Raw genomic sequence first — 130,418 nt, forward strand, 5'->3', positions numbered from 1 at the left:
GACCAGGAGAAAAAGGAAACAAGGCATGGTGAACACATAGCGTCTGCCATAACAACTCATCATTACCCCCATTTTACAGATGAAACTTGAGTTTTAGACAAGTGAAGTAACTTGCCTAGTAGCACATAGCAAATGAGTGGTAGAACCTGGATAAGTTCTTGGTATGATACATTCTTGGTAGAGCCCAAGAACATGACTACAGATTATTAGACTTTGCAACTAGAAAAGAAACTGTCTCTTCTCCTGAGCACTTTCCCTAAGCTTCAGCATCTCCTGAAATTTGCAAGGTAACGTGGACATTATGGTTTTCAGGACTGTAATGGAGAGACAATAGTGGGTGAGGACAAGCTAATCCAAAGGTGGTACCTTCGTAACGTACTTGATTCCCTCCAAAGGTGCAGGTCTGGCTCCCTGGCTTGGTCCCAGGTGTTAGATGATAAAATTGAGCTCATCTTGTGCTGCTGCAGACCATGAACCCTTAACCATTGTACATTTTCTCAAAGATTTCTTTAAGATTCTCTTGTTTAATAGCATCTGCTGTGATATAGGTGCAGGCACATCTACCACATTTTAGACTTGAGGACAGGGAATTAGAAGCTACACCACCACTTCCATGTCCCACTGAGCAGTGGTGTCCCAAGTGTGTCACCTGAGGCTTTTACTTCCCTATTCTGTGTTCCAGGCATGTAGAACTATGAATATCTCCATAAACTCACGCTGTTCTCCAGGCCTTCTCATTCATTGTTTCTTCAGCCCAGATGGGTCTAGAATCACTGGGGTGGGCCTAGACACTGGAAATTTTTTTCACTCCCTTGGTGGTCCTATTTTATGGCCAGGGAAGAGGACAAACGAAAGGATTGGTCTAAGCTGATCGTGGCCAGTCACATTCTCCTTGGCCAGATGGACAAATGAATGTACTCCTTATCATTCAAGATAGATAAGATTTTGAGGAGTTCACTCTCATGACCACAGTTATTTTTCTGATTGTCCTAGACTGGCTTGAGTATCTTTCCAAGGGCTCCTATAATACCTTTAACCTATTCCTATCATAGAACTAATTAGTCCATATTACACGATAGACCAGTCTAGGAGATGCTACCTTACCAGTTTGGAAGACTGTCTATTCCCAGTGTGCTTTTGTAGCTCTCTAAGGCCTCCCTGAGGCTACCACTGTTCTACAGAACACAGAAGTGTTGGTGGTGGGTTCTGGTTCCTTGCCCCAAGTCTAAAAGGTGGTACAAATGGCACCTTTCCAGGGTATCTTTATATCCCATGGAAAGAATGACAGCTTTTAAAAATGTTGACCCCTCTGTATTCCCCTATGTCTCCCAATTTTAGACCCCTCCAAATGGCCCTGCCTTTCTATGACATCCCCAGCTCCCTACTCCTGCATGAATTCCATGTCCAAATGAATGAAGGTTGCTTGAGGCCAAGATTACCCAGTACCTCACGGAGGAGAAGGCCCAGGCTGGTGCCATCCCCAAGGTCAGCGTTGTGAGGTGTAGATGCCTGGGCAGCCCCCTCACTGGGGAACCATCATATATGTAGGACTCACAGATTTCAAGCCTGGCTACTAGATTGTTTTGTCCACTATGATGAGCCACCAGGGGAAAATGATGATAGTGTGAATGGGAAATAATTCTTTGAATGCCAGGCCAAGTATGACACCCTTGTCAAGCCATGAGTTGTGACAGAAGGGGACTTCCCCGTGAGGACTATGGATTGGATAAGATGTGATGCCCAAGAAAGGACACCCCCCTGCTCCAGGTCCTGACCCATCCACTCATTGCCCCTCCCTATGTGTGCCCAAAACCCATTTTTATTTTATTCCCCTTTCCCTTACCATTGACTTTTTTTTTTTTTCAATTTATTTATTTAGTTTTTACGTGGGCCTCTCACTGTTGTGACCTCTCCCATTGCGGAGCACAGGCTCCGGATGTGCAGGCTCAGCGACCATGGCTCACGGGCCCAGCCGCTCCGCGGCATGTGGGATCTTCCCGGACCGGGGCACGAACCCTGTCCCCTGCATCGGCAGGTGGACTCTCAACCACTGCGCCACCAGGGAAGCCCTACCATTGACTTTTGAGACCTATGCATTCAATTTGCCAGAAACCTGGGGGAAAAAAACCTACTGTCTTTGGTGATACTGTTTGTTTTTCTAGCATGCCCACCTCCTCTTCTCCTTCCCAGCCTTGAGGTTCTGTTCAAATGTTATCTCCTCGAACTTGAGCTCAGAGTTTTTAAGCTGTCCAGGGAGAAGAGAATCAAGGAAAGGGTTCTGGGAACATTATAAGGCTGTTGCTGGGCCTGCTGATCCAGCCACCAGGTACCGTTGGACATGCCTTTGAGACAAGGTGGCTCTGTGTGTGTGTGTGTGTGTAAACTGAAAATTCTGGGCGCTGTAACACCAGAAGCACAGGCCTGTTTGGTGCAGAGGTTGCAAGGTGGGCGCAGAGAAAGAGACATTATCTCCTGATGCTCCCTAAGCATCTCTTAGGACTGTCAATGGTTGGCTGTCTTGGTACTGTTGCAATATCCAAAATATACAGAGGCTCACTCTAGACAACTGAACTTTACTTCTTTCACGCTAATGTAAAGCAGAGCAGACAGCAGAGCCCCTTGGTAGACTGACCAGACTTTCTGTTTTCTTCTTCTGTCAGGCAGTATTAACTAATTAACAATTAATAGGTTAACCACTCTGGACTGTGTTCTCCCAGAGTTCTTGCTCTTATTAACGGGACAAGTACACTAGCAAGAGTAGAATAGACTCTCCTGATCAACAAGACGAAACTTTAGAATCGTTATGGTTTGAGCACTGAAACAAATGTGGCTTCATTTTGCACCAAAGGCAGATGAAGCAACACATGCCAATTAAATTGATGAAACAAAACCCCTTTAATGTGATGTCTTATTTTCTTCTTCATATCGTCCATGTGCTGAACTCATTCGATGAACGTAGACTGAGTGCTTGTTATGTGCCGAGCACGCTTGTCGGCACTGGAATGTGGCAGGGAACAGATAGAGACGTTTCTGCCCCCAAGGAGCTTCTTGACTGTGAGTGGAAGTTCTTACTCCATTCTCAGAATCTCTCCTTTGTGGGCATATCTATCTGTGTTAGAGGGAATTCAAAAGCAGCTTTAATATTTCCCCTGAACAGGTAATCAGTATGGGAGGAAAGGAATTGTGACTTTGACCCCTACGAATGGAAGGATGGATGTCTTTGTTTCATGTCTGTTTTCTACGTGTAAGAAGCAATCAGCTTCACTGATTATGTACTGTTGAGGGTGACCTTTCCATTTTTCTGTCTTGGAAACGCATTATTTAATGTGAAGCATGTACTGGTGGGCTGCAAGTACAAAGAATTCTCAGGATAATGTGCTTGATTTTCCCCCTTGAAATCAATTCACATTTATTAAGCATCTTTTATAAAAGCGGTATGGAACAAGGTGCTTCACATACATTATCTCATTTAGTCTCATTTAAGCCTCCCAATCACCTCTGATATAGGCATCATTAGCCAGCGTTTTCAGACAAGATAAAAGGGGAACGAGGAAATGTGCACTCAAGGTTCTGAAAAGTGCTAATTCACTTCCAGGGGATGAATACGCTTCCTATCCAGTTTCTATTAGATGGATTTCAATAAACATTTTTAATATTAATACCTGCTTCACATTTGCATAATCCCTTCAACTTTTCAAAGCACTGTCACCTCGTTCACATCTCATCTGATGCTCATACTAGCCCTGTACTAACAGTCGAGAACTATTTGATGGCATCGTTTTTTCGAGCCTACATCTCTGCAAGGGAACTTGCTTTGGTTGCCATAGCTAATGTTCATGATGAAGCCAATAGGAATCTTGCTTCCAGAAATCGAATCCACATCTTCATTTGCAGGGTCTCCCTGGGAGGGTGTGATCTGCTGTTCAGTAGAGCAGTGCACATCGGTACTCTCCTACCAGAGCTAATCACTATGGTTACGTCTGCCCCCAACATTCCCTAAAGCTCTAGATTTTAGAAATTTACGTGTCTTTACTACCCTGTCCTTGTCTGGATCTTCCTGCCATTCAGTTTGCCCCAGTTAATGACAGCAAAAAAAAAAAAAAAAAGAGAGAAGGGAAAAAAGAGGTTTGTGTGCTTGTGCAATTAGGTGCATTTATTCTCCAAAAAACCAGAAACCAGCCTAAATGAAGCAGGGAGGGGGCGACAGCAGATGAAGCATAAAGCAGGTGCTTACTTATTGCTGCAGCTGTTGCCAAGTATTTGGCATAATTTTTCTCCTCATTTCCAATTATTGGCACTGGTGCTTATTTAAATTTTTAGCTGAAGCATCTGAGAAGAGTCTAGGAACTGCTCTGCCCCTCTTTTACAGGAAAGCAAGCAGGCAGTTTCCTTACAAATAGTGTAAGTAAATACAATCCTGAGGATTTTTCTTTTTTCTCTTTTTTGCCTCAAAAGGACTCATTGATTATGGAAAGGGAAATTGGTTACATGTCAATGTCAGATTGGCAAGTGGACATTTTATTTGACTCTGCCCAAATTGCCATGGGTTGAATTTTTAATTTGTTTCCCAAGGCTTGATTCCACTGTTCAGACTCATCTGTGAGATTCAGATTTCAGAACTGTGGGTCTGAGCCCACAGCTCCCTCAGGTGTTTTCTTTAGAAGTCACGTTGTTAAATTCACCAGTTGATGTGGCACATTCATTTCACTATTGGACTTTCCTCCTTTAAGTGGTGAAGGGAAATGTTGCAACAATATTGAATGCAAGTCATTTGTTGCCCTGTCATTCCACAAATATTTACGAAGAGTGAGCACTGTGCCAAAACCTTATGAAGAACAAACAATTGTGCTCCAACAATACCAAGAACCAGGAGGCACGCAAAGATAAATACAATAAGGTCTTTTCCTTTCAGCGGGTTTGGTCCTGAAAGAAAATGAGACAAGAACAAGGAACAACACAATGCAGTTCTAAAGGGAGGAAGGGTAATATGATAAAGAAAAGCACAGGGATCAATCACTTCTGATGGCAGACATAGCATAAAGGGAAAAGGTCTTTGTTCCCCCCCATTAAGGTAATTTGACTTAGAGGATGCTATTCAATTACTGTATTTAAGGTGATATTTGATTTCTGTGTGTTTACCGAACCTTTATCTCCTTCTATTGGCTCTAATCTGTGTTTGAATATGTATATAGTACAGTTATATACACACACACACATACACACACACACACACACACACACACAAATGTATGTATGTATACAGAAAAAATATATATAGTACAATTTTGAACTGACTTTTAAAAAAATTTTGGAACTATATTTCAGGTTGCACTTGAGGGAGGGGGAATGAGAGAGGAGAGGAAGTTTGTAGTTCAGAGAAGGCATCAGGAGACGTGGGTTCCGGTCTTCTTTTTACCTGGGTCACCTGTGTTCCTGGGTCCCTGGGGGCTTAGCCTGGGTGACCCCCAAGATGCCTTTCAGTCTAAATGATCTGAATGTGATACCTCTCGTCTCGTGCTGATGGGAGCAAAGGACACTGGAGGCTTGAGGGCATATCAGAGGTGCTGGAAGTGGGACAGAAAGAGTGGTATTTGGGTGAGACACTCTCAGCCTCTCTGCTTCCTCAGCTTCCTATTTAAATGCCACATCATTTGTAGAAAGCCGTAAGTTCAGAACCACTCATAGTTTATAGTGGGCCTAATTCCTTTCAGTTCCCAGTGGGTATAGCACTAGCTCTGAAGAATGTAGAGCACAGCCTAGGAAAACATGTCTAAAAGATCTACAAGCGGGCTAAAGTTTGTGCTGAGCTGTGTCCACAAATCAGCCTTGAAGGCAAAGAAGTGAATTCTGAGGAACAGACAGAAGGAAATTGGGGAAAGTGTGGCGTGAGGGATGCCATATCTCTCCATAGTTCTTTCCTGTCTCATTTCACAGCCATTAATTGGGCCCAGGCCCTAACTGGCCACATGCCCAGAGGTTGCTGCTGGTTCCCCAACAATCCCCTCCCTTCAGACTCCTCCTGTCCAGTTCACACATTAGTGTCCTTCCTCAGACATGCCACTCACCCTGTTGCTTCCCTGCATGGCGATTTATCATGAGTCCCTGTTACCTAGTGCATCTCATCTCAGCCCAAGTTTCGGGGTCCTTCATCCAAGAAGCATGGTATTAAAACAGGAGCCCTGGGCTTCCCTGGTGGCGCAGTGGTTGAGTGGCCTGCCAATGCAGGGGACACGGGTTCGTGCCCCAGTCCGGGAAGATCCCACATGCCGCGGATAGGCTAGGCCCGTGAGCCATGGCCGCTGAGCCTGTGCGTCCGGAGCCTGTGCTCCGCAACGGAAGAGGCCACAACAGTGAGAGGCTCTCGGACCACCAAAAAAAAAAAAAAAAAAAAAAACAGGAGCCCTCACTTTAGCCTTGGCTTTTGCAGCATTAAAGCTGTGTGACTTTGGGCAAGTGGTTAAAGTTCCCTTGCCTTCATTTTCCTTCTCTGTAAGATGGCTGGGGACTGAGGTCTCCAACTGTAAATGATATCTTGGAATTATTGATCCAACGTGATGGCCCTGGTCTCACACAACCCAGGAGTGCCCAGATTCAAATATGCTGACCCACAATCCCAATGACATCTATAAACTTGGCAGGCCTGGGGTCCCAGGTTTTGGTTTTGGAAAGGTCACCATGCTGGCTTTCCAAGGCCGTCTCCTATTATTCTCCATAGCGTTCCTCTGTTCCAGACAAGTCTGTGGTCTCAAGAGCTCTGAATAAACCTGAATGTTTCCATCCTATCTGCTCTGGCTCTGAGCCACTGCGACTGCCAGGAAGCTGCCCCTGGTCCCCTACACCACCCCGTGGCAGTCAACTTCCAGTTTAAAGCCCAGCTAATCCAGAAGCCCTCACCAGTACCTACACCTAACAATGGCCACTCCTTTCCATGGTGGCAAACTCAATAGCCGTATCCTTGGTCTCAGGGGCCTTTGGCAATCTATGTATTTAAAACTTCCAATCATTCCCCCAAGAGTGCTTTTTTAAAAAAAACATAATTGTCATTGTGCAATAATTCAACAATGTATCATAGACGTTTTCTCTCACTGTCTCAGTCTTCAGAGGGTGTTACTGATGCCTTGGGACTCTGCTAATTCTTCCCCTGTTATTTTTTATTTTTATTTCTTTTGGCTGTGTTGGGTCTTTGCTGCTGTGCATAGGCTTTCTCTAGTTGCAGCGAGCGGGGACTACTCTGTTGCAGTGCACGTGCTTCTCAATGCGGTGGCTTCTCTTGTTGCAGAGCATGGGCTCCAGGCACATGGGCTTCAGTAGTTGTGGCGCGCGTGCTCAGTAGTTGTGGCTTGCGGGCTCTAGAGCACAGGCTCAGTAGTTGTGGCACATGGGCTTAGTTGCTCTGCAGCATGTGGGATCTTCCCTGACCAGGGCTCAAACCCATGTCCCCTGCATTGGCAGGTGGATTCTTAACCACTGTGCACCAGGGAAGTCCCTTCCCCTGTTATTGTTGGGCAATTGTTTAGTCTTTCAATATCATAACTATCTCAGTACATATGACTTTTTGAATATTTTACATTATTTTCCTAGTGAACTCAGATGCATTGTTATTGTAAGACATAAACTTTTTGTGGCGTCTTGTAGTTCGGCAACACTTGCACGTATCTCTAGCTGACTCGCGTGCGTCCACCTCTAACGGGTGTCCCAGACCTCCTTCTCTGTGCCTTCAGCCTCCACGTACTCCCCCTGCCACCCTTACACTCAGAAGATGGCCTTGTCTAAGGCACTGCATGACTTTGCCTCCAAGGTCCCGGCCTCTCCAACTATTGCCTGATTCAGTTGTTCTCAAACTCCAGGTGCATTGAATTGCCTGGAGGGCTTATTAAAACACAGATTGCTGCCCCCTTCCTTGAGTTTCTGACACAGTAGGTCTGGGGTAGAGCTGGAGAGCTGCATTTCTAACAAACTGCTGTGGTACTGAGGCTGCTGGACTGGGGCCCACACTTGGTGAACTCGTGCTCTAATTCTTTCCTCAGATATCAGGGGAAATAGGTTAGCTTCTCTAGCTTGTATCCACCCCACTACCTGTCCTCTGAACCTCCTTCCCATCTTCTCCAGGACTGAACTCCTACTCCTAATCTGTTTTTTTCTAGTGTCTTCAATCTGCACCATTGAAACTTCCCTTACTCCATCCTTCAAGCCCCCTCCCATCACTGCTATTTTATTTTATTTTATTATTTTTTTAACATCTTTATTGGAGTATAATTGCTTTACAATGGTGTGCTGGTTTCTGCTTTATAACAAAGTGAATCAGCTATACATATACATATACATATATCCCCATATCCCCTCCCTCTTGCGTCTCCCTCCCTCAGGGACACGGGTTCGTGCCCCAGTCCGGGAAGATCCCACATGCCGCGGAGCAGCTGGACCCGTGAGCCATGGCTGCTGAGCCTGTGCATCCGGAGCCTGTGCTCCACAACGGGAGAGGCCACAACAGTGAGAGGCCCGCGTACCGCAAAAAAAAAAAAAAGGTGACCATATGCATCACTGCTATTTTAGTAATAACCTTTCTCCTACCAACATTACCCAGTTCTAACTAACAAGCCAAATGTCTTTCCTCCTGCTGCAAATTTTTCTGAGCTTGAACTTGATCTTCACTTGCTGCTTCTACTTCTTACCCACGTATTTCCTTTTTAATTCCCGGAAATTTCCCAAGCTCCACTACTGAAACTCTCTGGAAAATTTAAAATTACCCTCTTCCCAAATCCAGTGGCCTTTCTTCATTATGTAATAATAGCAGTTAACGTTGATTGACTTTTAACTGTACTCCAGGCATTGTGCTAAGCACTGCCTATATATAATATATATATAGAATCTCATATGAAGATTGTCCTTATATCAATTCTATGTAGAAGGTATTATTTCAGATTTTAAGAAGCTAGGGCTCATAGAGGTTAAATAATTTGCCTAAAAGCTGAAGCGAAGGAACCAGAATCAGACCCAGCTCTAATTCTACATCCCATGCCTTTAAACACGACTTGGAACATATATACCTAAGCACCTATTAAAATGCCAATTCCTGGCTCCAGAGACAGAGGTTCCAAACCAGGTGTGGCTGAGGCCTAGGAGTCTGAATTCTTAATAACCCCCCACGTGGTTCTGAGGTGGGTATTCCCAGAGGCACATACATTCTGAGAAACGGTCCCTCTGTATTGACATAATGGGCCACTTCCTTTCTTTAAACACTTCCCTCGGTTGCTATGATACAACATTTTTCTCTGGCTCTGTGGGCTCTCCTAGTCTGCTGTTCTCAATCTCCTGCTTCCTCTCCTACCCAGATCAATGCCTCAAACTCTGCCCTCTGCCTTCTCCTTCCTCTCCTGCCTGTCCCTAGGAGCCCGTTCACTTGCAGTGCTCCAACTTGGGCAGATGGTTCCCAACCTTGCCCTTCGTGTGCCAGCATCCTGGTGAGAGTCATGGAGCAGCACGACATGATTTTGGAACAGTGATGACCTATTGCCCAGACCCTGGACAAAAAGGTGAGGCAGGTGCCATTGATCCTGGTGCCGCATTGCCCCACACCACCCTTGGACTTTCCTCTTGCCTGGAAGATCCCTGTGTTTTGCAACTTTCTGATCAAATCAGTTCAGCAAAAGAGCTGATTATTTTACACAGTCACAGTAATGTGTTAATTCTCCCACTCATTTGCATTGTTAAAGCCGTTTCTCTCTTTTTCTGGGTTCAACTGTTGTTTGCATGTTGACATTTCAGGCTTCACTTAGCAGGTAGGGGGTATTTAGAGGAAAACTGGGACCAAAGAGGAAGGAGGGTGAGTTGGTTTGGGAGGGCTCCTTCTCTTCCCCTTGAAAATTTTTGAACCTGAGACTCAAAGGCAGCTGGGAGGGCAGGCTTTGGCCTTTCTGGCCTCCTGCACACCAGGGCAGCGGTAGACAGTAATAGCGGCTGCTGCAGACCTGTCCTAAAAGTGTGGAGGGTGAGGACAGACTGCAGAGCAGCTACTTGGCTGGCTTCCTGCCACACTCCACACTCGGAATGGCTGGCTTCTCTTCATCTTTCAAGTATCAGCTTCAATGTTCTCCTCCGAGAGATCAGTCCTGACCACCCCGCTTACGTAGGCCCCTCTGGGTGATTCTCTGTGATGGCAGCTGTTTTCCTTCATTGTATTTTTCACAGTTTGTAATTATCCTACTTGTTTATTCATTTGTTCTTCCTGTCCCTGTTTGGACAGTAAAGCTCAAGAGGACGGAGACTATTCAGCCTTGTTCCCCGCTGTGCTTGTAGCATAATGCTGGCTCACAGTAAATATTCAGTGTTTGTAGCAGGAGTGGCTGGATAGCTACACCTCCGCCACCTGGCCCTTAATGACTAGTCCTTGAACTGAACTAACTGCCCCCCGCAGCTATCCCAGTGCTGAAAGACTGGAGGCAGTTGGAGAGCAGCTTGTTCACCTCACTGCTGGGATAATGCTGGGAGTGGCCTGGGGTGGCATCGGGAAAATTTATGGAAGACTTTGAAAAAGGAAAATGGATTACTAGGTATCCTGTCTAGCACCCAATCAAGTTATGAGACTTTCATTGTCTTTGAGCTATTTTATACAACTTTTTAAGTTGTATAAAACTGATAGCAATACAAATGAGTCATGTCAATAGGGACGCAAATGAATTTTGTCTAGTGGAGGTGCAATTGATTATTGCCCTGTGGGTACTGATCAGTTTTGCATCCATTTGTAAATTCATATTAACTTTCCTGATTGCCTATATATGTGTGTTCTCTAAATTCTCCTTTGAACTGGGGGGTAACATCTTGCTGCTTGCCTCATGAATTAGGTAAGTAAAAATCTCTGATGTGCAGTAATTTTATATGTGTACAAGAGTCATGATTTTAGCCTTTTAAAAAAATTATCTTTTTAAATTGGATTTTATCAAAATCAAGAACTTTTGTGCATCAAAAAATACTATCAAGAAAGTGAAAAGACAACTTATAGGATGGAGAAAATATTTGCAAATTGTTTATCTGAAAAGAGATGAATATCTGGAATCTATAAAGAATTAAAACTCAACAACAAAAAAACAAAAAACCCAATTCAAAAGTAGGCAAAGGACTTAAATAGACAGTTCTCCAAAGAAGGTATTAAATGGTGAATAAGCACATGAAAAGATGCTCAATATCATGAGTCATTAGGAAAATCAAATCAAAACTACAATGAGATACCACTTCACACCAATTAGGATGGCTATAAAAAGAGAAAAGAAAAACGGGGGGAAAATAATGTGTTGGTGAGGATGTGGAGAAGGTAGGAATATTAAATGGTAGCTGTGTGGAAAACAGATTGGTGGTTTCTCAAAGGTTAAGCAGAGAACTCCCATATGACCCAATAATTCTACTCCTAGGAATATATCAAAAGAATTGAAAGCAGGAGACTCGAACAGATATTTGTATACCAGTGTTCATAGCATTATTACTCACAGTAGCCAAAAGGTAAAAATGACCCATGTCTGTCAACAGATGAATGGATAAACAAAATGTGATATAGATAGATAGATAGATAGCTATGATGAATATTATTAAGCCATTAAAAAGATATAAACTGGGGGCACATAAGCATGTAGATGGTCCTCTGAGCCATGGGAATGGCTGATAGAGTAGGGAGAGAAGAACACCCAGCCCCAACCCTGCAGAACATCAGAGCCTATGAAGGCATAGGCTGAAGATGAGGAAAAACTTGAGTGTGGTATCATGGAAGACAAGACAGACTAGAGACCTTACTCCTGACGTCTAGCGTCTCATTGCCAAGTGACTTGGGGTCACTTCAGTGGCTGCTTAATTCTTGTCCTGTGAGAGGGCATCATTCACCAGATAATAATTCTGTTCATAAACAATATTTTATTTTTATTATTTTTTTTTTTTTTGCGGTACGCGGGCCTCTCACTGTTGTGGCCTCTCCCATTGCGGAGCACAGGCTCCGGACGCACAGGCTCAGCGGCCATGGCTCACGGGCCCAGCCGCTCCGCGCCATGTGGGATCTTCCCGGACTGGGGCACGAACCCGCGTCCCCTGCATCGGCAGGCGGACTCTCAACCACTGCGCCACCAGGGAAGCCCCATAAACAATATTTTAAACAGCACAATTTATTGTCAGAAATTGTGCAAAATATTTAATATAGGATGCATAAGGACATGATCAAACAAAAAACAAATCTTGACTTAGCTGGGAGAGACGTTTTTCAAAAAAATTTTGCAAGGGTGGGTAGAGGGACTATTGTGATAAGGAAGGAGGGAGGACAATTGCAACAGGGAGAACCTGCAGGGGTCTCCAGGGTCATGCAAATACAGGGTTTTTTGGCTTGCTTTTTGGTCTTATTTTAATAGAGAGGCACGAACAGGGCTGGAAAGAACCAAATGTGGGAAATTTGAATGAAAGGGTGGCACGATCAGACTGTAGATCAGAGAATATTTTATGCTGAGCCCAGTCTGTTCTCTGTATGCTGGCTCAGGCTGATGGTGGGCCAAAGTTCAGGGGCTTGGAGGGAGGAAAGCAGCTCAACCGAAGTTTGGTTTACAAGCATTTCGATCCAGTTGATCAGTGGGGATGAGCGGTTTAGTTCATCATTTATGAGGCAAAGAATGGGAATTTGCGGGGGTCTATGTGTAGCTTTGTCATAGGTTAAACAGGGGGCACCTGAGGCTTATTTAAGTCATATGGGAAAGAGTGGTTCTTTGCAATAAGCTCTCTTCCAGATCACAAAATCTGGGAAATTCCTTTAATTGGCCCTGTTTTCCAGGAGCAAAGGGCTCAGGCAAAATTCAGCATTGTCACTGTGTGCTGGGATGTGAGTTCCATGTCGGGGTGACACCCTGGGTCTCTCAGTTGGCATAGATATTCCTCTCCAGGGACTTACAGATTACCCCTTGCTGTGAGCCCCCTTTCCCGAGTGTTTATTTAAGTCTTTTGATTCCTTCCTTGAATGAGTGTCCATGCCTGACTTACCAGGAACCTGTCTTATTCTCAAGAATGCATCCAAAACAGGCTCAGAACCTCTGCTTGCAAACCACCACCGCGGAAGTGCAGTCCTGAGGTCGAAGGATTACCCCTTGGAAATCTGCATCCCATGGGCTGAATTCAGCTCACAGAAGCGCTTTGGCCCAAAGGGTGTTTTGCTTTGATTTTCAAACTTGAATTGGATGCCAATATTAAAAATCAGAATATTGAATCTAAAAATCCAGATTGCCACCTTCTCTAGAAAAATGGATTGCTCTAGCAATCCTGGCCTACATTTCTATTGTATGCCTCCTATACTATTGAACAAAATTCCTGACAATAAAGTATGCTATTGAGAAAGTTCCATCTATGGATCCCAGTATTACTTTGGGTGCTGTTGCTTTTATATGGCCCTCCATCTCCTGTTTACCACTGTTCCTCAGAGCCTATTCAGTCATTTAGCTTATCCCTCTGTGTTTAAGTGTTTCCATTTCCAACTATCAGTTATCACCTTCAGTATCAGAACAGCTAGTCAAAGAGGCTTTAGTTTCAGAGAATATGTTAATTAAGGGATCATTGAGGAAAATTGCTTACTATTTACATCTGGTTGCCTGACCCCATAATAATATGTATCCTTAAATACACAACAGACCTACTTCACTGGACGTTTCACTTGACTATACAACACACTCTCTACACAGTTAATTCGTGTTCACAAACTGTGAAGTCGTGTGATATGTATTCTTATGAAACCTTGTACATATGTAATTAAATTTGACTTTCTCCTGGTAATCTGTCTCACGTCAATTTAATTCTTAGACCAGCCAGAAGAACTTAGAAAGATAGAGGTTTTCTTTCCTCCTCTATAGCCTCAATGGGGGGAATTATGTCTTTTCCATGATTATAGGCCCAGCCAGCCCTGGAAGAAGGATCCAGAGTTACAGCAGCCAACATCTTTCATTATTATAATGTCTCCCTACTTTGCAGTTTCCTGAATGAGGCCTGAAATCTTGATACCCACAGATATTATATGACAAAAAATAAGTGCATCAGTTTTCCGGTGACATTTAGAAGTAGATGGTCTCTGCTTCTCATCTCATTGACCTGGTAAGTGTCTCCCTATCTCTTAATCACAAGGCTCCTTCTCCACCACTGCCTCAGAGAGGCGTTTTATAGACATCCTGTCTCTGATCTCGCCTCCTGGGAGCAGGCCTAGAAATGACAGTCAATTCATTTGGCTAACTGGTATATTGCTCTCTACTTTGCTTCTCAACGTCCATCCAACCACAGTGTTCGTGCTCTGGCTGCCTCTTCCAGGCACTTACACAAGCGAGTGACCAACCGCTGACCAGATCACAAAAGAAAACAATTAGATTGTGTCTCTGTTCACGGGCTGAGCTGTACTACAGAGGTTGTGGAGCTGCCTTCTGCCAGATCCTGGCTTATAAATGTGCAGGAAGTAGAGCTGACCGTGCCAAGTGTTCGAGGCCTGGGCAATGTCAGTCCTTTGGGTGCTGACTAGGGTCTTTCTCAGCACTTACAGAGCCCCCGTCTGCCTCCATCCTGGTGCCTACAGGAAATTTGTCTTTGGCTATGCAAGCATTTATGTGGCATGAATTCTGAGACCCCAGGAAATCCCACCTATCTACTCCCTAACTTATTCTGCCATGCCTGAAATCGCTTTAATCACCAACACTTCCATTGATCAATTAGAGTCAAAGTTATAAAAACTCTAGGAACCGTTAAATTTTGTGAAATGTAAATTCTTTATTGAAGCACAGCATACATACATAAAAGTACACAAATCATAGGTAGAAATGAACCACTCATGTAGTGAATGCCAGGGTCAAGAAGCATTTCCCCAGAAGCCCCGTCCCGCCACGGCCTCGTGCCCCCTTCCAGTCACCTCCTCTATACCCACCAGGGAAATCATTATCCTGACTTGTCACAGATAGATTACTTTTCCTGTTGTCTTTTATATGAATAGGACTGTGTCATATGTATTCTTTTGCATATACAATGCTTCTTTTGTTCAGCCTTACATTGATGAGATTCATCTGTGCTAATGCATGTAGTTGTGGTGTGTCTGTTTTTATTGCTGTATAGTATTCCATTGTGTGAATAAGTCGTAATTTATTTAACTATTCTAATGCTGCTGAACATTTGGGTTGCTTCCAGTTTTTGAACTATAAATAGTGCTAGTGCTTTCTAATTCAGGTCTTTTGATGAATATATGTTCACTTTTCTGTTGAAGGTATTCTGAGGAGTGGAATATATGAGACATAGAATATACCCACATTCAGCATTAGCAGATACTACTGAACACCTTTTTCAAGGTGATTGTACCAACTTACACTCCCATCAACAGTATATAATAGTCATAGTCATACGACATCTCCATTAGCACTAAGTCTGTCTTTTCCAGTTAGCCATTCTCGTAGGTGTGTAATGGTGGGCATTGTGTTCTTAATTTTCATTTCTGGTAACTAGTGAAGACAAGCCCTTTGTTTTATGTGCATTGGCTATTTGGACATCTTTTTTGTGAACTGCCTATTCAAGTCTTTAGCGAATTTTTCTATTGGGTTTCTGCCTTTTACTTATTTTTAAAGTTCTTCATATAATCTGACAATTTGATAAATGTGTCTACTGTAATATTTTCTCCCACTCTGTGACTTAAATTTTTTTCTTTTTTTTTGGCCACGATGCATGGCATGTGGGATCTTAGTTCCCTGACCGGGCATCGAACCCCTGTCCCCTGCAGTGGAAGCATGGAGTCCTAACCACTGGACCACCAGGGAATTCCCCTTAACTTTTCATTTTTTAATAAAGTCTTTTAAATGAACCGAAGTCGGTAATTTATTTTTGTCCTTTATGGTTAGCCTTTTGTGTGTCCTATCTAAGAGAATTTCTCCTGCCCTAATGAAGAGATCATGGAATATCATGAAGAGGTTTTCCTGTGTTTTCTTTGAAGGTGACTAATATGTATGGTGTGAATCAAGTTAGGAATTGAGGTTTTTTGTTTTTTTTTAACCGTAATATTAAATTGGCTCAGAACTATTTATTGAAAAGTCCATACTTAAACCTATGCCATTAATCATAGGATTATATAAGTGTGGATCTGTTTCTAGGCCATACTCAAGAAGAAGTTAATTTTTAAACTAAATCACAAGAATTTCCTCAAGAAATGCTACTTTCCTCAAGTAGCATTTATTATATTCTTATTATGAACTATGCATCATTCTAGGCATTTTAGCTGCATTGTTTCATTTTAAACCTCATAACCCACTATGAGATAGTTATTACTATTATCTCCATTTTATAGTTGAGGAAATAAAGACTTACTCAATTAAAATCGTGCCCATGATCTCCTAGCTAGTAAGTGACAGAGACCTAACTTGATTGTGGGTCAGGCTGATTTTGAAGTGGAGTTCTTTATTATGCTGTTTCCCAGAGCAGCATTTTTTTTCTGGGGGTGGGGGGAAGGGTGGCAGGGAATAAGGGTGTGTGTGTGAGAGGAGGGTGATGGCGTGGAGTGGGGACCAACTTCCCTCACCCCCACCACATATCTATCGTAGTGTTTTGTTGCTTTATTTGAGTTATATAACATTGGTGTCCATGTAAATTTTCATATTCATTAAAATAGAACATTTTATAGATTGGGAACCATAGGTTCATGCCATTTACCAGGCACTTCATATATGATAGAATATTTTATTGTTTTTTTTCTACACATTCGTTCTTTCTTACTAGTCAGCCTTTGAGAGTAAGGAGTGACTTTTAGATATTTGTAACCCTGATGATTATGACAGTTCTCTGTCCAGAGCAGGCCCCTAATAAGTATTTGCAGTTTTTATAGTTGTTGAGCTGTAATTGCTAACTTGATATTTCCTGATCAGGTAGGTTGTCTATCCTGTATTAATTGTTCTTAGTTCAGATCATGTGATCTATCCCTAACATATATTTTCTATTTTCTCTCTTTCAATAACTGCTGCCTCAAAGGGAGAAATGCAGATCTTTGGCTGAATGATCTGGTAGCAACAGATCTGAAATTCTTAAAGTGTTAGAACCAGAAGCTATTTCTTACACAGTTGATGAGTTAAAAAGAGAGAGAGAAAGAAAGAATTTGGGGCTTCCCGGTGGCACAGTGGTTAAGAATCTGCCTGCCAATGCCAGGGGACACGGGTTCAAGCCCTTGCCCGGGAAGATCCCACATGCCGCGGAGCAACGAAGCCCGTGCGCCACAACTACTGAGCCTGCGCTCTTGAGCCCGCGAACCACAACTACTGAGCCCGTGTGCCACAACTACTGAAGCCCACGTGCCTAGAGCCCGTGCTCCGCAACAAGAGAAGCCACTGCAATGAGAAGTCCGTGCACCGCAAGGAAGAGTAGCCCCTGCTAGCCTCAACTGGAGAAAGCCCGCACGCAGCAAACGAAGACTCAATGCAGCCAAAAATAAAAACAAATATGTAAATTTAAAAAGAAAGAATTTGACAGAGAGAGAGCCACAGAGAGAAAACAGGGTCTTGTAGAGAATCAAGTATTCCCAGTTTCTAGACCCTCACCAGGCCTGTGGCTCTGAGTTCTGTGCTTCTATTTTTTACGTGCAAAATGGGGCTAATAACACTGCATGCAGCACAGGCTTGTTGTAAGAGGAAAATGAAACAACAGACAAAATATATTAAGAATGGTAGAAAATGCTGTTAAAGGTCACATATTGGTAGAAAGGAAATGAATACCAGGTACAAGTGTGTTTGGTTTTATCAATAATAAATAAAAGAACAGAATAGATATTTTAGATATTTACTAAAAAAGGAACCGCTTGACAAAATAATTCAATATAGTATAATGTTAAATCGTGAGGCTTCCTACTGCTTTAAATATTTTAATAAACGTTTTTACTGAAGTTTAATCTGATTGCATTTTGAAATAATTGAATTTACAATAATTTAACTTACAGATTTTTAAAGATCATATTTACTGCATTGGGTAAAGCAGGTTGTATCTGTAATTTACTGTCAGGGATAGAAGGAGGGCTTGAACTGGTATATATTGTTATCTACTGTTTGGTGCAAAAGATGTAAAATGAATGTTACATGCTAAGGTTTTCACTAAAATGAGCACGCTGTGAAAGTCAGTGGCGTGCCAGTTCAATTCAACAAATATTTAATTAGCGCTTTTGATTTCCAGGGAACCGTGTTGGGTACCGAGGAGGAAGCAAAGATGAATAGCATCAGCCGGAGGGAGACACGACACGAACCCAGTAACTAGGCTGTAAAGCAGAATGGGGCACCCTAATTTAGAAAAGGTAAAACACAGGGAGAACCCGGCAGAGCTTAAAATAATTTAACTTTTCCTGCCTGCATTTTTTTCTTTCCTTCTTTCTTTTTCTTTTCTTTCTTTCTTCCTTTTTTTTTTTTTTTAGTAACTATTGTGGATCTCTTTTCACCTGTGCCAAGTCACTTGTCTGCAGAGGATTCGCGACCCTGTGAAATCGCTCCTATTGCCTCTCCTCGCATCTTCGATGAGCTCCTCTGCCACCAGCACTGCATTTGGAATGGCATCTACTGTGTGGGTGGTGAAGCGATGGAAAGCTATTTCTGTTCTAATTATGAGAACTGTTTTATTGGGAGGAGTGGGGCAGAGGGAGGAGAGGCAGATCGGAGACTGAGACGCTCACCAAAGGTTGCTCCGAGGAGGCGTTTCTAAGGTTACTAGAAAGAGGACGGCAAGTGATATCCAGGCAGGGTTTTTTCTAAAACGAAATAAAATTTCAAACGAGGGGCGTGGGCTTAGTATGAGCTGTGCCACACGAGATTAAATGTTGGGCTTCCCAGAGGGTAATGGAAGAAGGCCCAGGAAAAAACCGAGCGAGGCGACTTCGGTAAAGCTGGGAGCCTCCACCTTCCCTTCCGGCCCTGTTCTCCCGCGGCCTTTGTTTCCCGGGGCTGTTTTGGCTGTAACTCAAAGTCGGCGCGCCCGGGAACGGTGTCATTTAAGTGAGACGCGCGGCCGAGCCGGACCGGAAGCAGCGCCCAGCTGGGACCCGTAGGGAGAGGCGGGGAGCGGGCGGCGGCGGCGGCCGTTGTGGCTCTGGCAGTGGCGGTGACTGTGGTGAGGCTACGCAGCCGGAGCGACGGGTTTGGTGCCGCAGCAGCTCGCTCAGGCCGTGGGTCGTCGCTGCAGACGCGGGCAGAGGAGGGAACAACGACTCAGCGGGAGCACTTGGCAGAGGAGGGGAAGGGGTGTGTGAGAAAGGCCATGAGTGCTTGGGGTCGGGGAGAAAGATCTCGAAACTTGTTTCTCATGTGCTACTAGTTGATTTTTTTTTTTTTTTTTTTTTATGGCAGATTCAGAAGACACCCCGCGTCTCCCTTCTCGAATTTCTCTTGGTTCTTGTCAGTTGATTCGTAGCCTGAAGTGAGTGAGAACTTTTTAATGCAACTACTGAATTCAGATGGGTATGGGATGGACGAGAAAAAAACGAGACGGGGGGAACAAGGGTAGGAGGTGGTGCCCCAGGGTGTAGGAACATCATGAGGGTAATAGTAGTTAAAATTGAGAGGGTTGTACTGTACCAGACGTTGTTCTAAAACCCTTTATATGCGGTAACTCATTTAATGCCCAGTTCTGTGAGACCGGTACTTTCTTTCATTAGCCTCCCTTTATGGAGGGGGAAACAGGCTCCTAGAGGTTAAGGAGCATGCCCAAAGAAAGACATGAAACGTGCAGAGCCAGGGTTTGCATTCTGTCAGACTGACTCCAGAACTTATCTCTAAGCTCCCCACAGTGGTTGTCCCCCATCAGAATGTGAAGAAAGTGAGGACATAAGACGATGTGAGAGGCTGGTATGGTTTGAACAGATGTGATAAAACAGCGGAAGCAAGGAGTTGACATGATAAAAAGGTGTGCGATCCAGGTGTGACTTAGTGAGAGTAGAGTTGAAAGTGGCCTAAACCTTCTCCTCAACCTTGGCTAGGGCCCGCCTCTCTCGAATTCTGTGGGGCAGGGAAGAGAGATACGCACCCATACACGTAAGTTTGAAAATGGAATTATGAAGATCACAGACTCATAGGATTTAAAGATTGTTTGATGTAGCCACCTTATTTAGCAGATAGAGTCAAATAATCCACCCATCCGCCATCAATGTATATCCCAAATTCTGTGTAATGCTGAAACCAGGAGCTGCTTTCTAACACAACTGAGTGACAATTGAGATCTTTCAGTATTTCTAAGAATTTTGATTTAAAAATGAATAGAAACAAGATAAAGTTATCTAGAACAAAGGACAAAGTGATTTACCTTGAAGAAACTGTTTCAAAGAAAAAGGAAATCTTGAAAGAAGATAGGAAAATTTTTATCAGTTGATTGTACTGTTCACAAATCTATTAAGTCTAATGGAATAGAGTAATCAAAATGTTAGCATATTCCAGAGAGTCAGTTTGTAGTAGTTGAGATCATGGGCTTAAGAATCAAGTAGATCTGCTTAGCCACGTATTTGCTCTGTATAATTGATTTACTTAACTTTGTCCTTGATTTCTTTATCTCTAAAATGAAGGTAATAGTTCCTAACTTGCAGAATTAGAAGCAGTGTTTGTAAAGAACCTAGCATAATGTCTGGAACAAAGTTGATAAATACCAGCAACCATTATTACTCTGAATCAAATAAAAGTAAAGCATTGCTGAACCTTGTATGCAGTGACATGGCAGCTTCTAGACCTGGTTTTACATGGAAAGGTCAAAGAGTAATCTCCCTTGTTGGTAATTAAAGTGAAAAACATTGATTCATTTTCTGAAGGGTAAGTTTGTTACTTCAAAGTGATTGAAAGTTTTAGATGGCTAGATAACCCCTGATATGCCCACCACAATCCTTTAAAACTATTGTGGCTTTTAAAGATAACTTATTTTTGAACTATTCTGTTTCCTGAACTGTGGGCAATTGAGGTTCTAAGTAACTGACTGTACTCCTTTACAGATGCATGGTCATGGAGGCTATGACTCTGATTTTAGTGATGATGAACACTGTGGAGAATCTAGCAAAAGGAAAAAAAAGTAAGTAATTTTTTATTGATCTCTGCTTCCGATCCTTTCTAAATTGAGATGAGGTATAAATAATATTTAAAGTTTTGGCATTGTGTTTACATGTGAAGACAGCGATGCTCTACTGAATGAATTTTTGTTTATTAAACTGTAATGAATTGACTCAAAAATTTGAGAACAGTTATGTAAAAGATAAGAAAGTAATGTTTGTGCTGTGAAGGGATTTATGGAAAGGGAAGCATAAGGAAAAAACGGAAATCAGTTAAAGTTCTTAGATTTCTCTGTTGCATCTATTTTTCATTCAACTGTCAAGGACTCTGCTTGCAACTGTCATAGCTAAGAAGGGGCTTGGTTGGTTGTCCCTTTGCTAGTACTTGACTGCAAAGTGAGGTTACTGTGATGCAGCACAATTCTTAGGATTTTGTGAATGAGCAGACTAAGTGGCCAGAGGAAGGAGTTCATGGAAGTCTTTATTTAATGGAAGAGGTAAGAACTCTTAGCAGATAAAGCCTGAACCTTACAAAGGAGGCCAGATCTTGGTGGAGTAGCTGTGTTTAGGGAGGGGCATTGTTTTCAGCCTTCGGTGCTTAGAAACTTGATTTTATCCATTAACTTAGGAGTGGTTGACTGATTCATATTAACCAAACTTATAAAAATTGGTTTATTATTTGACACTGAAAACAATATATAAGCATACTAATTGGGGCTGAACATTTTTGTTGGGTACTCAGTCTTCATGGATAACCAAAAGAATAGAAATAATTATATAATAAATTACATTTTTATGTAATGAAATTAAAATGCTTTACATTTTCAAGGTTTTTCATTCAAAAATATTACTTTGTAAGAATAGAATTTGAGCCAATCTAGTTGGATAGTCTTGTGTGCTCTAGGATTATATCTATTTAAGTAACTAGGGCTGATCACCTAAAGTCTATATCATCTATAATCAGCCCTTCTTTTTCCGTTATCAGTTACTGAAAGCTTTGTTATCTCTACTTTGCAAACAAGGAAATTGTGGCACAAAAAGATTAAGTAATTTAAGATTAAGATAATGAATGACAGAGCCAAAATTTGAACCAAGGACCCCAGGTGGTGTGACACCAGAACCCATGCATTTGTTAGTCTCGTCTTCTCCATTTTATAGGTATTAAATAAAGTCAAGATATTAATTAAGCTGTTAAAGGAGATGTAAAATATCTCATTGAAGATCAGTGAGTCTTTAAGAGTTGAATTCTTTAAAACATGTTCCAATTATGAAAATAATAAAGAAATAGGAAACACTCTGAGAAAAATGAACTCTTCTAATAATTTTTCTTCTTAACAAACCAGGACAGTTGAAGATGATTTACTGCTCAAAAAGCCATTTCAGAAAGAAAAACATGGAAAGGTGGTCCATAAGCAAGTTGCAGCAGAATTGCTGGATAGGTATGGTACTTCAATGTACATTACTTTTTTTTGGTTTGAGATGTTGGTGATTTGATTATATTAATTAAATATAGACATTTGAATTTGCTTGAAATAAAATTTTTCTTAACAGGGAAGAAGCAAGAAATAGAAGGTTTCATCTCATAGCTATGGATGCTGTATCCTTTTATATTTCTAGATTTTGTGACTAATACAACTTTTTTTTTCTAATACAACTTTTTAAATCTATTTTATTTCATAAAATCTTGTGAAGTCAGATAGACATAAATTTTATATTTAAAGATAAGTGTTTATTGATATGGAATTTTGCCATATATACTTCTGAGTACAGTTCTCTTTTACTAATATATAAGAAAGATTTAGAGGCAAAAAATAATAAAAAACATATTACTAATCTTCTATAAATAGGTTTACAAAGTCCATGTACTTGCAGATATTTTTTCCAATCTATTTTTGTCAAGCTGTCAATATTTCTCATTTTTATACTATTATCTTCAGTCTCATTTTAACTCTTACTCTTTTTTCCTACCTGGTTCTTGGCTATTTAATGTCTTTGTAAAACTGTGTTTAATAATAGGTCTGTTTGATCATTGGAGAAATGCAAATCAAAACCACAGTGAGGTATCACCTCACACTGGTCAGAATGGCCATCATCAAAAAATCTACAAACAATCAATGCCAGAGAGGATGTGGAGAAAAGGGAACCCCCTTGCGCTGTTGGTGGGAATGTAAATTAATACAGCCACCATGGAGGTTCCGTAAAAAACTAAAAATAGAATTACCATATGACCCAGCAATCCCACTACTGGGCATATGCCCTGAGAAAACCATAATTCAAAAAGTCATGTACCACAATGTTCATTGCAGCACTATTTACAATAGCCAGGACATGGAAGCAACCTAAGTGTCCATTGACAGATGAATGGATAAAGAAGATGTGGCCTATATATACAATGGAATATTACTCAGCCATAAAAAGAAATGAAATTGAGTTATTTATAGTGAGGTGGATGGACCTAGAGTCTGTCATACAGAGTGAAGTAAGAAAGAGAAAAATACTGTATGCTAACACATATATATGGAATCTAAAAAAAAAGGTTCTGATGAATGTAGGGGCAGGACAGGAATAAAGACACAGACTAGAGAATGGACTTGAGGACACAAGGAGGGGGAAGGGTAAGCTGGAACGATGTGAGAGAGTGTCATGGACATATATACACTACCAAGTGTAAAATAGGTAGCTAGTGGGAAGCAGCCTCAGCCCAGGGAGATCAGCTCGGGGCTTTGTGACCACCTAGAGGAGTGGGATAGGGAGGGCGGGAGGGAGACGCAAGAGGGAAGAGATATGGGGATATATGTATACATATAGCTTATTCACTTTGTTATACGGGAGAAACTAACACAGCATTGTAAAGCAATTATATTCCAATAAAGATGTTAGAAAAAATAAAAATGAAAAAAAAAATAGGTCTGTTTGTGGACTGTCTCAGGCCTACTGTGGCTTCAGCTTTCAGGCATGAATTGGGGCTGTCTTTAAGTTATACCTTGTTTCCCTGTGATAGCCATCTCTCAGCTCAACTTTTTGGTAAGACTGTGGCTTATTACACAAGCTGCTACCACTGGCCATCCATATTACTGTTGGGAATATTGGAGAGTGAAAGTATTTCTGGGTATTTATTACTGCGGTCAGGATAAGGAGAAGGAGACGACGTCAATTAGATTATACCCACTATCCTGTAGTCACCACTTTCACTTTATTGTTCCTGATCCTTTTCTTTAAGTTATAGAAGTTCTCTTGTCACCAATTTATTTATTCCTCTTATCTCCTAACCCAATAGCTTAGCTTTCCCATGGATCTCATCTGCCACTGCTCCTTTAGCATTTCAACATCTGCTCCTCCTTCTATCACACCACTCAGTTGGGGATGTTGGGGCATCTAGTTACAGCCTGGTGAGGGTGAAAGTCTAGATCCCCTTTTCTTGCATGGCTGGAGGTGGGGCCATAGATTTTCTGGAGTGTTTGGCTGGAATAGAGTAGTTACTGCCTAAAAGTTATCTTTCCTGTTAGGCTGCCTCTCTCCTGATTATTTTGTTACAGGGAACAGACTTTTGTTGGCACTTCTTTTGTCTGTGCTTGTTGGTATTTCCAGCTATCCAGCTTCTTCACCTCCAAGTCTGGCATTCATTAAGCAAAAAGAAAACCTGGGGAACTCAGCACCATGTCATACCATGGGTCCTGAGGTCCGTAGCTGGTCTGCCTTCTTCTCTCTACCTTTCAGAGTCTTCTTATGTTTGTTTTATATATAATTTCCAAGGTTTTTAGTTCTCAGTGGGAGGAATAGGGAGAAGTGCAGTTGACCCTTGAACAAAACAGGGTTTGAACTGTGAGGGTCCACTTATACAAGGATTTTTATTTTACTATATTACTTGTGTAAATATGGGTATTTATTTTACTGTAGTACTAACGATCTGCAGTTGGTTGAATCTACAGATGCAGAGGGCTGATTATACATGATGTGCAGGTTTTGGACAATGAGGAGGGTGGGTGTTCTATCCACCCTGTTCAGGGATCAGCTGTACATCTTTGCTCCATCTTCCAGGAAGCAAAGTCCCACCTACCATCTGCTTTTGTAAATAAAAGTTTTATTGGAACACACCTGTGCTCATTCATTTAGGTGTTATCTGTGCCTACTTCCATGCTAAAGTGGCAGAGTCGAGTAGTTTTAACAGAGACCATATGGCCTGCATATTTACTATTTACAGGAAAAGTCTGCTGACTTGAGCTCTTGAAAGATTTAAGTGACTTGCCAGTGTCACATGACCAGTTTGTGGTAGACCAAGAGCTAGAATCCAGATCTCTGGGTATCTGGCTTTTCTCTTTTTTCTTTTCTGAAATGTTAATTGCTTTCTTGCTCGTTTCAGAATTATGTTTTGATTCGCTATTCTGCTGGAACACATTGTGATCAATTAAATAACTGTTTGTCTTTAATATAATAGGCTGTAGTCACAGACAATATTATGTCAGTTCCGTTATGTGTGTTCAGCTCTAGAGAGAGTACCATGGAGCTTTTTAAAACAAGTACAATGCTCATGTGTCTTGTTGTATTGCACTGAAAACATGACTGTAGCTTCATTGAATATTAAAAGAGTATAAAAAATAACATGTGATCTCGTATATTTACTTCTTTTTGAAAGCCTCATGTTAGGATTTAATATAATAAAAGTTACATCTTCTATTTTGGAGGCTTTATTGTTACTGAAGTAGCTAAATTATATTTTATAATGAAGAAAAATTCTACTCACCTTTAACTTTGGAAACTATAATTTGTTATAGTTACAGGAAGCTATAATTTATAGTTATAGGAATAACTATAATATATAGTTATAGGAAACTATAATTTGAAACTATAAAATGAGTGGTGGTGTGAGGCTGTATATAGGAAGCTGTCCTTCTCTCCAGAGTTATTGCTTGAAAATGTTCAAAAATATAGAGTATTCAGTAGGAAGTGAAAGCCCCTCTACTGTACCGTGTTCACTCTTAACAGTTTAATATTTACCCTTTTTTTAATTTATAAGCATGTATAGTATATATTTGTATATTTTTAAAAAACTAAATAGACTCATACTATGTTTTTTTCCCTACTCACTAATATGTCATTGATACCCAACTACTGAACAAATAAAATCCTTAATTTTTTGCATTTCAGTATCAAAGGCATACAAAGTTTGTAAATGACTATATTTTATACTATGGTGGCAAAAAAGAAGACTTCAGGCGATTGGGGTAAGTGTCATAAAGTTTATTTTACATAATGGGAGGTAGGTATGGGTATCTTTGAAGACTCACAGCTACTATATCTTCTGATTCTGTCATGTTCTCCTGCTTTCCATTCCAGTTTTTTTGTTATAAGGTGGAGAGGCCATTCGAAGCTTCTAGCTAAGCAACTCATCATGACCCCCATTTCTCTGGCAACAGGCCTCAGGCAGCCTGCTGATTCTGGCAATAACAGGATTGTGTGAGGAATACTCACATGCCTGATTATGCAGTGATTTTTTTTTTTTTTCCCCCCACAAGGATCTTTGAAATAATGAACTCTTTAGACCTCAGGTTTGGGATTGCTTTTTAAAAGATAGGACAAACAAGAGACCTCACTCTAATAATTCCCACACATGAAATTCCTTCTTATATCTGAGGCTCTTCTGTCAGAGCCTCTTGGTTTTGTGTGGGTTTTTTTCTCTTTACTTAATGATTTTCCGAGTTGATAGTGCCCTAAAAAACTTTATACCAGCTCATCAGCCCCAAACTTAACTCTCCTCTGAATTTAGCCTGTATTTCTCAACAATCCCTTGTTCTGTCCCCAATCTGTTATCATCTTGAAAGATCATCTCCTTCAGTTCTCTTCCTTACTCAGTCTTCCTAGGAAGATGTAGTAAAATGAGGTGTGAAAAAATTTTTTATATATTTTTAAAATTAGATCACAATAGGATGGTGTTACTTATTTTAGATTCTGAAACTTATTTTCATTCATCTTCCTTATCCATTTAGTGTTCATTCAGATTTCTCATCCTAGTTTTGGTAATTTAGCACCCTTTATATAATTGAACCAGCTCTAGAGATGGGTGGATTCCTTATCCATTTGTTTCTGTAGCAGCACTCTTTATAACTGCCTTTTGAAAATACTGAAATACTTTTTATAAATATACATACATACGTACATATAAAACTATCTTTGTGTATCTTATTTTTACTCAGGTGCTCAAAAATCTCACACACTGTTTAACTTAAGTTTGACTAATTTTGTTTTCATATTGAATTTAAAATTGTTTTATTTCAGGGAAAATGACAAGATAGACATGGATATTATACGAGAAAATCACAGATTCCTATGGAATGAGGAGGATGAAATGGACATGAATTGGTAATTGTACCCGTGTGAGACATAATGCATCAAATGCTATAGTCCTATCTCTCCTGCTCCCTGAGTGTTTTCTTGTTTTGTCACCTGTCCAAAGCATTTGGCCCCTGCATGGAACAGTTCTGAATCGAGAACATAAAACCGTGCCTCAGATTATTGAATCTGGTTTTGATTCTTTTGGTAATTTTTAACAATTTTAACTGACTTCTTATTGCTTGACTTTGTCTTTAAAAAATAATTTGTAAAATTTTTACAGTATTATTTGTTGTCTAGTAGTACGCTTCTTTTTAAATTTTAAAAATATTTTGGGAAAACGTAAAACCTGAAAATGGTTTTAAAAATTCAAACATTACAGAGGGTAAAAAGTGAAGGGTCAGTCTCCTTCTCATCTTTGACTATTAGTCTTCCAGCTTCCCTCCCTAGAGACCCACTATTAATAGTTAATATTCAGATATTCTATGCACATGTAAGTAATGACCTCTTTTAAAACATTAATGTTTATATCATGTGTTATTTATTTGACATTGCCTCCAAGTAGCAAACAATGGTTGAATTTCTAAATATGTAAGATTTATATTTTTTTAATGAATCTAGGGAGAAGAGACTTGCAAAGAAATACTATGATAAATTATTCAAGGAATACTGCGTAGCAGATCTCACCAGATACAAAGAAAATAAGGTATGCCTTCCAGATATTTATAGAAGAAGGTTCTTATTCACGTATAGTATTACTTGTTAATATACTATTGTGCCCTGTATTCTTTTAAGATGCTAATTCAATTCTAAGTTGTCCTCCATCTATGAAGTATCAATTGGACCATTTAACCTCGATAGCTGTGGAATTTACAAAGGGCCCTGAAGTCAAGGGTGACTCTTTGTGAGCTGAGACATGAAAAGTCTAAAATGAAACACAGGTGCCTACTGAATCTTGTTTTATCCTGACTCTAATCCAGAGCCTCAAGTGATTATGATTTGACACTTTGAATGATGTCTTCTTTCACAAATGATGTTTGAAATTGATAGGCTTTTTTTTTCAAATGGATTACCATATAAAGAGGCAGATGCACATCTTCTGTTATGTAAATATCTATTCTAGTAAAAATAGCTCTTATCAGTGCCAATTAGTAATGGCAAATTTCCCTTCCCGCTTTACATCTTACTTTAATTTTTTTTTTAATTAATTTTATTTATTTTTGGCTGCATTGGGTCTTCGTTGCTGCATGCAGGCTTTCTCTAGTTGTGGCGAGCGGGGGCTACTCTTCGTTGCAGTGCACAGGCCTCTCATTGTGGTGGCTTCTCTTGTCGCAGAGCATGGGCTCTAGGCGCACGGGCTTCAGTAGTTGCAGCACGCATGCTCAGTAGTTGCGGCACATGGGCCCTAGAGCACATGGGCTTCAGTAGTTACAGTGTGTGGGCTCAGTAGTTGTGGTGCGCAAGCTCTAGGGCGCGCGGGCTTCAGTAGTTGTGGCATGTGGGCTCAGTAGTTGTGGCACACGGGCTGTAGAGCGCAGGCTTGGTAGTTGTGGTGCACGGGCTTAGTTGCTCTGCAGCATGTGGCATCTTCCTGGACTAGGGATCGAACCCATGTCTCCTGCATTGGCAGGCGGATTCTTAACCACTGCGCCACCAGGGAAGTCCTATTTTAGTTAATGTTAAAGTGATTTTTTAAAAATAGAAGTAGAGTTGATTTACAATATTGTGTTTCAGGTGTATAGCAAAGTGATTTGGTTATATATATTTTTTCCTTTTTCTCGATGCTTTTCCATCATAGGTTATTACAAGATATTAAATATAGTTCCCTGTGCTATCCAGTAAATCCTTGTTGTTTATATTATATATGGTAGTGTGTATTTGTAATCTCATACTCATAATTTATCCCTCCCCCCATATTCCCCTTTGGTAACCATACATTTGTTTTCTGTGTCTGTGAGTCTGTTTCTGTTTTATAAATAAGTTCATTTGTACTATTTTTAGATATCCACCTATAAGTGATATCATATACTTGTCTTTCTCTGTCTGTTTTACTTAGTATGATCATTTCTGGGTCCATCCATGTTGCTGCAAATGGCATTATTTCATTCTTTTTTATGGCTAAATAATAGTCCATTGTATATATATACCACATCTTTTTTATCCATTCATCTGTCGATGGACACTTAGGTTGCTTCCATGTCTTGGCTATTGTAAATAGTGCTGCTATGAACGTTGGGGGTGTGTGTATCTTTTTGAATTAGAGTTTTCGTCTTTTCCAGATACATGCCCAGGAGTGGGATTGCTGGATCATACAGTAACTTTATTTTTAGTTTTTTAAGGAACCTCCATACTCCATACTGTTTTTCCACAGTGACTGCACCAATTTACATTCCCAACAACAGTGTAGGAGGGTTCCCTTTTCTCCACAACCTCTCCAGCATTTATTATTTGTATACTTTTTGATAATAGCCATTCTGACTGGTGTGAGGTGATACCTCACTGTAGTTTTGATTTGCATTTCTCTAATAACTAGCAGTGTTGAGCATCTTTTCATATGCTTGTTGGCCATCCGGATGTCTACTTTAGAGAAACGTCTCTTTAGGTCTTCTGCCCATTTTTTGATTGAGTTTTTTGGGTTTTATTATATTGAGCTGTGTGAGCTGTTTGTATATTTTGGAAATTAAGCCTTTGTTGGTCTCATCATTTGCAAATATTTTCTCCCATTCCATAGGTTGTCTTTTCATTTTGTTTATGGTTTCCTTTGCTATGCAAAAGCTTTTAAGTTTAATTAGGTCCCATTTGTTTATTTTTGCTTTTATTTCTTTTGCCTTGTGAGACTGACGTAAGAAAATATTGCTATGATTTATGTCAGAGAACGTTTTGCCTATGTTCTCTTCAAGGAGTTTTATGGTGTCATGTCTTATATTAAAGTCTTTAAGCCATTTTTAGTTTATTTTTGTGTATGGTGTTAGAGTGTGTGTTCTAACTTCATTGATTTACATGTGGCTGTCCAGTTTTCCCAATACCACTTGTTAAAGAGACTGTCTTTTCTCCATTGTATATTTTTGCCTCCTTTGTCGAAGATTAATTGACCGTGGTGTGTGGGTTTATCTCTGGGCGCTCTATTCTATTCCATTGATCTGTATGTCTGTTTTGTGCCAGAACCATGCAGTTTTGATTGCTGTGGCTTTATAGTATTGTCTGAAGTCTGGAAGGGTTATGCCTCCAGCTTTGTCCTTTTCCCTCAGGATTACTTTAGCAATTCTGGGTCTTTTGTGATTACATATAAATTTAAGGATTATTTATTCTAGTTCTGTGAAAAATGTCATGGGTTATTTGATATGGATCACATTAATCTGTAGATTGCTTTCGGTGGTATGGCCATTTTAACTATATTAAGTCTTCCAGTGCAAGAGCATGGTCTATCCTCCAATTTCATTGAATCATCTTCTGTTTCCTTTATCAGTGTTTTATAGTTCTCAGCATATAAGTCTTTCACCTCCTTGATTAGGTTTATTCCTAGATATTTTTCTTTTTTTTTGGATGCGATTTTAAATGGGAATTTATTTTACTTTCTCTTTCTGGTATTTCATTGTTAGTATGAAGAAATACAGCAGATTTCTGTATATTAATGTTGTATTCTGCTACCTTGCTGAATTCATATATCAGTTTTAGTAGTTTTTGTGCAGAATCTTTAGGGTTTTCTATATAGGGTATCATGTCATCTGCACATAATGACAATTTTACCTTTTCCCTTCCATTTTGGATACCTTTTATTTTTCTCATCTGACCGCTGTGGCTAGGACTTCCAGTACTATGTTGAGTAGAAATGGTGAGAGTGGACATCCTTGACTTGGTCCAGATTTTAGCAGGAAGGCTTTCAGCTTTTCACCATTTAGTATTATGTTGGCTATGTGTTTGTCACAAATGGCTTTTATTATGTTGAGATATGTTCCCTCTATACCAACTTTGGTGAGAGATTTTAATCATGAATGGATATTGAATTGTACCAAAGGCTTTTTATCTATTGAGATGATCATGTGGTTTTTGTCTTTTGTTGATGTGATATATCAGATTGATTGATTTGCATATGTTGAACTATTCGTGTGACCCTGGAATGAACCCAACTTAATTATGGTGTATGATCCTTCTTATGGGTTGTTGGATTCGGTTTGCTAATATTTGTTGAGGATTTTTGCATCTATATTCATCAAAGATATTGTCCTGTAATTTTCTTTTTTGTTAGTGTCTCTGTCTGGTTTTGGTGTCAGGGTGATGGTGGCTTCATAGGATGGCTTTGGGAGTGTTCCCTCCTCTTCAGTCGTTTGGGAGAGTTTGAGAAGGATCAGTATGAGTTCTTCTCACTATGTTTGGTGCAATTCCCCAATGAAGCCATCCAGTCCTGGACTTCTGTTTGCAGGGAATTTTTTTAAATTACAGATTTTATTTCACTTCTAGTGATAGATCTGTTCAAATCATCTGTTTCTTTTTGATTCTGTTTTTACAGGCTATTTCTAGAAACTTGTCCGTTTCTCCTAGGTAGTCCATTTTGTTGGCATATAACTGTTCATAATATCTTATGATTTTTTGTATTTCTGTAGTGTCAGTTATTATTTCTCCCTTTCATTTCTTATTTTATTTATCTGGGTCCTCTCTCTTTTCTTCTTGGTGAGCCTGGCCAGAAGTTTGTTCATTTTGTTTATCTGTTCAAAAAACCAGCTCTTGCTATTATTGATTTTTCTGTTGTTTTTTAATCTTTATTTTATTTATTTCTTCTCTGATCTTTATTATTTCCTTCATTCTGATGACTTCAGGTTTTATTTGCTCTTCTTTTTCTAGTTCTTTTAGGTGGTAGGTTAGGTTGTTTATTTGTGAATTTTCTTGTTTCTTGAGGAAGGCCTGTATCGCCATGAACTTCCCTCTAAGGACTGCTTTTGCTGCATCCCATAGATTTTGTATGGTTGTGTTTTCATTGTTGTTGTCCCGAGATATTTTTTATTTCCTCTTTGATTTCATTGTTGACCCCATTGGTTTTTAGTAGCATGTTGTTTAGTCTTCATGTAATAGTTTTTTCCCTCGTTTCTCTTTGATTTCTAGTTTCATGTGGTTGTGGTCAGAAAAGATGCTTGAAATAATTTCTATCCTCTTAAATTTGTTGAGCCTTGTTTTGTGTCCTAGTATGTGGTCTATCTTAAAGAATGTTCCATGTGTGCTTGAAAAGTATGTGTTTTCTGCTTTATTTGGATGTAGTATCCTGTAGATTTCAATTCAGTCTAACTGTTCTATTGTGTCATTTGGGATCTCTGTTGCCTTATTGCTGTTCTGTCTGGAAGATCTGTCCATTGATGTGAGTGAGGTGTTAAAAGTCTCCTACTATTATTGTATTCCCATCAGTTTCTCCCTTTATGTCTGTTAGTATTTGTTTCATGTATCTAGGTGCTCCTGTATTGTGTGTGTATATGTTAACCAGTGTGATATCCTCTTCTTGTATTGATCCTTTTACCATTATATAGTGTCCTTCTTCGTCTTTCTTTATGGCCTTTGTTTTAAAGTCTGGTATGAGTATTGCTACCCTCGCTTTCTAGTCATTTCCATTTGCATGAAATATCTTTTTCCATCTCCTCACTTTCAATCTATATGTGTCTTTAGCCCTAAAGTGCGTCTCCTGTAGGCAGCATATTATAGGTTCTTGTTTTATTATCCAATCTGCCACTCTGTGTCCTTTGATTGATGTTTTTAGTCCATTGACACTTAAAGTAATTATTGGTAAGTGTATTTATTGCCATTTTAAACCTTGTTTTCCTGTTGATTTTGTATTCTTTGTTCCTTCTTTTTGTTTTTCCTTTTGTGCTTTGATGGTTTTCTTTTGTATTACGCTTGAGTTCCTTTCATTTTGGTTTTTGTGAATCTGTTGTATGTTTTTGATTTGTGTTTACCCTGATTTTCAAGTATGTTAACCCATAACTCTATCTACTTGCTTTAGACTGGTGGTCATAACAGCTCAAACACTTTCTAAAAGATCTACATTTTCTTACTCCCCATCTCCACATTTTGTAGTTTCGATGTCCTGTTTCTCATCTTCATGTTTATTTTTTTGCTGTTCATTGTGATTATAATCGCTTTCACGGAATTTTTTGATTATTTCTTTAATCTATGTACTGCCTAATTTAAGTAGTCTTCAATCTTTTTATATATTTACTTTTCCTATTGTGATTTTCCATTTCTTATAGATTCCTGCTTCTTTTCTATTTAGAGAACACCTTTCAGTATTTCTTTTAGAGTAGGTTTAGTGTTGCTGTATTCTTATTTTTTTCTTGGAGAAATTCTTTCTCTCTCCTTCCATGCTTAATGATAATCTTGCTGAGTAGGGTATCATAGGTTACAGGTTTTTCCCTTTCAGGACTTTAAATGTATCTTGCCACTCCCTTCTGGCATGCACAGTTTCTGTAGAGAAATCAGCTGATACCCTTATGGCGGTTCCCTTTTAACTGACTCTTTGTTTTTATCTTGCTGCCTTTAGAATCCTCTCTAACTTTTGCCATTTTCATTATGATATCTTGGAGTAGGTCCGTTTGGGACTCTCTGTTCTTCCTGTGTCTGGATATCTGTTTCCTTCTTTAGGTTTGGGAAGTTTTCAGCCATAATTCCTTTGAATAAATTTTTGATTCTCTTTCCTCTTTCTTCTTCTGGGATTCCTTTTATGCATAGATTGGCATGCTTTATATTATCCCATAATCTCATATGTTGCTTTCATTTTTTTCTTTCATTTGTCTTTCTGTCTGCTGTTCTTTTTTTTTTTTTTTTTGCGGTACGAGGGCCTCTCACTGTTGTGGCCTCTCCCGCTGTGGAGCACAGGCTCCGGACGCACAGGCTCAGCGGCCATGGCTCACGGGCCCAGCCGCTCCGCGGCATGTGGGATCCTCCCGGACCGGGGCACGAACCCGTGTCCCCTCCATCGGCAGGCGGACTCTCAACCACTGCGCCACCAGGGAAGCCCCCTGTCTGCTGTTCTGATTGGGTGATTTCCATTATTCTGTCTTCCAGATCACTTATTCATTCTTCTACCTTATTTAGTTTGCTATTTATTTCCTTTAGCTTGGTTTTCATCTTGGCAGTTGGGTTGTCTAATTTTGATTGACTCCTCTTTATAGTTTCTAGTTCCTTGTTATGGTGATCTGCATTTCTATCAATAGTCTTTCTTAATTCCTTCAGCATTTTTATTACCTCCTTTTTGAGCTTGGGGTCGGGTAGACTGGAGAAGTCTGTTTCATTGTTCTTTCAGGGGATTTCTCTTGTTCTTTTAATTGGAAATAGTTCCTTTGTTTTTTCATTTTACTTATATTTCTTTGACTATGAATTTAGGAGAAACAGTTATCTACTGTGGCTGTTTTTATGTCAGAGCGACCCTGTGTAGACTGTGGGAATCCAGTATTCTTGGTGCAAGGGTTGTTTTTGGTAGGATTCTTGCCATATCTTTTCTCAGGGTGTGTTGGCCTTTGTCCCCTTGATGGCAGTGTGTTTGGTGGTGTTGTGATCAGAGCCTGCACTGGATGTTGAGTAGGGCCTCCTCTTTGCTCTGTGGTTGTCACAGCCCTGTCAGGGGCAGGGTCTGCTTCCCAGTTGTAGGAGTAGAAGCCCCCACCCAGGTCAGGTTCTAAGCTGCAGTGTGAGGTAGGTGGGACTGGAGCACTCTCTCTGGGAAAGGAGCTACTGTGTATTCTTCCCCAGGAGCTGTCCACTGGGACGTGCAACTGTGATGCTGCCTGCCACCTGGTGCATGCACCCACAAAGATCAGTGTTGTTGGCCCTGCCTTCAGTGGCTGGTTCCTCTGTGGGAGCACTGGTAATGGGCTTGGAGGTCCCTTAGGCACGTATGCATGCTTACAAAGCCACTGATGGAAAACCTCCTGAAGGTGTGTGCACTGTGGGAGCTCCGGTCACTGGCTCAGACTTCAGCCCTGCCTCCGCCTGCGCGCACCCACAGAGTTTGCAAAACCCGCAGTGGCCGGAGCTATGCCCCATTGCAAGCATGCTGATAATGAGCCTGCTGTGGCAGAACCACTCTCTGTCCTGTGCACACCCCCAGTTTTGGCCCAAGCCACACTCCTGGCCCTTCAGGCTGTCTTCACGCAGCCAAGCCAAGTCCTCTTCCCAAGTCTGTCCACTGAAGCCCAAGTTTCACTACCCAGTTGCTGTGCACTTCAGGCACGTGTCTCTGGCTAGGAAGTGCAGCGACATGGCGGGGACCATCTATACTGGTCTTTCTTTACCCTGCAGGGCTGCAGACCAGCTCCCATGCTCTTCTCTCGAGCCTCTGAAGCTCCCTATCTGTCCCAGCAGACCTCCCAGCTGGTGAAGGAGGTTCCCAGGGTGAGGGGACCTTTCCTTTTTCACAGCTCCCTACCAGGGGCGTAGGTCTCATCCCAATTCCTCTTCTTCTCCCTGTTCCCTTTGTCTTCCCCAGTTATGTGGGGATCTTTCTTTCAGCTCTGGTTGTATAGGATCTTCAAGCTTTCAGTAGGTATTCTCTGAGAATTGTTCTACGAGTAGATGTATTTTTGTTGTATTTGTGGGAGGAGGTGAGCTCCATGTCTCTCTGCCATTTTGATCGCCTCCTCTAGGATGATTTTTATTCCTATCTCATTTTTCACATTTTTACCTACTGATAGATAAATTGACCCAGAAACAAATGAGCTCAGTTTGAAATGGGAGGGGAAGGAATGTTGCATAAATCTGTATGTTTTGGATAGTGTACATCTGTATTGTATTAAGAAAGACAACCTATTTTAAAAGTTTTTTAAAAAAAAAATTAATTTATTTTTGGCTGTGTTGGGTCTTCGTTACTGCTCACAGGCTTTCTCTAGTTGGGGTGAGTGGGAGCTACTCTTCGTTGCGGTGTGTGGGCTTCTCCTTGCAGTGGCTTCTCTTGTTGCGGAGCACAGGCTCTAGGTGCGTGGGCTTCAGTAGTTGTGGCTCTCGGGCTCTAGAGCTCAGGCTCAGTAGTTGTGCACATGGGCTTAGTTGCTCTGTGGGATCTTCCTGGACCAGGCCTCCAACCTGTGTCCCTTGCATCAGCAGGCGGATTCTTAACCACTGCGCCACCAGGGAAGTCCCTAAAAAGCTATCTTAGATTTGTTTATCCGAAGGATTTCTTTTCATTTTAATAGTTAAATCTCAGAACCATAATTGGTTTAATAATTTTTCACTAGTGCCTTTAACATGTGGGTTGCTTCACAATATTCTTATAGATAGTAGTAGTGTGCATTTTTATAACCCCGTTTACAAACCCCAGCACTTGGTGTATCCCCAGAACTTCCTCAGTTTCTTGTAAACTAGCTCTCATCTCTAATAGTTATTGACCATATTGAATCCAAAAAGCATCACAGCAGTTGGAGTTACTTGAAGGTATTATACTGCAAGTTGAGGGTGAAGTATAAGTCTTTCAAGGAGCACATAACAAAACTTTTTCAACCCTGGTTCATTTGTTGATTGTCTTCCAGTATTTATAGAGGACTGGGCTGGGTGCTGTGGGTTAAAGCATGGTGTCTGCCCTCAAAAAATAACTATAGTTGAGGGAAGAAAGTGGATATAAATAAATAAATATTTGTATTCCCCATTTATTTTGTTTTCATTTTTGTTTTTGTGGTACACAGGCCTCTAACTGTTGTGGCCTCTCCCGTTGCGGAGCACAGGCTCATTCCCCATTTATAAAAACACAGTATATTACTGGAAATCATACTTTATAGTGCATAGGGACTTCCCTGGTGGCGCAGTGGTTAGAGTCCGCCTGCCAGTGCAGGGGACATGGGTTCAATCCCTGGTCCGGGAAGATCCCACATGCCACGGAGCTACTGAACCCATGAGCCACAACTACTGAATCCCGCGCACCTAGAGCCCGTGTTCCGCAGCAAGAGAAGCCACCGCAGTGAGAAGCCTGTGCACCGCAATGAAGAGTAGCCCCCACTCGACACAACTAGAGAAGCCCGCGTGCAGCAGCAAAGACCCCATGCAGCCAAAAAAATAATAATAAATAATTTAAATAAATAAAGTGCATAATCTTGAAACAAGTTGTGTTTTTCTATTAGAACATGATGAGTTAGTTAGATACCAGGGTAAGTGCAAGTAAGAAATCACATATGACTTGCAGGTTTTGAGTATAGATCCTAGAGAAATAGGAAATATGGAGAGAGGGACATCTTTTTTCTTAAGGCTGTTTTTTAGAGCAGTTTTAAGTTCACGGCAAAATTGAGGGAAAGGTAGAGAGATTGCCCATATCTTGCTCCACACATACCAGGGGGATCTTCTTGGCAAAGATAATGATTGTTTTTTTTGGCATAGTATTTTGGAGAAAGAGTAATGCTGTTGACTTTCTTGCTACTATGCATTTTCTCATAGTTTTACTTACACAAAGGCAGTGTTTTATTCATTTTTAATTAACAAGCTCCTAGCTAAGTGCCTAATATATATAGTAGATACTTAGGGCATTTTTAGTGAATTCCAGCCTTTGTTTCACACCCCTGTTTCCTTCTTTGTTGTTTTTTCCCTTTCATCATTGAGAATTTGGTTGGATCATTGTATCAGTTAGGGTAAGATTCAGCTACAGGGACCAGCAAGCAGTTCCAAGTAACAGTGGCTTAAATGAACTACAAGTTTGTTTTCCTTTCCCATAAAAGTCCAGGTGGATGGTCATGGAACTTTGTGTTGTCAGGAAGTCAGGATACTTCTCTCTTATTGCTTGCATGTGTGACCTCCTTGTTCTAGAGGGTAGAGTGAGAAGAAAAGGAGGCTAAGCACCACAGATGTATGGGCTTAAAAATAGAATTAAATACAGAGTTATTTTCAATTTTTTATTTCTTTTTTTCCTAGACTGGGGGATTTTATTTTATTTTCAGTTAGAATATTTTGAAATATTTCAAGCCCTCATTTGTGTTTAAAATACAGAATTGCCTAATTCAAATAATAGATGATTAAAAAATAAAATAAAAATAAGCAAAGTTAACCAGGCATTGAACGCTTCATCTGAATTATCTTCCTTAATTACAACAACCTATGAGATTAGGATTTTACTCATAGAAAGGAAATAGACTGAGAAATTAAGTAACATTCCCAACCTCACAGCTAGTTAATAAATGATAGAGCTTGCATTGGGTCAGCATGATTCTAGAGCTGAGCTTTTAACTATATGGTAAATTGAATAGAAAACTAAACTGTTTACTAAAATAGTAATTTAGCATATGAATGTGAGTCTTAAAGATAGTGGAGAAAACATTTTAACACTGTATCATTTTTAGCCAAAAAGCAAATAACAGTTGACCCTTGAACAACATGGGTTTGAACTGTGTGGATTCTTTCACTAAATACGTACTATAGTACTACACAGTCTGTGTTGGTTCAGTTTGCAGATGTGGAACCCTGGATTTGGAGGGCTAAGTGTAAATTTATGCTCAGATTTTCAACTGCGTAGTGGTCAGTGCCCCTAAACCCCATGTTCAAGGGTCAACTATAAAGTTATGTTTAGGAATCTGGAGGGAAATTTAACAACTTTCCACTTTAGGGCTCCAGACTGGTATCATCGCTCTTTCCTGTTCATTACTATTCTGTTGTAGTGGGAAAAGAGCTATATACCAATGAATGGTTGTGGTTGTGTTCCATTAAAACTTTATTTATAAAAATAGGCAGCAGGCCTGTAGACCATTATCTGCTAACCCCTGGTGTACTATACACCAGATACTATTATAAGTATTGTATATGTATTATTCCATTTAAACGTCTTAACCCAAAGCAGTAGTACTTGTGTTATCTCTGTATGAGGCAACTGAGCCACAAATAGATTAAATAACTTGTCCAGTATTACATAGCTGTGAAGCGATGGAGCTAAGACATAAACCCAAACAATCTGACTCCAAAGACTGTACTCTCATAGTATACTGCTTCTTTATTGTACTAGAACTTCTTTTTTTTCTGTCAGTGTCATAGAACAGTATATATTTTTTGTTAATTTACATACCTTGTGCCTGGCACCTATAACTTTTAATAAGAAGTCTAAAAGTAAAGAGGATCGGACTTCCCTGGTGGCGCAGTGGTTAAGAATCCACCTGCCAATGCAGGGGACACAGGTTCAAGCCCGGGGCCAGGAAGATCCCACATGCCACGGAGCAGCTAAGCCTGTGTGCCACAACTACTGAGCCCACACGCCACAACTACTGAAGCCCATGCACCTATAGCCTATGCTCTGCAACAAGAGAAGCCACTGCAATGAGAAGCCTGTGCACCGCAATGAAGAGTAGGCCCCGCTCGCAGCAACTAGAGAAAGCCCGTACACAGCAATGAAGACCCAACACAGCCAAAAATGAATAAATAAACTGTTTTAAAAAGTAAAGAGGATTGTTCCTTAACAGAGAAGTTGGTAATTGTTCAGATGTACTTTTAAATACCTAGAATCCTATAAGGAGAGAAAAAACTATCATGAGGGGAGTTAGGTTTACTTTTTAGATTAGTAAGTGTCATTATGTTAATTGTTGGCTCCATGATAAGGTTTATCTACAATTTAAATATTGTTTAAATTTACTCTGGCATAAATGTATTTTTTTTTTCTTGTCAGTTTGGATTTAGGTGGCGAGTAGAAAAAGAAGTAATTTCAGGGAAAGGTAATTCTTTTTTTATTTTAGTTTTTAATAGGATAAGGTTATTTTGTTATATTATTGAAGTCACTGGGTAAGATTATTCCTAATGTATACAATAAGTGATTATCTACAAAATACAAAGTAAAATTAGAGAAGGTGTATTAATGATATATTGCTAACAAAGTTCAGAATATAATGCTTTAATGGTTTTTACGTTTAGAATTTTTGCTTCTAGGATATTCAATTGCGGATAAGTAGAAAATGTTCAAAGAGTTAAAAGTTTCCGAGGAAGGAAACTATCAACAGATGAATACTTGAATTTTTCTCTTTATTAATTTTTGGAATAATGTGTTGGTATTACTGTATTCCAGTCGAATCCACATTTTGCAGATAGAAATTAAATATTACTTTGAGCCTAATAATTTTCAGACAGGCTAGTTCTTAGGGAGTCACTGAGCTTGAGCCCAAATATTTAGTCTTACAGAAAAAGAACAAGCATTTGGTAGACAATCAGTAAATGCTTTTTCTTTTTTTATTTTTTTTTTTTTATTTTTTATTTTTTTTATTTTTTTTATTTTTATTTTTTTATTTTTTTTTAAGTAAATGCTTTTTCTATGCATTGTAATCGATTCATAAAATTTTTCTGAAAATTTAATATTTCTGTACTGTCTCATGCTATAAAATTAGCTTTGTATTATTGGTGCTTGCATTTAAGTGTTAATCTTTATACTGTCTCACGCTATAAAATTAGCTCTTTATTGGTGATTGCATTTTAAGTGTTAATGCTTCTGAAAACTACATAGGAACATTAAGGAAATAATTTTAAACTAAAAACTTTTAAAAATCTTTGAAAATAAAAGTTTCATTTTTAAATGATTAAATAAACATTTATGCTGTCAGTATGGCTCATATACATCTTCCATAAATTAAGATCAGCCCTAAAGGTACTATAGAGGAGAAGGAAAAAGAATAATTTTAAAGCTATTTTAAACTTTTCTTAGCATTACATTTTAGTTTGTGCCTTTACCTAAGACAATGAGAACTGTTGAAATGTCTATCACAATTTAAAAATTTTATACTTTTATTGAATGGAATTTTCAGGTGACGGTAAGTAATGCTGCTTTTAAAAAAAATTGATGGACATTCTCTAAATTCATGTAATTGAAAAAAGTTTTAGTTGAGAAGGGGAAAGAAAGCTATTTGCTGTGACTGAATCTTGGTGCTTTTTTAACAATAGAGCCATTGCTAAACACATACAGATTTAATGAAGTATTTATTTGGAATGAGTAAAACAATGCCAATTTAGAAAAGTTATCAGCCTTTGAACTGGTAATTTTCAAAATTCATTTTGACAGTTTCTTTTTTATGAAAAAAAAGCCGTTCCTATTGGTGCAAATTATTGAGATATAAATGCTTTTTTTTAGTTTGTGCAAATAGGTTTGATCTTGTCTTTTTCTGTTGAAGTTAATAATTGTTGAGTAGTTTTATTTTTTTTTTTCCCTCTTGGATCATCAGTATTAGTCCTTTTTTGCATATGTTTTAATATACAATGGATATGATAATAAGACATTGATTTTAGTGTCAAGTGATTCTAAAATTTAGAGCATCAGGTTTGATTACCCATTCTACTTAATCTCAAAATGCTAGTTAAAATATGTTTTAAATGTCATTTTATGCTGGTACTTAAATGCCATATTAAAAATTTCAATTTTTATCAATTTTAATATTATTAAATATTGAAAAAGATTGTCCCAGTTATAAGTGCATGTACTTTGGAAAATATACTTATTCTTTTAGGGTATTAGTGAGTACACTTTTCTAGTACTTCCATCTTCCAAAGTGTAAGATTCCCTTACACGGAGTCACTAAAACTCTGTATCTTAATATAAATAGTCAACTTGATAGTCAACTATCTATCAGGTAAAGAATTCTGGAACTGTTTTTTTTTTTAAACAGTTCATTCAGCAATTTGATTTGATTGTTGAACATACCACAATTATTGTGGTCAGTTTTTTAATGATTATTTTATAAAGCTAGGAATTTATATATGTATGTCATGTATGTTATGTATGTATGTTGAGTAAATTTCAGAGGTAATACCAGATTGTATAGATAAATATTGTCACCAACCATCATAGCTAATATTCCTTCCTTTATTTGCAGGCCAGTTTTGCTGTGGAAATAAATGTTGTGATAAAAAAGAAGGCTTAAAGAGTTGGGAAGTTAATTTTGGTTATATTGAGCATGGTGAAAAGAGAAATGCACTTGTTAAATTAAGTAAGTTGACTTTAGGTGGGGTAAGATTGATTTCTTCAAAGTTTATCTAGTAATTTAGATTTTAAAATATATAGGCTAATTTAAGATCCAATTAAAAATTTTTAATGTATCTTCTTGGGAACTCTTTTTTTCTCAGAGCTTCTAAAAGTTACAAGAGTGACATTAGGGGAAATAGTTCTAATGCCAAAGGTAAACCAGTAATTCGTGAAGTGAAGACCTCTTTCCATTAATTTGAGAATGTCACCAGTGCAGAGTGAGATGCAAAGTATCAGAAAAGGCAATATAAAATCTCGCATTAGCTGATAGCCATATTGTTATGGTGTAGACTTTATTGACTGTCAATAAAGAAAAAATTTTAGAAGGGCAGATTTTTCTTGATATTAGTCTTAAAAGCTTAGGATTATAACCCAGAATACAGAAGTTTCTCTTAATATACATGTTTTAGGATCTGTTGCTTATTCTTTTTTTTTCTCCTAAGCTAGTCTTTTATGTGTCAGCTTCTTCTCTGCCTCATGTTAACAACCTTCTCTGGTTCCTAAATACGTGTGCCCTTAGAGTGTCTGCCCACTCTGGGTAGAAATCAAGGATTTCCCCATATGCTACTTGGTACACACCAATGAAGGTTGGTGTCTGAGTTCTTCCTGGAAGTGCTTATGAGGAAGAGTCAACTAGTGTGAACTGAGATTAAAGCAAAAATGAGACCACAATAGAGGAACTTTTTTGAAAGTTCTTTTACATTTCAAAACTCTTAGAGTACTTCAGAGGAAATGACTATACCCACACTATTGTTATTAGATGTCTTTGATGTGAGATACAATTCTGCCTGTGAAACAGTTTGCTTTTAGAATAACTTGACAGCACCATTTTCTAAAGCAATGGCAGAATATTTTCAATTTCTCAAGCATTCTAATTCAATTTTTATTATATATATACATTTTTTGAGGTGGGAGAGAATCAGATTGTTTTCTTCAGATTATTTGTTTCCCCTCTTACAGTAAAGGAATGTAAAGAAAAATGACAATTTATGATATTAAAAGTAAAGTAGCAGTGCAGTTGTTAAAATTTAGCAATTCTGTGCTGTTACTCTTTTTTTTTTTTTTTTTTTTAGGATTATGCCAAGAATGTTCCTTTAAATTAAATTTTCATCACAGGTAATATGATCTTTTAAAATGTGGTTGTTAATTTTAGTACTCTTGGACGTAGTCACCTGCACTGGATGTCTAAAGTAGACTTGAGTGGTTGATGGTTTAATTAGTTGGTTGTATATAAAATCCGCCATTACCATATGACCACATAAACCAGGGAACTGGAAGTTCGTCATGCCTAACTCTAGTCAAGCAGTTTTAAATGTGAAGGCCTGTGCAGGGTGGTAGATAGATGTTAGAATTTTTGGTTTGGAATCAGTGTTCAGATACTGTAATATTCTTAGAAACTATATTGTAAAGCAGGTCTTCATAAAGTGATTCCTATGTCTCATTCAAGCATTGTTTTAATTAGAGTTTGTCATTCTTACAAAGGATTATACCTCTATACTCATTTTAGATGTTAAAGTCAGGCTCCTATTGAATGAGCTAGACTGTGTCTGCCATACTGAATGGGGAAGGAGTATCATTGTTCTGCATTGTGCAGTATATATAGATAGTAGGCTTTCCTGTGTATTCCTCTCAGCTAATCCACTTGCTAGTCTTCTTGGGCAAGCTGTGTAACCTCTGTAAGACTCAATTTTATTATCTCTAAAAATGAGTATACTAAGGTTATTGTGGGGATTAAATGAAAATGCATATAAAACGCTTGACACAGTGTCTGACGTATGGTAAGTCAAGCATAATGAAGTCCCTGGCGTTGCAGATGTTCAGACAAAATTTGTGTAACCTGGCATGATTGTAGTGGTCAAGTTTCATGTCCTGAGTAACACTTGAAAGTCTTAACAGTAAGATTCTGCAACTTTATAAAATGTATATATTAGTATATTAATTTAAAATCAGCTGTGTTCTAAATGAGCCTTATCTAGTATTTTAGCTATTAAAAATAAATAAAAAATTTTAAATTCTTAAAATTAGCAAAGTTTTTAGATTACTTGATTTCCCCTCTCTATCAATGATACTGGAAGATAACAAAGTTTTATTTGACCTTGAGTTTCGAGCTTCATTTCAAGATTGAAATTATTCTTACAAGAGGCAAGAAGTTATTACTGTCTTAAACAGTATTGTAGTATTTGGTGTATCTTAATTTGAAAGGTCTGATAAGCAAGTTTCTTGAAAGAAATCCACTCTGTTGTCTCTTCATCCTCTTTCCCAGTCCCAGTTTCAGCATTATCACCTTTTCCTGTTTCGTGTTTATTTTCTTAACCAATTAAAATCAGTTGTTTGCCAGCTACGGCACTGACAACCTTGTAAACTTGGCCTAGAAGAGATAAAGCTACAGCAGTAAAAGGATAAGTGGTCTAAAGTAGATATATGAGTTAACAGTAAGCTTTTCCATCCTCATTCTATTATACCTTTGCTGTATTCCTTTATTCTTAAGAGTAGAATTTTCTATTTACTGGTGGTTGAGAACTGTTAGAGTGGTTTCTTCTTGTATGTGTTTTTTCAAAGTGTAGGTAGATATGAATTATGTGGAGGAAAATGAGATTTGATTTTGTAATTTTTTTAGAATGGCTAAATGATAAAATATAGAAAAGAAATGAGTAAAAGCTGTGATTTACATTTACTAAGGTTTGTGCACAGAACTTATAAAAAATAATCCTTTGTGTCAGAGTGCTCAGGCTTCATAATCTTACAGAATTGTTTTAATTAATACACTAACCTAAAATATTTACAGACTCATTTAAGGGTTCCTTATTATGTAAGCTACATTTTAAAAATGAGTACTTTAACTGATTTGACTTTTTTACCCATTGATTTTTATTTTTTGGAAAAATTCAGTTGAAAAAGTTAACTTTATATTATTCAACATAAAGGAGAAAAGAAGTCAAGTCAAAAAAAAGAAAGGATAAAGCCAGAAAAGATTGTGAAGAGTCATCACATAAAAAATCCAGATTATCTTCTGTAGAAGAGTCCTCTAAGAAAAAGGATAAAGGTAAAAGGGAATTAAAATAAAATATTTACTCATATTTCTGAACATGAAGTATAATCTGCCATATGTCACAAATGTTGAATTTAATTAGTAAATGCATTTAGAATTCTGTTTTATAGTAGTTGAAAGGAAACTGGTTGGAGAATTTAGATATGAATTTACAGTAACTTACAGGAGTTTCAATAACAAGGTTGGTTTTGATTCATTTTTGGCAGATGGTATAATATTGCAACAGCATTCTAATTTCTGGATTTGTTACTTACAGACTTGTTACCTTGAGTAAGTCACTGAATTTCTTGAGTTTCACTTTCCTCGTGTACATAGTGGTGATAGGAATACCTGCTCTCTATACTGCTGGCGCTTATTGTGGAGAATCAAATAAGGATGTGAAAGGCACTTTGAACACTGTAAATCAGTACCTAACCTATAAGTCAGTTTAACATTGTAACACTGTGATTTCAGTTATCATGGTCTGTGTGATTTTTCTCACTAGCTTATGAGTTTCTTGAAATGATAGAGGTTGATATGTATGTGTCCTCAGAACCTAACATGGTGCTGTGCACATACAATTAGTAAATAACTGTTAAATTCAAATCCAAGTCAACTGCTACTTCTTCCTCAGCAGTCCTTAAGCTAAGCCTTAGTTTTCTCATGTGTAAAATGGTCATGATAATCTTACCTAGTAAGTCATAGGATTTTTCAGAAGTTGAAATGAGATAATGCATGTAAGCAGTTTGCATAGTACTTGGTACATAGTTAGCTATTACGAAGGTTACTGCTAGTTGCTTTTTTAGTCCATAATAAAGTAGAGTCAAATTGACTATAACTTAGAGTGAATTGGACTTAAATTAGGTAGGTAATGGTAGATTGAATTAGATTCCAGCCTATGTTAACATAATACTTGAACAGGAGAGGACTGCCTTGCTCCAGCTATGAAGATCATAAGATATGTTATGTTCTTACGTACACTTTTTTCTTCTAACATGTCATGATACATTCAAGTATATGTATTGCCAAGTTTTTGACTTGGTAAAATCGATAGATGTTGAGAGGAAAAATACTGATATTCTATTGTTTATTGAGAAATGGTATTTGAAACAGAATACCTTTTTTGTCTCTAAATCACGTTTCAAATTTCAAAATAAATTTTAATTAAGTGTGCGAATCTCATTTGAGTTTTTAAAAATTTTTATTTATCCTCATGTGCCAGTAAAATATTTAGTGTATTATATCTGAGGATTTTGTAGCATTTACTATTATATAATATATTTATATCATAGTATGATACTATGTTAATCATTGCATATTCCAAATTAAAGAAGAACTAATCCCTGCCTTATAAAAGTTTATTCAGTACCTCCAAAACAGATAATTAGGTAGCTGGATACTCAGGACTAGGGATGGGGTTGCACCCCTCAAATCATAATATATATATGCATGTGATCTTCCTTATAGATGTTTTTCCTTTAGTGTTCTATATTTCGGTAGGCGATACCTCTGTCAACCTAAAAACTAATATTGGAAATCGGGAAATTATCCTTGATGCCTTCTTTTTTTCTCGTTACTTATGTAAATACTATCAGTTTTACCCCCAGGGTATGTATTTCTCATGTTCTCTCTAGTCTAGTTCAAACTACCATGTTTTCTCATCTAGGCTACTACTATATTGTCCATACTGATTCTAACACTGTCTTGTCATCCCACCTCCCTCTCCTTAATCCATTCTCCATCTAGTAGTGATTTCCTATGTTCTTAGGATATAACCAATATCTGGACAAAGCCCAAAGGCTCTATATGATCCAGCATACAAGGCTTGTTTATCACTACTCTTCACCTTACGTTCACACTCCACCCACATAGCCTTTCAGTTTCTAGAAAATGTCAAACTTCTTTCTGTTTAAGGACTGTATAGGTGCTGCTTCCTCTCTAAAACCTCCAGTCCCATCCTAACTCATCCTTCAGATTTAAGCTTAAATGTCACTTCCTCGGATCCTTTCCTGACCATGAATCTAAATTAGGACTCCCATTTATAATGCTTTCACAACCTTGGAACTTTTCCTTCATTACACATATGACAGTTACATAAAACACAAGGAGAACAGGGGTTCTGTCTGCTGTGTTCATTGCTTTATCCCTAGCACCCCACTAGCACAGGTAAGGCATAAATAATAAAGAATAAGAAAATGAAAGACTTGAAGATTGTTTCAGGGCAACTTCAGAGATAGAAAACCAAAGCAGAGTGGAATTGAGACATCTGTGCCTTATATACTCTTTATTCAGAGCACCTTTCATAGCAGAGAGCACAGGGTATAGTTCTTTTTTTCAGCTTCTTTGGTATAAAGCAGAAAATGACAACATCTTAGCAAACTTTTAGGAAAACCGTGTAGACCTCTTTAATATCTTCTCATCTGGGATCAATCATCTGGAATTAGGTTGATCTTGATATGATACTTTCTTGCCAGGCCACCTTAATTTGGCCCAGACTTGAATAGTAATTAGTAAATGCTTAATATCGCAGCTGCATTTGGACTGTTGGCATTCCTCAGAACAATTACTTTCTTGATCTTTTTCCTATCTTTTCAGCCTCTCCTCAGCCTCTTGACTATAATTCCTCCTCCATCTTACCCTTGTTGGAATTGCTCAAGGCTCTTACAGAGCTTCTCTTTATTCTCTCTGTTCTCCCTGTGTGATCTCATCAACCCCGATAGCCTTAGGTTACCATCATACAAAATGTTAAATAAGTAGATGTATGGATGGATAATTGGATGGCTAGATAGCTGAATGGATAGAGAGGAAATGTAAGAAAGATCAAAGCTTGACTTTGAGGACCAGTCTACTTTGGCAGGTGTGAACAGAACAGGATATTTAGGTAAATTGTCTTGGCAGGAAGTTCAAGATCTTACCCCTCCCACCTCCACCCTGCCCCCAAGCTCAGTTCCTTGGGTAGGCATTTTCTGACACCCTTCACCCGACTCCTCCAGGCAAGATTAGGTCCCTCTTAGCACATTCTGATAGCATCCTGCACTCTCCTTTAGAAATACATATCACTCTTGGAATAATTTTTCTGTGAAGGAAGGGACTGTGTGACTTGTTTAATTCTCTATCCCCAGTTCCTAAGCACAGTGCTTGCCCCACATAGTAGGCATTCAGTAAATGTTAGGTGAGTGAGTCAGTGAAATCAACCAATTTCTCAATGTTGAAAGGAACATCAGAGATCAGCCCTGGAATCATGATCAAAAAGATTTTCTGTGGTTTCACCTTTCAAAATATGGTCCTTTGCATTGTCATCACTTGGGAGCTTGTTAGAAATGCATAATTTCAGACCCTTCCAGATCTCCTAAATCAGAGTTGCACTTTAAGTTCCCAGAATGATTCATATGTACAATAAAGGTTAAGATGCACTGCTCTTTATCATGTATTTGTTCTGCTTTAGCTTCAACACCTCCAGGGAAAAGGTACCCATTATCCAAAATACTCCTTTACATTTCAGACAGCTGTAATTGCTAGCAGGTTTCTCTTAACATTTAGCCCAAACGTACAACTTCTTCCTTCTGGTTTCAGTTGTGTCCTTTTTTTAACCTATAGACACTTGGAAGCAGGTATCATTGTTCCTTACATGACAGAGAAGATGACAGAGAAGAATATATTTCTTTTGCCATTGGAAGTTTAGCTATGTTTTTATTTGCTCTCTGATGACTAGGAAATAAGTAGGAGTGAAGAAACAACATAAAGCAGTTGTTGCAGTCCAGGCCTTGGCTTCCTTTGGAATATTGACCCTGTAGTTCTCATACCCTCTTGTCTGGCCTTAAGGGGCCATTCATGCTACAACTTGGGCTAATTATGAGACCTGTCCAGGGAGGTTGGAGGAATTGTTACTCTCCATCTGTTTTCTGTTCTTTTTTGAGTTAGCAGCCTTCAGAAATATTTCCCCTGAGGTCTTACTGCAGGAGATTGTATAATGATGATTTTTTTAGATTACTTTAATAGATCTTCAGTACTTTTTCTGTTTCCCTCACTGGGTAAACCATTGTAGAATTGAAAATGTTTGTTTTATGACATACTTTTTTGTGTGATTTTCAATTACAGAGAATTCTCACCTGTATATGATCTTCAAAAAAGATTAAGAAAGATTTTTTTAAATCTTTTTTTCTTAAAAGATTAAGAAAAGGCATTTATTTGTAAACTGCTTTCAGATGTTGAACATCTGTAGATAAAATATTGTTTGTATTGCAGCTAATCTATGAGGGTTTTTTTGGGTTTTTTTGTCCTAGCAACATGAGATTTTTTTTTTATAGGTGTTCATTATTTTTTATGTTTTGTGCTAGGTATTCCAGGCTGTACAAGAGCATAAAACACCCCTCCCTAAAAGAATCTAACATTTTAAATAGGGAGATAAGTCTAAGGAATGGGAAAGATTAGAAGACAGTGAAGTGCTTTCCTGCAAGTCTATACACTAGACTATTGGGAAGAATTCCAGTTATAGCTATAGCTGTTACACCACTGCAAGATGATTCTTGACAAAACAGTGCTGGGTTTTTTGTTTTTGTTTTTCATCACATTCACTGTCAGTGAAATCATGAAATTCTATCAACAGTATCAAGTTTTTATTTAATAAAAGTATACAGATTCAAGTTATTTACAGTTTAGGTTTCCCACAAACTGTAACTTGTTCTGATGTAAATTTTTGTTGTTTTTGTACTGTGTGAGAAAAATCATAGAAAAAAGAGCAAAAGTGTATTTCTTACCCATATTAGAACATTTAAAAGTTTCTTATGTCAAGTATAGAAGAGCATAAATTTTTTTTTTTTCAGTAAATACAGTGGATAAACATTTTAACTTCACATCATGAAGTGTGAAGGAAGAGAACAAGAGGGATGAAGTTGGGATAGAAAAAGAATTGGGGAGGTGGATTAAAATTTAAGAAATGTTGCTTATATTGCACAAGACTGAGTGATCGCTTATCATTTGGTGATTTTGATCGATCAAATTAAATATATGGTTTGTACATAGAAAGCAAATGTTAGCAACAGTTGTTACTGGTCAGTTTTTAATAAGTCCTATAGTTTTCATCAGATTGGATTTCATTGAATATTTGCTACTAATTTTATTGTTTCTTCCCTGCAACATTCCAAAAAGTATTCACAATGACTTACAAAAATATATACTATAAGATTTTTTTAAAGGTGAAATCAAAATAATGGAAAAATAAGAATAGGAAAGTAAAGCTAGAGGTAAAATTAATACAGACAAATATTTACCAAAAAGTCTTGCATAATTGCAAAAGTAGATCATAGATTTGTCACTGTCCTTCCTAACAACCAAACCAAAGAAAGAAAACCACCAGTAGAATGATTAATTGTACCCATACAATATTAAAGAGAACTCGCAGGGTGTTCAGTTTTTCCAGGCAGTTTTGAGAGCAGAATCTACTGTGGATTCATAAAAGGGGGTATCCATTTGTGATATAACAAACAGTAACCTTGTATCTCAACAGTAATATGATGTAGAATTTCTTAAAGAACTTGCAATAAATAGGATCTAACAAAGTGTAGTTCAATAACATACCTAATTTATGTTATAATATCTGGACTTATAGAAATTTAGAGATTTGAGACTTCTAGCCTTACTTGTAAATTTATAAACTTAAGAGTTAATTTTTTCTGATTTTAAAGTAATATATATTTATGTGGCAAACTCAGGAAAATATTTAGTAATTGCTCCAAATCACCATTCAATTTAAACTTTATTAGCATTTTAGTATATAATTCTTAAGGAGAATTTTTAAGTGTTTAGTAATCAGAAATTTTAGAGAAATAGAATTTTAAAGATATTTACTGTTTAAAAATTTAATGAAGAGGGAGATATCAGTGGAGGTATTCCTCTACTTTAGGAATACAACGTATTCTTTATGAATTACTTTACTCATACCATTTTGTTTTCAACATATTTGAAGTGTCCTTAAAGCACTGACACTTCCTTTCTCCCCATGTGAATCCTAATCTATCAGTAGCTCCTTCTTCTACATTAGGTTAAGTTTCCTGACAGTTTATAGAACATAGCCAGGCATGAGACGATAGACTTAAGCTATCTGAGGATGGGGTAGTAAGTATATATAGTTTTAGAAAGCATACACAGGTTAAAATGGGAAATTTTATAGTTTTTGCCAATTTCCAACTATATGTTGCAGTGAGAGGTGTGAAGGCCTATTTAATGCAAAAAAAAAACATTGCCCTTCTCCAATTCCAATTTTTATTAAAAAAATCTTTTGGGGAAAGGGCTTGACTGACTTGTTTATATTAATTCTTTCATTTGCTCTTCCTTCCTTCTCCCTCCCACTGTTCTTCCCCCAGCCCTCTCAAACCTCCCTCATTTCCCGGAAATAATCTTAAGTCTCTTCACCCTCTTCAGCTAGATCAAACTTCTGGTGGTAGGGAGAGGAGAATACTGTAGCCAACCTGAAGAATCTCTAGCTTAGATTGGTTCTTGAAGTAGAACCATTTCAAGCAGGGGACATGTACCTTGTTATAGTTTGCCAAACCCAGATATCTTCTCAGGTGGTCAGTGACCTGTCTTAGGTGGTCTTGGCAATTTTACAACTCAAATTCTGCTGTTTCTATTATATATTTCATTTCCATTTGGATAATATTCAGTTACCCTTTTACCCTCATTTAACATATGGATTATTTACACCAGATCCATAAAGAAAAACCCAATTTCTATAGGGAAAAAGAATTTTAACTTGCTTTTGTTGGTTGTCAGCCATAATCGCAAGTGGTTTAGTTGTATACCTCATTTAATCGTAGTAATGGGCATATAATATCCCATTTTGCAGATAAGAGAACCAAGACCAGAGAATTTACATAAATTGCCTAAGGTCAAATAGTTGGTTAATGGCAGAGCTACGATTAAACACAGGTGTATAACTCCAGAGTCTGCTCTTTTACTTATATCATCAATAACTGTTCATCAGTGAATCAAAAGTTAGTCTACTCTTTTTTTTTTTTTTTTTTTTTTTTTTTTTTGAAACGCGCAGGCTCAGCGGCCATGGTTCACAGACCCAGCCGCTCCGCGGCATGTGGGATCCTCCCGGTCCGGGGCACGAACCCATGTCCCCTGCATCGGCAGGCGGACTCTCAACCACTGCGCCACCAGGGAAGCCCCTAGTCTACTCTTTATACCTCAGTTTGGGCAGATATATTACACAAATCCACATTAAATGATTTGATCTGTGTCTCAGTTCTATCTGTAAAATGGGTATAAAGAGACTTGACTTCATTGGATTATTATCAGAGTCAAGTGAAATAATAAACATGTAAAGCATGTGTCTTATATGAAGTAATCTTTGATAACCTGTAGCTATTATTGTTATATCAGAGAAAACGAAAATACTGGACATTAGATTTTGTGTTTGTTCTTCACAATGGGTCAGATCAAAAGTTAAGTCTGTAAAAGTCTGACCTGTCCATTGTTTTCATAATTGGAGACTTGCCACTTCTTCAGTAGGCCAAGTTATTTAGATATGTAATATCCAGAAAAACCAAGATGGTGGACCTACTTGCATTATTCAAAGCATATAGGGAAAATTATATGCAGTTTGCATTACATTCTAAAAGGAACATTGAAAACTTAAAGCAGGTCAAGAATAGAAGAACCAAAGTGTTGTCAGAACTTGAAATGTTGTTATAGGAGGAAGGTTGAAGGAACCGTAGATGTTTAGCTTAGGAAAAAGTGAAGAGGGAAGGGGTAAGGAGGTAGACATGGAAACTGTAGATATTTTCAAGACTGCTACTATGTAGGAGACTTATTTTTGGTGGCTGGTTGGCATAACCAGAGTCTATGGATAAAAATAGCCCAAGGACAGATTTTTGCCTTAATTTAAGGAAAAATTTGTCAATTAGAACTATCTGAAGAAAGGAATGGGCTGCTTCAGGAAGTAGTGAGGTGTTTAGATTGGACAGCCAATTGTTATTGGAAGTATTACAGTAAGATGTTCATTTATTGGATAAGGGCTGGACCTCCAAGCTCCCCTTCCAGTACAGTGTCAGTGACTTAAATTCTGATCGCCGCTTGTCAATAATTACTGTGTAGATTTGACACTGATACAAATGCAAGCATCATTTTGTGTTGCCCATTGTTCTAAATGCAGTACCCTTTCCACCTCTGGCAGGTTGTAGCAGTTATCAAAAAAATGATTTGTAGTTACTGTCAACCTCATGGAATTAGGTATTATAGATTCGTAGTTAAATATTAATAGATTCATAGGGTTGTAAGGGAACTTAAAGGTCATATAATCCATGGAGTCTTGTAGATTGATTCTCTAAGGATATTTGATCACTTTTTCAGCATGTCCTCTTTCAAAGAGAGTTATTTTATAATGTTATTCTAAACTAATTGTACTTTTTAGTAAAACTGGATCGTCTGTTATCAGAAAACTGGTGTAGGAAAGCTGGCATGTGGGCAATACTCTTGAGAGGGAACAAGAAAACAGGTGGTTGTAAGGCCTTTTGAAATTAGCTGCCCACTTTCAAAGGCCTTGTAGGTTTGTTCTCTGACATCATTGACAGGATAACACCACGGTGATAACTTTACTAGGCCTAATTAGTTTTTCTGTGCTTTCTTTATCTCAGTTAGTGAATTTTCATAAAAATAAGAGCAGAAGACTTTTTTGTTTGTTTTGTTTTTGTTTTTTGTTTTTTGGCTGCATTGGGTCTTTGGTCTTCATTGCTGCGCACAGGCTTTCTCTAGTTGTGGCAAGCAGGGGTCTACTCTTTGTTGTGTGCAGGCTTCTCATTGCGATGGCTTCTCTTGTTGCAGAGCATGGGCTCTAGGTGCACAGGCTTCAGTAGTTGCAGCATGCGGGCTCAGTAGTTGTGGCTCACGGGCTCTGGAGCACAGGCTCAGTAGTTGTGGCACACAGGCTTAGTTACTCTGCGGCATTTGGGATCTTCCCGGACCAGGGCTTGAACCCGTGTCCCCAGCATTGCAGGTGGATTCTTAACCACTGTGCCATCAAGGAAGTCCCAAGCAGAGTACTTTTTTCTTTTTGCATATTCAGTTTGGGACACTGGCAGTTCCAGTGCTGGCTGTCGTTGAGTGGGAATCTTATTCCCAGAGCTTTATAATTTTATCATCTTTGTGTGTAGATCGTTAGAAGCACAACCCCCATTCCCTTTTTTATCTTTTTGCTGTTTTTGTTAGAATTTGTGCTAGAATAGATTCAGTTAGGACCAAAGTTCAGACATACATGTTGATTCAAGGATCAAAGTCCAACAGGAAAAAAGGCTAGAACCATCATGGCAAATCAGTACTGTTTTATTTTTGTGTTGTGTTTAACTAAGGTGCATTCTGTATTGACAGGCCAAATTTGTGTCACTTCTTTTCCAGATTAATGGTCATTACTGGAGAGGAATTATTTGCTAACATAATTACTTTGTGGCATATAATTTTATTGTCTCATAATACATGTTTCAGTATTTGATAATTTTTAGTTGACTAATATAGGGTGATTCATTTGAAACATGTCTATTTTATGTTTTAAAAATAAAATTTATTGTTTTTACTGATGTTTAAAGGTAATACATGATTATTGTTTAAAATACAAAAAAAAATTTGGAAATGCTTAAAGAGTAAAACTATCCCAGGCCCACAGGTAATATAATCACTGTTAAGTTTGGTTGGTCCTTACAAACTTATTTATATATATATGTGTGTGTGTGTGTATTTATATACACACACACACGCATATATAAATAATAATATATATATCTATATGTAGATATGTTTTAATACAAATTGTATTATACTATGCCTGCTTTCTGTAACTTTTAAAAATTTTGATATAGCATACACATTTTTCTATGGTAATTCAGGTGTGCTATGGAGTTTTTTTTAATAGCTGTATAGTATTTATTTAACCAAGCCTTAATCCCTAATTGGTGGGGATTTAACTTGTGTTCTTTTGCTGTTGTTGTTATACAATGGACATCTTTGTACATATATCTGAGTGCTCGTTTATTCTAAGTAATTAAATTCCTAAAAGCATTGCTGGTCAAAGGGTATCTATATTTTAAAGTGATCTATATTGCCAGATTTTCCTCAAGAAAATGGTATTTACTCCTAACAATGTATGAGAACATCTGTTTCTTCATTGAAATGGACTTCTTCTAGTTAATGTAATCAGCATTAATTTTTTTTTAAGTCTGACAAATTTTTTTTCATAATTTAACTAGCTAGTCCTATATACTAGTTCAGTTCTTAAGGTCTTGATCCTAATGTAAATACTCTACAGAAATCTTACCCTGCATGTCTTTTGTATGATCAATAAAAATAAGAAACTAAATTAAAGACAACTGTATTGCAAGAGATAATTCCTTTATAATATAGAGTTAATATTGGAATTGTTACTTTAACTCAGTATAATTTATAGAAGTTTCCCATGAGACTTTAAATCCTTGGTCTATTTGCTGAGGCTCTTTGGTATATATCAGCTTATTATTTTTCAAAAGAATTTATTGGTCTGGAAAAGTGCATTAAATTTTCAGAGAGCCATAAAAGTTGAAGCTAAACCACAGGTAAATCTGGAATTTATTTAATTGCATTGGTGGGTAGTTCAAAATGTGTTTTAAATGTAATGTGCACATTTAAAAAAATCTCTTTTAAATGAACAGGAAGCTCTGATGAGGAAGGAAGTACTTCAGAATCTGAACTTTGGAAGGGCCCACTACCAGAGACAGATGAAAAATCACAGTAAGTCCTGATAATAGTATTAATAGACAATGATAATGCATACCTTCTCCGTCAGTCTAGGAAGCTCTGGCTACAGCCATTTTTGATAACAGTTAATGAAAAACTTAGCATCATGAATGTCTTTTTAAAGCCAAGGAACACCTAGCCTGCTAAGGTCAGAGTTTATTCCCAGCCATTGTTTATGGCCATAAACAGCCAACTTGTCCAGCTGCCTCTTGGTGAGTAAATCTTTCCTCAGCTCACATTGACAGATGACCCCCTAGTCTTTGCTTTTATTGTTTCAGAGAGATACTGTTTACTAGCTTCCAGAGCAGCCTATCCATGATATTCTGATTATCATAAACCTATACAGGGGAACCCCTTGAAGATATATACAGGTGTAAACGTTTTCTTGCCAACAGCCACCTTACACCCCAGAGATACACAAGTCAACACATGCATTGTTCTCTGCTATTGGTTGGAAGAGCTGTCTGCATATAGGCTGGAATATTATCAGTTCTTCTCATATACTGGGATGTTCACCACTTGAGCTTTATCTGTTGAAAGGGGATAAAATAATACCTACTACATAGAGTTTATTGTGAAGATTTAATAGAATAAAGAATGTAAAGCACCTGGTCTGGCACAATACCTACCAATATAGTAAGTGCTCAATAAATTTTAGTCCCATTTTGTTACTCTAGGCATATTGGTTCATAATAAGAGACCTGTTGAATCAATCATAATTCGCTAATTTAAGCTGATTATAAAACATATTGCTAATTATATAATATGTTCTCAGTGTAATAGAATTCAGGTGTGTTGGAAAGAGTGTTTTTGTTTTTTTTTTTAAAAAGATTAGTTTTTTTCTGTGACCTTAACCTTTATTTTTGTCAGCCAAGTAAAGAATTCCCAAATGAGTTGTCATTATAGATCAGATTATAAGAAAGGTATCACTATCCTAGTAAAACTATCAACTGAACTTTTGACCATATAACTTTCCCTTGAAGAGCTGAAAATGACAGAATAGGTCTTGGAGTCAACTCACCTTTTTGGCAGTAAAGATACATGAATAAAGCCTAAGAGGGGTTTCATAATCCAAAGCTCTTTGTGACCTTATAAAAACTTGACATCAGGTACTGACATCTAAGTTCACATAGAAATTCAGCTAATTTCATATATTTAAGTTCTTACTACAATTTAAAAAATTCTACTGCATTTTGCTGTCATGCTTGGGAAAAGGGACAGTAGCCAGGAGAATACCAAATTGTAGGTAATTTTAAATCAACTTTATCTGATTCTGGAATTAATTTTTTAAAAATTTGAACATGGTTGTGGTGGCTCTATGCATTCACAATTATTTAAAGCCAAATGATGGCGTCCTATTGTGAATCTCTGATCTAAAAGAACATTTTCTGAAGAGACTGGTACACAGAATTTGTCCAGCTTGATTCTCTGTTCCCAGAAGGGAGAAAAGCAATTGTACATACATTTAATCTTTAGAACAGCTCTATGAGGAAATGTGATGTTCTTTATTTTACAGATAAGGAAACTGAGCCCAGAGAAGTTAAATAACTTGCTTGCTCAGCAAATAACTGACAGAGCTAGGACTTAAAAAACACTGTCTGACTTGAAAACCTGTGCTATTTCCATTGTACTACTGTAGCTCCTAGCACTAATGTTTATTTAGTACTTTACAATTTTCATAATATTTTAACACATTATAGTTTAATATCTCCTTTCAGAGTTCTGTTCTTTGTTTTAGACATAATCTTCACTGCTACAGATACATATTTACTCTTCTCAGAGTAATAAAATCTGCAGTCTAAGCAGATTTTCCCTATTCCTAGGAGTAAGACTTGTATTTTTCCTTAAAATAGTTTTTTTCATTCATTTTTTGATCAGGCTATAATTTGAAATGAGAATGAACAGAGTAAGTTATAAAGTTAACCAAAAAGTAAAGAGAAGCAATGACATTTCACAAAGTACTTCAAAGTAAAATCTTAGGTAATAAGTACATTTAGGGAGACGTGCCAACATATACAGCATTTTCAATTTAATCAGTCTTGGTATAGTTATGATTATTTTAGAAGCCAAGAATTATTTGATACCTGAATCATGAAATATATTGCTATACAAAAGAATCAGCAAATATGTTGGATTAAAATATTTTTATTAATCTCATATAATGTGTCACCTAGTAATTTTCTTCTCTAATTGTTGATTTTAATCAAATTGTATACTTTTTCTTTTAAATAGGGAAGAAGAATTTGATGAATATTTTCAAGGTTTATTTCTGTGAGATGGAAGAGGGATACGTACATTCCTTAATGTGAAAGTATACTTTGAAACTCTTCACAAAATTTTGTCTACAAGTTGCAACTTGAGTGATTTGTCTTTGGAAATAAAAATCCAGCTACTCTCAGGATGTCAGATGCTTTGGAAGTTTTTCAGTTTTATTGGAGGCACTTTTCCCTGTATATCTTTTCAATTGTTTATCTACAACTCTGTTCCATCTGTAGCTCCTAAAGTATGGACCTAGTACGTCCTCTAGTACAGAGATCCATTGTACCTATATTTTTGTAGGGTTTTTTTCCCCCCACTGATTCACATTTATGTTCCCTTGCCTCAGCTTAAACTTTTAGGATTATTGGGGTTTCACGAAATTACAAAGTAGATTATGTCTTCGAGTACCCCTCTTTTGAGTACCTATTTTGTCATTAGCTGCCTTTTCTTTTTTTCCTTACATTTCTCTTGCTTTTATCTCACCTCTACCACTTAACGGAGTTTGTTATAATCAAATTTGATTCCCCAGTATATGGGTAATTTATTATAAACTAAATTAATACCACAGGGGGCCAAATGAGATTCCAGTAGTCTAAAACAGCAGATGTGTTCATGAAACTTGACTCTTAGCAGAGATTATACAGTAACATAATTTAACTTAACAATACTGTGTGCATAGAGCTTGTCTCAGATATAGTCATACAGATATGGATATATTTATATGCAGAGATATATTGTAAAATGTAACTTTTTTTTATAAATTTATTTTTGGCTGCATTGGGTCTTTGTTGCTGCACGTGGGCTTTCTCTAGTTGCGGTGAGCAGGGGCTACTCTTCGTTGCGGCGTGCGGGCTTCTCACTGCGGTGGCTTCTCGTTGTGGAGCACGGGCTCTAGGTGCATGGGCTTTAGTAGTTGTGGCACTTGGTCTCAGTAGTTGTGGTTCGTAGGCTCTAGAGAGCAGGCTCAGTAGTTGTGGAGCATGGGCTTAGTTGCTCCGTGGCACGTGCGATCTTCCTGGAGCAGGGATTGAACCCATGTCCCCTGCATTGGCATGGGGATTCTTAACCACTGTGCCACCAGGGAAGTCCAAAATGTAACTTCTTAATTTGGGGTTCATACCCACAAGAGTCGATGGATGTGCTTCAGGAAATCTAAACACTCCTGGAATCTATGTGTAAACTTCTGTAATTATGTGTGTGTTTTGGGGAAAGGGTCCATAGTTTTCATCAGATTTTCAAAAGGATATATTGATTTTTTTTTCAAAAGGTCAGACCCATTTTTATAAACAGCCAAGAGATGAATAGAGGAGAAGATGCATGATTTGGTGAGTAAGAGAGGACCTGTAAAAAATGATTGTACCATTCCAATTATTTTGTTGAAGATACGCTATTTTAAATGACATTTAAACATGGAATGATTGGCATTAAACTGTAAAATAGGCAATTATAGTATCTTATTTTTAAATAGTATCAGAGATTATCTTTTTATTAAACAGTTGTTATTCATTAAATATCATGCTTCTGTTATGTGTGAGACACTGTGCTACAAAAGTATCTAGGAAATAATTATGCAGTCATTTCTAAACCATCAGAAAACAGTAAATCATTGTTGGTTTATTAACCAACAGATAAGTAAACAATTTTGTTTTGTTGTTTTCAGCTCAACTTTTAATGAAAAAGAATCTTGATTTCTGAGGAAAGTATTGAAATGTCCAGCAGCAAAACTGATATTAGTAATAGAATATATGAAGCCAAAACATTTTATGATAAAAATAGTTTATTGGTCATCAGAAAATAAAATTCCTGCAAAACTAAACAGTGACTAGGAAGAATATTTAAAGACCCTTTTAAAATAGATCCATATATTTGGTGTTGCAAGTATGGTTTATGGACATTAAGTTCATTTATAAATTTAGATCATTATATGTAATCAGTGTTTAATCCATTCATACACAATGGCAGATAATGGGAGTCATATTTTAAAGGAGTCTTTGAAAAGGCCTCAAGATGATGCGTTTAAAGATTTCTTTTAATTTTTATTTTATATTATAGTTGACTTACAGCACTGTGTTAGTTTCAGGTGTATAGCTGAGTGATTCAGTTATACATATACATATATCTATTCTTCTTCAGATTCTTTCCCCACATAGGTTATTACAGAATATTGAGTAGATTTCCCTGTACTATATAGTAGGCCCTTGTTGATTATCTATTATCTAGCGTTTAAACATTAATTCTCCAGCAGACCTATCTTAATCTTGGCTGTAGTGTAGTCAGTGGTGTTCAGCGGACCATAGGTTTGGGATATAAAGTTATGCTTTCTTACACTTGCTCTTAAGCAAAGTTCCTATTTTTGCAGACCTCCTCATCTCTGCCCCTCAGTTCATTTTCTAGTGAATGAGGAGAGGAAGTTGTTTGAGATGACTGGTATTTTGGGGTCTAAAATTATATAAGGCTTAAAGGAAGAGGGTTTCTTATACAGTTTCTAAAATAATCCTAGAAGTGTGGTTTCAAAATTATTTTAAGCAATGAAAATAAGATGTACATATATCACCAAAGGTGATAACATAGACAACAATCATTTGGGTGTATATATTGAGTTTTTATCTCCCTAAAAATATTTTATTAACTTCCAGGCACTCTTCATTTATATCTGTTTGTTACAATATTTATTCAAAATATTATTTATTTACGTTTACTGAGTGCCTACCTTGTGCCAGGCACTACCCTAAGTGTGAGCATAGCAATGTGAACAAAGCAGACAAAAAGAGGCAAAAAATCTTTCCTCTCGTGAACCTTATATTCTAATGTGAGGGGAAGAATCTTACAATTCTAAAGTAACTGACTGACTTGTAAAAATATAACAAATGGTGATTTATTTCTCAACTGCTTAAAACTGAACACTATCTTCTCTATAACAAAACATTTGAGGTTCAGAGACCATTATAATTTAGATATGTTTTACAAGGAAATCTGTGGTATAATATTTGGTCTGTTTTATAATTTGGTCATTACAGATAAGAAAGAAATCTTCTCTAATGTACAGATGTGTACCATGTAGTAGAAGTAGTTGATTAGTTTCTCTTGACAAGTCAATATTTAGAATTCCTGGTAGACAGTCCTAGTAATCTTTTTTTTTGCGGTACGCGGGCCTCTCACTGTTGTGGCCTCTCCCATTGCAGGGCGCAGGCTCAGCGGCCATGGCTCATGGGCCCAGCCGCTCCGCGGCATGTGGGATCTTCCCGGACCGGGGCATGAACCCGTGTCCTCTGCATCAGCAGGCAGACTCTCAACCACTGCGCCACCAGGAAAGCCCCCTAGTAATCATTTTTAAAAGTAATCTCTGTTAAAAGTCCTCCTGCTGTTTTTGATAGTAAAGTTTTTGCATAATCAAATCACATGCTTCTTAATAACGCATAATATTTATTAGCTGATTTAACTTGCATTAGGATTATCCAGGTAGTTTTATAAATTGATAATTCTTTCAGTGAGAAGAATAGTTCTGAATGTAAGAATGTATTCTTAGTTACACATAAAATAATTGATTTCAGACTTGGGGGAAAGGATGGGTGTAGGATGACGATGTACTTTTAAGCTGCTACAAGTGGTGTGGTCTTCACTATTATCAAGGGTAAAAAGTGGAGGAAAGAAGCATTTCAGATGGAATAACATTTAACATCCTTTTTCTTTGTTTTTTATATAGTACTTACATACGTTACACATTCTATACTCTATTTACTCTTACATTAAGACATGTTGACGAGAGACTTTTGATCCAGGAAGGGATGTGAGGTGTGAATCACTATTATTAATGTTATGGGTTGAATTGTGTCCCATCTGAAATTCCTATGTTGAAATCCTGACCATGGTACCTTAGAATGCAGCTGTATTTGTAGATAGCACATTTAAAGAGGTAGTTAAGGTAAAATGAGGTCATATGAGTGGGTCCTAATCCTATATGAGTGGTGTCCTTATAAGAAGAATGAGGACGCAGACCCACAAGAGGGAAGACTGAAGACCAGTTGAAGACACAGGGAGAAAGAAGATGGCCATTGACAAGCCAAGGAGAGAGGCATCACAAGAAACCAACTCTGCCAGCACCTTAATCTTGGACTTCTAGTCTCCAGAATTGTGAGAAAATAAGTTTCTGTTGTTTAAGCCACCCAGTCTGGGGCATTTTGCTGTAAGTAGCCCTAGTAAATGAATACAGTTAATAAGAACTTTAAAAAAAAAAAAATTGGTGACTAATTTCAGGATTATATTATTTTTAATTTAAAACAAATTGGCACCAATAATGCACTTATTTTTGTCTTATTTTGCACTTCTGTTGAACTTTATTTTACCCTCAGGGCTTTTAGGCTAGCAGTATATTTTCTCATGCTAGTCACAGGGTAGCTTTTCTGAAGATTCTCTTACTCTGTTACTTGACGGTTTGATGAATGAAATTTGCTGATGTTCTTTTGAATGTTTTCTTGTTGTCTTCAAATGTAGAAACAATATTTGAAATTTAGACCAGTTGGACTGTATTACAGCATTAGACATGTTTTGGACTTTTTGTCATCACCACCACCTCCTGAATCTTCTGCAGCTAGTAAAAAGGAGAAAAGCAGTATTATTGGGAGTCAGTGGATATACAGTGTTTTTTCCTAATATTAGTGTAACTTTATAGCCTACTTCATAGTTTTAACCTACAGCAAGTACTAAGGGTTTGACCATTTAAAAACTTGAATTCAAAAAAAAAAAAAAAAACTTGAATTCATATTCAGAATTAGTCCATTTAGAAATCTAATAAATGATTAGCCAATTAATGTCTCAGTTTCACAGAAGAACCACTGAACTATGCAATCCGGGAATCTGAGTTGTTGCTTTGTGCCAAGCACAAAGCTTGTTGCCTGGAGATAAAATAATATTAGTTTACAGAGACTTCTCAGTGTAGTAGGAAAAAAATTTGGAAGTAATTTTTTATGTAAATAAGGATAGAAGATCCATATCCAATATACTGAAAACTAAAAAAAAAAGTTAGGAGCCACTTAAAGGGCTTGGTAACCTGTTCATCATAAAATTGAGGTAAAGATGAATTGTATTAAGAAATACCTTTTCTTTTCACTTGCCCAGTAAAAATGACCATTTTTGTTACCTTTTTGAAGTGCAAATCAGATGTTATCTCTTTCCTGTTTAAATCCCTTTAAGGATTTCCCAGTGCTCTCTGGAGGACAAATCCTTAGCAAGGCCTTCAAGGCAACACACTGTCTGGCAGAGCTGCCTGTATTCCCAGCTTCATCTGGCACTTTGCCCACCTTTGTAGCTCTCTAGACTCCAGCTACACCAGTTTTTAAGTTCTTTAATTGCACCAAGCTTATTTCCACTTCAAGGCCTTTGTGCACATTCTGTTCTTTCCTCTCCAACTCCTCCTCCTTTCTCTGCTTAGGCAAAGATTACATAGTCTTACGTTTTTAATAAGCATCCTTTAAGAAAGCCTTCCCAGTTAGCATAAGCATCCTTTAGGAAAGTCTTCCCAGATGCCTCAGGTACATACCTCACGCTTCCTCTGATAGTTATAATTAGATAATCAGTTGTTCATTTGATAGTTTGTCTAGCTCCCCCACCAGGTGGTAAGCTCTAGGAGATAAGGACCCCATGGTACAGACTACACACCCAATAAATATGTAAATGGATGTATATCCCAGAGTCAGTAACTTCTGTTTTTATTCTGTTGAAGGATATCCTTAACCCTTTAAGCAAAATGCTTTCTCCCTCTATGAATTCTTTAAAATACCACTAAATATAAGAACCATCTAAAAAGAATGTTGCATATTTTTTTTACAAGGCCTTTCCAGATAGAGATGATTTGTTAAACAAAAAGAATTTCTTACAAAACCTTTTGAGTGTTGAGCTCTTGAGACAAAATATAAAATCATGATATTAGTATTCCACTTTCCAGATGACGTTTGAGGCATCTGATGAACTAATAGGTGATCCTAAGCATCTTAACAGAGGCTTTCTGAAGATTATCTTCAACCTAACTGAGTGACTTTAGGAGTAGAAATTTCATCAGGATAAACAGCACTAAGTAGAGACATCTGAGGCATAGGCAAAGTCTCGGGGTGCCGGTCAAGTCACCCCAATCAGCTGACCAGCTTTACATCTCGGGCTTCCTTAGGTCTGGAAGTGAGGCTGGAGATCTGTAAAACCTTCTCATTATCTGGAGAGGAACATTAAGCTCAGACAGGTTAAGCAAGATGCCCAAAGTCTCACAGCTAATTCGTAATGTTAGGACTAAAATTATTTTCTCACCTAATCCTGATTGATCCCACTAATTGTATGGTTTTCATATTATTTCTAAAAACTCAGTACTCTGCAGAGGTACCTCAAGAGCCATATTCTAGAGTGGATGAAGAAACCTAACCCTAACCCCTACTTCAACTGGACCAATCAATTCCGTCTGGAATTACAAAGTAAGATCTTGTTTGAGGGGGATAAAAAAACCCTGAAAACCACTAATCAACTTGTAATTACCAGTCTGTGTGCAGTAAAGCAAATTTCCTGTTTGCGTTTACTTTTTATGCTCTTGTCGTGAGATTAAGCTCCGCTTGACTTTCAGCTACTTTACAAGAAGTCAAAACAGATTCCATCTTACCTTTTTCAGTCATATTTCCTTCTTCCTGCTTTTTCTTCTCTTCAGTTACCTTCATCTTTGCATCATACTCGTCAGCTAGGGATTTCCATTCCACTCTGTTATTTTGAAGACCATTCAGCATAGGTATGATTTCTTTGTGAAACCGTGAGAACTCCTAGATAGAATTTTAGGTCAGAAACTTCTTAGATCATATAGTTCATTTTTAGTACTTTTCATGTGCAGAGAAGGAGCCCTAAGGAATTATTACAGCGCTCAGAGCTGCTAGGATGAGATTAACTCGGTGCCTCAGAAGTGGGAAAGGTAACTGTCTTCCTTCCTGCCTAAGTCTGTTCCATTTGCTTACATCTGAGTTCTCACCTTTCATTCCACCCCTGAATGAGAGGTTAAGGTAATACCTCAAACTACCTTGGAGAAACAAGGACACCCCTAATGACTTTCCTTGAGGATGACTTTGATTTCGGTTACAGTTTGAAAGAAAAATTCTCATCCAGAAGATGATATGTTTCACTCAGATAATCAATTTGTTTACTTACCTTATATACAAAAGTACAAACAAAGTCAATAAATCCAACTTGAAGTTTAGGTAGTTCATCCTTTTTGTTTCTGTCCATCATAGGCTAGAAAGAGAAATAAATTCTTTAAAGATCTTTTCCTGAGATTCAGTGAAAAAGACTGATTTGTACGGATAATTTTAAATTAGTGCATTTTTATGTCGAGGTCTTTACAATTGGTTGTTGCTGCAGCACTGTTCTCTCCAGATCTCCTTGTTCCCAAAATTCATTTGCAACCAGAAGTGCTACCTGAAAAGAAGGACATGATTCATGAAAGTGACTTGTCTGTGTTTTATTGTGACATTTAAGGATACAATTTATAATTAATGCTTGAGGTGTTGTCATACCATGTGCTCTTTGGTTTTAAAAGGATGTCATTTACAGATGATATTTAAATGGGAAAAGGGTATTTCTCTTCCTACTTCACTGTGGTAGACTTATTCAAGGAGTGCCTATCTCCTATTTGCTATTGCCACCACCTCTCAACAATAAAAAGGGGAGATGGGAGATTGTAATTCCATTCCATTCTGCCTCATGCTCTAAAGCTTCCCAGAGCCTCCTCTTGTCCTGCTTATCTCTTAGCATCTAGCATGTATCTGCGTGTGTGTTTGTGCACATACGTGCACGGTTTAGAACACAACTTCACCTGATTATGGTGTGAGGATATTTGAGGGTTCGTTTACGGTTTTTTAAAAACCAGGTTTATTGAACACCTGCTAGCTGCCTTACATTGGCATGAGCCAGGCTTACAAAGAGGAGTAACATGTGACCTTTATCTTTAAGATGCTCACAGTCTAATGAAGACAGTCATGTAAACGATGTGTTAAGTGCTGTAATAGTAACAGTATGAACTGCTGTGGATCAAGGAGAAGGGAGAAAGATAAGGGAGGTTGCATTTATGCTGTATCATCAAGGATTACTAGTAGTACAGATAAAATTCAACATCCAGCTTTTTTTTTTTTTTTTTTTGGCTGCATTGGGTCTTCGTTGCTGCGTGCAGGCTTTCTCTAGTTGCGGCGAGTGGGGGCTACTCCTCGTTGTGGCGCGCGGGCTTCTCATTGCGGTGGCCTCTCCTGTTGCAGAGCACAGGCTCTAGGCGCGCGGGCTTCAGTGGTTCTGGCTTACAGGCTCAGTAGTTGTGGCGCACGGGCTTTGTTGCCCCGCGGCATGTGGGATCTTCCCCGACCAGGGCTCGAACCCATGTCCCCTGCGTTGGCAGGTGGATTGTCAACCACTGTGCCACCAGGGAAGTCCCCAACATCCAGCTCTTGTGTGAGTAGGAGCTTAGAGTGTGAGGCGGTGACATGGGAAAGAGTGAAAAGAAAGAAACTGGGGAGTAGGAGTTAAGGACAGGTAATGACAGGCCATGTAAGCTCTGCTGAGAAGTTTAACCTGATTCTCTGGGCCAGTAGTTCTTATTCTTGAGCCATAGGGTCCCTCCAAAGTGCATGAGTGGCACAAAAATGGATGCCAAGAGAAATTTAAGCTAAAGCAACTTTACTTTTTTCTCTTTTATAAAGTGATCTTTGTACAACTTTTTGTGTGAGAAAAATAGACTTTGCTTCTTTCTTTTAAAAAGGTTGAAAACCTCCAGCACTGGGGAGTTTAGAAGGCTTTTAAGCAATGCTGTGGCCAAGCAGAGGTCTATTTATAAGCAGTCCCAGAAGCAGCTCAGAGGAAGGTTGGAGAGTTCATGGTAAGAGAGGATCACTTAGGAGGCTGCCACCATAGTTCTGATGAAAGAGGGAAAGTATTAACTAAGGTGGTAGCAAGAGTGATGGACAGGAATGGTTTTGAAATGAGGGAGATGGACTCAAGCAAGACCCCAGGTTCTGGCGTGGGTGATGATGTCGACAAAGAATAGAGAAGGAAGAACAGGCAGTCAGTGCAGAAGGAGCACAAGTGTTTGGCTTGGGGGTTGATGGCTCCGATTATTCTGTCTTTACAAATAAAATCCACATTTATAGTTGAACCCAGTGAATCCTGGCATCTTCTGCTTAGGGTTTTCCCTGTGAATTAACTGAGGGAGAAAGAGAAGCTTCTTTCATCGATTAGTAAGAAACCAAGTGGTAAATGAATGGCTCCCACTCTCACTCCCCAAGGTTGGGGAAGAACTTCCTTGGAAGACGCCCTTAAATATGACCTCGCAGATAGTGCCATCTGGTAACTGACAGCACACTGAGGAGGAGACTGTAAGTGCAAAGCCACCCTTGACAGATGAAGGCACTAATGATTCATCCTTGTCTTGTCCTTTATCTCCTCTATTAAAAATGCAGACACTCCCTGAATAATTGTATATAAACTTCTTACAGCCAGTCCAGTGATAAAGGAATTCTTTTCAGAAAGCATTTTCTTTCTAAGGTTCCCTCTATTTGCCTTGTTCTGGGCCTGACCAAATGACCTATTGTCCCACTGACATTTGTGAGCTCTTGAAAGCTGTTTGCTTTTCTTCACTAACAGAAACCCAACAGGGAACATTGTACTTTTGTCTTAACTTCTTAAATTCCTTTTTTCTTCTTCGTAAATTATAAACCTATTGTTTCAGAGGACAAGACAAGGGTGATGAAGATAATTGCTTACAAAATATATAGTCATATAACTGATAGCTATCATTAAATTCTGAGGTTGCCTGATACATTCATGTTCTCTTTCACATGGGACCTAGACAGAGCCCGAGTATGCGATAGAAAAGGGGAACTACTCGCCTGACTTTGTACCTCCCAGGGCTTGGTTATAGCTGACAGGTCGCACGCAGTCATCATCATTGCCCTTTAAAAGAAAACAAAAAGTGTTAAAATAGAAATGTAAAACAAGTTATTTTTGCCAAAAGAGAAATAAAATTCTGACTACTCACATGATAATCTCTTTTTTGGTTGGATCAATGGTTACGTATTTGATGGCCTCTTCTTCAGTTTCCATTTTTTCACAGGCATCAACAATTTTTTGAAACATCGTTCTCTTCCTAAAAAAGATACAGCTGTGCAACAATTTTAGCATATAAGACCAGAGATTAAAAGTGTCTTTAATGCATGCTTTTCAGGTTTTATGTTCCCAGTTTTCATCAAATGTTCATGTAGTGGATCAAAGGGGCTAGGGGAGCAGAACAGGGAATGGCTGTGTAACTTTGGCATAGAAAGGGTTTAAGACAGAAAAAGCACCAGCCAGAAAGGGGAAAAAAACTGTTACGTTTGAATACATTAAAACTAAGTTACATGTGACAAAAAAAAGATAAAGGCCACAGGCTATGATGAAACACTGTAATGCATAAAACCAACAAAAAATTAGAAGCCAAAATATATGAAAAGATATGAAAATACAAGTGTGAATGGTAAGATACCATCTCACACTCAGATTAACAAAATAAATAGATTTAAATGAGCCCAGATCAAGAAGAGTCCAAATATGGGATAACAGGGACTCTTGTATGCTGCTGGTGGGAGTTTAAATTGGCATACCTACTCAGGAGTGCAGCAGATTTGCAATGTGGTATAAAATTTAAAATATGGAAACGCTACAACAATCCCATTTCTAGATATGTACTTTACAGAAACTCTCATATATATACAAGGATATACAATGTAGGCAGTGATGAAAAATTGGAAATAATCTAAATGTCCATGAATAGAAGAATGGCTAAATTATGGTATATTCACACAGGTGAATATACATTTAAAAAGAATGAACTGGATTTCCATTTACCACCAAGCTAAATCTTCAAAACATTGTGTGAAAACAAGCTGCAGAAAGGTATACACGGTATGATACCATTTATGGAAAAATTTTAAACACACTTAATGCCATATAAAAACATGAATACACAGCAATATCAGAGTGGTGGTATCTGCGAAGGAGAAGGGGAGAGGGTTTTCATTATAGAGTGGGCATGGGATGCCTCAACTGCATCACTTTTTCCCCTTAAAAAAGATGTAAGACAAAATCTTAGCATTTGTTGAATCTGAGCTATAGCTATTTGGATATCAGTTATGTATTTCTAAATAATCTGTCTTCATGTTTGAACTATTTAACATAAATTTTTAATGAAGAAGGATCAGAGAGGCACAATTTAATACTGCCCATCCAAGTTGTTAAATACTTAGCTCCTATAACTAGTTCACCTTGTTCTAATACATTTTAAACTTTACAATTCACCGACAAGAAATTGTGCGGAAGCTTGGAGTATCTGGCCTCCTTGGTAATCATTATTATTATAAATAGGGTAGCACTCTGCTGTATATAAGTCCACATTTTTTGAGTTTGTTAATGTGCATCAGTATCACCAAGACTTTTCATCTCTCGGACTCTGGCAGGATCACGTGTCTGAGCCTGCAACTCTAAACACCAGATTGTGGACTACGATGGATTAATTCACCAGGACAAAAGTCACCTCGTAAGGTTTTGTAGCGTCGCTCTTCTGGCAGTGCACCTACCTTGCTGCATATTCTTTAATTCAAATTTCTTCAGATAAACTAATATTAGGGGCTTAGGTTTTTAAAATATGTTTCCAGATGTCTAGTAAATTCATTATCAGGCATCTTAAGGGTATTCTATTGATAATACAAAAAGAAAAGAAGTGTGTGTGTAAATAAATACCTTTTAACTTTAAGGCAACAGACCATTTACGGAAGGCAGAACCACACAGAGTACAAGGGAGTTCTGTACTTACTTGAAATATAAAGCCAGGTCAGTTGCTATTATTGCAACTTCAAACAAATGAATAACTGTTTCAAACTGGCGTTTATTTAGGTTCTGGAAGATGTTTAAACTCTGTAAGATGAAAATTCACAATAAAGTGCCATCATTAATTTGCCTTTGATTCAACATACAAACCAAACAATGCTTAATAACATATAGATTATCCTATTATAGAAAGAAGAAAAACTAGGTCTTTCACTTTTTTTGCTTTCAGTTTTCTCTCTTGGATTAGGTTACCCCTCTACTGTACTTTGAGTAAGGTATTTAAACTATAAAAACGGGTATCATTAGCAAATATTCAGGTAATCAATGTATAAGATTTTGGAGTAAATAAAAGTGTTTTCTTCCAGGACCATTTCAACAAAAACAATTGATTTTTTTTTAAATTTTCTGTAGTAATTGAGGAACCTTAATAAAGCATATCTGGTATTTATCCAATTGTTAGACATGTTGAATTATTTACTAGATAATTTCAGAGTGATTACAGAAATTGCTGGAAAACTTTCAGAAGCTGCAGGTTACAATAGTACTCACATACACATAGGAAAAAGTAAATTCTTCCAAGTTGTTCTTAAAATGATGTCTTGCGATTATATTTTACAAAGACTTAACTATACCTTTCTTCAAAGAGTTTCCCACTAATAATCTCTTCATACATGGATCAGCCTCAATTTTTAGTGTTCTAGAAAATGACAGTGTAAATCTGGGAGTGTTTTTTAAAAGGTATGATATTCCAAAAACACCATTTTAGGAATACAGGCCAAAGGACAAATGTATAGTGGGTTTTGCCAAATGAAGTTAACAGTTATGAAATACAGAAAAATTCCACTGGAAAGGAGGAAACAGTCTATTCACCTATGTGGAGATAGAGGCAGCATAATGTAGAAGAGAATACTGGGTCAAGCACCAAACAATAATAGTAAACACTCACCTAATGCTTACTGCTTCCCGGGCACTGTTGTAAGTGCTCTATGAACACTCTTAATTGCACAACAAACCACAGCATAGAGAGGTTAGGCAATTGCTCAAGGTTAAACAGCTAGTACACAGCAGAGCAGGTATTTAAACCAGTGCAGCAGGGCACCACACTGCCTCTCAGCAAGGAGCCCAGGTTCAGCTCCCAGCTTCCCCACTTGGCAGTTGTGTAATCCTGAACACCTCACTTATCTGTATTTGTTACATCAAATGGGGATAATAACAGTTGCCCTGCTAACTGCCTAGCACTCAGTCTGTGATCAATAAATATTTATGGAATGTTGATGCAAATGAGATAACTGGGAATGCATTTCAGAACTATAAGTTGCTACAAAATATACTTAAATTATTTAATTATTATATATCAGTATTACTGTTATATAAAGTTTTGAGGTAATTCCCAGGTAAAAATAGAATTGCAAACCCAAGACCAAATACAGCTCTGTCATTCCAGGAGATTGAACTATTAGCAAGAAGTAGACTAGAATTATGTGTTACTGTATACATAATACAAACCTCCATTTAAGTCATCTTTTTTTTTGTTTGTTTTTTTTTGCGGTACACGGGCCTCTCACTGTTGTGGCCTCTCCCGTTGCGGAGCACAGTTTCCGGACGCGCAGGCTCAGCGGCCATGGCTCACGGGCCCAGCCGCTCCGAGGCATGTGGGATCTTCCCAGACCGGGGCACGAACCCGCGTCCCCTGCATCGGCAGGCGGACTCTCAACCACTGCGCCACCAGGGAAGCCCTAAGTCATCTTTTTATAACAGCTTCCATGACAAGAAAAATGGTATTGTACACAGCAGATATAAATAGTAGAAAAACAAGTTGTAATATTTGTTAAAATAATGAGTTCATAATAGCTATATTTTTAAATTGATAGAAGAACTGGCTGTTGGACACTATAATGAACAAAAAGAAAGTTTGTCTAGATCAAAATTAATGTCTTATTTGAGACAGTGCACAGCAGCCCCTTGGGCATAATCTCTGCACCAAATTGTCTGGATGCAGGTTATTTTTAACCTGGTCTGGATTGACCAGGAAGAAGGAAGAGTAAGTGGGCCATTTGTCATTTTAATCCCACTTAACCTGCCCCTGATTTTGGTACACTGGTGGCCTGCCCTTGGACTGGTGGGGACCCAGTGGCATATTTACATCACTGAGTCACTGCCTTTATCTGTTCACTGATACACGTTATCATGTTCCCAAAATAATGTGTATTATGTAATTCCGACACATACTCCGTAGATCCAGTAGCACTTAAAGTCATCCTAGACTGCTGTACTAAGGACAAAAAGTTGGGGTCGTGTGGAAATGCCTTAAACTTTTAGACAAATTAATAGCACATGAAGTCATTTTAATCATATACTGAAAAATTTGCTAAAAGAGTGGATCTCAGGTGTTTTCACCACACACACACACAAAAAGGTTAATGTAAATTAATGACTAGTAATCATTTTACTATATATGTATATCAAAACAGCATGTTGTATACATTAAATATATGTAATTTTTAAAAATTAAATATAAACTTAAAAAAAAAAGAGCCAAATAAAAACATTATAGAATGGGGAGAGGGGGCACACAAAGCAGGTTGCTGAGTTTAAATAAATAATCCCTTAGGATAGAACTTGAGTCTACCAAACGCCAGACTGTACAGACAACACAACCATCAACCAAGTAAATCAGTATTTTTTATGCACCAGTTACTTTAATACAGGTACTATTTTTAAACCTGGATACCTGTTGCTATTTGCTAAATATATGTGAGAGAGAAAAGCTATATATAAAGAGATAAAAATAAATATAACTTAATACTGTTAAACTTCATTTAAGTCATACCTTTTTCTAATCCAAAATAATAAAACAGCTATATTAAAGCAGATTGTCAAAAGGTCTTTCACTTTACAAAGTAAATCAATACTGGATTTTTTAAAAAGATGATTAATGTCACACTTTTAAAATTAGTATAATTAAGAAAAAAGTGTACACTCAACCCTTTTCAGTACTGCTTCCTTTGTTGATAGCACAATATTCCTTATTTTCACTCTTCTCACTCATTTTCACTTTCATCTAAAAACACTGTAGAGGCCTCTAATTGAAAAACCCTTTCTTAATATTCTATTTTCTCTTTTCCTTCTCTCACAGCTAAGATTCTTAGAAGAGCTTCTAAGTGGTTTCTTTTTCAGCTGTGGTTATAGATTCACATAAAAGATCCTGTTTCTGTTTTGTATTAGTTGCTAGAAAGCTCTTGACCAAACCTGTGGCCCGTATCTAATAAATGTTTATACTTTTCACCGTATACATTTTGGGCCTTCACCATACGTCATCTTATTTTTATATTCCCATTAGCCCTCATTTTTTTTCTTTAATGTTATATTTTTTGGACACTCCATTAAAAACATTTTGGAACAAGTTGAGGATTAAACATATATACATGCATGCAGGGTTTTTTTGAGTAAGCAAAGGCAGAGCCAGTGATCTTTTAATCAGAGCAAGAGGTCTTAGGATGTGGACAGCACACGGAAGGAAGGATGTCCCTCAAAAATCCAGTTTGACAACAGAGCAGCAGCAGAAGAGGAACTGATGGGAAAGCTATGCTGACATATATCTGCACTGACTCCTATTACTTAGTTGTCTGTGCCAAAGAGAATGCCCTGGGTAACAAGAAGTGATGGCAGGAAGTTTGGCATCGATGGCCGGATCCTAACACACAACCTGTAGCTTCAAGGGCTTTGGTTAACATGAGCCTTCCCAACTTCTGGAAAGCCCAAATTAAAGAGGGTGTGTTCCCCAGACCAAAGAAATAGAATCAGTGAGGCAGTGTTTGAGACAATAAATAGGAAGCTGGGCTGTCCTCAGTGCATTTCTGCCCGTCCTCACAGGATTCTTCGGCAGATGGCAAATTCCATTAAGGAATGAGTCGTTTTCAAAACAAACGACTGCATAAAACCTCTGCATAAAGACCACAAGAACACAAAATCTATGGACTCAATGCAATTGCAACCAGAATACCAACAGGTTTGTGGATATGTGTATATAAATTGACAAACTGATTTTAAAATTCAAATGAAAATACAAAGGCTTAATAAAAGCCAAGGCAGACTTGAAGTAGAACAAGGCTGGAGAATTTACACTGAAAGAAATTAAGGTTTATTATAAAGCTATAGTAGTTAAGATGGTATGATACTGACAAAGGAGAAACTGATCAGTGGAACAGAATAGAGAGTATGGAAGCAGTCCACCTTATTTTATAATCAGTTACCTGATTTATGACAAAAGGTCTCACTGAAGTGAAGTGAGAAAAGGGTGGCTTTTTTTTTTTGTGGTACGCGGACCTCTCACTGCTGTGGCCTCTCCCATTGCGGAGCACAAGCTCCGGACGCACAGGCTCAGCGGCCATGGCTCACGGGCCCAGCCGCTCCGCGGCATGTGGGATCTTCCCGGACCGCGGCACGAACCTGTGTCCCCTGCATCATCGGCAGGCGGACTCTCAACCACTGCGCCACCAGGGAAGCCAAGGGTGGCCTTTTTAATAAATGGTGCCGGGTCATCTGGATTTCCACCTGGACAGAAAAATGTATATTGATCTCTACATCAAACCATATATAAAGATAAGTTGTGGACTTCCCTGGTGGCGCAGTGGTTAAGAATCCGCCTGCCAATGCAGGGGACACGGATTTGAGCCCTGGTCCGGGAAGATCCCACATGCTGCGGAGCAGCTGAGCCCGTGCATCACAACTACTGAGCCTGTGCTCTGGAACCTGTGAGCCACAACTACTGAAGCCCGCACAGCTAGAGCCCATGCTCTACAGCAAGAGAAGCCACCACAATGAGAAGCCCACGCACTGCAACAAAGAGTAGCCCTTTCTGGTTGCAACTAGAGAAAGCCTGCACACAGCAATGAAAACCCAACGCAACCAAAAATAAATAAATTTATTTATTAAAAAAAAAATAAGTTGTAAAAAGACTGTGGATCTAAATGAGAAAGGTAGAACAATACCAGTTATAGAGAAAAATATCTTCATTACCTTGAATAGTCAAAGATTTTTAAGATGAGAAAAAACAGTTAATCTTTAAAAAATTGATCAAATGGACATTAAAATTAAGAACTTCTATTTATCCAAATCCAACATTAAGAGTAAAAAGGCAATTCACAGAAAGGGAGAAAATATTTGCAATACAAATTTCTGACAAAAGATATATAAAACAGAATAAAGAATTCCTACAAATCAAGTTGAGAACAAAGCAACCCCAAAACAGAATTTCAAAAGGTTAATAAACATAAACTGTAGTTCATGTTAATCAATGCTATTTAATTTGACACATTAAATTCAGTGCAATGTCACTACATTCCCATCAGAGTGACTAAAATGAGAAAGATGGAAAGTACAAAGCGTTGGAGAGGATGGAGAGCCACTGGAACTGTTGGTAAGAACATATATTAGTACAACCATTTTGGAAAACTGCTTGTCAGCATTCACCAAAGTTGAACATATGCTCATCCTTTGGCCAAGCAACTCTATTTCTAGGTACATACCAAACAGAAATGCACACGTGTATTCACAAAAAGACATGTAATAGAGAGTCACAGAACACCATACGTAACAACCCTGAATCAGAAATCACATACATGTCTTTCAGTAGTTGACTGAGTACATAAATGTAGTGTACACACACACACCCCAACCCCAAACTAAGAAAATAACAACGGAAGAAAGGAACACAAAAAGCAAATGAAAAATATATCAAAGGAAATACCCAGTGGAACATGAAAAATTCACACCAGTAATATCCATAGTTTCAAAACCATAAGAACTTAAAGAGGAGACTGCAAGGCAACAGTAAAATTAAAAGTGAACTAGCAGAACTAGTAGTAGAATGAAAAAAATGGAATTGAACATAAAAGCAATATAATTGGTGAAATCCACATTAAAGCTATACTCAAATAGAATAAGCAAGTGAACTGCAGCAAGGGACATAGTCCACAGTCTTGAGGAAATTAAAATGGAAAAGAACAAATCTATGAAAATATACAGGCACCTCCCTGGTGGTCCAGTGGTTAAGAATCCGCCTTCCTATGAAGGGGATGCGGGTTCAATCCTTGGTTGGGGAACTAAGATCCCACATGCTGTGGGGCAACTAAGCCCGCACACCACAACTACTGAGTCCGTGCGCCACAACTAGAAGGCTATGTGATGCAACTAAGAGCCCACGCGCCACAACGAAAGATCCCATGTGCCGAAACTAAGACCTGACGCAGCCATAAATAAATATTTTAAATATATATAAAGAACATAATAGAAATAAATGGTAAGAAGACTCAATATATACATAATTGGTATTCCCAGTGTATTAGAAAAATGTTCAAAGATACAATGAAAATAAAAAACTTTCCTGAAATTAAAAAAAAAAGAATTCTGTGGATCATAAGCGTAACCCATGACAAGGAAAAAATAGATGCAGAATGGTCAATACCCAGACATTCCGACAAAGTTACTAAAATATGAAGAATTAAGAATCATATGAAAAGATATACAATGGAGAAAAGACAGCCTCTTCAGTAAGTGGTGCTGGGAAAACTGGACAGCTACATGTAAAAGAATGAAATTAGAACACTCCCTAACACCATACACAAAAAATGAAGGGGGGAAAACTGTGGTGTGGGGATGGTGGTGTGCTGAATTGGGCGATTGGGATTGACATGTACACACTGATGTGTATAAAATTGATGAGTAATAAGAACCTGCAGTATAAAAACAAACAAAAAAGAATCATGAGTCTCTATGCAGAAAAATCAAGTCACATGAGAGGGAGAAAGTCCGGTTGGCCATTTATACCTCTCAGGGCAATGCTTCAATGCCGAAAGACATTGGAGCAATTTCCTACAATTTCTGAGAAAAAGAAAGTGACCCAAGACCTTTATATTCTGCCAAACTGACTTTCAAAACTAAATGTAACAAACAGATCTTAGGCATGTACTTAGCTTAGACTCTCGGGGAAAAACTACCAAATAACACAAATCGAGCTAATCAAGATAGAATACAGAGGAATGGACAAGCCATGGTAGAAAGACTGAGGTTAAGTATCAGGCCCATTTAAAAGTAGAATTAGGAATAAACAATTGTGCCTCTTTGGTCTTGGCCACAGAAAAGAGATGACAAAGGGAACACTGTCATTTGGAAAGCATCACAATGAGACGCACACTGTGGCTCTAAGGCCTCCCACCTTCAGAAGCACACCTGTGACAAATGTGGCTGCCCTACCAGGCAGAAGAGGAAGTGTGCCTGGAGTGCCTAAGCTGAGGACAGAACACCACTGGAGCAGGCAAGTGAAGCACCTACAGATTGTATACTGAAGCTTCAGGCATGGATTCTGGGGAAAACAACACCTAACCCAAGAAAGCCACTAGGGTAGAATCCAGTTCATCTTAGGGATTTCAACCATTAGTCATGCAATAAATGCTCTGGTTTAAAAAAAATAGACAATTGTGGAAATTATAGAGCAAAATGAATTTTACAACTACTGATAACAGTAAAAAAAATACTTTTAAGGATAATAAATACCTTACAAAATAGAGGTGGAGATGCTGGAAGCAGTATAAGTATTCTAATTGTTTCACGTTTCATAGCAGGGAGTTCATGGATGATGTAAAGTTAACAGGTATGGTCTAAAATCAAACATCTAAATGTCTGTTATAGTTTTTCACACTTTCCCGTAATCACCGGTTATTGATTTTAGGGTTCTCTTTAAGAACTAATATCTCTTGTGATAAGAACACAGTCCTCTGAAGTTCTGTAATTCTTTCCATTAAAAAAAAGTTTCTTCTGTTAAATTCAAGTAGTAGAATTAAAATTTTCATATAAAATAAATGGACTACCACTCAGCAATGAAAAGGAATGAATCACTGCTGATTCATTCATTCAACACGAACAAATCACAAAATTATTATTCTGTATGAAAGAACCCAGCACAAAAGAGTAATTATTGCATGATTTCATTTATATAAAAATCTAGAAGATTTTAACTATAGTGACTAAAAACATTTCAATGGTTGCTTCGGGCTGGGAGGGGAGAGAGGCATTGACTGCCCGGGGGCAAAAGGAATCCTTTGGGATGACAGAAGTGTTCTGTATCTTGAGTGTGGTAGTTCCCAGGTGTATGAATAGAATTCATAGAACTTTTATGAAAAACAAATTAAAGGGATGCCGCTTATTGTACATACATTACACTTCAATAAACTTAATTAAATAAAAACTCTAACCAAAGAAATAGCTTGGATAGTAAGATCCCATTTTTCTAAACTTGTTTCTGTCCTTCTCCCTTTATATATTCACAGAGGGCTACAATGAATTTCATTAAATGTTAATGAAATGTCTATTTCTGAGTGATAGGATTTAAAGTGATTTTTTAATATTTATCTTTGGAATGTTTCCTATTGCTTGAATTTTTATAGCGGGCATGTGTAATTTTTACAACTATTGTCATTAATTTAAAATATAGATAAGTCTATAATATTCCATTTGTTCTTCCGGGGAATTGTGCTGGACACGTGATGTAGAGACAGGTGCACAGAACAAGAAAGGAGGCCTCTGTCCCAGCCCCACTCCAGCTGGGCCCCCATCTGCTCAGCTGGTTTCACCTGCCCACAGAAAGAGTCTAACTTTGCTCCCCCCTCTACCAATAACAGGCCATTTTTGTTCTCCTAGTGCCATGAAAATGGCAATAAAATATAAGTTCTGCGTAGCACACCAAAATAGAAATGGCTCCAATTCATCCTGATGAGGGCACTCGGGAGATGAGTTCTAGTCCTCAATGTGCTACATGTGACACCCATAAGAGAAGATTGCCAACATGTTTGTGGTTTGCTGGTGACCATACGCAAGATATTTAATTTCTTCTTCATTTCTTCTTTGTATAATACAAGGTCAGTGTGAAAAGGCATAAATAAAGTTCGTGAAGTGTTTTGAATAATAAACGTGTTGTTATTTATGCTGAGCAATGCATTTTGTCATTCCGACAGCACATTGTGGTATTAAAGCTTCTATTCTGACAAATTTGGCTAACAAGACTTTTCCACCTATTCATTAGGTTAAAGGGTGGGTTTCTGACTAGTTTAGAATACAGATGGTTCTGTCCTCAAAGCAGGGAATCCAACTCTACTGGGACATAAAGATATTTTAGTTCAAAGCCTGATAATATACAAAACAAAATAAGTAACGTCCACGATATGACAAAATTGCTAGATAAATCATAGGGATTTCCCTTATGTAAAAAGATTAGTTTTAAGTGTAAATATTTTCTTTATACAATAAATAAATAAAAGAACTGTATTGTCTCTCAAAAAATGTACTGAGACAACTGTATTGTCTCAAGAAAGAACATCTGATGGTTGAAATTTCATTTTTTTTCAGCATTCAATTTGCCTGCTCATAAAATGCTCTGTGATTGCATTTATTGCCTAGCGACTCTATTTACAACCCTTAAAAGTCTGCAATTAGCAGGTCGAATAGCACTGTAGACAGGTCCTCGCCAAGGTGGTACAGATTACTAAGATGCAATATTCCTTTTTAGAAAGAATAATAAGCCTTTATATAGCCATCAAAACCAGTTCAGACTGCAGAGTAAATAACATTAAAAAAATTAAGATGGAAAACAACAACTCTATTATAAACTCTCAAATCCCAGAAAGGAAAAACATATGAGCTACTAGGAGCCTTCCAAAGTTAAGCACTTAAACATTTGGCTGTAAAGATTTAAAAATATATTTTGCGTTAGTAGGTAAACGTAAAATTAAATAAATTATTTTTGATACTACCTGCCTGTGGTATACATAATCAGTGGGATGAATGGAAAGTTCTTACTCAAAAATACAAGACTGTCCCAACCAGTAAAACAAAGACTCATAACAAATTGGATAATAACAATTTACTCTTATCTTCCTGAACTACTTTCAATTCTACTCTTTCTAATTCTCATAGGACAGATATTATCATCTTTTTTATGATACTACTGCAGGGACAGGTCCTGGCTACACATGAGAGTTATGAAAATTCTTATTAAAAATGCAGATTCCTGGGTCCAATCCCCAGGGAGCCTGGTAAGCGCAAGATGAAGCCCAGGATGTGTTTTTGAAAGCCTGTCCACCTCCGCCCTGTGAAATCGATCACTCTGACGCAGATGGTCTGTGTCCCCCTGTCTGGATGCAGCCTGCAATCACAGGCTGTTGAAAACATTTAATTCATGTGTTTATTTGTTTTGTTTTTCCACTCTTCTGCCTGGTTGCCCTGTCTTACAAGTTTTCCCACTTGGCTTTTGATTATCTAGAAGAATGTAGTGTTATCTTTCTAAACTTGGACATATTTCCATATACCCGCGTCCCCTGAGCCTAAAAAAAGATTATTATTGAAACTGAAAAAAGCTCCACTCTCCCGAAGGCTTATTTATCCTAATGAACTCGTATGATTCTAGACAGTTTCTCTGTCGAGACAAAACAGTATTCCCATCCATCTACTAATGATTCATTCTGGGTTAGAATTTTCTCAAGATATATTTTTTTAAATAAAACTAGATTATATTCACCACCTTTCTCACAAGCCTCTATACCCCTCAAATAAAATCAGTAAAAAGAATAATGACTGCCTTCTACAGAAGGTTAGTAGTACATGATATTGCATAAATCAAAGTGAATTCAAGACCAAGCTTAAGCCACTTCCTGTGAAAAGCTTCCTGATCCTGCCCCTCTTTCTCCCCTGTGTCCTGCCCACTCCTGAATGTGACACCTCCCTCTGGAACTCTTGGGAGATTCACTCAGTGCCTCTGATGGCAGTTGTCCGATCTGTCTTACAGCCTGATTTCATGCCTACCCCTCAACTACCAAAGCTTGACTTTCTCAGAGATACAGACAGTGCCTTACAGTGCATACCACATGAATCAGAAAAGCAGTGGCTGTGTAGCCTCCTTTTCTCTTTACATTCATACATACCCAGGGTGCATAGAGCCCTCTCACATCCACCTTAAGCTTTTTCTTCTTTCTTCACAAACCCACAGAGATTCTGTGACTTTCCATGGCTCTTTTCTCCTCTATCTCAGCTACTTCCAACTTGGCTGTTCAAAAACTATTGCAATATAGCAATTTCTATCAATTGACTTCAATAAGGGTATATACTGTCAACCGCCAGAACTCAAGGCCGTCCTCTTTCTAAGCATTTTCTGTGGGTTAGTGCTTTGATCCAGAGCTTGTGAGCTGCCCTAGAGAGAGAGAGAGACCCACGTACCTCATCCTGCAGGAGAGTCTTACTGTACTCCAGGTGGTGCCTCTCCAAGATGGACGATCCATGAAGCCTTGCTAATGGAGATGTGGATCTAGGAGGAAAAGGATAATTTTAGCTATTTAAACATTACACATAAGGTTACATGATGCAGAATCTTTACAATCTGAGGATTTTTTTTCATTTCTTCCCTCTCCCCTAATGCCTGTGAAACAGTTGGAAGTAACATATTGGAAAAGAATCTTTAGATTTAGAACAGGAGAACACGCTCTTTTTAAAAAGTCCTTTAAAAAAAAAACAACCCTAATTTGTTAAATGCGTAAAGTGATTGACTTGTTTAAACTACGAAGTTTGGTTCACTCCCTGCATCTAAAATTGTTAGCTTCCCTGGAGCTTACGGAGGTGACTATGACTTATAGAACATGTAGCAAACTTGTTGAAGCCCATAGTTTATTTGCACAGAAAGTGTATATTAAGAATTTCCAGGAACCAAAATGAAAATGATGATAAAGTAACATTTCTTTTCTCCTCTAAGACAGTGACATAAATTTAAATTTCCCATTTGTTAGTGGTGAGGTCACAGCTTTATGTAAAGTGGGGACTTTGGTACCCTGTCTTCCTGTTCAAGGAAGGGGAAGCAACATTGAAAATAAAAAGGTGTGCACAGGGAACTCTGTTCAATATTCTATAATAACCTAAATGGGAAAAATACTTGAAAAAGAACAGATACGTGTATGTATAACTGAATCACTTTGTTGTACACATGAAACTAACACAACATTGTAAATCACCTACACTCCAATATAAAATAAAATTTTTTTAAAAAAAGAAAATAAAAAGGTGAAAAAAGATGGAGAGAAGCCGAGGTGAAAGGTCTAATAGATAATATGAAGACTTTGTTACAGAAATATGGAATAAATAATTTTAAGGAAGGGAGAAATCGGAAATATGGGTGGCAGTCTCAGTAGAGTTTCACTTAATTTCAGAAAGAACAGAACTTTAGGGAGGAGAGGAGTCATTAACAGGTCACTAACAGGTCTGGTAAACCAAGTATTCTAGTTAGGGAACAATCAGACTATGTCCGATCCATATTATAATTTATCATAATTTTAATACATATTCAAATACCTACACTGTGTCAGCACTGGAGATTTAAACAAATTAAAAAAGCTCAATTTCAGTTAGAAATGAGTGGTATCTTAGTTCCTTTAGGTTTAAAAACATTACTCAAGAAAGGTTACTGGGGAGCTAGATATTCAACCAGTCTCAAAATAACACCTCACAGATTACGTATTAGTACAAAGGAGAAAATGTACCTTTGCATAAAGAGATCTGCTGAATATTACTCATAAATAGTTTAACTTAACCTTGTAGTTAATGGAACAAATTGATATCATGAGCCTGCAATGCACTGAGAAGGACACAACATCACCTACGTAGAATTCCCACCAAAAATGTTTACCCTGAATCTAGTAATCAGAAAACAACTGGACAAATCCAAATTGAGGGATATTATGCAAAACAACTGGTCTAGACTCTTCAAAAATGTCAACATTCTGAAAGATCCAAAAAAGTTAAGGAACAATTCTAGATTAAAGGAGATTCAAGATATTTGACAACTAAATGCAATGTGTGAGCCTTGATTGGACCCAAAACAGAGAAGAAAAGATAGTTATAAAGGACATTATTGGGGAAATTGGAATAAACATTCTGTATTAGATAACAGTATTGTACCAATGTTAAATTTCTTGAGAGCGATCATTATACTGTGTTTATATAAACAAATGTCCTCCACGTTCTCAGGGAATATGTGCTGAAATATTTTCGGGTGAAAGGTCATGCATGAGGCCTGAAACTATCTCACAAATGGTTTAGTTAAAAAAAAAAAAGAAAAAATTATTTTTTATACACACACATCTGTTAACCCAGTTGAGTAACATCCCAACTTCCTGAAGGAATCTGAAGATGCGGGGTGGGTATGGGCGACTATTGTCAGTATATTCTGGGAAATTTTGCAGTGGTAAAGATGATTGAAGACTGGATACAAGTAAATTTTACCCTAAAATTTAAGAAGTAGAAAATGGTATAATCTGTAGACGACAGAACAGGGAGATTGACGTTAATCTATGAAACAGTTTAAACTGCTTCAGAGCTTGCAAGCACTTACAGAATAACTACTAGGAAATTCCAGAGAAGGTATAGAAAGAGAAAATGATGCTGAATTGATGTTATGAACACTTTTGTGATATGGTTTGTGAGAGAGGAAGGCCAGAAACAGTGTGTGTCTGGATTTCAGCAAGACAGCTGAGAAGAAGCTTCAAGATGTGTTCTGTATGAGCTGGAATATTAAGTGTGGACAAATACTGAACAGCACCACCCAGTGAGTGCTGCTTAATTAACTGTCCTCCCCAGGGAGAGGTTTCTAGCCCCAAGTCTCACAACTCTGCCCTGGCTTTGTCCTGATGCACAGTTTTATCAATGACTTGAATGAATATTGATGGAAATCATGACTATCTAATTTTCAGATGATTAAAAAAGCTGGAAAAAATATCGAATCCATTGGTTGATAGACTGCTTTAAAAGGCAATTTCAATTAAGAGTGGAATAAAGAATCAGATTAACACAGCAAAGGAAACCATAAGTGAAGTGAAAAGACAACCTACGGAATGGGAGAAAATATTTGCAAACAATGTGACTGCCAAGCGATTAATTTCCAAAATATACAACCAGCTCATACAGCTCAATATAAAAAAAACAAACTAATGACCCAATCAAAAACTGGGCAGAAGACCTAAACAGACATCTCTCCAAAGAAGACATACAGATGGCCAACAGGCACATGAAAAGATGCTCAACATTGCTAATTATTAGAGAAATGCAAATCAAAACTACAATGAGGTATCACCTCACACCAGTCAGAACGGCCATCATTAAAAAAATCTACAAATAATAAATGCTGGAGAGGGTGTGGAGAAAAGCAAACCCTCCTGCAGTGTTGGTGGGAATGTAAGTTGGTGCAGTCACTATGGAAAACAGTATGGAGGTTCCTTATAAAACTAAGAGTTACTATGTGATTCAGCAATACCACTCCTGGGCATATTATCAGGAAAAGACAAAAACTCTAATTCAGAAAGATACATGCACCCCAATGTTCATAGCAGCATTATTTACAATAGCCAGGACAAGGAAGCAAACTAAATGTCCATCGACAGATGAACAGATACAGAAGACGTGGTGTATATATATATATGGTATATATACCACACAGAAAATGTGGGAGATATATATATATATATATATGTATATGTGTGTGTATATATATATATGTGTGTGTGTGTGTGTGTATATATATATATATATATATATATATATATATATATATGATGGAATATTACTCAGACATATAAAAGAATGAAATAATGCTATTTGCAGCAACATGGAAGGACCTAGAGATTATCATATTAAGTGAAGTAAGTCAAAGACAAATATTAGATGATATCACTTATATGTAGAATCTCAAAAAATCATACACATGAACTTATTTACAAAACAGAAATAGACTCACAGACATAGAAAACAAACTTAGGTTACCAAAGGGGAAAGGGGGAGGGAGGGATAAATTAGGAGTTTGGGATTAACACACACACACCACCATATATAAAACAGACAAACATCAAGGACCTTCTGTATAGCACAGAGAACTATATTCAATATCTTATAATAACCTTTAATGGAAGAGAATCTGAAAAAGATAGATTATATATGTATATATATAAAACTGAATCACTTTGCTGTACACCGGAAACTAACACAATGCTGTAAATCAACTAAACTTCAATTTTAAAAAAAGAACCAAATTAAGAAGATGAAATTTAATTAGGATTAAATATAAAGTATTTCAGATCATGTTTGGATTATTATGTCAAACCCCAAGACCCACATTTATTTTTTAACATCTTTACTGGGGTATAATTGCTTTACAATGGTGTGTTAGTTTCTGCTTTATAACAAAGTGAATCAGTTATACATATACATGTGTTCCCATATCTCTTCCCTCTTGTGTCTCCCTCCCTCCCACCTTCCCTATCCCACACCTCCAGGGGGTCACAAAGCACCGAGCTGATCTCCCTGTGCTATGCAGCTGCTTCCCGCTAGCTATCTACCTTACGTTTGGTAGTGTACATATGTCCATGCCTCTCTCTCACTTTGTCACAGCGTACCCTTCCCCCTTCCCATATCCTCAAGTCCATTCTCTAGTAGGTCTGGGTCTTTATTCCTGTCTTACCCCTAGATTCTTCATGACATTTTTTTTTTCTTAAATTCCATATATATGTGTTAGCATACGGTATTTGCCAAGACCCACATTTAAGGAATGACATAAAAACACTGGAGGGGGTTCACAGAAGAATAACAGATAAAATTATATGTTATAGAAAATATTATATGAGAAATGATTAAAACAAAAGTTCAACCAGGTATATTCAGCCAGGAAAAGAGGAGGGGAAAATAATAATTCTCTTTAATATACGAAGGAATAGCCTGTGGATGAGAAACTATACATATTCTAACACCTTCAGAGACTTGAACTAGGACTAACAGAAGTTATAAGGAGACCAGTTTCAATTTGATATCATGAAGAACATTCAGCCATTAGAATCATTCAAAAATATGAGTCCCTTATGAGCCATCATAAAAAATAATGGAATGTAGACTAGAGAACTCGGGAAGAAATACAGTAGGGAAGAGGCCTGCGTTGAATGTGGGGCGGAGGAGGACGAGATAAATGCTAAAGTTCCTCAGATTTTTTGCTGATAACCACATCTCATCAGACACAAAACGGAGGTGAGTAAAGGAGACTGAAAGATGAGAGAATTGAAAAACTAACCAAGAAAAGGGGGATGAAAGGAACAAAGAAAACTATGAAGCTATGAAAGAATGAAGCAGAAAACAAAATGGCCAGAAAAGTGAACAAAGAGAACAAAAGAACTCAAGGGGATAATAAAAATTTGAAAATGGCAAGGTTTCTAGGGCATTGCCAGAGGGCATAGTCTAAAGATGGGAGATAAGGATGAAAACCAGAACCCAGGGGGTTGGACATTCTGGAGACAAGAAATCAGACCAAGGACACAAGGTCAAGCCAGGAAGCTGTGTTCAGCGTACACCGCACGGTAGCCTGATCGGTACCACCAATATGAGAATAATAATTCAGTCTTATTCAATCTTCTGTTAACTGTTTTTACCAGTGTAATGTCTCCAGATCTTTGTGGACTCCTGAGCAATTCCCCCAGCACAGTAAGGGCACATAAGGAGATTCATCAAGTAAGACAGAAATAAAGACACAGACCTACTAGAGAATGGACTTGAGGATATGGGGAGGGGGAAGGGTAAGCTGTGACCAAGTGAGAGAGTGGCATGGACATATATACACTACCAAACGTAAAATAGATAGCTAGTGGGAAGCAGCCGCATAGCACAGGGAGATCAGCTCGGTGCTTTGTGACCACCTAGAGGGGTGGGATAGGGAGGGTGGGAGGGAGGGAGACGCAAGAGGGAAGAGATATGGGAATATATGTATATGTATAACTGATTCACTTTGTTATAAAGCAGAAACTAACACACCATTGTAAAGCAATTATACTCCAATAAAGATATAAAAAATAAAATAAAATAAATAAAATAAAATGGATAACTGGGACTTCCCTGGTGGTTCAGTGGTTAGGATTCCATGCTTCCACTACAGCGGGACACAGGTAAGAATCAATACACGTATATGTGTAACTGAACCACTTTGCTGTACACCTGAAACTATCACAACATTATTAATCAACTATACTCCAATATAAAATAAAAAGGTAAACAAAAAAAATAAAGGGCTGGAACTCTCAAGACGAAGACGTTGCTTACCCGGAACCCAGAATGGAGATTCCCTTTTCAAGGCAAAGCCTGATTGGTAGAGTTGCTGAAGGTGAAAAGTCACTGCTCACGAGGTGCATTTCATTCACTGAGTAAATTTCTTCAGCATCTACTATGTTTCACATATACAATTTCACGTGATTCTCACAGCAGTCTTTAAGAGGTCAATATTATACCCATTTTACAGTTAAGAAACAGAATCTCAAATAGATTAAATGATTTGCCCAAGATCCCTCAACTGGGAAGTATCTGGATCCCATAAAACCAGACTCCAAAGCTCATTCTCTCTCAATTGTCTCACTCCCTCTGGTACCTCTGGAGAGGGGTAGGTCATGTGTCACAGATGAAGATACAGTGTGGCCAAGGCAGACAGAGCTTCTTAATGTCACTATCAAGGAGTTAGGCTGGCTATGGCATTGCTGATGAATTTTGAAAAGTGTCAATGACACAATAACAGTAATAATAATAATACTTAATAATTATTAACTTCCAAGAGCCAACCATGAGCTGAGTGCCTTATACATATATCTCATTTAATCTTTACAACGACCTTAAGCGTTAGGTACCATTACTATAATTATTATTTTCCCAATGAGGAACTCGAAGCTTAGAAAGTTTAAATAACTTGTGAACCCAATAAATCCAAATCTGTCTGAGCTGAGGGCCTGTACCCTTATAATTGCACTTCTTTTCTTGGGCAAGAGAGGAAGACGGTGATGATGTTAAGATGCAAGGTCAGCTGAAGGTCAGTTGGTGGAAGTATAAGGACCAGGGACGTGAGAGTAGTCAGCCCAGGAAAAAATGTGCTCTAGCTTGAGCTGGTGGGGTGCTACCCAGGTGTGTACAGGTGTAAGCCAAAGATCAATGCTCTTTAATGTATGAATTCAATACTTTGATGAAACAAAGTTGAAAAAAGAAGGAGTGAAGGCGTTACAAATAAGGGGGGGGGGCACCAGAACACGATGTGGCCACATGTGTTCACTTACTTCATCTGATACAAGTTATTGGTGCCTCTGTGGTCAATGTCATGGCAGAAGGCAGCAGCAAGCATGGCAAAGGCTTCAAGATCCGTGTAGTATTTCTTCAGTCTTCCTGTCTAAAACAATAGACATACATATGTACTAGGATTAAGGCACCTCCGCCGCATGTGCAGTGAGGCCGGCCTGCAATGGGGAAGGGGGTCTGCTGTGTTTTTAGAGCAAGCTGGCTTTATTTCTTGAGGACTGTAGCTCATTCTGGGCAGTTACAAACCCAGTAGGTAACTGAATTTTCCTTTATGGATGTAAGGACATGAGTGTCAGAGTGATAATTCAGCCAAACGCCCAGGGATACCCACATACCCTGGCATCATCTCCAGGGGGGTTGGGGGTTTATGGGACTGTATCCATGAATTCCAAAATTACTGATCTAAAGTGATGGACTGTATCCATCGCTCACCACACTCAGGAGGGAGATGCACAGGTTTATGATGACTCACAGGCTCTGCACCTACCATCAGCAAAGTGAACATCGTCTGCCCCACGTTGAACCCATGTCGCCAGTTGTGGTAAGTGACGGCACGGTACCCCTTCCTCACCGTGTACATCCATCTGGTGAGAACCTGCCACCAAAGAAGACACCACCACTCAGACTTTGGAGGAGAATTCTAAAGGTAAGAAGGTCTGTGACAACCTTATCTGAAAAGATAGGTTGGCCTTGTTTACAGGGTTTAAGTGGACAAACTGACGAAGTTAATGATCATTTAAAATCCACACTGCAGGGAATCTTCTGAACCACAGCAAATTTTAGTGGAGTACAGCCACAGAATCACAGCGTTTTAAATTAAATACCATCTGACCTCTACAGGTACTTTGAATTTCTCCACCACATTTATTTCAAGAAACAGCCGAAGTCCACACTTAATCAGTTCGTGCTCTGTGATGGGGAAGTCGCTGAAGCGGAATTCATACAGGTCTACGGCCTGTGGGTCTGGTAGGTCCTCTTTCTGTTGAAACAAGGACCAAGTGTTCCAGATTACATTCATTTATTTCCTTTTAGTCTCATATACCCGACGTTGGACATAAAACAAAATTACAATAAAAGGATGCCACATGCAATTCACTGAGCCTCTACTTGCCCAATGCTGGGTTATGCCTTATTATCCTAACAAACCTACACAATGATCCTCAGTTTCCAGATGGTGAAACTGAGGCCCAGCTGTACTAAGAAGCTTTCTAAGTGAAGGCATTCAATTCTAAATCAGACCCCAGTGGCTATTTTCTTTCTTTGATGCAAGATAAAATGTTTGCTTGCAGCAGCCTAACCCATTTTCAATACTCAACTTTTTTCCATTCCAGAAATATTCAGTAAACAGTAAACAATGGCTTAATTCGATTCTATCGTATTATCTTTACCTATTCAGTGATGCTTTCCTACTCGTCTGTGGGCTCCATAAGGATGGGATCTGGTCTGTTTTATTTGCTGTGGTATCTCAGAACCTGTAGGACCTGTCCCATGGAGGTGCTTGGTAAATGTTTGTTGAGTGAATGAATGAATGAATGCCCCGCAGTGTACTGGTACGCTTGCAGACATCTCATTTAACCCACCCCCCTGTCAGGATTTAGGACTAGGTGAAAAAACAGTGAATTAGTCCCATGAATACTGACATGGCTTGGGAGATAAAAATATGCATCTTGGCCTTAAGGAATTTAACTTACTAAAATGGTTATAAAATACAGACCAGTGAAAGGTGAGAGCTTAGAACATTCCCAGAGCACAGAGTCAGTGCCAGGGCTGGGAGAAATTGCAGGCAGGCTGGGGGAACTGAAGGAGGAGAGACTCTGGAGGGGTGTGTGTTCAGCTGATCTGGTAGAAGGCAGGTCAGAGACAGTCCCACGGGAGGAGAGAAGCAGGCGAGGGCTGTGTGGGTCCAGCAGATGCAGGAGCAATTGAGTTCAGTGGGTGTTTACTGAGCCCGTTATAAATCCTTAATACTGTGCTAAGATCACGTCCCTCAGTAAGTTCAAGGTTTCCCAGAGGATGATTCATGCTCTATTTGTACAAATGTCAACACCAAACGGTATATGGCTCTTTTAAGTACAATTATGGTTTCTGTTCCCCTAACCCCCGAGTCTGGGCTGGCCCCTCAAACCCTTGCCCTTCTCTTCAGGGAACTTCTTGGTCCTCCTGTGCCCCCTTCTCCTCAAGGCCGCTCTCAGACTGTCACTTTAGGCAGAGATCTCTCTCCTACAAAGCTACGGCTTGGAGCCAGGAGGCCAGTATTCAGTTCTGGGTTGGTATTATCTATCGGGTTGGCCAAAAGGTTCGTTTGGGTTTTTCCGTAAGATGCTACCCGATACGTCAAAGTTCTCATCTGTGAAATGGCAGTGACAAGAGTAACATTTTTGTCTTTGTTGTCTTAATGAAAAAGCAGTGCCAATTTTATTTGCATGTGTCAAAGAAAATTAGAGGGGATTCAACCCATGGCCCCTAGTAACACTTCACAAAACTCCTTTCTCATAGGACCTCCTGTGTCCTCTGCCAAAGCCTTCTCATCACTTTCTCTCTCTCCAGACCCTCCCAGATTCCTTGCCCAAAGGGGCTCTTTTTCTGCGTTCATTTTTACTCATTTAACAAACATTTATTGGTTCCTATCTGTGTTGTAGGCATTATGGATAAAGCAATGAAGAAAGCGGACATTGTCACTGCCCCTGAAACACACATTCTCGTGGGGAGAGACAAAAAATAAGCACATCTTTTAAAAAATCAGACTAAGAAAAGAATTACGGGGTACGGTGGGGGGTTCCCAATGCCCAGAACCTCCCTGCTGGAGGTCGCCTCAGTCCTGCTGTTCCCAGAGTATTATGTAAAGATCAACGCGTTATCAGGTCTGTTATCAGGAGGAAGGGTCTTATGATGGAGAAGCAGTAAAATGGGCAAAGAACCAGTAGCTTTACAATAAAACGGCCAATTTTGAATGTAAAATGTGCTCTAAGCTCATCCCAAATCATTGCCGCATAAAACTTAAGAAACAGCCATATTTCAGAGGGGTTCTCCAAAACTATTGGCATAATTTTCAAGCTACATAAATATTTATGCATCTCCACTTAACCATGATTTTCTGCAGGGATGCATTTTAACTCTCATTTCAGGGAAGGTGTGGTCCTCTTTTACAGGTATAACAGCAGGTGCACGTTGCTGGGCTGGGAAGCACTGAGGTAGCAGTGCAGTGACTTGGGCAAAGGAAGTAGGGAAAGTCGTCCTCCCATCTTCCCCTCTGCTTCCCAGGACATTTCAGTTCACTTGCGGATGCCCTGCAGCTCACGTTTACCAGACCATGGGAGATGAGGACAGGGCGTCCCAGAGAAGTACCTCATTCAGTCCTCCTTTATTCCGTTTTGTTTTTCATTCATTCAGTAATTACTGAAATGTCCTGTGATACAAGGAACTGTTAAGCCTCGAGGGCAAAAGATAGTGTGGTCTGGTTTTCACCTGGTTCAAGAAGCCACCTGTTTATTAGGGAGACAAAAAATACAAGCAGTGACACTGCCTTGAATGAATGGGTTCACAGGGCGTGAGCACCAAGGGCCCTGGGGAGGATAAGGGCCCGATTCTACTCACAGAAGATGTTAGACTGCGAGATGAGGCCATGGCATGGAGGCCTGCAGGGAAAGCAGGAATCGGCTGGGCAGAGATTGACAATGGGGGCTTGGAGATGGCTGGAGATGGGAAGGGGAAGCGGGACAGTGCAGACCAGGGCGTGGGACACAGGAGACCGAAGACAGCTGGGTATGGCTGGAGCCCCAGTGAGCGGAAGAGGGGAGCAGCCCGTGAGGCCTGGCAGGGCGGTGGGACAAGACCATGGCAGCCTGGCACACTGGGACCTGCGAAGGGACCTGATCAGATACCCAGGGGCTTCTTCCCGGAGCAGAGGGAGTCAGCCAGCCGGGATGCAGCAGGGGGGTGGCGCCATGTTATGGCATGTGGGGTGGCAGCAGCCTCCCCCCTCTCATTCCACCTCAGCTGTGGGTTCCTTCAGGGAGGGGAAGACCAGCCTTTGGGGCCTGAGTTCCTACTTATCAGATGAATCACAAGCCTTTATTTCTATCAGCCTCTCTGTATCACTGCTCTATGACTGCTGGTTTTCAAAACCTGTGATTGCCATATTGTAGTATTGTTTTATCGGCTCACCTGTAACTGTAAATGGGGGCTGGGAGTCATAATTCTGAGAACTTCTTACTTTGTTTCCTGCTGAAATGCACATTTGCGCTTTAGTGTGACTGACCTGATAACGCGTAAAACCTCCTGGGAGGACAGAGCCCTCTGGAAAGGGGCAGTGGAAAATAGGATGAGGTGGTTAGGGAGGGAAGTAAGTGTGATATGATTTCAATTTTGAGCAGACTGTATTCAAGCCTCTGAAATTCAAGGTCTAGGGGCCTTGGTAATCCCAGGTTCTTAATTGGGATCCCAGAAGGGCCACGCTCTAGAAATAAGGGCTCTACCCTAGTAGCAAGAGCAAAACTGAAATAGACCACCCCTAACAAAATCTAAAACCAACTCCTTCACCTGCCAGAAGAAACTCTAACCCTTTGAACAGAAAGATAATATCACCCAAAGCCCCTACAAATCCTAATCCACAGTGTCTGGTTTTCAATTTAAAAACTATGAAGTATGCTTTAAAATGATCAAATGACTAAAACCCAAGAGTAAAAATAGACAGTAGAACCAGACATATAGGTGATTCAGGTTATCTAGATGGAGAATTCAAAATCACTATGGTGAATAAATTTAAGAAGACAGAGAGATAAAGTAGATTAAATGATGGAAAGTTTTAGCACAGAGTTGGAATCTTTAAAAAAAAGAATTAAATATACATTCTAGAACTGAAAAAGATAATCTCTGAAATTAAAAACTTACTGGATGGGTTTAACAGTTGATTGTAGAACATGTGTTTGGGTGGGTTTAAACAGTAGACACAACAAAATACAGGCTTAATGACTAGAAGAGAAGTTATTTCAACTAGATATAATAGGGGTGACCCAATGGCAACAATAGGAAAGAACTGAATTCCTCCAGGATCCAGAAGAGAAGCTAGCAATGGCAGCTGATAATGGTGCCTCTAAGGGTCTATCTACATTCTATTGTAATTCTGCCGTGTCTTCCAGGGTGGCCATGCTGTAATCCAGAGCTATTAAAATAAACCAGACCATGCTACCCCTAGAGTCTGTGCCTGCATTTCCTTATGCAGTAATCTAGTTTAACTATGATTCTAAATTACCTTTGTGGATTGTACTGTAGGGGACAAACAGAAAGAAAAGCAAGGACCCAGAAGATCACTCTGTAGAAGAAATCTCTTTCCTTTTTAGCTTTGAAAGGTGCCAGAGAAGAGGAAACTCAACACTAACTTGAAAAATGAGAACAAGTATCCTATTATACTTTATTTAAAAGGCATTAAGGATAGAAGTAAGACACTTACCAAAATTGTGACAAGTTGGTTTTCTTCACAGTCTTCAATTACATCTATATTTAACTTCTCTTTAAATTTCTAAAATGCAAAAGCAAAGGAGGTGTGAAATTGCTATAAAGTTGATTTCTATCTGATTCCTTTACTCTTAAAATCAGTTAAAATAAACTATGTTGTAATGAGTTCCATGAAAGATGCATTCTGGATACAAAGAAGATCTATAGCACTTGATTATTTAGAATTTTCTCTAAAAATTAATTAATCTCTCTTTTCTCCCCAAAACGTAACAGTAGCTGTCTCAGAAAAAGAGAGAGAGAGGGAGAGGGTGAGGGAGACGTCAGTTGTTTGCATGTAGGCGAGAAAAATGAATGGCTGATAGATCTGTTTTTCTTTAGTTTATAGCAATTTCCCTTTATTCTCCCCAGACATTTTCATCTTCAACATCTCAAACTCTCAAATCAAATTTCTTTTAAGTCTCAAACCATCCAGCAAAACCAAAACCAACCAACCAACCAAGCCATCAAACAAAAACACCCCAGGAAAACTACATCCACACACACTCTGAAAGCTTTTGAAATAAAGAGAGACGGTGGGTGTGTTATATTTTCCCTTCATTTGGTGGTGATTAGAACACTGTTAGCGAATATCTACTTGCTCTCCAATCATCCATGATGCTGACCTTGGTCATGTTTGTACCTTGAAAATTTTAGTGAATTTGATGTGAGGAAAGAATTGAAACGAGCTTCACAGCTGGGCTTGCTCTCTTGTACTTGTCATCACCATGAGAAGAACATCTATCAGGTAGCTGCTGATCAAGGATGATAGACGCAGAAAGCAAACCAGACGCACAGCTTGGAGCCCAGCCCAACCAAGGTTAGTTGAAATCTGGTCAACCCACAAACTCATAAGTGAGAAATAAATGCTTATTGTCATATACCGCTGAGAGGTTATGGCTGTTATACAGCATTACACGGCAACAGCTGACATTTCGCTCCCTAGAAATATTTCTTTCCTTGCTAACACTCTTGAATCTAGACCTCACTACTCCAGCTCCTACAGAGCTATTTTTAACAAAGTGCTATTCCAACCAAGCAGCCTGGAAATTCAGTAAGGCTCTGTGTACTGTGGACCACTCAGGTTCCCCTCAACCCCTCCTTCTTTGTTTCTCCCCTCCTAGCCCAGGACTAAACCTATTCTCATTCGTCAGACCTCCGGGTAATTAGGCGAATTCCAGAGGCCATGGTTAGATAGCATCTAATGTCACAGGACGAATTCCTCACTTACCAAAATGGACTTGATTTCATCAGGAGTAGCTTTGGTGTGGTTCATGAGCATTTCCTGGGCTATGTCCTTTCTGTTTACTAGTTTATTCATTTTCTCATAGGTGTCAGTATTTAAGAGAGACCATCCAAGAAATTGTGTGAGAGTCTGAAATAGATACAATGTGATTCGATTCTCTAAACCTAAAGAAAAAATGATTTGGAGGCAACAGTTTGCATGCTTTCCTATCAATCAATCTCCCTTCCACCATCAACAACCCAGTTCCTTGTTTTAATCTAAGAAAAAAAAGTACAATAATCAGCGCCATCAGCGCCAGACAATAAAACTGGCTAAGCCCTTGCTTTTCAAAGTGCTCCATGCACCGTGAATACTTTATTAGAGGAGAGGAATTACAAAAATCCAGTAGATAAAGCATGACCTGAAAATCAAGAGAGGGCTGGAGGTGGCAGCAAGGGTGAGAGGTGATAGAAGGGGAGCAGGGAGAAAGGAGAGAGAGACCTTTCCCCAATTCCCTAGTACTGAAAAGAATTTTGATTAAGCCAAAAGTTCACTTTGGTAGAAAACGGTACAGTTTACGGAAGTCAGGAAACAGAAATGACACAATAACAATATATTGACTGCAACCATGTGTGACTCACGTCTTAATTGCCCTTCAGAAACATCATTCCAGAATAACAAATAATTATGCATCTTCTATTATTTCATGCATTTCATCTACCTCCATTATTTTATAATTGCACTTACCTCAGTGATGTGTTCATCATACTCGTCAAAAGGCTTTCCATCCTTCCTGTTGTAAAATGTAGCTACACCCACGATGTCTTCTTTCTTGTTGACAACAGGCAGGGACAAGACATTTTTAATGACCCAACCCGTCTCATCTACAGGTCCTTTCTACAAACGATAAAGACACTAAGGTTATTTTTTTAACTATTTTTTTTGAAATAACTATAGGTACACAGCAGGTTGCAGAAGATATGTACAGAGAAGTTCCAGGTACCCTTTACCCAGTCTTCCCCATAACATCTTGTGTCACTACGGTACACTAACAAAACCAGGGAATACATATTGGTACGATCCATGGAGCTTATTCAGATTTCACCAGATTTATATGTATTTGTGCATGTGCGGGGGTAGGCAGGATGCAAATTCATCACATAGGTAGATATGCGCAACCTCCACTAGAACCAAGATAGAGAACTAATCCATCAACACGGGGCTCCCTTGCCCTACCCCTTTATAGCCACTGTAGCCCTCACTATTCCCCACTTAGGTTATTTTCAGTTTAAAGAAAGAATAATTGGGGGGTGTTAGATGCACAATTCGTATGTTGTATCAGAACATGGCTAGAACTATACAGCCATAAAAGTGCTGTAGTACATTTAAGTGTCCTAGAACCAAGTGTCTGTATTGTGACAACCCTACCCTCTTCTCTTTGACCTCTCCCGCTCCAGCCCTAGGGATAAGAAGCATTTACCTGTGTTAACTCAGTGTTCCCTGTTTATTTCTTCTGTCCTTCAAAACCTGTTTAGCTAAATTCTTATATTAAATTATCTCTGTTGAAATACCTACTGTGGTTTCTGCTTTCCTGACCGATCCATCAAGATCGTTTTTTGTTCTGTGGTGTGGTTCCACTTAGTAAACATCTGTCAATCCCCACGATGTTTCAGGACCTGGGCTAGTTGCTGGGGGTGCAAAGGTGAATAAATCACAGTCCCTAACCTCAAGATAACAGTCTAGTAGGGAATGCTGACACAGAAGTTCAGGAGTGTTTCTCAAAGTGTTGCCCAAAGATCAAGGGCAACAGATTTTTTTCTTTTCAGCTTGTTTCATAATCTCTAGGCATGCATCTTAAATAGGCCCCCCAGGTAATTCTAAAGTCCTCCGAAGCCTGAGAACCACGGTGTGGTACCTGCACAGCACGCAACAAGGCAAAGGTGGCCAAGCACCCATCACGCCAGGCTATTCCTTCTTCTGCCTGTCCTCGGCTTAGTCATCCTCAGAGGCTCTGGTTAAGTCTCACCTCTCCCTTGAAGCCTTCTCTAACTTTTTTCACCCATATGGAACTTTTCTTTTTCAGAACTCCATCAGCACTTCTAGACTTGACCATACAATTTAGCATTTAGATAATTTCCAAATGCTTTGGAACTGTTGACTGTTGTCTCTGAGGCTATTTTCTAATCTTACCAAAGAGCGGTTTCATAAACTGTTCAATTCTACCTAAGTGACAGGACGGTGCTGGGCATATAACGGATGCTCAATAAACAACTGCTTATTAGTTGAAGAGCTTGCCTTTATACTTAGAACGAAAAGCAGAGAAACCAAACCTCAATTCATGCTTCCTAATGGTCAAAGCTTTGGGGGAAAGAAAAAGCAGTGCACAGTGGTTCTCAAAGTCTTCATTTTTGGAAACTACTATGAAATGTTTATATACTTATATCCTCACAAGGATGAGAGACAACATCAATAACAGAAGATAATACCTGTGTGCAAGGTAAGCACCTGTGTATTTATTTTTAAAAAGCTTCCAAAATAAGCTTTACTGACTGCCTCTGTTTTTTCAGTACATATTCAGTTGGTACCTGTTCATGTTCATGTCTCTTGCTATTAAGTCAGAGCTTGTTCACAGAAAAGTGACAGAAGGAACTTAAGATTTAAGAAAAATAGGACAAAAACTTAAGACAGAAAATTCTATGTACTTTTTCTTCTGTGAATTGGGATCACTTTAATTCATGTTACACCACTTACCCTGAAGACGTCTACTTCCTAATCCCTGGAATCTGTGAACGGGTTACTTTAAATGGGGAAAAGGCGCATTAAACCGCAGATGGAATTCAGGTTGTCAGCTGATCTTAAAATAGGGAAAGTATCCTGGATTTTCCAGGTGGACCCAATGTAATTACAAGGATCCTTAAAAGTAGAAGAGAGAGTCAGGATCAAAAATCAGAGAAGGAGATATGACAGCAGACGCAAAGTCAGGGCGATGTGACTGCTGGCTTTGAAGATGGAAGGGAGCCATGAGACAAGGCAGCTTCAGAAGCTGGAAAAGACACGGAGACAGGTTCTCCCCCAGATCCTTTAGAAAGGAACACAGTCCTGCCAGCACCTTGAATTTAGCCCAGTGTGACGCATTTTAGACTTCTGACTCCAGAACCGTAAGATAACTCAGCTGTGTTGCTTTAAGCCACTAAGTGGTAATTGTTACAGCAGCAACAGGAAGCTAATAGGTACACCCTGCCCCCAAGAAACGCAGTTTGAGAATCGTTGCCTTTGCAGGTTTGTTCTGACCACAGTTCACTTTGAATCGTTGGTTTTTTCATTAAACTTCTCAGGTGCAAGAGGGACTAGTGAGAATGGAGGTGGGTGCGAGCAGGTGGACAGAATGAGAAGGCCCAGCAGGGTGGAGGTTTGCGGAGGATGGGCACCCTATCCTGAGTCTGCCTTTTGGAATGACCCACAGGTGCAATGCCTGTGAGGGAAAACAGAGAGGGAGGCTGAGAGCCCACCAAGATGCAGTCCTGGGCTTCCCTGGTGGCGCAGTGGTTAAGAATCCACCTGCCAATGCAGGGGACACGGGTTCAAGCCCTGGTCCAGGAAGATCCCACATGCCGCGGAGCAACTAAGCCCGTGCACCACAACTACCGAGCCTGCGCTCTAGAGCCTGTGAGCCACAACTACTGAAGCCCGCGTGCCTAGAGCCTGTGCTCTGCAACAAGAGAAGCCACTGCAATGAGAAGCCCACACACCACAACTAAAGAAAGCCCACACACAGCAACGAAGACCCAATGCAGCCAAAAATAAATAAATAAATTTATTTTTAAAAAAAAGATGCAGTCCTGACCCCGGGGCTAAGGACAGAAGGAAGGATGGAGAGTTGGGTGGGAGTGTCTTAGACCACAGTGCAGTTCTGAAAGAGTTTGCAGGGCTGAAGGGGATTCCTAGGACCAACAGTGCTGGTCAGGAGTCTGGCATCTCCCAGGAACTGGCCTGTGTTAGTATCCCGGCCCACAGGAAGTGCAGCCTCCGCGCGGACAGTGGGTTTCCCAGCCCAGCAGCCATTTGATGGTCATCCTTCCTACAGTCAGAGACCTGAGAAGCATGTTTTCACGGGCACTACACTGATGTTTCCTAGGGAGCTGGCCAATTCCTATAGGCTGGAGGTTTACCCCAGGTGGGTGCCCAGCCTCCTCTGTGCCGTCAGAGCCCTTGTGCGGCTGCTCCCACAGGGGCCACACGAGGACCCCACACACACAGAAAGCACAGGCCCCCAAACCTCTAAGCGCGGCCCGATTCTTCTGGGCCAGCTCCCTGCCCTCCCTGTTCAGACTATGACTGCTTAAGGTTCAGACACCTTAGAGAGTCCTTGTCCCTTTTTCCTGCCTGTGCACTCCTTCCTCGCACCCAGTTGCCATAAACAGAGGGGTCATGGCTGGGCACAGTGTGGTCACAGTTAGGCCTTCGGAGGCAAGGAGGAAGGAGCTAGAGCAAACGCCACGTGTTGTCCACACGCTTCCACGGTGGTGAGCAGAGAGGAGTGCGGAGAGCAGGAGGAAACCTGCCCCGTAACTGGGCGAGTGAGCACAGGTTTCCCAGGCCTGGGGGCCCCTGCTGCTGAGGGTGCGCCCCTCACCCCACCCACCCCAGGCCGGCTTCGGCTGTGCCATGTGGGCAGAGATGGGGCTCTGTGGGCGTGTCGGGGTGAGACCAGAAGACGGACGCTAGTGACCCCCACTGGGAAGGCCATCTCCACTCCCGACTGGGGCCGGGCTCCAACTGGATGTCTGCTAAAACAGGACACAGAAGGGCAAGGGCCAGAAGGAGGAAAAGGAGAGGTTGCCGGGCCAATGGTCAGGTGGGGAGGGGATGCAAGAGGGGACAGGTGGGGAGGGGCATCTCTGGATGTTGGAGGAGGAAAGGTAAAACCAAGAGTCTGACAGCAGGAGGGGCTCCCAAGAACCCAACAAGAAGTTCCTTTTCCTGATAACAGTGGCAATAAGCCTCCGGGACAGGCCCGAGAAACCTCCAAAGGGCTGAACCCAGGTGGTAGGACGTATCCAGCTAATCATTCAGGCAGAAGCCATTTACTGAGCACCTGTGACGTGCCAGGGCTGTTTTAGGCACTGGGTGGGAGAGAACGGAGAAGTGGCAGCCCCCCCGCCGAATGCTGGGGTGACAAACACCCTTCTCTCCTCCCCCCTCTTCTCCTTTCCCTGAAGAACGTGTTACTTGGTGGCCACCAGCCCAGCCAGGGTGAGTGGGACATAAGCCTTGCGTGTGCCTCCTGGTCACCCCCGAGCATAAGGCAGCCTCTGGGGATGGAGAGGGTCAGTGCCGCCCCCCTCCCCACACTGACAGGGGAGGCCTGGCAGAGGGCAGTTACCTGAAATGTGAAGTATTCATCCGCTGGGGCGTTCAGCATGTTGCAGATCTGTTGCAAAGCAAGAGGAGCCATTAAGCCACAAAGCTGAACGAGAAAGAACGCGGGGAGCAAGGGTTTCCTCCCTGGGTCTCCACAGCTCGCAGGCAAATTATTCACCCTAGACCTCAGTGAGGCCACATGTGCTAACAACACGCTGGAGTCGAGGTGGGCTGGGACCTGGGCCCCCTTTACTGGAGTGCTTGCATCTGAGCAAACATCTCCTGGAGCAACAGAATACAAAGAAACTATAAGGGACTGAAAACAACTGCGTGCATGCCCAGTTGGGGCAAATCATGAACGATAAGACACAAAAAGGCCACAAACCAACTGCCACTTCTGAGGTGCCAGGAAGAAAAGCAGAGGACTGCGTGTGATCCCCGCACACAGCACGGCCAAGGGGGTGGGCAGACTACTTAAACCGCCCCTCCGGCCCGACCCACCAATCCACCCCCACCCTCGCCCCTCCCAGGAAGCAAACAAGGGCACCTGTGTCTTGTTTTTCTCCCTCAAGCTGCTGCGAGTGCCAATAAAGCCTCGCCTGAATTTCTTCTCTGGCCTCTTACCAATTGCTATTGATTAAAGACTCCAAGGACCTGGGTGGGTAACAAAGTTAGCTTCTCTTCTACTAATTAAGTCACTGGATGACATTTAGCCCCATCTCTGCTCCTTCCTACTCTCTCAGCCTCTAAGGATTCTTCTTCCAAATTCAAAGCAACTAGTTGTTCAGATCGAGGAGAGGAGGAGTCTAAGCAAAAGGGCCTTTCTGCCTGGGCAGGTGTGGCAGCAATGCTGGGAAGGCTCTGTTTGCCTTCTTTTTTTTTTTTTTCTGATGTGGGATCCGGGTTGGAAGAAAGTGGCTAAGGGGCAGGAGGGAAAAGCCAGACGGCCTTTTAGGTACGCCAAAGTAAATATTCATTACGAGACATCACTTTAAGTACTAAACTCAGAGACTTGCTCACATCCATAAGGACAAGAAATCATTCCATTTTTGGGTCATTTCGGATTATCTTTACATCAGGTCAAATCACAAATGGGTCTTTTTTTTTTTTTAAGTAACAGCAGTGGATTTAATTTTTGGGGGGGAGATTTTTTTTTTATTCAAATGGAAAGTCACAAAAGTTATAATCATCCTCAGCAGTTCACTGTCCCATGTAATTAATTTTTTTCATCTTGATCTTTTGTTAGCGCTTTTATGAATTCATCAGTTTTCCATTAGAGTTCTGAAAATGCTTGTTCATTCAGTTCAGCAGTATAGTCAGTGACCAGAAACCTGTACTTGTCAGAGTCTTTTCCATGAATTCCTTGAAGATGAAACCCTTTTATAGGAACATATTTGCAAAAGCATCAGAGTACACCCAGAACTGTCGGTAAATGACAAAAGACTTAAAAATGACCACGGTTAAAGATGTGATGAAAGTTCATAATAATGCAACTGACAAGGAAATTTAGTTATTTCTGAGATATATAAAGCAATAACTAGAATTATGACTTATAACATTATATCAGAACATAAAAGATTTTTAGAAATTTCATGTAATGTCTGAAACATTTATATTAATGTCTTAATAAAAGACAATATCTTTCTTTCCACCAAAATTACATTAGATACTTTATTTTTGTTTGTTTTTCCAGCATCATGATTTAATTAAGGGAGCACATTCATCGTAGAGAATATATCGATGGCTGTAAATGTGACTCCTCGTTACAGCCTTAAAATTTTTGAAACACCAAAGCACAAAGATGTCAATTATATATCCAGACTACAGGTACAAAACAAATACATGCATTTTCCATGCTCCAAAACTGAGTACACACTGCACTGTCACAGGGAAGGGGTTTACCAATGAAGACCTGACAATGAAGTACTCAAGATCGATATACCAAAATAAAATATAACGTAGGAGTTTATAAAAACAAGTTTGACAATAGCAGAGAGGACCCTTTGCATTTCTGAGCAAAAATGCATTTCATTATATGTACTCTCACCTAAAATGAATAAACTGGTCACTTGAGAATGCTCTGTTTATTTCTTCTATTATACTACAACATTCTCCACGTGTTGGAAAAAAAAGTATTGTGCAGGATCTGTGGGATAAGCATGCATGTGGATGGAACAGCACAACTGCAGTGGTTCTTACAACCCACTTCCAGATAAGGAGAAAGTGTTATTCATTAGTATGGCCCAGTCTTAGCCAATATTCAGTTTGGAAAGACACTGGGTTAAGATCAGAATGATCTGAAATTCCAAGTTCTAGAATTGATGATTTTATATGCCACTGTATTAGCCAGGCATCTTTTCTTTTTATTTTTAAATTTTTATTGGAGTATAGTTCATCTATAATGTTGTGTTAGTTTCTACTGTACAGCAAAGTGAATTGGCCACACATACCCATATATCCACTCTTCTTTACATTCCCCTCCCATACAGGTCATTATAGAGTATTGAGAAGAGCTCCCCGATAAATTAGATACTTTAAATCATAGCATTTTAAAGTTAGAAGGCACTTTAATAATTGTTTAAGCTTTTCTTTTCAAAGATGAGGAAATAGAAGCCCAAAGAGGATAAGTGATTTTGTTCAAATTCATGGGATGAAACGAGAACCGGGATCTCCAGCGAGGGTGCTGGTGGAATCACCTCTCCTGCTAGGGGGTGGGGAAAGCCCTGATTTGTATCATTAACCAATTCCATGTTGTAAATCCTCCCACCATGGAGGATTTCAAGTTGCCAACAGTTTAACAACCTGCTTACCAAACTCCCAAAAATCTACCAGTCTGGTGAGTAGGTAAGAGAAGGCCTCTCCATCTAGTGCACTAACTGTGCCGGCCCCTCTGGCCCAAGGGAAGTGCTTTCTGGGAGTGCTTGAGCCAGGTCTACTGTTTTTGTACTATCTTACAAAGCAAATGGGACCATCTTTCTAAGTTTTTGTTAGTATATACAGTCTAAGTATTTAAGGACTCATTTGTGCTATCCATTCCTTTTTTTTTTTTATCCATTCATTTTTATAATCTAATTTGAATAAATAACATGAACTGATTGGCTGAGCATCCTTCAGGTGTGTGTAAAAGAGACCAAAAAGCAGTTTAGTTCTCTTTTCTGACCTTTCCATCAACAGTAACTGCTTTGGTCCAGGCTTTTCCAGCCTTTCGAGAACATCTATAGATCGGTCAAGGTCCTCGAGGCCAAGTATTTCACTCAATATTCAAAAATCCTAGGGCTTCCCTGGTGGCACAGTGGTTAAGAATCCTCCTGCCAATGCAAGGGACACAGATTTGATCCCTGGTCTGGGAAGATCCCACATGCCGTGGAGCAACTAGGCCCGTGTGCCACAGCTACTGAGCCTGCGCTCTGGAGCCCGCAAGCCACAACTATTGAGCCTCAGTGCCACAACTACTGAAGCCCACACACCTAGAGCTCATGCTCCACAGCAAGAGAAGCCACCGCAATGAGAAGCCTGGACACCGCAATTAAGAGCAGCCCATGCTCATCACGACTAGAGAAACCCTCACCCAGCAACGAAGACCCAACGCAGCCAAAAATAAATAAATAAATTTATTTTAAAAAAAAATCCTCTCTACCCTCCCCATCTCTCTCTGTCTCTGTTTCTGTCTCTCTGTCTCTCTCTAAGTTTACAGGTCATCTTGATTCCAGCTTGGTTTGATCCTGTATTTAAGGCCTCCAATTCTATAAATGTAATTCTACAAACTAATTTTCATTTTTAATATCTCATGTTTTCAACTCTAAAAAGTCACTCAACTGAAGTCTGCCGCTTCCCAGTCAGAGCTGGGATTTACTGGTTTGATGAGAACTGTGTGGGCATGTGTTCCCCAAGTCCAGCAAGGTCCAGCTGAAAGACCTCTGAGACTGCTCACCTGAAAGCCTGCCTTTACTCTATTAGAAAGGGTTTGCGAGAAAATTATCAAGGGAAAAGTTTGAAAAAGCTAAAAGGAAAAGTTTCAAGCAGTCTAGAGGAGCATCATATATATACAATTAATTATGATTTAAATGGCACAGCATGGACTTCCCTGGTGGCGCACTGGTTAAGAATCCGCCTGCCAGTGTAGGGGACACAGGTTCGAGCCCTGGTCCGGGAAGATCCCACATGCCGCGGAGCAAGTAAGCCCGTGTGCCACAACTACTGAGCCCATGTGCCACAACTATTGAAGCCCGCGCACCTAGAGCCTGTGCTCCGCAACAAGAGAAGCCACCGCAATGAGAAGCCCACGCACCACAACGAAGAGTAGCCCCCGCTCGCCACAACTAGAGAAAAGCCTACGCACAGCAACGAAGACCCAATGCAGCCAAAAATAAATAAATAAATTTATTTTTAAAAATTGCGCATCATTTTTATTATCCAGAAAACAGCATTTAAAGATTCTTGAAGCCCCTGTCACTTAAATAATTAGGTCAACAACCTCATTTTACAGATGATGACATTAAAACCCAGAGAAGTCAAGGGATTTGCCCAAGGTCAAGGATTTGCCAATGGATTTGCTCAAGGCAGGACTGAGTCATGGCACCCAGGGATCCTGAGTCATAGCCCGTTGCTCTCTTCACCAAAACCCACCATCATATCACAACAGTCCCCCAAGAATGGCACTGCTCTGGCTGGGTCTGCTGAAATGTTTGATATCATCCTCTAGACCAGTGGTTCTCATCCATGGGTGATTTTACCCACCAGGAGATATTTAGCAATGTCTGAGACATTTTGGATTGTCATAGCAGGGTGGTGCTACTGGCATCTAATGGGTAGAGGGCAGGGAGGCTGCTAAAAACCCTACAATTCAGAGGACAGCTCCCCACTACAAATAATTATCTCGTCCACAATGTCAGTAGTGGCAAGTTTGAGAAATCCTGTTCTATACACAAAAAAAATGTTTTTTAATAGATCCTGCCTTTTGTAAGCACATAGTATAGGATGACACATTTGGGAGTGAAAGGGAAGGCTGAATAACTCATGAGGACAACAGGTGTAAATGGAGGTTGTCCCATACAAACTGGGAGGTATGTTCACCCCAATTCTGGAGTCCCAGGAAATGGCTCAAGGTCAATTCTCTGAAAATCACTTTGGGAATGCTAACTTGTCTAATGAGCAATTTGGTGAGAAATGCCTTAAACTAGATTTACACCAATTTGCCATCTTGGGCTTGGGCTACCAGCAGAAAGGATAACAGCAGGGGTGAGGCCAAGGGCAGGAGCTGAGAGGTGAAAGGCAGTAGTAAAGCAAGTGCAAGGAGTCTGTGATAGAAACAAAATCTCGGGGGAAAATGTCCTCCACAGCTTTGGAATCGACTCTGGCAAGTTGGTTATATGGCAAATTGATGATTTGGCAAATGAACCATTCAATGAGTTGGCTTTTGATGCATTCGCTCTCTCCAAATTGATTTTTGGACAATAACATGTTTACCTAGGAAACACCTAGGAGAGAAGAGGTGCTTAAAAAGTGGGGCATAATAAAAAAGAATAAAATAATGCCATTTGCAGCAACATGGATGGACCTATAGATTATAATGCTAGGTGAAATAAGTCAGAGAAAAGATAAATATCATATGATATTGCTTATATATGGAATCTAAAAAAATGGTACAAATGAACTCATTTACAAAACAGAAATAGAGTCACAGATGTAGAAAACAAACATGGTTACGGGGGAGGGATAAATTGGGAGCCTGGGATTGACATATACGCTCTACTATATATAAAATAGATAACTAATAAGGACCTACTGTATAGCACAGGGAACTCTGCTCAATACTCTGTAATGACCTATGTGAGAAAAGAATCTAAAAAAGAGTGGATATATGTATAACAGACTCACTTTGCTGTAGTACAGCAGAAACTAACACAACATTGCAAAGCAACTATACTCCAATAAAAAAAAATTTTTTTAAGTGGGGCATAAATTTCTTTATACTGGCTACAGCAGCTTTGGGGTATCAAACTTGATAAAAACCCTAAATAGAGCCTGGCAGATGGGATGCTGGGAAACCGAGGACAGGGGCCAGTGGTCAAGCTATTTGGCTATTTTGGTGAGGCTGAAAAATTGTGGTATCTGTGGATTCAGTTAGGAATGAATTGGAATATTTTGGTCATTACCACCAAGTCAGGAAGGACATTTAAAAATATTTCAATTATAAAAAAAAAGGGGGGCGGGAATTCCCTGGTTGTCCAGTGGTTAGGACGCCACGCTTTCACTGCCAAGGACCAGGGTTTGATCCCTGGTCGGGGAACTAAGATCCCACAAGCCACGTGGTGTGGCCAAAAAAAAAATTTTTTTTTTCAAAAATTTTCAATTATTTTGCGGCAATTTTGAAAACATGACATTTGTCAGTATATATTACTGTTTACTCCTAACAGACATAAGATTGCTTCTCCCTTCTTTTTTTTTCCTTCCCCTTTGGCATGTCTCTACACTAAGAGATCATGTCACCTGGTAAGGCCACCTGGTCCTGTAAACCAACTAAGCCCAGAGTTTGGGCATCCTCCTTGAAACCCAGGGTAAATCATCCCCACACAGAAAGATTATCTTGCAGTCACAACAGAATTTTCCTTACTCTGTCACCATTCTGAACCCAGAAATGTTCACACTAGGCAGAGGCAGATTTATGACAGTAAAAGAAAAAACACTAGACAACCTAGATTTTGTTTCACTTCTCCTATGACCCTTGGGTGACTCTTTTAGTCACTGTAATTCACATGCCCCTATACTAAATAATGAAGATGCATGAACACTAGCAAAACACAATGCCAACACTAAAGAAGAAACAACTATGCAAATAAATGCTTAAAAATTTTTTTTTAGAAACTTGGGTTTGAAGGGGGAAGAAGGAAAAATGCCAACATAAAGAAACGTTAAAAGCACCGAACATTCTTGCGGGGAGGAATCTTGATGCGAAAAAAAAAAATGACACAGATGGTGGAACAGCCCAACTAGGGAGAGAAATCAGCCATGAGAAGGAAGGAAAGTATGGTCAAGGCCGAGTGGGAAAGCTACAGAGACCTGGTCCTCTGGCCCTGAGGCCTATGGGACCTACCGGAGACCTGTTGTTTGTTGTCTTCCCACCGCTGACCTTTCTCAGCCAGACCTGGCCTACTGTCCCCCCATCCCACCCTCCCCTGAGAGACCAGGGCAAAAATCTTCACTTCATCTATCAACTCACTACATTTTGCATTGCAATCAGTGGCAAAGTTCTTTCTTTATATATATTTTCCTTTTTGTCAGTAATTTTCCTTGTTTCAAAAGTCTTGACCAAGGGAACTATATTTAAGATCAAATTAAACCCAGAATGAACCATAGTCATGAACTGCCAAAGGATGTCTGAAATTTGTGTGGCCGCAGAATAAGAGGTTGGGGGATGGATTAATCTTTCTCATGTTAACTAAATATTTTCTTGTAGAGTTTAGGAGTTTCTGGTTCACTTACATTTGACTGCCAAGATTCCTCTCTCCTATGTCCTGTGCCAAACCTCACCCTTACCTGGTGCATTCTTACTTTCATAATTGTTCCCATCTCTTGGCTAATAAAACTTTCATCCAATGTTATGTAAGATTTGAATTTGTTCAATAACTTACAAATCCATTTTCAGCAACGTATGTTGGCAACCCACTAATGAGAGTCCAGTGGTCCGCAGGAGGCGTCCTTGAAGAAGATTAGAAGAAAGAAAATCATTGCTATACAGAGAAATGCACTGGATACAAAAATAAAATGGCAACTCCTGCCGCTGCCTCATGGCAATACTCACGGAATGACTCTGATCTCTTCTTTTCCGTGTAAAATGTAATCGATGATTTTATAAAACACGACTTCCTAAGAGGAAAGAAAGAGAATATGAGAAAAATCTTACTTCCCAAAGAAGACACTTTTCCTTAATGAGCTTATATTTTAAGATTTAAATAACACCTTATTTCCCAACCACATTTCTCTGCATAACATAAATTACCAAACTACTCATGTCCTAATTATAAGCCTGTAATAAGACTGGAAATATCACTGGCCACTTATCTATATGAATAAGCCTATTGAACTAATTTTAGAAAGTTGAATTCAACCTAACAGCTTCTAGGGGAATCTTGGGTTTTCTTTCAGTTTCTTTCTATTGTCCAGAAATAACCGACTAATCACTCCAGTGGAACGAGTCATGGAATTCCTCAACCACAGTCAATGTTTTCCCTTCCCAGCTGTACAGGGGCCAGTGGTCAAGCTTCCAGCACCTGCTTATCTGAACAGGGTGTCTCAGAAGCAGGATTCAGTGGATACACTGTCAAAGCTGGAAGCAACTTGAAAACTAGTCTTTCTACTTCTTTGGGCAGATGAAGAACCTGAACATTCCATCCCATGCCTTCCCTTTCCTGTGTGCTGGGGATACCGTGGTAGAACAAGCTTCCTATGAAGCTTGCAGTCAAGGGGGAAAGTAAATCTAACCCAACCCTTCCCTGGAGATCCCAGTCCAGGGTGTCAGAAGAAGGTCCTGGGCTCAGTGTGTTTAAAAAACTGTGCAGAAGGCTCTGATGCATCCCTCCCTATTGAGAAGCACTGATCCACCAAGCCTTGGCTTCACAGAAAACGAAACTGAGAAGTTCAACAATGAGTGAAGGCGAGAGCCACCCAGCTGGTTTGGGGCAGAGCTGGGACTTGAACCTCAACCTCCTTGTCCGGTGCTCTTTCTACTACTCCAAGGCCCCCCCAGGAAGTGACAGGACTAGAACCTTCTAGTCCTTCTCGAGCCAGCACGCTTTCCTTTACGCACGGCCTCCTCTAGTTTTAGCACCTGGTACAGATATCATCAACAAAGATGTCTGCACTCACTCTGCCATCTGGTGTCTTTGGACCTTTGTAAGGCTCGACTTCTCCAAGCTTGACAGGCCACTCATCATAGAATTCCTGGAGGCAATTATATTTAAACATTATTAAGCAAACTGTTCCGTGACCTACCATATCTTATACGAAGGTCATTGGTTTGCATGTTTTATGTTAACTTATAATCCTGGAATTTTAAAGCTCTTTTTCAGCAATACCACTTATGAACTTGTGACTGTGAACAAGTCAACCTTTTTAATCTGTAAAATGGGGACAATAATAAAATTTATACTATAGGGTCATTGTGTGGATTAAATGAATAATACAGAGCACCTACCCTGACACATAGCTAAAAGTACTTAATAGATAGCAGCTCTTTTACAGACAATTAAACTAAATCCAGATAGGTTAAGAGGCTTGTCCAAAGTCATGCAGAATGGACAACAGTGTTGCTTGCCTTACCCAACATTCAATTCTCCCTCTTCCTTGCTAACAAAACCTGATTTTATTTAGTTATCAGGTGGTGATTTGTTCAGGGAAGATGGGCCCTGCACAGCTCACGAGTGGTCTATGTAAGGTGCCTGGAATTAGTTTGAGGGCAGGTATGTGGCCTGGATATGGACAGTGAAGGAGAAGTCTTCCAAGGGCCTTCTGAAGAAAGCTTTTCTTTAGACGAAGGGTGATGAAGATGACATTTGTAGGAAATGTCTCCCAATTTTGTCATGTCTATGAACCAGGTCTTGAGCTGCAATAGCCATCTTACCACCACAAGAAGAGACCTCACCAACAATGCTGAAGGGAGCAGAGACTTTACCAGGAAAAACTGAAAAGCACCTGGGACTCTGATGCCTGTACTGAGCTCTGAATTAATCAGCCATAGAACTGCCCTACTTTGGGACTTCTTGTTAAATGAGATAATAACTGTCATGTTACTAAAGATGCTTTTAGTTGGGTCTGATGTTACTTGCAGCCAAAAGCATCCTAACTAATACAGTCAGCTAGAAACTTCCAGAGCCAGGATCAGAACTCAGCCCTCCTGACACTTGGTCCCATGTTTATCCACTTAGAACAATTATTGTGAAAAGATAATTTCCAATCACATGGAGAGTAATAAATATAAAGATATGGTATTCATTGGTTATGTTGAACTAGAAGAGCTCCAACAGAAGTAACGAAGCAAGATGAGAAATGAGCATTATATTGTGTGTGAGTAATATTAAATATTTTTTAATTTCTACTTTAAAATAATTTTAACTTTTCAGAATATAAATCCTCAAACTGGTAATAAAAATACACTTTATTTTTATGCCCTAATATGTGCTGGCCACTATATAGATATAGATTTAGACATTTAGCTATAGCTAGATAGATACGGATATATAATTTCCAAATAATCTCAAACCCTCACAACTGATGAGAGAAGTCCTCATTTTACAGATGCATAAACCAAGAATCAAGGAGGTTAAAAGAACTTGCTGAAAAGAAGCACAAAGTCAAAGAACTGACACTACCCGACTTCGAGACTTACTATATAGCTACCATAATCAAGAGAGTGTGACACTGGTGGTAGAATAGACACATAAATCAATGGAACAGAATAGAGAGCCCAGAAATAGACCCACACAAATATAATCAATTGATCTTTGGCAAAGCAGCAAAGGCAATGGAGAAAGAATAGTCTTTTCAACAATTGTACTGGAGCAATTGGACAGCCACATGCAAAAAAAAAAAAAAAAAGAATCTAGATATAGATCTTATGACTTTCACGAAAAACAACTCACAATGGATCACAGACCTAAATGTAAAATGCAAAATTATATAACTTCTAGAAGATGACATAGGAGAAAATCTAGGTGAACTTGTGTTTGGTGGGATTTTTTTAGATACAACACCAAATAATGGAAAAATTAGACTTCATTAAAATTAAAGGCTTCTGCTCTGAAAAAGATACTGTTAAGAGAAAGAAAATATAATACTCTGGGAGAGAATATTTGCAAAATACATATCCAATACAGGATTTGTATTTAAAATACTTAAAAATGAATGATAAGAAAATAACCCAATTAAAAAGTGAGCAAAAGATCTGAACAGTCATCTCCCCAAAGAAGACATACAGATGGGAAATAAGCATTTGAAAAGATGCCCACATCACATGTCGTCAGGAAATGCAAATTAAAACAATGAGATACCACTACATACCTATCAGAATGGCCAAAATCTGGAACACTGACAAAACCAAATGCTGGCGAGGATGTGGAGCAACAGGAACTCTCAATTATTGCCAGTGGGCATGCAAAATGGTACAGTCACTTTGGAAGACTGTCTGGCTGTTTCTTACAAAGCTAAACATAGTCTTATCATGTGATCCAGCAATAGCCCTTCTTGGTATTTACCCAAAGGAGTTAAAAACTTACGTCCACACAAGAATCTACACACATTAACAGCAGCTTTATCCATAACTGCCAAAATTTGGAAGCAACCAAGATGTCTTGCAGTAGCTGAATGATTAAGCAAACTATGGTGTATCCAGACAAGGGAATATTATTCAGCATTAAAAAGAAATGAGCTATTAAGCCATGGAAAGACATGGAGGAAACACAAATGCATGTTGCTAAGGGAGATAATTTAATCTGAAAAACCTACATGCTCTATGATTCCAACTATATGGCGTTACAGAGAAGGCAAAACTACAGAGGGAGTACAAACATCAGTAGTTGCCAGGCGGCTGGGGTGGGAGAGGAAGGGCTCAATAGGCAGAGCACAGAGGGTTTTTTGGGGGGGAAGCTATGCTCTACGATACTGTAATGGCACATATATGACACTATGTATTTGTCAAAATGCATAGAACAGTATAACACAGAGAGCTGAATGTAAACTGTGGACTTTAGTTAATAATGACATATCAATATTGATTCAACAACTGCAACAAATGTACCGCATCAAGGCAAGATGTTAGTAACGGGGAAATGGTGGGGGTAGGGAAGGAAGAGGTCACGTATGGGAACTCTCTGATCTTGCTGCTCATTTTTTCTGTAAATCTAACATTACCCTAAAAGAATAAAGTCTATTAATTAAAAAAAAAAAGACTTGTTGAAGACATATAGCCAGGAAGTGGAAAAGCCAAGCTTAGATCTTTTTTTGCTCCAAAAACGTACATGTTTACCTCTATACCATATTTTCTTGGCACTGGTTCTTATGATCTACCGTGACTAGTAGTTTACATAGCGTATCCATTTTTTTTTAATGGATTGCATTTCATGTGATGTGCATTTTATAGGTGATGTTAGGTGAGACCAAATGTACGGAACAGTGACCTTCTCCTTGGTCATGTCCAGCAGTCCAATGGAGTATCGTTCACAGTTCAGGTATGTTCTAACAGTGTACAGAGCTTTGTGAAACTGTCGCTCGACATCTGTGAGCTCTTCAAATACTTTGTTGGCTGACCACATGAGGATCTGAAAGTAGGTATTAAACAGAAAACAATTAGAACAAAATACAGTACGAAGAGGAGCATTAGTCAGAAGAAAGCAGGAGGTGCATCAGATAAAATGAATTGCATTGCAAACAACGCAGTTCCATTTTGGCACATGTACATGTCCAACAAATTACTCAGATTTTCTGAGCGGGATGATGAGTAGACCTTTTGCAAGGATGTGGGTTTATGAAAGGGGAGAAGCCATGATTGGTCCCCATGTCCAAATGTTTTGGCTCAAAGGGCAAGTGATCTAACAATAAATGCAGAGACAGTTCCTGGGCAGAGGGTCCAGTATTGGTGGCCCACTGGCTCCTGCCGGTCCCCATGGGGAGAAAGCCACATGCCTCCTTCCATGCATCCTAAGCTAGTCAAAGGTCTCCTTACCCGGACAGTGAGCCCAGGACGGGACCTTGGAAGTACTCCATCCCAACCACCCTCCCACCATTGTACTCATGAAGAAACAGAGGTCCACAGAGCGGTCCAACTCAGGTATCCTGGCTACCAATGTTGTCCTTTATCCCTCTGGCTCAAGGAGGCAACAGAGGAGTGATGTGCTTCTCAAATTAATACCTTTACTATGTATTGGGTCGGCCAAAAAGTTCGTTCGGGCTTTTCCATAAGATTTTACAGAAAAACCCAAACGAACTTTTTGGCCAACCCAATACCAGGAATACATAGTTCTGCTAAAAGCTTTATGTGAACTAATTCATTCAATGACCATTTAATAGTCACAACAACCATGTGGGGTAAGTACTACAATTATCATTGCTATCTCATAGAGGAAGAAACCACAGCTACCCAGGATACGGACTGAAGAAAGCAAGCCAGCTGTACCTACAGATAGAGGGACAGGAAGATGGGGTGGGGGGAGGGGACATAAGAGGACACTGAGGATACAAGTTTGGGGATCTTATCCATGTGGTGTGGATAGGAAGGGTCTGGGCTTGTTGCCTCTGGGTTGCTTTGTCAGACAGGTCAGCATGGAGTGGTTAATGTCACCTTCTCTTTACCTGACTTCTTCGGGATTCAATACTGTACAAGTAGTTGGTATGATGAAGCTTTAGGATGACAGAAACAAAGCTGAGGTATTTGGAAAAGACCTACAGATGGCAGAGAAAAACAAATTAGGTGTGACATCTTTCTTTCAGTTATACAACAAATAAATTTCCTGAGCCTCCTATGGGATGCCCAGGGTTAGCGTTACCTCTTCATCCCGTTTGGAAAATTCAGATGCATCTACTTTGTTAACTGCCATAACCACAGCAAGAACCTCCTTGCCCGTCACGATGGGGGCTGCCAGCAGGTTCCTGGTGACATACCCGGTTTGTCTGTCCATGAAGTCAGAAAAATGGCTGTTCTGCAAGATACATTCACACATTTGCCAAAGCAGCATAGGACCATGAGTGCAGATGTAGGAATGGCAACAGATCGTCCTCTCTAGTCCAAGTCCTACCAACAGATAACCAGGGCCGCTGCACAGTGGTCCCGACCAAACAGTCCCCACCCACCTCCCACCCTCAATTAGAGAGAATGAATGAAGCACAGAATGAAACTGCCCGTTTCCGAATGAGCATTTCCCGCCTGAACTATGGTCTATCCCGGTTAGGCTGAGGTTGGGCCAGGAGAAAAGAGGTGATGTTGTGGCCAAATGGAAAGTGAGGTTCTAAGAGGGAGGCGGGGGGGAAGATGCAGGATTACAACAGGCAGAAAGTGTGTGTCAGAAAGAGAGCACAGCGGGGATTCCGTAGAGCTCTTCTTTTAATTACAGCAGCAAAATGTGCACTTGAAACCGCCCAACCCATCATAACACAAAGGAAAACTTATTAATCCCCCAAACTCCTCCTCCTTGAGGAAATCCACGTTCCTGCTTAGTACATCTCCTTCTATGCCTTTCTCTCTGCTCAGACAAAGGGTTTACTCTTCTTTTTTTAAATAAAATTTCCTTTTCTAATTTTATACAATCCTTTCGTCACTTAACACTACCTTACGAACTTCCGATGTGTACGATGTGAACCCATCTTCTGGATTCTTGTAGACTGCTCCACAGTGTGGGGGCCCTGGATCTGCTCAGCCAGCCTCTACTGATTCAGTCTGTTGATAGTTTTCCCCACTGCAAACAATACTGCACTAATCACTCTTGCTTTTATTTTTATGTGATGGACTCCCCAAAGTGGAAATTCCTTTTGCTGGATCAACAGGTATATGCAGTTTTTACTTAACGCTAAGGGCTTTTACAGATGGTTGAAATTCTTACCTCTCCTGGTCATTTATGAGAGGACCACCCTCTTGCCAGCACCAGATACTTTTCAGTTTCTCAAAGTTCTACCAAGTCAATGTCTCTCATTCATATTTTTTATTTCTTTCCTTGGGGAAAATGAAGTGTATCATCCCAGATACAAACTTCAAGGAGTAGAAGCAAGAGCTGACTCTAATACAAGAACCACGGAAAGGGCAGAGTGATGAGTTTGGAGAGGCACACAAATGGAAGGGCTCGGGAAGAAGGTCAAGGACAGCAGTTATCTTATTAGCTGTAATTGAGAGGAATACCCACTCTAGTTGGGTGTAGACTCAGCCTGCTGTGGGTCCTGACTGTCTCCTCTTTGAGTCTTCTTCAATTAGAACTGAACTTTCCACCTGACTTTGAGCCTCAGTGGCCAAAATTAACGTGGTGTTCCTTTCACAAGTTGTATTATGTTCATTTCTGCATGTTGATGGTGCTTCTAAGAGCAGCACAAATCGTGGAGGCTGGACTCTGTTCAATTTCCCAAAGTAAAAATGTGAGAGTCCACTGGTGCGTGGCTTCCAGGCCAGAGTTTCCACCAGAGAACAAGTGCTGCTTCGTCGACAGAATCACAGCTCTGCTCAGAGCAGGAGACCCGGGCTGTGCCTCAGAATCACCTGCAGACTGATGCAGATTTGCAGACCTCACAGCAGACCTACCAAATCCTAACTGCCTACAGTGGAATCTGTCTTCACCAGGAATCTGAACTTCTGGTGGATGAATCAGTTCTGTGGAGGATCCTTAGAGATGTGAGATGCTAAGGGATTCAGATGCAGCCCTTGACCCCAGATGTCTTCTATACCTTCCCAAAGTGGAACCACAGAAACCAACTGCTTATGTAGGAGGCAGCATTGCATAAGGGGTGAAGAAGGTTCTGCAGTCAGACCTCCTTGGCTGAAACCAGGCCCAGATTTACTAGCTGTGAGACCCTGGGCGAGCTACTTAACCTCTGCATCCTCATTTTTTAGTCTGAACATGGGAACAATGAGATCATCTACTGTCTAGAGTCCCTGATGTGAAGAGAATAACATAGTGTGGGCAGAGCACTTAGAAAAGAGTCTGACACATATCAATAGTAGGTGCCCAATTAATACTAGGAAGAGAGACCTGGGACTTTGGGGGCCTCCCTGGGTGAGAAGTCATTCTGATTTTGCGTTACCATTCTGCTTCTACTTCTAGCTTTTCTAACCCATTCCAACCACTGAAGAAATTAGATGCTCTTAGCTGATATAGGCCTCCTATGCCCAGGAGCACGCTCGCTCCTGAGGGCTGAGTCTCTGCCCCACGCCAACAGAAGCCCCATTTTTTTTGCTAACTGCTTTATCTGTGACTTCTCTCTACCTCCTGCAGAACCTTCACTCGGTCCAGAACAGCTCCAGACTTTGGGAGGTTCTTTCTCTTAATCCACTGCTATAGCCCAGGCTGGCTCACTGTCCATCTTCCCTCTACCTCTTGCAGAACCTTCACTCAGTCCAGAATAGCTCCAGACTTTGGGAGGTTCTTTCTCTTAATCCACTGCTATAGCCCAGGCTGGCTCACTGTCCATCTTCCTCCTAACCCGTTATCCATTACAGAACAAGATCACTTTCACTTACTCCGCGATGCTGGGCACTAAAGGAATAACCAAAACGCCCCAAACATGCAGCATTTCTTGGCAGACGCTCTTCACTCTACAGCTTCAAAACTGGATGCTAGTTTATTCTAGATTCTAAACACAAGGAAATGTTCTTACATTCAATTGGCTGTTTTGAGAAAATGACTTAGAAGTTTCAAAATTTAATGCTTGCTTATCATGGCATCTGAAAATCCTGGATAAAACCATCTGTCAAATTATAGGGTATTTGTGCCCCGGTCCGGGAAGATCCCGCATGCCGCGGAGCAGCTGGGCCCATGAGCCATGGCCGCTGAGCCTGCGTGTCCGGAGCCTGTGCTCCGCAACGGGAGAGGCCACAACAGTGAGAGGCCCGCGTACCGCAAAAAAAAAAAAAAAAAAAAAAAAATTACAGGGTAGGGTGAGGCAAGGTTTTCCAGCTTTGTATTTTCACTGGTTCAAGCAATCCTTGGTGAAGTGGCTTTGAGTAAATCCTGTATCTTTCGGACCAACAAACTCCCCTTGGTGGTCATTCTTCAAAGAAGCCAATGAAGGCAACTGGGAACATGGTTTAGAGCAGCAGGCCACCTGGATCCCTCAGCCAATCTTAGCATTGCTAAATTCTGATTAAACATCTCAAGATCCAGAGTCAGAAAGAGAGAAGGGCAGAAAGGGAGCTATAAGCACCCTGTTAATTATTGAAAGCTTAGGATTCTCGCATGGCTTTCTTTTAAACCACAGTCAGGAGAACCACCCATAGAGTTAATCACCAGCTTTCCCAATACAATAAGAAATGATTAACTTGTGGAGGATATGTCTCAGTTTCCTGTTATTAAGTTTCCCTGCCTTTAACCTGTTTTAAAAACAGGCCATAATCATTGACCCAGTTTTGGCCACCTACACCCAGCCCCCAACTTCTCTTGGCATTAATATAATATTACCATAGCTTTCATTTATTGAGCACCTACTAGGAGTCAGGCACTTTATGTACATTTCATCTGTACATTTGGTTACTCTGTTTCTCAGGTGCAGAAACACAATCCATCACGCAGTTACCTTGTCTCAGATCTGGATATATGCCCAGGTCACCTGATTTCAAAGCTCTCACCCGACACCATGTGGCTTCTCTGTTGCCAAAGCTGGAAGTATCCAGTTCTGCCTCTGGTCTATGTGTGAGAAGTCCTTCCCTCCCTGTGCCCACACTGCCAACCAGGGAAGAGTCCTGTGTGGTCAGGGCTATGGCAAAAAAAAGGAGGCCTTGGAAGACCTGGTTTAGGAGCCCAGACCCAGCACCTCCTGCCTAACTGACCTTGAGAGGATTCTCACATATACAGGATGGAAATAAAAATACGGTCCTTGCCCTCTGCACAGGGTCTTGGCCAGAATCAAGTGAGATAAAGAACAAGAGAAATCTTCACCAAGTGTCAAGTGCAATGAAAAGGTGAAACGTTAATAGAAATGTCACTTAAAACATTTCCAACTCCTTTCTCTTTGCAGATTTTACCACAACTTAAGTGCAGTGAAACTGCAGGGCTGCGGGGTGGGATGAGGGTGGGAACAGAGCGAGGAGGCCTCATCCTCTCCAGACACTCTCAGTTACTGACCAGACCCTGGACTCCAGGAGAGATGCAGCCCCCCATGACCTCAACTTCCTGTCTGCCCAAGGGAATAAACTAAAGGCTCCAGGAGCCCTTTCCATCTAATCATCCACAGTTGATTTGAAATTTACTTCCTCCTCTTAAATCTGTTCATCCAATAGACCAGCGGTTTTCAACATTGGCTGCATATTAGAATCACCTGGGGAGCTTTTAAAACGTACTCCTGGCTGTGTCCCAGCCTCTGAGAGGCTGGTGTAATTGGTCTATTGAGAGTCTCACACATCCGTATTTTTAAAAGAGCTCCCAGTTTGATTTTAATGTGCGTCCAGAGTTGAAAAGCACCATTCTCCGAGGGAAAAAAAATGCTTAGAAGCAGTAGAAACGGAGAGCAAATGAAGTCTTTGTCCCTCCTCTGAGTTCAGGAGGGTGGGATGGCGTCTGACTTCACACATACTCAGAAAAAGGGAGAACAGAGCGAAGTGACCCCGCCTCCCCCCCATTTACTGCCCTGTGCATATGGGGTGCCCATTATGGACAGCAACACACCCAGGCCACCTGATCGCTTAAGCTGCTCCTTTCTATCATCCTGTCCTCAACAGAACTGGGCTCATTCATAAAGGAGTAGAGCAGAAGTCATTTTATCCATCTCTTCTTTAAAAAAAAAAAAAAACATTTTTCTGAAAAAAAAATCTTGCGTGTCACTTTCTTAAGTTTGCTGTCCTAGTCATTTTGGAGATGGTCTCAGTCGGAGACTGGCAAGAAGCATATTCCTGTGAGAAAACCTCAGGGTGTACAGGCATAGCCTCCTTGCTGGGGATCCAAGAACTTTGCCTTAAGGGCCTTTAGTCAGCGGAAGCGGCTGCAGTGGGCCCAGAATCCTACTTAAACCAGCTGAAACGTACTGCAGGGAGGGATGGTAAAGAGAGAGGACTCTCCGGTGCCCAACGGCAACCCTTGCCCCTCTGGGCTGTCCTGTGGCTGTTTGCTGAGCGTTGCTAATGTTTGACAACTTCTGCACCTTCTGGATCCGCAGGGCCCCCCTCCTGTAATCAGCTTCAAGAGGCATGTAGGGGATTAGCCTCCTGCCTCCAGCTGCCCCTCCTCCACAAGCTGGCAATAAACCTCTACACAGTAAGCATTTCAGGGCCAGCTCCCAATCAATTCTGTTCCATCATCGTCCAACTCTCCCCTTTGTTAATAGCAAATCAAAATGGTGGGACGTGTGTGTAGGAAAAGGGCAGGCAGGAGAAACTCCAGGCTGGGACCTACGGCTATTGCTGAGGAGGGGGATTATGGGTGATTTGCATTTCCTTCTTTTTGTTTATTTGTATTTTCCAATTTTTCTAAGAGGAACAAACATTACGTTGGTTAGGAGAAGGTTAATTTTTCTGCTTTTAAAAGAGCATAATAATTTATGCAATATACAATTAGTCTTCAGGAGGGTCCAAATGTCCCGTTTACAAGATTGGAAATTCTTGATAGATCTGAGTTATGAGGGGTTGAGATGGCCAAATGTACTTAATCATCACCTAAATTCACATTTTTAAGGATCCAGATGGCAACATCTGAACTTTCGGAGGGTATCTTTTCTCTTTTTGCACCTCTGATCTATAGGTGAGAGGATCATTCAGGAGCCAATTCACCCCCAAACAGCTGAGTGTCTTCAAAGGATCGTGGGTGAGAAGCAGTTCAGGGGTCTTGGCATCTGGTATTGGCTGATCATCTCACCAGTGAGCGGCCTGCTTTGCCCTGTTGGTCAGGACAGTGCCCAGAGCACAGAGGAGGTGCAAGGGAGCAGGTGTGGACTGTACCAGGCCCAGGTAAGGCTGCCCAATAAAACACCCAGCATTCCATGGGGCACACATTATCCCCTGTTGATCTCAAATTCAGATAGAACTGGAAATCTTGTAATTTTTTTTTTTTTTTTTGCGGTACGCGGGCCTCTCCCTGTTGTGGCCTCTCCCGTTGCGAAGCACAGGCTCCAGACGCACAGGCTCAGCAGCCATGGCTCATGGACCCAGCCGCTCTGCGGCACGCGGGATCTTCCCGAACCAGGACACGAACCCGTGTCCCCTGCATCGGCAGGCGGACTCTCAACCAACTGCACCACCAGGGAAGCCCTGAATCTTGTAAGTTTATTTGCTAAATCTGGCAACTCTCGGCCCAGGTGCTCCTCTTCCCCACCACCCACTCCCCAGCCAAGCCAATGTCACGAGGATGGCCCCTGGACCCCCGCTCTCTTTCCCAGTGTTCCTCCCCGACGCCACCAAGACCTCCTCTCCGCTCCACTGTCACCATCAGGCCACTTACCTTTTTCACATCTGGGACATTGAAGGTTTTCTTCGTGTGAGCAACCCAACCCACTATCCCGACGTCCAGTGGAAAAACAACTTCTCTGTCGGGGACCACCAGGTTGTCCTCGAACTTGGAGGTGGAGGTGACGTCGAGCAGCTTGGAGGCCACCTCGGGCGAGCCGTTGCGCGCCCGGCACAGGAACATGCTGCAGCGGTCCGCCCGCAGCAGCCGCGCCAGCCTCTGCAGGGCCTTGTGCGCCGCCAGCTCCACGCTGCCGGCCTCCTCCCGCAGGGCCTCCAGCAGCTCCAGGCACAGTGCCGCCTCCTCCACCAGCGTCAGGCCCAAGAAAGACGCGCGGGCCGGCGCCTGCACACCACCGGGCTCGGAGATTTCTCCTGCCGCCTCCCCCCGCAGTTTCCGGTCGAAATACGCCTTGGCAAACTGAGGGTTGTCCTCCAGGTATTTCTCCACCGTCTCTTGGCTGATCTCACCCATGGCGTGGCTTGCTTTGCTGCTCTTGTCCAGAATGGAAGACCCTCAGAGCACCACCAGAGGCAGAGTGCAACAAAGAGGTACCTCCTGGTCAAAGATACCGAGAAAGCCCTAAGGGGCACCTCACAGGACCCCCAAAGGCTGAGCAGAAAGGTTGTTTAGCAGAGCTTTCAAACGACTTTTAACTCTTGGGATATGACAGAAGGTCCTGGCTTAGAGTGGGATTCAGGAAGCATGGGATTAAAGAGTTCTTCAGGACACGAAATCCCTAAGCATTATTAGCTCATAAGTCCTCAGAGAATCCGCAGAGCGTCTTAGATCAGCCAGCCAAGTAGCAAGTCAAAGTGACCATTCCAGAAAAACAGCTGAACCGTGGCTGCTGTCGGCGACAAGAAGAATCATGGATATATCCATTAATTATATTCCATAGGCATTGACAATACCACTTGTTCTTTCATGATAGCTCTATGAAATAAAACTATTTAGACCTCGGAAAGGTCTGTTTGTTTATATGGCAACTTGAATGAATATTTGGGGGAGATGGAAGGGTTTAGCATAACACAACATAAAATCGAATATTAATCTTTCCTTTTCTTAAAAGTCCTATGATCAGCCAGATTGCTTGGCCTACTCTTTTTTTAAAATCCTCACCTCTCAGTTCCCCTCATTTAAAAACTTGACCTTGGAAATGTTTTAAGGGAACAAACCTTTGGCTTATTCTAGAGAGGTGAACATGGAAAAATATTTGCCCACGATTCAAGCCTAATCAAGCCGCAAATTATACAATAATCCTTGTCAAAAGACATGATCATAAAAGGCAACCCATGCAGCTGCCAACTAGGTTTTCCTGCTAAGCATATTAATTTGGATTTTGTTTTCCACAGTAATAGCCAGACCTCATGCCTTTTTGCTCCAAGGTACAGTCGGTTAAATCTACTGGATAATACCTGTCTTGTCTGTTGCTAAGATCTTTCACATCTCGGGGGCTTCTGGCATGGAAAAAACACTTGCCACTACTTACTTTTGTTTAATGTTCAGGTTATCAAGCTTTTACATAGATTAAGCACATTTTCCCAAATATTTAAACACTATTATGCAACTAATAAGCCGAACTACACATTTCATGAACCAATTTCCTTGAATATTTACAGGCTGATTTCAAATTTAGTCAAAGGTCTTTTAAGCATTTCAATAAAGCTACAAACTTTATATGGAGAATTCTCTTGAATGAAAACATACGTAACAGTTACAGTGACTCCAAAAGTTACTATTTCACCCACATTTAAATCCACTTCAAAAATAGCAAGGCTATGGGGTTTCATTTATTTCTCTAGACCTAGTGCTTACCTGGCTAGAGTGATAATGGTCTTCTTAGACAGAAAAGAAGAAGAGATCCATCGAGGCTTCAGGTTCTTGGTTATGAGATAAGAGATTCTTGACGGGAACATGGTTTTCCCAGGGGAACAGAACCCACACTTGCATTTGTTGAACCATGTCACTTCCTATGGTTGAGTCCACTTGCTCCCTCAAAGGGTCTTGTCAAGCACACACCCTTTCTTGCACCTCCCTCTGTCACACCCAAGTCTAGTCTCAGGAGGGTCCTCCTCAGATTACTGTTTACTTCATAATATCCTAGAAGCATCTCGTTATAATTAGAATAATGCGCAGGTTTATCTCCTAAGAGAAAGGAGTTGAGACAGCTGAGTCACACCTATGGGACCACCAGCCATCTTCTTCTAACACAGTTGCGGACACCCTTTCTCCCTGGTTGTTCTGTGTGACAGTGCAGTTCCTACTTCTCTCAAAAGCATGTGTGTGCTCACAATTCCCATCCTCTCCTCTTTACACACAGAGAGACAAAAACACATACCCATATCCCATACACAGATTTATACTTGAGGTATAAATCTGTGTATGGAAAAAAACAAAATGCCCATATATGTTTACATTCCTCTACTTATAAAAATGAAAATGAATTTTAAAATGAAGCATATTCTTTTATAGTCAGCATTCTGTGTTTTGAAAACTTTTTAAATTTATTTATTTTTTGTCTGAGTTGGGTCTTTGTTACTGTACGCGGGCTTTCTCTAGTTGCAGTGAGTGGGGGCTACTCTTCATTGCAGTGCGTGGGCTTCTCATTGGGGTGGCTTCTCTCCTTGCAGAGCGCGGGCTCTAGGCGTGCCGGCTTCAGCAGTTGTGGTGCACAGGCTCAGTAGCTGTGGCGCAGGGGGTTAGCTGCTCCGCAGCGCGTGGGATCTTCCCGGACCAGGGACCGAAACCGTGTCCTCTGCATTGGCAGGCGGATTCTTAACCACTGAACCACCAGGGAAGTCCACTAACTACTTTTAGATTCATTCATTTGTTTGTTCTTCCAATACGTGTCTAATGATGGTCCACTATAAGCAAGACATAATACTAGCTCCTGCGGTAGAGACTCCATGTTCCCCTTTTTTCTGATTTTCCTCTCCTCCTAGTTGTATGGGAAGATTATTCTTCTCTGCCCTCCTCCCCCAGTAGGGCCATGTGACTAATTTTGACCTACGGGTTGTGAGCATAAACGTCTCTTCCAAGTAGGAACAATCAATTCCCAGAGTGAGACCCTGGAGGTCCCCCTTCTCCCTGCTGCCATGCCAGTTCCAGAGGTAGGGGCCTCATGAATCCCTGAGTGAGGATGTCATGGAACAAAGCCCCCTGCTGACCTGAGATGGACATGTAGCATGAGTGAGAAATAAACCTCTCTTGTGTTCAGCCTTTGAGATGTGAGGGCTGTTTGTTACTGCAACATAACCAAGTCAATCCTGACTGAACACAGGGGATGAATAAGCCTCGGCTGCAGCTGTACAAGCACTAGTGGTGTAGCAGAGGAGATGCTATTAGGACACAAAAAGTCACGAAGCACAGAACAGAACAGGATAAAAGCCAGAAGTGAGGTACATACATATAGCTATGAGACTTTACGTGATGTGGCTATGGGATCATATCTAGACTGGGTAGCGACGGAGTAGAAATCGAGTGTGAGCCAGGTAGTGGTAACAGCAGAAGCAATAGCATGGAATGCAGAGTAACAGGGGGACTAGTGAGAGATGAATCTAGAAAAGTAGGTTGGGCCCAGATTAGGGCCTCAAAGGCTAGCTGAGGATTCTGAACCCTGGAAACTCTTAGGGGTAAGAAATGACATTAGGGTTCTTCTCTACAAACGTAATCTGGTCATGCTTAAAAAGATGACTTGGAAAAAAGAAATACTGGACAGTAGGATACAAATTAAGAAGCTATATTGCATTTGGTTCATTATCAAATACCCTAAAAATGTGTACAGGCTTTGACTCTGCAACTCTTCTTCTTTCTTCTTAATTACAAAAGTAATTAAGGCTGTATATGATTAATGTAGTTACAGGGGCGTTCATCAAAAACACAATTATAAATGGAAAAGATTAGAAATAGCCTAGGAGGTTGAGTAAATAAATGGCATTATAGTCATACAATAGGAAACCATACATTAATTAATAATCCTATTGTAAAGGTCTGTTTATTGATATGAACAGGTATTTATTATGTGCGATAAATTGCAAGATACTATTGCAGTATGATTCCACATACACACATACATATATGGAGGTGTGTATACCAAAATGTTAACAGTGATTATTCCAAAGTGGTGGAATTCAATATAATATTTTTTTTCTTCTCTTTTGCTTACCTGATTTTTCTAAAGTATCTACAATGAACATATATAATTTATATAGTAAAGAAATTCATTCATTATAAACAAAGTTTTTAAGGCTATTCTCACAGGCTATGGGTCAGGGTGCTTGGGAATGAAAAAGGAAGGGACAAATGTGAGACATAATTTCAGGCAACAATCAACAGGACAAGGGAATTGATTAGTTAGAAAAGGCAAGCAAGAAAGAGGGATCACTTCTGACTACTCTGTGTATTGGATGACATTTGATAAAGACAAATATTTTTTTAAGGGAAATACTGGAACCCAGCCTTTTAGTGCACTCACAAATATCCTTCTCCTCCTCCCCTGTCCTTGACTGAATCCCATCATCCCTGCTGCTCTTTTTCTGGGGTAGTCCTTGCAGAGTCTCTGTCCTGTGTTGACAAGACTTTTGTGTCTCTGTCCTAAGCACTGAAAAAACAAAATTTAAGAAAATGTAATATTTTAAAAATGACCAAACAGACACTTAGAATAAATTTTTAACACTACAAAATAATCGTTGACTTTGTTAAACTTCACCATTTATATCAGCATTTCCAGTTCGTTTAAAGAATAAGTTTTTAAAGAATAGAACAGTAACTAGTGGGAAGAACGAGGAAAAAGACCAATATCTTAGATGTTACAGACATTGACAATCATTTATTTAGACAAAGCATCTCAGAAACAATAACTAAATTGATGTGAAAACTCCATTCCATTTACACAGAATATTTTTAGACAGATAAGCCACAAGTAATGATAATTTAAAAGTGATCATAAGAATAGCTAACTTTAACACAGACAGAGAATGAACTTGAGGACACGGGGAGGGGAAGGGTAAGCTGGGACAAAGTGAGAGAGTGACATGGACATATATACACTACCAAATGTAAAATAGCTAGTGGGAAGCGGCCGCATAGCACAGGGAGATTCGCTCGGTGCTTTGTGTCCCCCTAGAGGGGTGGGATAGGGACGGTGGGAGGGAGACACAAGAGGGAGGAGATATGGGGATGTATGTATACGTATAGCTGATTCACTTTGTTATACAGCAGAAACTAACACACCATTGTAAAGCAATTATCCTCCAATTAAGACGTTAAAAAAAAAGAATAGCTAACTTTATAATATATAATCTGTGCCAGGCACCCTTCTAAGACCCTTATATATATATCATCTCATTTCATCCTAACAATAACCTTATGAGGTGTGTATATTATTATCTGTATTTTACAGGTGAGAAATCAAAGCACAGAGAAATTAAATAACTTGCTCAAGGTCACACAGCTAGTGATAGTGACCTACCCCAAACTATGAGCTTAAATAGGAATAAATTTTAAAATACACCCATGAGGTGTACAAGATACCATAATAGGTGCTATAGGAGAACATACAAGACTTTTCCTTCAAGGAATTTAAAATCTAGGCCTATATAATAAAATGTTAAACACCAATACAAGAATTAAATTAAAATTCCAGGAACTCATTTTAAAAGCCTACAGATTTAAAAAAAAAAAAAAAAGCCTACAGATATATCAAAGAATGGATTAACTTCCTTAATCTTTCTGCTTAACAAATTTACATTTTTCAATAGTATACTATATTCATGAACACATGTAATATTTAATTGCTAAATTTTTCCACTGCAGTTAACTATTTCTGCAGGAAGTAATGCTTATTTAACAGCCAAAAAAAAAAAAAAATGCACATGAGGTTGAAGCACTAACATAAAACTCACAACAATATACTGGACTAACCATGTGTATTTTGGATCATTATATTGGACCCGCTCTTCAGCTCCACTTTAGCCAAATTCTCTGCTCCTACCATTATTCATCACCAAAAGACATCCTCTAATGGCAGGGATTTCAGGCACATCATGACAGTCAACCACAAAGGGCCCTCTCACCTTGCACATTTGCTCTCATGAGAGCTTCTGCCTGCACCAAATTGATGGACATGACCAGGTATCTCAGAGATAATTCATTTGGTGGAATCCATGTTATTTTCAGCGAAATTGATGAAACTGACTGATGGCTTTGTAATCACTGAAAAAATCGTTATGAAAAAAATTAGTTTGACTTTTTGTACCTGTATTTAGTTGGCTAAATAACTAATCTTTCCATTTTCCCACCAATTATTTTTTTTTTTTTTTTTTTTTTTTTTTTTTTGGTACGTGGGCCTCTCACTGTTGTGGCCTCTCCCGTTGCGGAGCACAGGCTCCGGACGCACAGGCTCAGCGGCCATGGCCCACAGGCCCAGCCGCTCCGCGGCATGTGGGATCCTCCCGGACCGGGGCACGAACCCGTGTCCCCTGCATCGGCAGGCGGACTCTCAACCACTGCGCCACCAGGGAAGCCCCCACCAATTATTTTGACATCTTTTAAATGCAGTCAGAAGACAAATGCTACCCAATTTCCTTGTTATTAATTTTTCTTGGCCTCTCTGTCAGGATGTGGATGTAAATATCAGTTTGTACAAAATGGAGCTAGTTGGACATGCTTAATTTTTATGAAGCTAAGGACATAAATTTCTTGCATTAGTTCTTTTTTTCAATTAGGGTAAAACACTTTTCAATATTTCCTAGGAATTAGTGACTTGCTTGCTGCTGTATTAGTTAAGGTAACGCTAGCTTCTGTTACAGGTAACCCCTAAATCCCAGCAACTTAATCGAATGGAAGTTTATTTCTCATTCACATAAAGATAATCACTGGTGGGGTCCCAGGCTGATGAAGGCTTCACCAGCCAGCAGATGAGGAAAGACAGACAGCAGGGACAATTAGACGGGTAGCTTTTATAAGCCCCGTCTGGGAATGACACACAGCACTTTTGTCCACATTCCACTGACCAGAACATAGGCATGTGATCTTACAGAGCTGCAGGAAGTGAGGAGGTGCCCTCTGGCAGGGTGGCTTCTTTCCAACAACTCTACACCATGGAAGGGAAGTGAAAACTCTTTTGGTGAAAGGACAGCTAGCCATCTCTGCTACAGTTGTTAAATCCTGGGAAATTATATTTTAGAAAGAGTGACCTCTGACCAGGTCTTTTTAGGTAAGTATTTTATAAAGCTTACCTAAAGTGACTGATTTCAGTAAAACAAATTAAATCAATATCTATTGAGCAAGCACCTACTATGTGTAAGTCTCTTGAGAAATCCTGTGGAAAAGTTGGGGGGGGGTGGATACCAAGATGAAGGAAACATGGCCTGTCTCTCCACAAAGTATGACGAGGCAATGAACTTTTGTGTATATTATATACAGTCCATGAGATGTAATTTAGACCATAATTTTACTTCTAGAAGAAAAAAAGGAAAACGTTTGCAAAGAGAATATTTGTTTTATTTTCTGATTAAATATTTTCACTGTTGGAAAATTTGGAAATTACCAAAAAGGTACAAATCAGTAATAAACCTTTAAATGTCCCTAATCCTATCACACAGGTAATCACTGTGAACACTTTTCCTGTTGATATTATACCCACATCTGCATATTTTAAAAATTATTTTATGAAGATAAATTTCAAAGCACCGAATTTAAAAACACCAGTTGACCTGTACTCACATGTTTATAATCATGAAGAAATTCGAGTGAGCATGCCAACAAACTGTTTTTCTTTGCTGGTGTCTGGGACACCAAGGTTCATGATTTATCATTAAAAGAGAGAGAGAGGGGGGTGGAGGAGGAAGAACAGTTACATCAACTTTTAAGCATCTAACAAATAAATAAAAACGTATTGCTTCAAAAACAAGCACCATAAAAATGCATTGAAATCCCCTATATTCATTTAACATATGGCACGAGCAAGGACCCCAAGAATACGCTCTGGAAGAAACAGTTGACAAGGGCTGGGAGAATGAGGAGAACTTTTCTGGCAGTCATAACGGTCCAAAGGCAATTGGGCTCAGCCAGGAGCTCTCCTTCACTGGAGGTGCTGGAGGACAGGCTGATAGATCTCTACTTTGGAATGTCAAAGAGGGGATCCACGCATTGGACACGAGATAGAGAGGTACCCTAAAGTCCTTTCCCACCTAGGGAGCATAGGTACTACCACATGTGTGGCCACACGCGGGGTCCCTGCAGGAGCAGCTCTGGAGCAGACCTTATTTGAGCTGTTTGGGATTATACATCTTGTGATAAAATTAACCTCACCAGAAGACCTCCTAGTTAGCTGGTAGGCCTGAAACAGGGCTTTCTTAGCAGGAAGAAGGAGGCAGTAAGGAGTTAATTGCATCATCGTTGGCACTCCCGCGACAGCCCGAGAGTCACAGGAAAGTGGCAGGAGCCACAGGTGTTTTTTTTCAGGAGGCTCAGAAGTAACCCCAATGCCCCGTAAAGACCATCAAGTCTTTATGTCTCTGTTTGGCAGCCACCCTCCTGTACCTCCACCCGCTCTTATTTCAGGTCTGGCGGTAGCAAAATGGGCCACATTCATCTCGGTCCTTTCCAGTTTGGGCCACGGAGACACAGCTGATAGTGTACAGCAGGCATCTTTACCAAAAAAATAGCTCTTTGCCGTATCTCTAATTCTCATTCAGTCCAAAGCTGCATCTTCTGACTGCTTTGATCAGAGTAGAGGAACTCTTAACTCTGAATAGAAAGGGAAAAACACGGTCAGTGAATTGTGCCATGACTGCACAAAATCACATAGCTAGTCACAGCACTTCGACTTAATTGTCCATTGACGTTATAGAGTTTGTTCACCTCCCCCTCTTCTCCTCTCCTCAGTCAATTCACCTTAGCTGTTTTGAAAACAAAACAAAATTCCATTCTGGCTTTGAAATAAAATTGCAGCATAAACAATTGGTAGGTGTGTTTCCAAGTGGCTTGAGTGAAGTGTCACAGAGTAAGTAGGCGACCACCGAGGTTGCTAAAATATTTCCTGTCCTGACCAGGGTTGCGTTTCTGGAGAATATTTAACAGGGAGGGTTTTAATGCTTCTAAAGATGTTGAAACTAAAGAACAAATATTGATCCAGAGAGCACCACAACTCCCCTGAAAGAGAGTAAAAGACATCCTTTATAAAATGAAAAACTACTTGGCGGAAACAGTCCCAGACCGCTGCACAAGTAGCCCTCAGAGGGCCGAGGGGCCAGTTGCGCACGGCATGGCCCAGGCACTAACGCACCGGGCAGCACCGCAGATGCCCCTCGCTCTGGGAGGCCACGGTCTTCCCGCCAGACCGACCTGAGCCTCCAGCCAGAGCAATTGGGCCCCGAGGCCACCCCAGGCCGCAGCTGGCGGCCGCTGGCACCCGTGTTGGGTAACTAGGCCAGGGCTGGTTCTCGCGGCTCGCCGCCGCCGGAGAGTTGGGCTCCGCCGAGGCCACCCCGCGCGGCAGCTCCACAAGCCCCGGGCGGCGCTGGAGGTGAGGCTCTCGCCCAAAGGCACCCTCCCCGCGCCCGGGCTGCGGTGAGTCAGGGCGCGTTATGCAAGTCCTGGCCCGCCGGCCCCGGCGCCTCCCCCTCGGTCTTTCATCCCGCGCAGTTACGAAAGCGCGACCCCCTCCCCCCGGAGCTTTATATAACGCGGCCGGGCGGCCCCAGCTCGCCTCCCTAGCTCCACGCGCGCCCGGACCCGCGACCAGGCTTGAGCGCAGCTCCCGACCGTGAGCGGCGGCCCGGCGGGACCGGGGGGCAGGCGCGGGAGGGACGGGGGGCCGGGATGAACGGGATGGGGGTACGGGG

At 39.8% G+C, this 130,418-nt stretch overlaps 3 protein-coding genes across 6 annotated transcripts in view; 2 read left to right on the forward strand and 1 right to left on the reverse strand.

The window, feature by feature from the left end:
* The first annotated feature begins 19,019 nt into the window (after positions 1-19,019).
* On the forward strand, positions 19,020-58,474 carry LOC112396025 (protein FRA10AC1). Of its 2 annotated transcripts, none has more exons than XM_024739496.1 (14): positions 19,020-19,104; positions 19,341-19,410; positions 20,966-21,042; positions 22,363-22,458; positions 22,571-22,616; positions 26,165-26,241; positions 27,293-27,376; positions 27,968-28,052; positions 39,948-39,993; positions 42,133-42,246; positions 43,355-43,397; positions 45,206-45,324; positions 55,989-56,067; positions 58,306-58,474. In XM_024739496.1, exons 3-14 carry the CDS (start codon positions 20,966-20,968, stop codon positions 58,346-58,348), a joined length of 909 nt encoding a protein of 302 aa, XP_024595264.1. In that variant the 5' UTR covers positions 19,020-19,104; positions 19,341-19,410; the 3' UTR covers positions 58,349-58,474. The 2 variants fall into 2 exon arrangements, with proteins under 2 accessions (XP_024595264.1, XP_024595263.1); XM_024739495.1 differs by having other exon boundaries at positions 19,057-19,235.
* A 3,128-nt stretch (positions 58,475-61,602) lies between these two features.
* On the reverse strand, positions 61,603-121,115 carry PDE6C (phosphodiesterase 6C). 2 transcript variants are annotated; one of them, XM_024739554.1, is made up of 22 exons: positions 120,562-121,115; positions 113,986-114,138; positions 113,792-113,881; positions 112,621-112,761; positions 109,316-109,390; positions 108,252-108,316; positions 108,082-108,148; positions 100,473-100,520; positions 95,837-95,986; positions 95,096-95,239; positions 93,824-93,892; positions 89,207-89,353; positions 88,862-88,969; positions 88,356-88,465; positions 81,463-81,550; positions 70,184-70,284; positions 68,375-68,482; positions 68,226-68,289; positions 65,695-65,769; positions 65,503-65,586; positions 64,970-65,123; positions 61,603-62,920 (listed from the first exon to the last, which is right to left on the reverse strand). In XM_024739554.1, exons 1-22 carry the CDS (start codon positions 121,039-121,041, stop codon positions 62,859-62,861), a joined length of 2,583 nt encoding a protein of 860 aa, XP_024595322.1. In that variant the 5' UTR covers positions 121,042-121,115; the 3' UTR covers positions 61,603-62,858. The 2 variants fall into 2 exon arrangements, with proteins under 2 accessions (XP_024595322.1, XP_024595321.1); XM_024739553.1 differs by having other exon boundaries at positions 61,603-65,123.
* An 8,651-nt stretch (positions 121,116-129,766) lies between these two features.
* The window catches only part of RBP4 (retinol binding protein 4), a 6,439-nt gene continuing 5,787 nt past the window's right edge, over positions 129,767-130,418 (forward strand). Inside the window, exon 1 of one of the 2 annotated variants that reach the window (XM_024739561.1) lies at positions 129,767-130,339. The gene's annotated coding sequence lies outside the window, so the exon portion shown is untranslated. The remainder of the gene's footprint in view (positions 130,340-130,418) is intronic. The other variant, XM_024739562.1, reaches the window with a different exon arrangement.

Source organism: Neophocaena asiaeorientalis, unplaced genomic scaffold, assembly GCF_003031525.2.
Source record: "Neophocaena asiaeorientalis asiaeorientalis breed wild unplaced genomic scaffold, Neophocaena_asiaeorientalis_V1.1 scaffold597, whole genome shotgun sequence".
Classification (NCBI taxonomy): Eukaryota; Metazoa; Chordata; class Mammalia; order Artiodactyla; family Phocoenidae; genus Neophocaena; species Neophocaena asiaeorientalis.

Bases quoted from the DNA above. Each gene is read 5' to 3' on its own strand.
- LOC112396025 (XM_024739496.1), top strand. From the start codon at position 20,966: ATGCATGGTCATGGAGGCTATGACTCTGATTTTAGTGATGATGAACAC. The intron at 22,617-26,164 runs GTATCCTTTTAT...TTTGCATTTCAG, and splicing joins ATCTCATAGCTATGGATGCT to TATCAAAGGCATACAAAGTT. The intron at 27,377-27,967 runs GTAATTGTACCC...TAATGAATCTAG, and splicing joins GATGAAATGGACATGAATTG to GGAGAAGAGACTTGCAAAGA.
- PDE6C (XM_024739553.1), bottom strand. From the start codon at position 121,041: ATGGGTGAGATCAGCCAAGAGACGGTGGAGAAATACCTGGAGGACAAC. The intron at 95,987-100,472 runs GTAACTGCCCTC...TATCGTTTGTAG, and splicing joins ATGAATACTTCACATTTCAG to AAAGGACCTGTAGATGAGAC. The intron at 70,285-81,462 runs GTACGTGGGTCT...TTCATCTTACAG, and splicing joins AGACTCTCCTGCAGGATGAG to AGTTTAAACATCTTCCAGAA.